At 34.2% G+C, this 144,179-nt stretch overlaps 8 protein-coding genes, 1 long non-coding RNA gene and 1 pseudogene across 19 annotated transcripts; 7 read left to right on the forward strand and 3 right to left on the reverse strand.

Moving 5' to 3' along the window:
- The first annotated feature begins 9,829 nt into the window (after positions 1-9,829).
- On the forward strand, positions 9,830-17,183 carry LOC107639733 (Leucine-rich repeat protein kinase family protein). 2 transcript variants are annotated; one of them, XM_021121618.2, is made up of 21 exons: positions 9,830-10,351; positions 10,756-10,861; positions 11,013-11,163; positions 11,290-11,361; positions 11,491-11,633; positions 11,853-11,996; positions 12,095-12,166; positions 12,270-12,341; positions 12,449-12,523; positions 12,828-12,896; positions 13,008-13,076; positions 13,191-13,262; positions 13,438-13,524; positions 13,670-13,738; positions 13,863-14,371; positions 14,453-14,617; positions 14,708-14,991; positions 15,131-15,182; positions 15,322-15,575; positions 16,207-16,341; positions 16,617-17,183. In XM_021121618.2, exons 6-21 carry the CDS (start codon positions 11,977-11,979, stop codon positions 16,974-16,976), a joined length of 2,364 nt encoding a protein of 787 aa, XP_020977277.1. In that variant the 5' UTR covers positions 9,830-10,351; positions 10,756-10,861; positions 11,013-11,163; positions 11,290-11,361; positions 11,491-11,633; positions 11,853-11,976; the 3' UTR covers positions 16,977-17,183. The 2 variants fall into 2 exon arrangements, with proteins under 2 accessions (XP_020977277.1, XP_016198801.1); XM_016343315.3 differs by having other exon boundaries at positions 10,040-10,351; positions 11,491-11,562.
- A 21,455-nt stretch (positions 17,184-38,638) lies between these two features.
- LOC107639734 (pentatricopeptide repeat-containing protein At1g56690, mitochondrial-like) lies at positions 38,639-43,971 on the forward strand. Of its 4 annotated transcripts, none has more exons than XM_016343317.3 (4): positions 38,639-39,146; positions 39,580-42,010; positions 42,094-42,220; positions 43,497-43,971. In XM_016343317.3, exon 2 carries the CDS (start codon positions 39,683-39,685, stop codon positions 41,840-41,842), a length of 2,160 nt encoding a protein of 719 aa, XP_016198803.1. In that variant the 5' UTR covers positions 38,639-39,146; positions 39,580-39,682; the 3' UTR covers positions 41,843-42,010; positions 42,094-42,220; positions 43,497-43,971. The 4 variants fall into 4 exon arrangements, with proteins under 4 accessions (XP_016198803.1, XP_088341865.1, XP_088341863.1 ...); XM_088485739.1 differs by having other exon boundaries at positions 38,644-39,146; positions 39,580-40,656; positions 40,756-42,010; positions 42,094-43,971; XM_088485737.1 differs by having other exon boundaries at positions 38,644-39,146; positions 42,094-43,971.
- Positions 43,972-47,670: 3,699 nt separating this feature from the next.
- LOC107639735 (putative LRR receptor-like serine/threonine-protein kinase At1g06840) lies at positions 47,671-55,316 on the forward strand. 4 transcript variants are annotated; one of them, XM_021121621.2, is made up of 22 exons: positions 47,671-47,747; positions 47,842-47,901; positions 48,245-48,349; positions 49,112-49,262; positions 49,369-49,440; positions 49,999-50,070; positions 50,147-50,290; positions 50,366-50,437; positions 50,528-50,599; positions 50,997-51,071; positions 51,315-51,383; positions 51,497-51,565; positions 51,640-51,711; positions 51,812-51,898; positions 51,971-52,039; positions 52,193-52,707; positions 52,984-53,142; positions 53,245-53,528; positions 53,727-53,778; positions 54,167-54,411; positions 54,543-54,677; positions 54,820-55,316. In XM_021121621.2, exons 2-22 carry the CDS (start codon positions 47,856-47,858, stop codon positions 55,165-55,167), a joined length of 2,913 nt encoding a protein of 970 aa, XP_020977280.1. In that variant the 5' UTR covers positions 47,671-47,747; positions 47,842-47,855; the 3' UTR covers positions 55,168-55,316. The 4 variants fall into 4 exon arrangements, with proteins under 4 accessions (XP_020977280.1, XP_088340007.1, XP_088340009.1 ...); XM_088483881.1 differs by having other exon boundaries at positions 50,147-50,437; XM_088483883.1 differs by lacking the exon at positions 49,369-49,440.
- Positions 55,317-56,397: 1,081 nt separating this feature from the next.
- On the forward strand, positions 56,398-57,483 carry LOC107636968 (uncharacterized). Of its 2 annotated transcripts, none has more exons than XR_015880843.1 (3): positions 56,398-56,931; positions 57,016-57,079; positions 57,173-57,483. It is a non-coding gene; the product is annotated as an uncharacterized LOC107636968 (long non-coding RNA). The 2 variants fall into 2 exon arrangements; XR_015880842.1 differs by having other exon boundaries at positions 56,398-56,843.
- Positions 57,484-58,935: 1,452 nt separating this feature from the next.
- LOC107636969 (protein SHORT INTERNODES pseudogene) lies at positions 58,936-59,451 on the reverse strand (annotated as a pseudogene).
- A 4,317-nt stretch (positions 59,452-63,768) lies between these two features.
- Positions 63,769-68,252, forward strand: LOC107639736 (putative zinc transporter At3g08650). 2 transcript variants are annotated; one of them, XM_016343323.3, is made up of 6 exons: positions 63,769-64,108; positions 64,396-65,120; positions 65,593-65,877; positions 66,138-66,266; positions 66,710-66,807; positions 67,043-68,252. In XM_016343323.3, the coding sequence occupies exons 2-6, from the start codon at positions 64,638-64,640 to the stop codon at positions 67,851-67,853; spliced, it is 1,806 nt and encodes a 601-aa protein (XP_016198809.1). In that variant the 5' UTR covers positions 63,769-64,108; positions 64,396-64,637; the 3' UTR covers positions 67,854-68,252. The 2 variants fall into 2 exon arrangements, with proteins under 2 accessions (XP_016198809.1, XP_016198808.2); XM_016343322.3 differs by having other exon boundaries at positions 63,787-64,108; positions 64,457-65,120.
- A 1,881-nt stretch (positions 68,253-70,133) lies between these two features.
- LOC107639737 (protein RETICULATA-RELATED 2, chloroplastic) lies at positions 70,134-72,230 on the reverse strand. Of its 2 annotated transcripts, none has more exons than XM_016343324.3 (2): positions 71,637-72,230; positions 70,134-71,435 (listed from the first exon to the last, which is right to left on the reverse strand). In XM_016343324.3, the coding sequence occupies exon 2, from the start codon at positions 71,420-71,422 to the stop codon at positions 70,373-70,375; it is 1,050 nt and encodes a 349-aa protein (XP_016198810.1). In that variant the 5' UTR covers positions 71,423-71,435; positions 71,637-72,230; the 3' UTR covers positions 70,134-70,372. The 2 variants fall into 2 exon arrangements, with proteins under 2 accessions (XP_016198810.1, XP_016198811.1); XM_016343325.3 differs by having other exon boundaries at positions 70,134-71,427; positions 71,637-72,169.
- A 2,334-nt stretch (positions 72,231-74,564) lies between these two features.
- LOC110271204 (uncharacterized) lies at positions 74,565-78,566 on the forward strand. Its single transcript, XM_021121623.2, has 2 exons — positions 74,565-75,020; positions 78,387-78,566. Exons 1-2 carry the CDS (start codon positions 74,565-74,567, stop codon positions 78,564-78,566), a joined length of 636 nt encoding a protein of 211 aa, XP_020977282.1.
- Positions 78,567-103,305: 24,739 nt separating this feature from the next.
- LOC107639738 (KH domain-containing protein At2g38610) lies at positions 103,306-108,629 on the reverse strand. Its single transcript, XM_088483943.1, has 7 exons — positions 108,354-108,629; positions 108,048-108,136; positions 106,933-107,084; positions 105,279-105,395; positions 105,030-105,146; positions 104,777-104,920; positions 103,306-104,149 (listed from the first exon to the last, which is right to left on the reverse strand). The coding sequence occupies exons 1-7, from the start codon at positions 108,431-108,433 to the stop codon at positions 104,003-104,005; spliced, it is 846 nt and encodes a 281-aa protein (XP_088340069.1). The 5' UTR covers positions 108,434-108,629; the 3' UTR covers positions 103,306-104,002.
- Positions 108,630-115,553: 6,924 nt separating this feature from the next.
- LOC107636971 (uncharacterized) lies at positions 115,554-116,891 on the forward strand. Its single transcript, XM_016340437.1, has one exon. The coding sequence runs from the start codon at positions 115,554-115,556 to the stop codon at positions 116,889-116,891; it is 1,338 nt and encodes a 445-aa protein (XP_016195923.1).
- Positions 116,892-144,179: the final 27,288 nt, after the last annotated feature.

The raw sequence follows: 144,179 nt of genomic DNA on the forward strand, positions 1-144,179 counted from the left end.
TATACACATGGTAATATTTAGTTCTTTGTCCCCCTACAAACTTATCCATTCTCATAGTATCTCTATTAGATTTTAATTCACTAAGAACATCCTTCGATGTAACTCTAAGTTCAATCCACCAAATTCTAGCATTGTCCGTATACCTGTTCCTTCAACTTAGTAACAATTTCTTGTAATGACCACTTATCTAAGTCAATTACAATGCCACCACTACCATTTTACCAATGTATTCTTTTTCATTTCTTGTATTAGCCAACTGACCACCATGGTGAAGATTAATAGTAAACAACGAATCTTTCATCATTACAAAAAAAAAGACCTATCGAAAAAATCCTAAATACACTAGATAGTTTTACCCCATAGCAAAAAAAAAAAAAAGTAAAAGTATAAGTCCATAATGTTCACATCACAACTAGAAGCTAGATTGAGGGTTACGAATTCTTGTCTCTTCAAGTGACGTCCTTGCAAAATCTACTCTTTTGCTTTCAACAATATCAAGCCTTCACCATCTCCACCCGTTGCGAACCACACTCAACAACCGAATCCAACAATGAAAGCAAAGTAAGAGAAAGATTTTGAGAGAAAGAAAGCTCAAAGACAATGAAGACTATGAAAAGTGTGTGAGATTTTTTGCCATTTTCAAATTTGAGAATATAAAATGGAGAGATATTTACTCTTTTATTGTCTTACATGTACAACTTATATGTTCAAATTAGGAAATATGCTGAAGAATATTTAGTTAACTCAAACCTTGTTTGAACAGTAAGAACTAAATTACAAAAGTTTAGTTTGTTTAGGGATCTAACTATAATTTTTTGAAATGTAAGGACTAATTTATAATTTCAGTAAAAGTGTAAAGACTAATTATATAATTTAACTAAAATTATATATCCAAGAACCCTGTATTATTTGCCAGTGTTGAATATTGGAAAAAGAAAAGTAGGTAAAAAATTATCTGTAACTGTTTGTGAGTTCGGATGGTTGGTTGACGACGAGGTGCGTGAGATATTGAGGGAAACCTGAACGTGAGTTTCTGACAGGAGAGGCTACGTGTGAGATTCGTCGGTTGGACGGCGGGTGGGGCTACCTGCATGGACACTCCGATGTCAAAGTAAGCGTCCATACGATAAGACAGCTAGATTAGGGTTATGGTGACGTACCTGGGAAGAGAGGTAGGTCCTTATCCTTTATCCCTATTCGTTCAGATGGGCCATCCTTCTATTAGGGCCCAACCCCTCAGAAGCTTCTACCAGCTGTCCAGATCTTCTCTTGTGAATATTGGGTTATGTTGAGGGCGTCTTGTCGTACGGACGGGCTGCGGGTTCGCTTGATGGATCCCCAGTTCTTATTGGGTTGGGCCAGAACAGTAATGAATATGAATAATCCAAGGCATGCTGAGGTTAACCATGTTGCCCAAACAAAAAATAATAATAGCAATCATGCCTTAAAGCCACATATGTTGGAGGAAGAATTAGTTATAAATTAAGGACAGATGGCAAACATAAGGATAAATTAAGGCCCAAGAAGAAGTGCAAGTGCGAGAGCTATTAATAGGTGGTTAGAGAACTATGCTCGGTAGCGTGATGTGATATTTCTCACTCCCTTATGTTATTCTCATCTTGCCCCTTTCTTTTCTATTCTCTATCCTTCTCTTCCTTTCTTTTCTTCTATCATGGAATTCTTCATTGATTCCCCTTTTCTAAAATTCTGCATAGGTTATTGAATGAGGAGTCGAGAAATTATACTTTTGTGACGTCTTTTTATATTATCCTTTCTTTTCTTTACTATACTGATTTTTTTTTTACACTGTTACATTGAAGCTTTTGTGTTTTATAATGTATTATACTTACTTCTGTTATTCCATTCAATAAAATTCATATTTCACCCTTCCATTATCATTTCCCTTGAATCTTGACATATTATTAATCAATTCAATTAACTAGTTATTTTAGCTAGGTTTATTAGGTCATATCATTTTTTTTCAATCTAAAAGTCATATAACGTCCTATTTGTTATAAAACTACTTCTATAAAATATTTAAGTTGACAAAAAGAAATATATAAATAATTGTATTTTTAATGTGTACTATCATACAAAAAATTTTTTTAGGATTTTGTGAATTTTTTTATAATTTTTTTATTTGTCTTATGTTAAATTTTTTTTTTTGGGTCACCAATGACCAAATTATAAATGTTTAGGTCATAAAAGTCTTGATACCATATCTAAAATTATTTTTTTGAAAAATTTAAACTGATAGAACAATAGGCATATTAGCTATTTGAATATTAAAGATATTTATTCAAATATAAATATAAAATTGCTAATTTAATTGACTATATATATTATGGTAACTAGCTAGGTCATATCTTTGACAAGTGATGACAAAAGTGTCCCTTTAATTATTTGGTAAGGTGATAATGAAACATAGTATGAACACAAGAGATGCTAACCCCTCAATGATATCAAATCCGAACAAGCTAATAAGCAAGTCTTAATCTTCTACACGTAGCTGGTATTAAAGATGTTCTTTGAAATAAATCAATGGATAAGTTAATAAAAGTTTGTTGATCATTCATACATCAAGACATGCCGGATTTGATTATAGATATTATTCTATATTGTTTAAATACTTTATTTGTTCCTAATTTCGGTTTTCTCCCCATAATTTTTCTCCCACAAGAAATCCTTTACCTTTTATTTTATATTTTAATTTTAGGGACTTTGCAATATTAATAATATGAGGTTATTTTAATATATTAGTAATCATCAAAGTGAGATATTTAAAATCATCATCACACCATCGAAATAAGATTTAGATGGTTGTAACAAGTAACTGCCGGGCAACGTATGTATGATTGGATTAAAAAGTCAAATCTTGATAGTATTATATTTAACCTTTCACGCACATTATTATACATCATTATTAATTAATTAATTAATATTTTAGTCAATACCCATACATGCCTTGAGAAAGACATCCAAAAAATTTTTAAAAAAAATAATGAAAGATAGATGTCTTGAGAACCTTAATGCCCAAGTTGGTAACTAAACATTTTAATTAACTAACTAAAAGTGAGTCCAATAATAGTAAGTGACTAACACATTCTACATGTTTTTACGTGTGCTACCATTATATTATTATTAATACAATAAATATTGCGAATGTTTTAGCTAAACACTATCAAATTGTATTGTTAACTTTTAATATTTTTTTACAATTATGGGATAAAATAAAACTAGAAGGCCAAATGATTTTTAAACTAAGTTTAAGCATGTTTTGTTTATTGTACGTATTTATTTTTTTGTTTTTTTTTTTTGTCTTCTTTTGTTATCATCATCAATTCATCATTATTGTTTTCTTTTTTTTTTTATATATATGTTTAAAAAAAATTATTAAATACAAAAATTTTAGTACATATATAGCATAAAAATTTTAGTGTATAATATAAAAATTTTTGAAAAATTACATACCTAAAATATTAATACATAAACAATAAAATATGCATATAGCACAACAAATTTAATGTAAAATAAGAAATTTTTAAAAGACTACAATTTTAAATATATTAACTCATCTAATTAATAAAATATATTTATAACAAAAAATTATATATATATAAAAAAGGAAAAACATAATACACACACGTTAGTTTTTTATTGAACTTGTGCGAATTTGATTAGATTTTTTTACGACACAATAAATTATCTCCTCTGCCACAAAGCTGCAATAAGAAATGGTTATCCGTCCTGTTTTTTCTCCCCAGCTTAAACTTCTTGTCTTCTTCTCAAGTTAATTTTATTAGGGTTTTTCTATTTGAATTAAAAAATTATTAATTTCCAAAGTATGATTTATGTATTATTAATTTATTATTAGCTAAATTAGTAGGTACAACAATTCTATAGGCACATGCTGTGAAATTAGATAAGGAAAGCGTATTTTGTACGCACATTCGGCATATTGATAATTGAGTAATTGGATTAAGTGTGTATGTGATAAGTTTGAAATTATGCTTTTTTATTAACAAAATATGTTTGGTGATTATAAAAATAATTGAGTAATTGAATTGTAAACTAATCTTACAGTAGTAAATAAGTATGTACGTGATAAATTTAAAATTATGTTTTTTTATTAATAAAATATGTTTAGTAATTACGTAAATAATTAAGTAATTAAATTGTAAATTAATTTCATAGTGTGTATTTTATTTTTTTATTTTTAAATAAAAATGAAAAATAAGAAAAATAAGTAGTAATATATCTTAGAAAAGATAAAAAAAATTACACAAAATAGATAATTGTTACAAAATAAAATTTTGTTGGGAAATATTAAAATTTCACATATGTAAATTATGAAGATCAATTACAATGTAATGGTCATTTATCTTTTTTTTTATTATGATATAAGTTTTTCTTTTCCAGTCAAAAGTCTAATAACATCTAATTTAAAAAAAATTGAATTAAAAGTATCAAATTAAGGACAAATAAATGAATAATATAATAAATTACTTATAAATTAAAGAGATTTTATCAATTTATTTTATACTAAACGATAAACTAACAATATATTAATAAAAAGATATACCTTTAAAAAAGTCGAAATACAATTTCAAACATTTGCATAAATTAAATGTTAAAATTTATGTTATTGATAAAATGATGCTAATATATAATTTTTTGGCAAAAATTAAAATAAAAAAAATAATTTTGTGTAGGTTAATACAAATTAATTACGTACCAAATAAGTTAGATTGTTCATTTGTTTGTTTTAATATATCATCATGAGCAAGAAAATTGAAATGATTGTCAGAAATTTTACGGTTATCGACTGTATTTACTATACATGACTCCTTCTTAAAAGTTATTCTACACACGTGTGCAGTTGGAAGATAAATTTTCGCTTAATTCCTCAATCACAAAATTTGAGAAGACATAGACTCTTCCCTCGATTAGTTATTTCTCAAACATCTTTGCCAAGTAACTTTTGATTGAACAATAAATTTTATCACACTGTAAAACAAATTAAATATAAAAGCTATTAGCACTTATAAAGCTATTAAAAATATTTATAAACTGGACCTAGCATCACTTGAAAGGATCATGAAAAATAATCAACTAATTTTATCATCCATTAGAACAATTTTTATGTAATCCGTCTTACTCTTGTCGAATTTGGATGTGACTTTTCATAACCTTATAATTCTTGCCTTTATTTTCCAAATTTTGTCATTACATAATCTACCATATGTAATACTATTGATAGAATAGTAGCTAGTAGTGATTAGGTATGAAAAATAAAAAATAAAAGAAAAACTATGTCTGAATTATGAATCTTCTAAATGATAAATAATTGTAAAACATCACTATTATATATATATACACACAAAAAAATTGTACACGATAATAGTTAAGCCATATTTTTAATAGAGATATTTGCTATAATTAGGTGAAAATTATGTCATTATATTTTATTAACCTTTATGATTAATTCAATTGAGATACTTACTCAATATATATATATATATATATATATATATATATATATATATAGTTAAAGAAGAGAAAAAAGATATAATACTAAATAAATAAATAATTGTCAAATAATATAGAGTAAAAATTTTGTATTTTATAAAGAATAATATAATTTCTAATGTATTCATTATATAAAATAAGTAAGTTAAACTTATTATCAAAATTTAAACACAACTAAAAATATTATTGGACGTGTAAAACTTTTTAATAAATATTATTGTTGATTTATTCGTACCAAATTATTAATTATTTTATTATTTATTTACAATAATTTTACATAGTTAATTAAAATAATTGTCATATCAAAAATAATATTTATTATTTATTATAATTTTTTTAACTTAACTATTTTTTTCCTTAGTTATATTGAGAGCAAATAAAAATAAAATAACTTAAAAACCGAAAAAAAAAAGAAACTTCATATTCAAAAATTTAAAAATAATATATTAAAGAAGAATAGTTGTAATATATAAATTGAGGCAAAATTTTAAATTTAAATTAATTCCAAACTAATTTAATTAAATACCAATATTAGAACTAAATTACTTAAATAATATTTAATATATTTTAATTTTTAAACACGTATAGATTAGAGTCATTCTCATAATGACAACCAACTAAAATAACATTATAAGTTTAAACATTTAGAATTTGTGTAAATTCAGACCATCTCCTTGTTAAATGAGCTTCATCATTCGCTATTCATGCAATGCGGTAAGGTATAGAATTGTCACACCGAGAAACTAAACTGACCTTTATTCTCCTCAATAAAATGGCATTACATTGATGCAAAAAAAGGCCGATAATTTCTGAAAAAAATCACAATATATTATAAAATTATTTTAATTACAAAAGTTTAAAATAAGAAAATTTGAATATATTACCAATTATTGAAATTGTATCTCCGATTTGACACAAATTCACCAAAACTGAACTTAAATTGAGGAAATTCAATCTCATTATGTGTTCCACTTCAAAGATTTTCGGACAGACGTAGAAAGCATGGAGGGGATGGAACTTGAATTTGGCCTACAAAACTCCATGGAAACAATTTCTCAATAAAAAATCGAGCTCCTCCCAAGAAAACTAAATTTACCCACATTCCATTAGGTTGGTCATAATATATGAGTAGATCCAACCATCCTTCGGTAAAATAGAGTTTATTGCCCCTTCGTTGGGCGCTTACATCCATGTTATTAGAATCCGAATCAGTGAATACAACTTGAGATGGTATTTAATTGATGTGGTACATTGTAAACGATTGCGGCAAAAGACAATCACACTGGAACATTAGATGAAAAGAATAAGTTGGAGTAAGAACAATCATTAAATTATCAAAAGAATAATATAATAGAATGAGTATATAAAAAATACTATAAAAAATTATAAATTGTACCTTAAAATGATCAACTTCGATAAAAAACAAACAATACATTCTTATTCTACTCTCAGATCTAGGCTTACGAACCACAAAAAAATAAAAAATACTGGAGCTGCTTACGAACAAGACCCATCGGTGGATAAGATCTGATCTTATCCACCGATGGGTCTTGTTCTAAGCCCACTATCCTATCCTACTTATATATTCTATGAAGTTTTTTTGTTTGCTACAGCTGATAAAAATCGTAGTTTTGTGCCGGATCGATCCTTTCTCTTCCCTCTCCTTCTACTGCTGTGAGTGCTGACTATCTTCCGAATGTTGCTGCCCTTCTGCTGCCGCCTATGGTGCTGGTAGGCCATCATCTGTGTGTGGTTTTGACGGCATCCTTATAGGCTTCACCTTCTATTCCGTTTTTGTTCAAACTCGAAACCAACAATGAGCGACTATGCTTAAACGGGTATGCTGCTTGGGTCGTTTTCTAAGAAGGCAGGTCGATCACAAGAAGGTCATAGCTCAACGAAGAAGTAGCTCCTTGGGTCACGAACTCCTGATAGCCATGATTGGGGCTATAGTACTTACTATGCATAGGACGACTCAGGTAAAAAGACAGGATGTTTTTCATCTCTACCTCAGTGAGCGGTGGCTGGACAAGATCGTGGTGAAATCGCAGTTTTTCTAGCAACACTTTAGAGGGATTTAAGAGTGAGCTATGCCATGGAGGAAGTCTTTCAATCATGGTAGGCTCAGTCATCGATTGAGTCGAGCTAGGGTTCAAATCTTCCTGTGAGTGAGGGCGAATACTATACGCTTAGTGGATGTAGAGGAGTCTGGTCCGATGGATCACTGACTCAGATCAGATGCAGGTGGTCTAACTTGAATGGAATATCTCGATATAGAACAAGACGAAAGTGCCGATTGACTAAGAAGCTGGGCAGGCATTCGTTTTAGGCTTAAGTTATTTTAGGTCTGGCCTAGGGGACATCTCTAAGCTCTAGAGCTCCTGTCTCTTCACTAAAAGCGTAACTGGCACCAATCTCCCTTTCATCTTGGGGGCGACTCTATACCTTCCCGGCGCATCGTTACGTGCCCCTACGGATCTCTACATGCAATTCGTTCAACTAGTCATTAATGGTAGGCTATATAGGCGGCTCCTCTCCTTTTCTACGAATCTACAACTCTCTTTACTGAGTGAGACTCCATCCGTATCCCTACTAGTGGTTTTATTGAACATTTTCCCTTTATTAGAACAAAAATAATTATATAAATTAATTATTATTAAATTAATTTTTTATTATTTATGTTATACATCATATATTTACTGTAATTGAATAAGCCGTTATCATATTATATACATTTTTATTATGATTAGAATCATAAATTTTTGTTTTAATTTTTTAAGGTAGATATCAATATTAACTTGTCAGAAACAATGATTAATTTAAAATTATATTACAATGATTGAAAATTAAAATTATTGACAATTAATATAATTATATATTAAATACTGATTTGATGTATAATTATAAAAAAATTATTGACAATTAACATAATTATGTAAAAAATAAAATATAGCACCTAAAATTAAATTTGTTAACTAATTGAAGTTAGGTAGACAATGTTTGGTAATTATTTTAGCATTTAATTATTATTATTATTATTATTATTATAAATAGGTCACCATTAACGTAATAACTTGCCACTAATAAAATTATTACATAATGAATGAGAATTAGAATTGTATTAATATAATTAAAATGATTAAAAATATTCCTGATTAATAATTAGTTTAATAATGCATTAAATATTGATTTTATATAATTATAATAAAGATATTTTTTTAAATTAGTATAATCATGCATTATTTATTAAATACTAATTGTAATATAATTATGATAAAGATATTTTTCTAAAATAAATTTAGAAGAGAGAATAGTGCTTTCATTTTGGAGAAAAAATAAATTCATGAGAAATTGACACTTCACTTTCATTAGTTGATAATGCATTAAATATTGATTTTATATAATTATAATAAAAATATTTTCCTAAATTAGTATAATCATGCATTATTCATTAAATGTTAATTGTAATATAATTGTAATATAATTATAATAAATATATTTTTTTAAATAAATTTAGAAGAGAGAAAAATATTTTTATTTTGGAGAAAAAATAAATTCATGGGAATTGACACCTCACTTTTATTGGTTAGAGAAAAATCCAATTTTAGAAATGAGTTACTATTAATTATTATTATTATTATTATTATTATTATTATTATTATTATTATTATTATTATTAATAGGTCTGTCACTAATAAAATTATTGCATAATGAATGAGAATTAGAATTATATCAATTAATATAATTAGAATGATTAAAAATATTAATGATTGATAATTAGTTTAATAATGTATTGAATATTAATTTGATATCATTATAGTGAAGATATTTTCTTAAATTAGTATAATTATGTATTATTTATTAAATGCTAATTGTAATATAATTATAATAAATTTATTTGGGAGAAAAAAAGAATTGATGAAGAATTGACACTTTACTTTAATTAGTTAGAAAAAAATCCAATTTTAATAGATTAAGTAGATAAGTTATTTTAAGATTTTAAGACATTAAAAATTAACATTTTCTGTTTTCAAAACCTTTTTATTTTTACAAAATCAAAATAATATAATTTTATTTTTTATTTCATTATTTTGTACAAAATATTAAAAAAATACAAACCAAACATATGCGTAATTTTTGTAACAAATAATATATATATAGAAAAGTAACGTTATATTATACACAAAATTACCAAACACTACTAATAACTTTGCTTTTACGTGTGTGGGTGGCGGTGCATGCATTGAGTGAAAAAGAATGGTGGCTGGTGTCTTATATTGAAATGAGAAAGTTGGTGCACACATTTTGCTCTTTATTATATTATATTCTATTAATATATAATAAAAATTAAAATTAAAATTAAAATAATATTATAATATTAGCGTGTTCAGATTTGGTGAGCTTTTGACTATTGAGAAAGTGGATGAGCCAACCATGATGACAGTTCCATTTCAGAGAAAGATTTTTCTCAATTTAACAAATATAATTAATTTATATTACTAGTTAAACTAAAATAATAATAATGTCTAAGCAATTTTAGAATATTCATTCATTAACATCATTATTATTATTATTATCATATGATATCAGTGGTGATGATGAAGAATAAGGACTTAAATGATTTATATTAAGATGATAACAAGTTCCCCACGGAGAATTCTTTTTTTTCTTTCTGAGTTTTGACTTTGGATCTTTGATTGATTGATTTCCAGGGATTTCTTTCACTACTGTTCATTTCAATCTCAGTCATTATTATTTCAATCATACCAACTTCAACTTCTCAACTAAGAATTTCTTTCTATCTAGCTCTCTCTCTTTTGGGGTATGTATGGAATTTAATTTACTAAACCATTTGATAATTGATATGATTTTTTTTTATTTTTCATATTTGAGTTGATTACTGTTTTGAGTTATCTGAGAAAGTTAGGTGAATATAAGCTTTGCCACCTTAGAACGTCTGTTCTAAGTTTTCCAACCATAGGAAGAATCAACACAAGCTATTATTGTATGAGTCTTGTTTTCATCTTGGTTGTTCTTACTTTTGTGATTTGGTTGATTTTACACTGGAAAATGACAAGATCATAAGGGACATTATAGTTATTTTCATGTTTTTGTTGGTTTTAACTTTATTTGCAAGAAGTTTCATTTTATGCCTATAATGTGTTTGCTGAATTGTCTGAATGTATGGTGATATGTTATCCTTTTTTCCATTTGATTTCTTTGTAGGATACTGTGATGCCGGCTCTGAGAAGAACACATGGATGTGCCTTGGCTGTTTTGTGCTGTTTATTCATCTCCATAGCAGCATCACAGCCAACAGATCCTTCAGAAGGTGAGTTTGTAGAAGGAGAAAAAAATGCCTTAAAAGTCTAATTGATATATGATTTTGGAAAGTGTGCTACATGCATATAATTAATATCCATTTGACTTGTCATGTGAAGTTTTTAAAACCTTTAAATATTATGTCTATGTTCTATTTGTAGTAAATGCACTGAAAGGGATAAAGAAAAGTTTGATTGATCCCATGAACAAACTAAAGAGCTGGAATAAGGGTGACCCCTGTAGATCAAACTGGACTGGAGTTTGGTGTTTCGATAAGGTTGGGGATGACGGTTACTTCCATGTCCAGGAGTTGTATGGCCTCTCTATCCTCCTACTTTTTCTTTCTCCAAAGTTGTCTTGTTTTATGTGGCACAGAATTAATATTCCACGGATTTATAAATTGTAATTAGTATTCTGTTATGACAATTGTACTGAAAGGTACTTGATGACTGCGAATCTTTCGGGAACTCTAGCACCTGAACTTGGTCAGCTGTCTCAGCTGGAGATCCTGTGAGTTGTGAAATTTTATGAATTATTCTCTGGAAAACAAAAGAAAGGAAAAGCTTTAGAGGGGTTTTCTAGTAATATGTTATGTTATGTCATGCTAATATCTTTTATTGTTTTGTGCTTGAATTGAAGGGATTTCATGTGGAATAAGCTGACAGGCACAATACCAAAGGAGATTGGGAATATTGCAACACTGAAACTCTTGTAAGAACCTATACCAAAGAAGATGAAATTATTATAATTGATCCTCATCAAGTTCTCTTTTTTCAAAGAAGGTGTTGTTCTATCTGTCATCCTTGTTGATATTGTCTGAGATTTGTTTCAAAAGATCAATCATGATTGCCTATGTGTATAACCAGAATTAAATTTGGACTTCTGCTGGTCCTGATGTTGTTATAAATAGACATGTATGGAGTAATCTAGTTGGCTGAGTTTAGAAGCAAGGTTTATGGAGTTGGGGGAAATTATATATATATGATGCTTTGTACTTTCAGGCTTCTGAATGGAAATAATTTATCCGGTAGCTTACCGGATGAGCTCGGCAACCTTACAAAATTAAACAGATTCCAAGTCGACGAAAACCAATTGTCGGGTCCAATCCCAGTGTCATTTGCCAACATGACCAATGTTAAACACCTGTGAGTGAATCCTGATGGCCCATATGCACAACCAACTGAACTTGAAGCTGGATTTCTTATTTATCACCTTATCTGATTTGTTTGCATATTCCCTGCAGCCACATGAACAACAACTCATTTAGTGGTCAACTTCCACCGGAACTTTCGAAGCTGCCTAATCTTATCCACCTGTGAGTATTTAAGCTCTTTATTTTGCATCCGGAGATGCCTTCTGGACTGATTAATTGTTTTCAAGTTTTAACTGTGCCTGTTTTGTTGAAATGACTTTTAAAGGCTTGTGGACAACAACAACTTATCTGGTTATCTTCCACCAGAATACTCCATGCTCCAAGGGTTGCGAATACTGTATGTCCTACTTCCATATATTTTCTTTTTTATTTGAAGCAGTTATCAACTTTTTCATCTTTGTGTATTATAGAAGTTAATATGCATCTATTTGATTTCCCTTGCAGCCAACTTGATAACAATAATTTCAGTGGGAATGGAATTCCTTCTACCTATGCAAACTTATCCAGGCTTGTAAAACTGTAAGTATTATTTTAACCATGCAATCTGAATGTCTGATATCCTACCTTTGATAGTATCATTCTTAAATATAATTTGTGGTAAAATATGGGGAGTCTTTGAATTTTTATGCTTAATTGCCAAAGAGCTTTCATGTGAAGTTATGAATTGGAACTTGGAAGTATGTAAAAAATCACATGCTTTGGGCTCCTAGCTCAAGCTCAAGCAGGATATTAAGTCACAAGCTTACCATTCAAGAACATAAGAACAATTTTTATTTTTATTTATTTATTTTTCGGGGCTAATGTTTACTCTTTGGCTTGGCAGGAGTCTGAGAAACTGCAATCTACAAGGAACTGTTCCTGATTTCAGCCCAATAGCAAATCTTAGCTATTTGTATGTTTAGCTATCTCTGGTGATTTTGCATTGTGACTAGTGACATTGAAATAATTTTCTTCTCCTTTTTATGGCTACCCTCTAATTTGTGGTTGTTGGTTCATGTTGTAGAGATCTTAGCTGGAATCATCTTACAGGACACTTGCCAACAAATAAACTTTCAGACAATATGACAACCATGTATGTAACTAGCCAATTTTATTTATATATTTTGTATATATAACAATGTTCGTTTATTTTCATGCTAGCGATGATCAACATGAGTCTGATGTAGTAATGCTCTTGCTGTTGCAGCAATCTGGCCAATAACAATCTCAATGGATCTATTCCTCGAAACTTCTCAAACCTGCCTCTTCTTCAGGAACTGTAAGAAGATACTCATCAACCTATTATATGTGATTATTACATAACACCATCTTGGATTTCTTGAATAAAAACTGTTTAGGAGAAGCGAGTTCCGATATAGACTCTAGTGAGACACTTATACAAATGCAATTCTTTGCAGATTAGTTTGATGTTTGGCTTCTGTGGTTTATCACAGGTCACTTCAGAACAATATGTTGTCTGGATCCATCCCTGCTGGAATATGGCAGAACATCTCCTTAACTGCAAGTGCTAAACTTAAAATGTATCTGCTCCACTTCAATCTATAACAACATTGATTCTCTATTTCAAACTGATCTGTTTTGACAAAGAATTTATTAAGATGATGGAATGAATTTCTTTTGTGTAGTTTCCTAAGTAGTGCCATTATATTTGCCTTATCTATGCAGTGATCTCAGTAACAACTCCCTTTCAGACATTCTTGGAAATTCAACTACCCCGGCAAACGTTACCTTGAGGTATTATCATAGAATATGTTCCAATAATCAATAACTGAATTCTCCTTCTGTTGTTTAATTCATGTTAGCACCATTATGTTTTGATCATAAATTTCTTATAACGTCTTTCTTTTTTCCCTTGAAGGCTTTCTGGCAATCCTATCTGCAAGAATTCTAACATTCATAATATTGTTCAATATTGTGGAAGTGAAGGAAAAGTAGCAGCCATAGCCTTGCAATCAAAACTCAAATGTCCACCTCAAGCCTGTCCATCAGATAGTTTCTTCCAATACGTCCCATCTTCCCCACTTCCTTGCTTTTGTGCAGCACCTTTGAAAATTGGATACAGATTGAAAAGTCCAAGCTTTTCTTACTTTCCTCCCTATATTACTTCTTTTGAGTCATATATAACTGATTCCTTAGACTTAGACCTCTATCAGTTATCAATTGATTCTTATGCTTGGGAAGAGGGACCTCGTCTTAGAATGTACTTGAAAATCTTTCCTTCATACAAACAAAATGGTTCCCATGTGTTCAATGAGAGTGAGGTCCGTCGCATTACAGGCATATTCACATCATGGAAATTTCCTCGAACTGATTTTTTCGGACCATATGAACTCATGAACTTAATTCTTGATGGACCTTATGCGAATCGTGAGTCTCTTGATGGACCTTAGCTATTAAGAATTGCATAACTTTGTTGAGTTTCTCTTAACTTCCATTTTTCTTCTATAGTTACGGGTGGCTCTGAATCAGGGAGGAGTAAAACTAAAACCGGCGTATTAGTTGCTGCTATTGTAGCAGGGGTTGCTTGTGTTTTGGCAATATCTGCTTTGATCTATATCCTGATCACTAGAAAACATATCCAATACCAGGGCAAGCTTTCAAGGAAGCGAGTGTGTAAGTATTCTAAGTGTTTCTGCTGATATAGTGTTATATTTATCTCTGAAAAAAGATATTCAAATACTTCTTTCTCTTTCGGTTTTGCAGCCACAAATGTATCCATCAAAATAGATGGTGTCAAAGCATTTACTTTCAAAGAGTTGTCTCATGCTACCGACAAATTCGACATCTCAACTAAAGTTGGCGAAGGAGGTTATGGGAATGTATACAAGGGCATTTTATCTGATGAAACATTTGTAGCCATTAAGCGAGCCGAAGAAGGTTCCTTACAAGGTCAGAAGGAGTTTTTGACTGAGATTGAACTATTATCAAGGATACATCATCGAAATCTTGTCCAACTGATCGGATACTGTAATGAAGAAGGGGAGCAGGTATATTATGGCTGCACTTTAGGCATCTTTATGGTTTCCTTAAACTAGTTTAATGAAGAGTTTGATCTGCATAAATCTACACAGTGAACATTACCAAAGTATAATATTATTCTAATGTTTATTTTTTCTGTTGGTTCAGATGCTGGTTTATGAATTCATGCCCAATGGCACCCTAAGGGACTGGATCTCTGGTAAGAAATTGTCGAAAACTGGGATTTTGGATATTATAATTAGCACCAATATCTGTGCCAAATAAATTGAAATTTAACCTTTCTTCTTCATATATGTAAGATGTGATCTATGTTAATGAACAATGCAATGATGTAACAGGCAAAAAGAGGAGGGGATGCCTGAGTTTTGTTATGAGGCTGAGAATTGCGATGGGTGCAGCTAAAGGGATACTTTATCTACATACAGAGGCCAACCCTCCCATATTCCACAGAGATATCAAAGCAAGCAACATACTTTTGGACTCTAAGTTCACTGCTAAAGTGGCCGATTTTGGACTGTCGCGGCTTGCGCCATTCCTTGAGGAAGAAGGAACCGTCCCTAGATATGTGTCAACCGTTGTGAAGGGTACACCGGTACGTTTGACAATTTCAAATTTCCAATTTTTTGTAGTTGCAAAAACCATAAGGCTTTATTTGCAATGCTTACAAATCATCTTAAGACCAAGTAAATAAGTGTAGGGAAACATAGGAAGTATGAAGAGAAAGAGGGTTTTGACACATTGATAGTGATAGATATGCTTGCCTTAGTGATTAGTTTAGATAGTATTGTAATTAGCTAGAATACATGTGATCAAGTAATAGTTGGTTAATCTAAGATTTCGTATTAAAGCTACACACTAGTTGACTTGATGTTTTCATCTTTACAGTACTATAGCTTATAAAATAGTAGAATAATTAACTAATACCTAATCACATCTATTCTAATTAGTTACCAAGGATCTCAACTAATCAATAACTAGTAACTAATACAATATCTCTATCATGGAGCTTAAACATACTTGTGATAATAATCTCATGCTCCAACCAATCTGACAGCTCTCCTCTTCAATTGGATAGATTTCATATCACATCTGATAGCGAAACAGTGTGTGTTAACTCTATATGAGAACAAAAGATTATACATTAGTGAATTATTGTTCAATGACTTGAAATTTCTAGCACTCTTGAAAGCAATAGAATCTCTGACCTTTATAATTGGCTGCAGGGTTATCTGGACCCAGAATACTTGTTGACACATAAGTTGACTGACAAATGTGATGTCTATAGCCTTGGGATAGTGTTCCTCGAACTTATAACCGGCATGAAACCAATATCACACGGGAAAAACATTGCCCGCGAGGTAATTCTTCAATTAACAATTTTTGCAACCCTTAAAAAGCATTGCTAAAATTAAGTCACACTTTTTTACATTATGAATCCAGAAGCATAATACTACTTTGATATATTTGAAGATTAATATTGTTTGAACATAACGATCTTAATGGATAAGTAGTATGTTTGCTCTGTTCAAGAAATATTTCTCAAAAATTCGAGATTCTCAATTATCAACTTATATGAAGACAACTGCATCAGGTCTCCACCTTCTCAAAAATAATAGAAACATTATGTTGACAGGTTAACGTGGCTCGCCAATCTGACACAATAGATTCCATCATAGACAGCAACATGGGAGGGTTCTATCCATCAGATTGTATAGACAAGTTCCTAAGTCTTGCCCTGAGTTGCTGCCAAGACAATCCAGAGCAAAGGCCATCAATGTTGGACGTTGTTAGGGAACTTGAAGACATCATTGGAATGCTGCCAGAGACTGAGACAAGTTTCTCAATCTCTGATATAACCTCTGATAGTTCTGGCAAAATGGCACAATCTTCATCATCAGCATCAAATGTAACTAGGGAGGAACAACACACGTCTTCTTATGTTTCAGGAAGTGACCTTGTCAGTGGTGTGGTTCCCACCATTGTTCCCCGGTGATGCAAGGGTATCGTGTGTACATTGTCAACTCACATCTCATTCCCATCTGTTTTTCTTTCAATAGATGGTAGATGAGATATGAGTCGACTCGATCTTCTGTGTACAAATAACATTTTTTGAGTGGTGTCATATTATTGTAGATAGCCATACACACACTTTACAAAAAAAATTGTAACTATGGTAATTGAGCATCATTTTTAATGCTAACATTGTTATATATGTGATGATGGTAGGAGGTAGGAAGTTTAGTAGGGATGTATAATGTAGCTATTTTCTGAACTCCTCATGGGGGAGTTTGTACATTCTACACTATATACAGTATACACATGTAACCAAATACCATTGGTGGAAAATGGAATTCAAAAAAATAATACTATTCTTACATTTTTTTTTTTCATTTGTTGGAAGTTAATATATTTACACCTAATTAATGATTAGGTTTAGTTAACCAGTATTATAATTAAACTTGTTAAGAATTCAAAATAGATAAACTTCATAGGAAAACGGGAAAAAAAGTAAATTTATGCGCATCTTAACTATTGAAATTTTAATTTTTTATCAATTTAGTAAAGCCCTTTCACTTTTTTAATTTTTAAAAAGTGTCTTTAGCAAAATTCTTTTATGTAATCACAAGTTTAACATCTATTATAATAAAAAAAGATAGATCAAATAGTAATATAATGAACTAATGACATTTTAGTTTTCAAATCTTTCTATAAAATTGTGATGTCAATACTAAATTTACTTTTCTCTGAACAATAAGAAATAGCAACTATCTACTATATAGTCACATTTATACTATTACCAAGAACAATATTATATAGTTAATTTAGTATAATTTCATAATTTCTCATGGTGAATTCTCTAATTATATAAAAAGATATTGAGTGAATACTCATTTCGATCCTGATAATTTTTTTTGAAGGACTACAAGGCCTTCGATATAAAAAAAAAAAAAAAAAACCTTTTTCGGCTCTTAATATTTAACTTTGTGAGACTGGTTAGCCTTTCTGTCAACGATCTCTCTTCAGAACAAACATATGTAACACGTTAATCACTAATATATCCTCCATTTAAATTTTATATGTAAAAATAATTCAAAAATTACTAATATTTCTTAGTTTTACACAATAAATTTAGCTAATATATTTGAAAAAGATAATAAAAAAAATAAACGGTCTTGAAAATTATCCTTAAAAGATAACGATACTCTCAATAAAAAAGAATTTATCAATTCTAATTGGTTCTTAATGGATAAATCAACAGTTTAACATGCTATATAAGCTTATTCCATTAATGCAGAGAGAAAATATTGACAGGAGGGTTAATCAGTCTCATAAAAGTAAAGATCAGGGCCAAAAAGGATTTTTTTTTGTTGAGAATCCCGTTGTCTTTCAAAATAATTGTTAGGGGCCGTTTAAAGTTTTTTCTCAAAGATATATGATGGAGCATGTTAGTTGATGCGTGAGCATCTTTCCCTTATTTTCTGTTTATCTTAAGTTAGAATTTAATGAGTTTTAATCTTATTTTAGTGTTTGAACCACTTTGGATGCTACTTTGAGTTGCTTTGGTGTTTTAATTATTTCAGGTGAAGTTTGGATCAGTTTGGTAGAATTTTTGTGCAAGAAAAGAGAAGAATTCAATCTACCAAGCTGGCACTAAATGCGAACCTGGACATTTAGCGCCAGCAACTGAGCAGCGCTAGGGAGCTTCCTGCCTACTAGGGCGCTAAACTTGGCATTTAGCACCAATAAGCCAGAGATGAATAGAAGCTTTCTACCCACAAGGGCACTAAACTGGCGTTTAGTGCCAGCAATCCGGACCACATTCTCACTAATGAAGCATCTCTAATTGGATTTAGCTTTTAATATTATTTTATTTTAGTTATTTTTAATTACAAACAAAATCTTTTAGGTTTAGAATTTATTATTTTATTTTAGTTTCAAATCAAATTAGGTTAGATATTAAAGGGAAAAGATTCTACCGTGAGGGAGATCTTCTCTCTTCCGTACTTTCACATTTTCTAAACCTTAGTTTTCTCTCTGAAGCACGAGCCACTAAACCTCCTCGGTTAAGGTTATGAGCTCTTTTTATTTATATGGATTAAGACTATTACTGTTCTATTTTAATTAATGTATTGATTCAGTTTCAAGGATTACTTTCATCTTATGAATCTGGGTAGATCGGAAGAATAACCTTTATTCTATATGCGTTCTTGTGATTCTTGGAAGAGTTATCTCACTTGAACACCAGCTTGAAAGTAAGTTCCTCCTAAATTACTAATTACTTAAACTTAACGGGATACATGACATATAATCTTTTTATATCTGGATAATTAGAATTTTTGTAGCCAATAAACTAGAATTGAACCTAACCCTCTAATCGAAATTAAGTGACCAAGACATTGGCGATAAACTAGGTTAGAGGAGACTAAATCACTAAGACATTAGGGTTTAGTCATTGACAGTTTGCCATGAAATGAATCTTGCATGATTAAATTAGTTGGTAAGAAAACTAAATCCGGAAGAATAAACATTATCGATACCTTAATTGTTTTCTCATATATATTTCACATCAATTCCACTATTTGTCTTCGATTCTCTGAATTTATTGTTTAATGTAATTAAACTCTCAAAACATCACTTTCTGCCTGCCTGACTAAGAAATCATTTGACTATCTCAGTCCATCAATCCTCGTGGGATCGACGCTCACTCATCTGAGGTATTACTTGGTACGACTCGGTGTACTTCCCGGTTAGTTTGTGGACTTTTTGAATCCCGCAACCAAGTTTTTGGCGACGTTACTGGGGATTGACTGTGATTGACAACTAACCATTGTCTGATTGCTTAGATTAGGCGTTTCTAGCTTTTAGTTTTTATTTGTTTTTACTCTTTAAATTTTCAAAATTTTAAGTTTTGTTTTAGTTAAAATTTTTTCTAAATTTCTGAATTTAAGTTTGGTGTCCCCATAGTGATTTTATTTTATTTCTTCTGATTAATTTTCTTTTTAGTTATTTTCGAATTCAGTGTTGATTTCTTTCTTTGATTTTTGAAATTTCTGGTGTTACTTGTTTAATCTATTTTATTTTATCTCTCTTTTACACATGATACCTCATTAAAAATTCTCTGCACTCTGATATAGAGATTCCTACTTTGCTTTGTCTTATGTCTGTTTATGAGCAGGAACATGAATAAAGAACCCTTTCTAGACTTTGATCCTGAGATTGAAAGGACTGCAAGAAGACAGTTGTAGCAAGCCAGAGCTTACAGAGCTGCTGAAAATCTTAGAGAAAACTCTCAGAAAGAAGTTGAAGAGTCCAATATGGAGTACAACAACAACAATAACAATGTGGTTAATGCAAATGTTGTTAATCTGAATGCACATGGGCAACCTAGGAGGACCATTGGTTCTTATACTGCTCCTAGCCCGGATTTCTATGGGAATAACATTGTTGTACCACCAGTTGCTGCAAATAACTTTGAACTGAAGTCTCAGTTAATTTCTCTAGTGCAACAAAATTTCCAGTTTCACGGACTCCCGCAAGAAGATTTCAACTTGTTTATTTCTGATTTCCTGCAGATCTATGATACTGTAAAGACTAATGGAGTGAATCCCGATGTTAATAAGCTACTTCTCTTTCCATTTGCTGTAAGGGACCGAACTAAATAGTGGCTTGACACTTAGTCCAAAGAGAGCTTGGCCACTTGAGATAAGATGGTCAACAAGTTTCTGACCAAGTTCTTTCCTCCTCAGAAACTGATTAAGCTGAGGACGGATATTCAGACCTTCAGAGAGAGAGAGAGAGAGAGAGAGAGAGAGAGAGAGAGAGTATCTCTATGAACCCTGGGAAAGGTACAAGCAGATGCTCAGAAAGCGTCCTCTTAATATGTTCTTAGACTGGATTCAAGTGCAGATATTCTATGATGGAGTCTCTGAAGCTGCTAGGATGTCTTTAGATAATTCTGCAGGAGGATCACTCCACATGAAGAAGACCCCTGATGAGGCCATGGAGCTGATTGAAATGGTTGCTAACAACTAGTATTTATACTCTTCTGAGAGGATCTCTGTGAAGAAGGGAGTCATGGAGTTGGATACATTGGATGCTATTCTTGTCCAGAATAAGCCTATGTCTCAACAAATTAATGCTATTACACAACACTTGAGTGGAATGCAAGTCTCAACCGTCAGTACTCAAGACACCTCTTATGATCTGAGTGGTAGCTTCCCTCAAGGTGAGACTTATGACTATGGCCAGTTTACTCCTGAGCAGGTTAATTTCATGGGCAATTTCTCCAGAAATTCCAATAATGATCCCTATTCTAAGACATTTAATCAGGGATGGAGGAATCATCCTAATTTTGGGTAGAGAGACCAATCTCAGAGGCAACCAAACTTCAATGATTCTCAGGGTAGTTTTAATCAGAATAATTTCAACAACCGTCAATTTCAAGCCTCTCAACCATAGCAAGCATCTACTTAGTCTCAGAGTACTCCTGACTTAGCCTTTATAGTTGCAGAACTCTCCAAGAACACTCACAGTTTCATACAGGAGACCAGAGCTTCACTTCGGAACTTAGGGATACAAGTGGGTCAGTTGAGTAAGCAAATACCTGAGAGACCTCCTAACACTCTTTCTAGTGACACAGTGCCTAATCCAAGAGAAAAGTGCAAGGCCACCACAGTGGCAAGCAAGGTTCTGAGAACCGAACCGGTCATCAAACCGTTCTAGTCACTAGTTCACTAGTCCAACCGGTGGTTCAACCGAAAAAATCGTTTTAGAATAGAATAATAAATAAATTATAAATAAACAGCCTAAAATATAATTATAGTCTAATATAAATCTTAAAATATCTTCAAAATTTAAAACACTACATAAAATATCATCAACCAAATCCATATGATCTTATCAAAATACAAACTCAAAAGTTAAATAATAAAAAAATCTAAATATTAAATACCAACATGAAGATTTATCAATCATCAAAATCTGCAAGAATTTGTTGCAAATTTGCTTCGGTAGGATCATCTTCACCTTCATTTCCACCTCCATTGAAAACTTGTAGACAAAATAAACATTGATATTGTGGGTTTTCATTCACTATTTGTAGAGCAACATATTTCCAAGCTAAATCTGTTTTTTTCCCATAAATTAGAAGAACTTTGTGACTGACTATCGTTAGAACTAGGAGAATTAGGATTAGTAGCATCATTTGAAATAGGAGGATTGATAGGCAAGTTATTATTCACAGATGTATTATTATCAGCAATTGCTTCTTGATTAATACTATTATCCATAACTAAAATTAATAAAATAGACACGAAATTAAAAATAGTCACAGCACAATGAGAAATAAAAAAACCATCAACAAGACCATATCTGAATTCAACAAACAGCATTCAGCAACAAACAAACCAAAACAATAACCAATAATCATACTTGCAACCAGCAACCAGCCATTATAAATTATAAAACAAAAACAAACATTAGCACATTATAAAACATTCCAAAACACTAAACCTTCACCCAGCAAAACCAGCAATTACAAAACATGAAAACAAAGCCATCAGTAAATATGAACAAAGCATTCCAACATACTAAACCTTCACCCAACAAAACCAACAATTACAAAACATGAAAACAAAGCCATCAGTAAATATGAACAAAAAATTCAGAGCCATCACTATCCAGCAATTATAAAACACTAGAAGTCTAAAACAGAGCCATCAAGCCATCAGTAAATTTGAACAAAAATTTTACAGCCATCAGCAACTAGCAAACACAAAACAGAGACATCAGAACTAGCAATTACAAAACATTATAAGAAAAATGGAACAAAAATTGAACAACAATTTCAGAACTTCAAACGAAGAAGAAGACCGAACATTCAGAAATTAAAAGGAAGAAGCAGAGGCGAAGAATTGAAAGCAGGGCCACTAACCTTCGACAGAGACACGGACGGCAACCGGCGAGACGAGGCGATAGGCGAGACGACTGGCAAGCGGGGATCCGATGGCGAGCTGCTCCAAGCCACGAACATAGAAGCCAGCGAAGATGGGGACGACGTGCCGAGCTACCTGGGTTCCAGACAGGAGAAAGAGGAAGAAGCGGAGGCACTGAGGACCTGGGCACGGCGGCGCAATGAACGGCTAGGGTTTTCCTTTGCTTCAGAGAAGCCAGGGCTTGCATGAATGATTGGGGGAAGAAAGGGGGGGTGTTCGCGAATGGTTCTGGGTTTTCTGTTTTTTTTTTTACAAATAAACAAAACGGCTTCGTTTTCTATGAATCGGCCGGTTACCGGTCCGGTCCAACCGATTATTTTTTGGCCGATTTAGCGGTTCTTTCTCCAACGATTATAGGTAGCGGACTGGACCGTTATTACTGTTGGTTCCCAGTTGAACCGGCCGATCCTGTCCGATTTTTAGAACCATGGTGGCAGGTGAACCAGTGACAGAGGAGGGAGTACAGGTTGCTAAAGGATCAGAGAAAATAGAAGCCCCAGAAAAGACTGAGGGTACCAAAGTACACGCCCAGAAGCTCCAAAAGGAGACCAAGGACGAGCAATTATCACAGTTCTTGGAAGTTTTCAGAAAGTTGCAAATCAATATTCCTTTTGCTAAGGTTTTGGAGCAAATGCCTCCCTATGTTAAGTTCATGAAAAGCTTACTTTCTAAGAAGAAGACCTTCAAGGGAGATGAAAGTGGTCCTAACCAAGGAATGTAGTGCAATAATTCAGAAAAAATTGCCAAGGAAGATGCCAGATCCCGGGAGCTTTCAGATTCCATGAACTATTGGGAGTATCACCTTTGACAAAGCCTTATGTGATCTTGGTGAAAGCATTAATCCAATGCTCTTGTCTGTAATGAAGAAGCTGTAAATTCAAGAGGCACAACCAACAAGGATAGCCTTGCAAATGGTAGACAAGTCTCTGAAACAGGCACATGGAATAGTGGAGAATGTCTTGGTCAAGGTTGGAAGTTTCTTCCTCCCTGTAGATTTTGTGATCCTTGACATGGGAGAGGATCAAAACGACTCTATAATCCTAGGAAGACCATTCTTGGCCACTAGAAGAGCTCTGATTGATATGGAGAAAGAGAAATTGGTTCTGAGGATGCATGAGGATTACTTGGTATTCAAGGTATTTCAACCCTTACATCACTCTGATGAGGGAGGTACTTTCATGAAGAGTGAGCTCACTAATCCAAGTCTCCAAGAATCTTTGACTGAAGCAAAGCAAAGTTCATAGCTGAAACCTCCTTTGGTGGGAGTCAATACAATTTTCTCTGACATCAAACCTAAGTTTGGTATTGGGTGTGCATAAAGCCCAAAGAAGAAGTACCTAAGGGGTAGAAGAACAGGAAGATCCCCACTGATGATCTCTCACTAGGAATAAAGGTGGTATTTACTAAAAGTCTAATCCTGCCTCATATAGTGAACAGGATCCTCTCTCTTGAGCATATAGAGTTAATCCATGAGAACACAGGAAATAGATTCACAGTGAGAAGCGAGGAACTAAGGGCTTATGACCACCTCTCTCTTTAGCGGAGCTGACTGTCAAGTTAGTGATGGTAAAGAAGCGCTTGTTGGGAGGCAACCCAACCCTGAGTATCCTTTGTTTTTTTTATTCAGATTGATTTTCATTTACTTATTTGTGATTTTTACTCATAGTTTTTCTTGGTTTAATAGTGTTTGTAGTCATGCAAAGTGTTTAGGAGAGGAATAGAGGACTTCCGAGGAGAAACAGAACACCCTAGAGCACATTCTACTCGAGTGCTTTGGCGTTAAACGCCAGGCTGGGAGTTCAGTGCCATCAAGCACACAATTTCATGGGTTTTACGTCATTTGGGGTGCTAAACGCCAGACTGGGCATTTAGCGTCTGGGTTGGCAAGCAGAAGTTGGCGTTAAACACCAGGGAGGGCGTTTAACACCCCAGTTGGCACAAATTTCAAAGCTAAACACCACCTGGGCATTTAGCGCCAAGTATCGTCCTGAAAAAAATAATATTCTTGTACAGGTGTTAAATGCCAAGGAGGGCGTTTAACGCCACAGATGGCATCAATAGTGAAACGTTGTGTCGCTAAACGCCGAAGCTGGCGTTTAGCACCAGCAACGTAGGTTTCAAATTTCGAGAAGGGAGATTTACCGTTACCAACGGTTAATTCTCTATCCCCCTCCCCTTTGACCATTCAACCCTACTCCCTGTCACTTCCTACCCACCCCATTCATCCCCCATTCACCCACCACCCCTCACATCACCCAATCACCCCCCATCAATCCCATCAAATCTCTCTTCTCCACTCTCCCATTTAATTTTATTTCACCAACCCTTCCCCTTACTCCCATTTTAACCGTAAACCCCCCATTCCCATCTATATAAACCCACCTTATCCATCCTTTTACCTCACCACACACAAAATATTTCCACTTATTTCCTTCTTCCTTCCACTTTAACCACAACATATTCAACTTCTTCCATTTCTTCTAGTCCCTCATCACAACCGAGCCCTCCCCTCAAGTTTTACATCCCTTCTTTCTTTTTCACTTTTCACTACATCACCATTTCTCACCTTCAATCTCTTTTCCCCTTTTCACATTCTTACCTCCGTTTCACTATCTTTATTTGTTCCTTTATTTTTTTTTCTTTCTTAACCATAAGCATCTTCTACATTGCCTTCTATTTCTAATAAATTTTTTTGCCCGTTTCACCACACACCCCATCCACCACATCCTCCCCTGTACCCTTCTCTTTCTTTTCCTTTTTCCTTATATTTTTCTTTGCTTGGGGACGAGCAAAAGCTTTAAGTTTGGTGTTGGGGCACTTCGTTTTTACATTTCCATCATCTTATACTTGGTACCCAGATCTGGAGAAACCTCTTTTAGGAAGAGAAAGGAAAAGGCTCCCACAACCGGTCCATCTGACAACAACCGATTCAGTTCCAAAATCCATGAGGATCACTTTCACGTAGTTGTGAGCAAAAAGAAAGTGATCCCGGAAGTCCGATTTGATTTGCAACCATATGAGTATCCAGAGATCAGAGAATAGATTATGAGGAGGGGTTGGCAAGTGCTATGCAACTCCGTGACTGACGTGGGTGTACTGATGGTCAGAGAGCTCTATGCCAATGCTTGGGTGACTTACAAGCATGTCAAAGGCGTGAACCCGGACTCGAAGAACTGGCGCACTATGGTCCGAGGGAAGATCCTAGAGTTCAATCTAGAGAGGGTGAGGGATGTACTATAGTTGCCACCATCCAGAGATGACCTTCACTCTTACACTCAGAGGGTCAACACTGATCAAAGACTGGATCAGGTTCTTACTGACATATGCCTCTTTGGAGCACAGTGGAGGAGAGATGCTAAAGGTCAGCCATACTAGCAGGAAAGGCATGATCTGAAGCCAATTGCTCAAGGATGGTTGGAGTTCATTCATTGATCCATCATCCCTACGAGTAACTGGTCTGAGGTTACTATTGATCAAATCGTGATGATTTACTGCATCATACTTGGTAATAAGGTGGAGGTGCATCGGGTGATCCCTCAAGAGTTATACAACATAGCGGTGAAGGCCTCCACATTTGCTAGATTGGCCTTCCCCCACCTCATCTTTCGCCTATGTGAGGTCGCCCGCATCCACATTGATAGAGAGACTCCTATTGACATTGAGCGGCCGATCATTAAGAGGGGTATGGAGTACGCTAAGGAGCTGGGGCGAGACCACCTCAGGAGCCAGTCCCCCCCTCAGCAGGAGAAGCCGGAGATGCCTCAGGGATATTATTTCCCTCTTCGTGACTATTGGGGTCAGTTGACCATATCTATTGGGGAGCTAACATCTTCTGTTGATCAGCTGAGGCTAGCGCATCAGGACCACTCTGCCCTCCTCCATCAGCTAGTGGAAAAACAACAGAGCCAGAGGCGGAAGCTAGAGGAGCTGAGGCACTATAGAGGATTCCCAAGAGGGAACAGCCACTAGGACTGAAGTGGTTGAGTTTCATTATCTACTGCTTTATTTATTTTCTATTCTTCAGTATTTTATCATGTTTCCTGTTATCTAGTTGAAAGCCTTCGCATAATCAGTAGTAGTATTTTATTGCTTTTCTAGCTTAGTTGTTTACTTTAGTATTTATGTTTATTTTAAAAAAAATGTCTCATGTATTGCTCACCGAGCTGGAAAAAAGAAAGAAAGGAAGTAGTAAAATGCATGAGACTTGAGTTATATATTATGAGTTGTAGTTACTGTGATGTGGTGGTATTATCTCCGATTCTAAATGTATGAACTGAATAGTGCATGATTGATATTGAAGTCAAGAATGTTGATTCTTGAGGTACAGGAACTTAGAGAAGTATAATGGATTCTCTAAACTCAGTAAGAAATTGATCCTTGAAGCAAAACAAACAACAAAAAAGGGAAAAAGAAAATAAAAAGCAAGGTCCAAGGCTCTAAGCATCAATGGTTAGGAAGGTCAAATATGATTAAAAGCTCAAAGTGTTATTTTTCTAACCATATGCTTGTGGTGTGAATGTGTCAAGTAACCCTTGAGACAAAGCACTAAGAGTCGAGACCAAGTGCAAATGCGGAGTATGCCAAAGGTTCTGAGCACCACTGACTGGGAAGAATTAAAAGAAAAGAATTAGAACTCAAAGAGTTTCCCAGTTAAGTACTCGTGGTGTTTGTGTGCCAAGTTAAGCTTGAGGACAAAACACTAAGAGTCACGGCTAGGCTCAAGGTGCAAAGCACCAAAGATAAGCTAAGAAAAAGCTGTGTTCAAGGATCAATCAGAGCTTAAAAAGAAAGAAAATCCATAATATCATCCGAGTTCTAGTTCTGAAGGATATCAATACTTCTAAATTTCAAAGGATAGTGACATGCCAAACCTATTCAGAATCACAGTGTCATTAACCCCACTCAGTAATTGGGCACGAGCTTAAATGAACACTCAAGTCTTGGACAATTTCTCTTCTCAGTCCTATAACTGTTTTTAGTTGCTTGAGGACAAGTAACAGTTCAAGTTTGGTGTTGTGATGCGTGAGCATCTTTCCCTTATTTTCTGTTTATCTTAAGTTAGAATTTAATGAGTTTTAATCTTATTTTAGTGTTCGAAACCTCTTTGGATACTACTTTGAGTTGCTTTGGTATTTTAATTATTTCAAGTGAAAATTGGATCAGTTTGACAGAATTTTTGTGCAAAAAAAGAGAATAATTCAATCTGCCAAGCTAGCGCTAAATGCGGACCTGGGCGTTTAGCGCCAGCAACTCAGCAGCGCTAGGGAGCTTCCTACCTACTAGGACGCTAAACGCCAAGCCTGGCATTTAGCGCTAGCAAGCCAGAGATGAATGGAAGCTTTCTGCCCACAAGGGCACTAAACACTGCAACTTGCGTTTAGCGCCAGCAATCCGGACCACATTCTCACTAATGAAGCATCTTTAGTTGGATTTAGCTTTTAATTTTATTTTATTTTAGTTATTTTTAATTACAAACAAAATCATTTAGGTTTAGAATTTATTATTTTATTTTAGTTTCAAATCAAATTAGGTTAGATATAAAAGGGATAAGATTCTACCGTGAGGGAGATCTTCTCTCTTCCGCACTTTCGCATTTTCTAAACCCTAGTTTTCTCTTTGAAACATGAGCCACTAAACCTCCTCGGTTAAGGTTATGAGTTTTGTTTATTTATATGGATTAAGACTATTATTTTCTATTTTAATTAATGTATTGATTCAGTTCAAGGATTATTTTCATTTTTCATCTTATGAACCTGGGTAGATCAGAAGAATAACCCTTATTCTATATGCGTTCTTGTGATTCTTGTAAGAGTTATCTCACTTGAACACCAGCTTGAAAGTAATTCCTTCTAAATTTCTAATTACTTAGACTTAATGAGATATGTGACATATAATCCTTTTATATCTGGGTATAATTATAATTTTTGTGGCCAATAAACTAGAATTGAACCTAACCCTCTAATCACAATTAAGTGACCAAGACATTGGTGGTTAACTAGGTTAGAGGAGACTAAATCACTAAGACATTAGAGTCTAGTCATTGACAGTTTGCCATGAAATGAATATTACATGATTAAATTAGTTGGTAAGAAAACTAAATCCAGAAGAATAAACATCTCCGATACCTTAACTGTTTTCTCATATATATTTCACACTAATTCCACTGTCTGACTTCGATTCTCTGAATTTACTGTTTAATGCAATTAAACTCTCAAAACATCACTTTCTGCTTGCCAGACTAAGGAATCACTATTGTTGCTCAGTCTATCAATTCTCGTGGGATCGACCCTCACTCACCTGAAGTATTACTTGGTACGACTCGGTGCACTTCCCAGTTAGTTTGTGGACTTTGAATTTCTGTAACCATTAGTTCATATCAAAAATCTAAATTCTAATATTCTATATTTATTTAATTTACCTTTTGGATTTAACATAAAATCTGATTTTTTTTCTATTTTAACTAGGTGAGTCAAGGTAGACAAAATGTTAAAAGTTTAGTTTAAAGTTACTGTAATTATCTTATGCATATCCAACTATTAAAACCCTAATTTTTTTTTCATTTTTTGGTGTACAAAATTTACATATATAATTTGCAAATAGTTATTGGGAAATTATATAATTCATTTCATGTACCTAATGACCAAAACAAATTTGAATAGAATAAGGTATGGTTCTAAAAACTGAATAAAATTGACAGGTTTAATCGGGTTAATTGGTTTTTTTTAGTCAATTAAATTGAAGTAAAAAATTATCTAATAAAAATCAATAAAAAAAACGATCGAATTGACAATTAATTGGTAAATCAATTGAATTGGCTGATTTTTTTAAAAGATTTTTGGTAGTTTAAATTCCTAAAAAAAAGATGTATACTGTCTGTGTAAAACAGTTTTATACGTGCATTCAATTATATAACGGCATAATGCCTTATTAGCAAAAAATAACTACCTTTTATATTGATCGCGTGAATAGTCATCTAAGAGAACAATTGTCATTGCACGATTGTGTAAAATGTTACACCGTCAGTACATCAAAATTAAATTCTATTTTTTATCCTTGAAGTTTAGCAAAAGTTTTAAAAATATTACTAAGTTTTATTTTGTTTCAATTTCGTCCAAAATTTTTTCGATTTACAGCAAATATATTCTCGACACCTAAATTTTCAAAAAGTTTAAGACCAATCCAACAAAAATGCATAAAAATTATGCTTGGTTTGCTTGCATTAAAGGTTGTTTTTAAAAAATTATTATTGAATTGGTTCTAAATTTTTTAAAAAATTATTTATTAGGAGTATATTTAATGCAAATAAAAAACTTTTGAAACAAAATTGAAATAAAATAAAACTTATGCGTATTTTTAAAATATTTACCAAATTTCAAAGGAAAAAAAAGGGGTTAAGTACGATTTTGGTCCCTAATGAATAGGTTGAAAATTTTTTTTGTCTCCTACATTTTTTTGCATACAAAATCGTCCCTAAGGTTCGAGTTGATTTTAAAATCATCCTTTGAGAAAAAAAAACTTTATAAAGATGATTTTGCCCTTGATGGTTTCTTTTCCTTCGTGTCATTCCCGCGAAATCATTTTGGCTTCCTCAAATAAATCACAATGTTTGGGAATACACTTGGTGTTTGAAACATTTGCGTCGTACCCTACAAAAGCGTTCTTGCGAGGACGATCTACGCTAGTGGTTGAAAACATTGTGTTGTTGGGAGTTCGATCGAGGTTGTGTTGTCGCATTTGTCACTCATCTTTATCGCTACAAATAGCCGTTGTTGAGGTGAGCTTGCTATCCATGCACTGTCGCTTCACCTCAACTATTTCTTGCATTTTTGTGGTTTAAGGTTTAGAACAATGTTGATACATCTAAGCTGTCTAGAGTTTAATGTAGGCTGCATTGACTGTGGATAAAGCTAGAGTTTGTGATGGTCTATTTTTTTCCTTGTTTTTTTTAGTAATGTATTGTATTGAATAATAGGGTTGTTTGAGTAGAAGATGGTGTACTTTAATATGAGGGTGCATCGTGGGGGTGTATTCGGATATGAGGACGGGGTATTTAAGTATTTAAAGGGGCAAACTATAATCATCGAAGAAATTGATGCTGGTCGGTAGTCTGTGTTTGAGGCATATGAAGAGTTAAGGCAGTTTGGATACTTAGAGTCCACCATTGCAGCATTATGGTATAAAGATCTAACTGTGGATGATTCTGAGAATAACTTGAAGATGTTGAAAGGTGACTCAGATGCAACTGCAATATGCAAAATAGTTGAGATGAGGGGCTTGGTGGATTTGTTTGTGGTGCATGATGTTGGGGATGCGGGTGAATTTCCGAAAGTTAGTTATATTGACGTAGGGGGAGATACTGGGGCATTGAAAGTGAGAAACTTAATGGTGGTGGTCTTCAGATAGTGGTATTTGAAGGAGAGCAAGAAAAGAGTGGGATAGTAAAGGATGATAACCCTGTGTGATGCAGTTGGGGATGCAGTTGAAACAGAATTTCAGAATAAGGGTGTTTTAGTAGGGTTAGGCGATGAAGGACAGATTGGAGGAGATCGCCATGAAAGTAGTAATGAAGACAGTGACGACCCTGAATATTTTCCATCTAATGAGGAGGGGGATAGTGCCAAAGACATCCACTTCATTGATAATGAGGAAGAGTATAAATATGATAGTGAATTTGGGAAAATCATTCTGTGCCAAAGCGAAATAGTGCCAAAGGTAAGAGGGTTGTTACAAGTGAGCTAAGTGATGAGGAAGGGGCAGATAGTGATGAATTGGAAGTATACCATATGATTAGTGGAGATGACTTGGGGGATGATGATGCAGAGGAGGATGCTGATGGTAGATCAGATTGTGGGGGCCAAAGATTTCCAGCCCATAAACCTCAAAAGGACATGACTAACTACAAATGGAAGGTGGGAATACTTTATGAATCTAAGCAAGAGTTTAAGGATACTATGGCAACTTATGCAGTTCAAACAACTAGGAATATCAAGTTCAAGAAGTGTGACTTAATAAGGGTGAGGGTTGTTTGTCACAAAGAGTGCCCTTTTTGGCTTTATACACACAGGGTTGTGGAGGAGTCAATATGGCAATTAAGAAGCATGAATTTATAACACACTTGCATGCAGACACACAGGGTTAGTATAATGCACTCCAAATGGCTAGGCAACCAGTTTAAGAAGAAGGTGGAATCCAATCCAAGAATCAAGATAAAGAAGTTGGTGGCAAAGGCACACAAAAAATGAGATCTGACTGTGACTAAATCAATGGTAGAAAAAACAAAGTAAGAGGCATTGAGCCAAATTCAGGGTGCATTTAGGGAGCAATATAAAAGGATTAACAATTATTGTGCTAAACTTTTAAGAGCAAATCCAAGATCATCTGTCTACCTGAAAGTGATTCGGTCTCCGGATTTTGCTCAGGAGATCCAGAACCTAAGCTTGATAAATTACTGTATATTCCAAAGACTGTATGTATGTTTTGATGCATGCAAGAAAAGCTTCCAACATTGTAGACCGTTTGTTAGTTTGGACGGATGCTTCTTAAAGACTTCTCAGGGTGGACAACTGTTGACTGCAATTGGAAGAGACCCGAACGACCAGATTCTTTCAATTGCTTATGCAGTTGTTGAAGCCTAGACAAAGGACTCCCGGGTTTGGTTTCTGCGCCATCTTGCTGAGGATTTAGGACCGGAGAAAATTACAAAATGTACCTTCATGTCTGATCAGCAGAAGGTAATGATACATTTTACACTATTGTTGTGCTTTAACAAATAATAGTTATTTGAAATTAGATGCAATAATTTATGGACTAACCAAATGCATGCTCACCTTCATTTCTTAAGGATTGTTACTGGCGTTTGAAGAGGTCATACTAGGGATGGACAACAGATTCAGCATGAGGCATCTGTATAGCAATTTCAGAAAGAAATTTTCTGGTTTGGAGCTGAAGAACATAATTGGCAATGTGCAAAGGCAACTCATTGGAGGAATTGGGAGGAGAAAATGAAATCTTTGAGACTTGTGAATGAGGGGGAATTTTGACATCTAAACGACATTCTCCCAGGTTTCGGTTATGTTTTAGATTTACTTTTCATTCAAAATGTGACACCCTTATTAATAACATGAGTGAAAGTTTTAATGTTGTCATAGTAGAGGCAAGAGAAAAACCTATTGTAACCATGTTAGAGGACATTAGAGTGTATCTGATAACTAAATGGACTGCTAATAGAGATAGGATTCAACTTTACCAGGAAAATATTATGCCAATAATTAGGAAGAAATTAGAGAAAAGGGCAAGATTAGCTAGGGATTGGAGGTCATACTGGTCACCTGCTAATAAGTATGAGTTCATGTGTGGATTAGATAAATTTGTTGTGGATCTGACTGCTGCTCAGTGTTCTTGCAGGAAGTGGCAGATGAGTGGTATTTCATGTCTTCATGCCATCAGTTGCATTAACTTCAAAGGACTTGATTTGGAATCCTATATGGATGACTGCTATAAGAAGGATGCTTACCTGAAGTTCTACCAGAAAGTGATACACCCTGTGAATGGACCGGATCTATTGGAGAGAACTCAATATGATGATGTCATGCCACCTCCATATAGGAGGCCAAGTCACGGATCTATGAAGAAGAGGAAGCGATGGCCTGGAAATAAGGAGAACAGAAACCAAAATCACCTATCACGGAGGGGTCAAATTTAAAGATGCTCCGACTGTGGTATTGTAGGACACAAGAAGGGGGCTGTACAAAGCCTAAAATGAGTATATGTGCCATTATATTCTAGGATTTAGTTCATATTATGCTATGTATATATTTTACTATTTGCTTATGTATTTAATTCTGATTCTATCTATATAGTTGTCATTACCTTCATAGGCCTAAATCTCAACACAACAAGCTGCCAAAGCTCCTAAGAGAAGGAGAAAGTCTATATCCAAACAATTTCCTGGTCAAACAGTTCAAATAGGGAGAAAGAGAAAGAATTCATCCTCACAACCCAACCTTCTAGCAACTCAACCCAAGAAACCAGCTTTTAAGCCCAAAAATCTGTTCAACTCAAGAATGCATCACTCAGCCCAACAACCAACTCCAGCCCAACCCTAAAGCACCTTCAACCCAACCATTAGATAAGAACAAGAGTGCAGTAGTAGCAATCTCTTCCAACAAGAAACAGTCACTGAGTCAACCAATTGAGAGAAAGATGTATTTTTCTGTCATCCAAATTGGTGCACTACATATTCCTTTGCAGAAGCTCAAATTAATGGCAAAATTACCTCCTAGTGAATGAAAAAATCTTTAGGTATTATTGTTTGTTATATTTTTTTATCACTGTGTTACTTAGTTGGAAACAATGTTTAGTTGAAAATAATGCTTTACGTACACTATCTTGAATCCTCTTTTTTGGTATTAGGTGTTTTAGCACACTATCTTAAATCCTGTTTTTGTCAGTGGCATGACATCCACTATAAGCTATGGTATCAACTTAGAATTGTGTAATCCATAAGTTGAATTATGTTTGTTTTAACTTGTCTTTAATTGAAATTGGCCACTAGGTCATTACTGGAGTTACAAATCTCATTTCTACATATTGGTTTACTAGTTTACTGCATTAAGATTGCAAATTAAAACAACACAAATGATACATTATTAAGGTTCAAAAAATGATACACTCCTAAACATCACTTTCCTTCATTCCTTTAAACATGTTCACAAATAATACACCATTAAACCATTATAACATCACAATTATCCTCAAAATTTACCCATAGAACACAACAATCTCCTAAAATTGCCTAACTAATCATCTATAATTTAGGTGCATTCCATATGGTTTGCCTTAACTTATATGAATTCTGCAGCAACAAAAATAAAAATCCAATCCAACCAACAATCCCTAAAACAACAACAATCCTAAACTTCCATTCAATATCCTTCAATCGTGATTTTAAGCTTGTAATTTTTTTCCTGATTCTTGCAATTTCAGTGTCTTGCTGAGCTCCTCCAGGTTCTGGATCTGCTAAAAAAAAAATCACAGCCATCCTGAACCTGATACAAGTCAGAAACGTAGGTGAAAAAACCTCAAATCTCCAAACTCAGATCGCAAATGAGGAACAACAACATACCTCATAATATACGCAATCCCAAAATCTTCGTCCTGAATTATCCTTCGTTGATGAAGTTCACAAAATTGACCTCTCTCCATATCCTCATAGCAACTCCTTCGCGGGTGAACGAAATCGAGAAGATCTTAAAGTCTGGGAAGCCATGGACGACTGAGTGTTGAACCCTATCTTTGTTTTGTTGAACCCTAACGCTGCTATTCTCAGTTGAGCTTCTGAAAAAGACAATCGTGTTATCCTCCTCTCAAACTGCTCCCTTATTTATTTGTTTTATTATTTATCTATTTATTATTATTATTATTATTATTATTATTATTATTATTATTTGTTAAAAAAAATGAGTAATGGACACTAACAAACTTAGGTCAGACAATTTTAAAACTAACTCGAACCTTAGAGACAATTTTGTTTGTAAAAAATAATTAGAAACAGATTTCAGCCTATACATTAAGGACCAAAATCGTAGTTAACCTACTTTAACCAAAAAAAGCAAAACACGCTCCCCTGGTCGCCTGGTCGGCTGCTCCCCTTCCTCTAAGGCTCTAACTCTAAAGGTTTTGAAAATCGGTTCGGACTGGCCGATTGAACCAGTTGAACCGTGAACCTCTGGAAAAAATGATTCGGACAAATGCCAAAACCGTAGATTCCAAAAACCGCAATTGAACCGATAAACCGGTTGGTTGAACCGAATCGTAACCCGACCGATTTTTTGAAAAGGCAACCAAACGTCGTCGTTTCACTCACTGGGCAGAGGCAGAGCCCTAACTCCATCCTCCCTTGCCAGATCCAGCATTCTAGACTCCAGAGCGCCTCTCACACACACTCAGTCCAGGGAGGGCTCCTCTCAATCTCATCGAGCTCCTGATCGTCCTTTACCTCTGTCCAGCCACCGCCTCGTGCCACCGCCGTCGTTTCTTCGAACAGCCACTATCTGCTCGCTCACCTCCCCTCCATCGCGCAGCAGCCATCGCAACCTTCGAAGCCACCGTCTGCTCCACCATTCTTGCATGCTCTGTCTCCCTCAGTGTCTCTGTCTCCCTTGGTCACTCGGTGTCTCTGTCTCTGTCTCTCGGTGTCTCTGTCTCCCTCCGCAACCACTGTCTCTTGCATGCTCTCTAGGTAATTTTTTTTATTAACTATGATTGAATAATTGTTTGATTCTGTGAAGTTCTGTGAACTCTGATATAGAGATATGTGATTTAGTGATTTACTGATATAGTGAAGTTCTGTGAACTCTGATTCAAGTCATTCAACTGTGAACTGATATAGTGATATAGTGATATAGTGATTGAATAATTGTTTTTCTGTGAACTGTGAAGTGTGAACTGATTCAACTGAAGTTACTGATTCAGAACTTTGAACTTGTGAACTACTAAATTTTGTCGTTTGTTGAATAATTTTGAATAATTTTAGATGTTGTTTGTTGAGAACTTGAGATTATTGGGTTGGAGTGGATTGTTGTGATATTGTAATTGAATTGCTGGTAATATTTAAGTATGGATGAAAGTCAATCACATACTTATAATTGTTGATTTTAAACTTTGTTGTTGATTATTTGAAGCATGAATAATTGTTGTTGATTAATTTTTTGGTGTTGGTTGTTAATTAAAGCATTATTAACTATTAAGTGATTAATTGTTGAAACTAATTGTTTGAAATATAATTAAATAATTAATTTTTTACTATTGATAGCTTGAAGTATTATTAAATAATTAATTATTGAAGCTGATTGCTGGAAGCATAATTAATTGTTTATAGTTAATTGTCGGACCCTCTGGTATTTGTTGATAATTGTAGGCATTCGGATAGTGTAGCTTCAAGTATTAGTAGAGATTGGAATCATAGCTACCTCCCAATGGAAATTGATTGTATTCAAATGTTTGTATTTCTGTCGTTTAATTTCCTGCTATTTGATTTGTTTAAATCTCATGACGGTGTCTTCGTATTAATATTGTTCTGTTAGTCTCAAGTCATATGCCGTTATTGAATCTGTTTATAATTTTTTCAATCAAAATTGAAATATCAAGAATATTTTGCTTGTTTTAAAAATTAAAAGGAATAAGTTCGTTCTAAGCTCATGGACATAGTATTAACTTTCAGAATGTGTAAAACTCACAAAACTCATGTATTAAGGCTTAGTTTGGGTAAATAACTTAAATAAATTTTTTTGAAAAAAAGAGCTTAAAGCATAAAATTTTTTATTAATAACAGCTTATAAATAAGTTATTTTGTGTTTGGATTTTTAGTTATAAAAGTACGTATTTTAAAGTTGTAGCGTTTGGATAAATAACTCAAAAATAATTTTTTTTACAGAAGAGAATGAATATTAAAATAACTATGATAACAAATATTTTTCAATATTAAATATTGATTTTACATAACCTAATCACTGATATTGTGTATGATATGGTAGGTGAAAATAAAAAATAAATATAAAATGTGTGTCAATATATATTTTGTTGCTGTTTTTTATTTTTTTTACTCCTATTAGAACTCCCTTCTCCTTCATTGAGGTCAAAAATTTGCTATAATTAACTATGAAAATAATAGCAAGCTATATGAAAAAAATAAAATTAAAACTAAAATTTCATACCACAGTTAAATACAAATTTAATAATAAAAATAGAGTGATAAAATGATAAAAAAATATTTAGAAGGAATATATGTAGTAAGTTGTTCAGATGCAATATTGTGTGAAAATGGTAGTGGAGGATCAATACTTCCATCAGATGAATCATTACATGAAAAAGAGGAGGTTTGGAACATCGCGTGACAATGACAGTGCTTCTAGCAGACTTTGCGTGAAAATGGTGGTGATCACAGAGTCAAGAAGGAAAGTAGATTTTTTTTTTGTTTTGAAATTAATTTTTTTTAAAGAAGTGATAGAATGACTTATTGAGAAGTAGAGAAGTCATATATTTCTACTTTTTTGAAAAACTGTAAATTAACTTTTCGAGAAGCTAAAAATTTTTCTATAATGATACAAAACACGCATATTGTGACTTCTCATAATCCAAAAATAAAAAAAAATAGCTTCTGCTACTTCCCAAAAACAGATTCTAAGTAAATTATGCTTCAAAATAATATAAGTAATAGAGAGAGCACGGTGAAGTAGTAAGAGTGCAATAAACATATTAAGGAGCTTACATTGTCACAATCCAATTCGGCCGAAAAAAACAAATAGAATTTCTCGTAATAATGGTGATGATATTAACAAAGCAAATCTGCGGGGAATTAGATGTTGGTATTTTATATTTAGTTGGTTATTGTTGTTATTTGATTTTTGAGTTTGTATTTGAATGAGATCATAATATTTTGATTTATGTAGTACTTTTAATTTAGATGATATTTTAAAGTTTATATTAGACTATAATTATATTTAATGTGTTCATTTATATTTTATTTATTATTTTATTATAAAACGGTTTTTTCAATTCAACCACAGTTGAATCGGTTAAACTTATGAACCAATAAATCAGTAACTAAAGCGATTCGATTACCGGTTCGGTTTTCAAAACCTAACTAAACCCACTCATCATCATCAAAAGTTGAAAACTCATTACCCAGCTCCCACCATCGCCCGAAGGCAGCAGCCCCCACCATCGCCGAACTCCTCTCCTCGGCGGCATTGTGACAAATAGAGGGTGTTGTCTCACCGCCGAACGTCTCTGCCACTCACCCTCTTCTCCTCGCCGTGAAACCTTTGCTTGGAGATCTTCTCTTGCCGTCGCGAACTCTGCGCACAGCGTCACTGTCTTCAAGGTCTCTGTTACCCCACCCCGCCCCTTTCTCTCTCTCTCTCTCTCTCTCACTGCGACAAACCCAACCCTAACGTCCTAAACCCTTCTTGGAACCCAGCCACCATCCCATCGCTGAACTCTTCTCCTCCGGTAGAGGGTGCTGTTGCCGCCGGCGGAGACAGACTGTGGGTGCCGTCGTCGCCCGTGAAAGGTCTGCTCGCTTCTCCTCACCGTCCTTCTTCGAGCTCACTCTGTCTCTCTCTGCTCGGCTGTGCCGCGCCAGCACCTTCCTTCCTCCCTCGCCGCCGGTAAGCACTGCTGCCTCAATTTATTTTTGGTTATTTTGTTAATTTTATTTATTCTGATTTCTGAGTTGCGGGTTGCTGAATTTTTTTTTATTTCTGAATTGTTGACGGTGCTAAGGTGCAATGCTTCATTACATTGTTTATGCTGGAATTTCTTATTCTGAGTTGCTTATTCTATGATTCTGATTCTTAGTTGTTTATGCTGATTTTTCTTATTCTGAGTTGTTTATGCTGACTTTTCCGATTCTGATTTGTTGAATTTGTTGAGTTGCTGAACTTTTTGATGTTGATGGTGCTATGGTGTAATGCTTCACTGCATTGTGCATTTTGATATTTGTTAGTTATAAACGTTGATATTTGAAGTTGGTTGTGAATTTTTAATGATAAATTATGGACAATTTATTATGCAAAATTGTAAAATTTTGAATTTTATCAGTTTAGAAATTGACTGGTTCGAGTCTCGCAACCTGAAAATAAGAATAAGGTCTTCACAAGCATAGCGATCATAAATAAATTTGACAACAAATTTGGATGAAGTTATGTTGAGTCACACTCTTCGCCATGCAACCTCACGTTATCGACGACGCTTCTTCCCCACCATCATCATGCAACTCTTTAGAACACACTGCACCGCCACCACCAACCTCATCTCCCACTTCGCACGCACCGGTCAAATCTCCCACGCCCACAAGGTGTTCGACCAAATTCCCCAACCGCAACGAACTACTGCTTCCTGGAACGCCCTCATATCCGGTTACTTCCAAACCCGCCAACCCCACTTGGCCCTCCAACTGTTCGACCAAATGCCCCAACGGAACACTGTGTCCTTTAACACCTTAATTTCCGGGTTCATAAAGAACAGGATGATTGTTGAATCCAGGAGAGTTTTTGACACAATGCCAGACCGGAATGTGGTTTCGTGGACTTCGATGGTCCGTGGTTATGTTCAAATGGGTATGCTTGAAGAGGCTGAAGCATTGTTTTGGCAGATGCCAGATAAGAATGTGGTGTCTTGGACTGTGATGCTTGGTGGGTTGTTGCAGAGTGGGCGTTTTGAGGATGCACGTGACATGTTTGATATGATGCCCGTTAAGGATGTTGTGGCATATACGATTATGGTTGGTGGATACTGTGAAGAGGGGCGTCTGGATGAAGCGAGGGCATTGTTTGATGAGATGCCGAAGAGGAATGTGGTGACTTGGACTAGCATGGTTGCCGGGTATGCGAGAAATGGGCGTGTGGATGTTGCAAGGAAATTGTTTGAGGTGATGCCCGAGAGGAATGAGGTGTCATGGACGGCAATGCTTATGGGGTATACTAGGAGTGGGAGGATGAGGGAGGCTTGTGAGATTTTCAAGGCAATGCCGGGGAAGCCTGTTATTGCATGTAATGAGATGATCTTGGGATTTGGACTTGATGGGGATCTGGATAAGGCAAGATGTGTGTTTGAGCAAATGAAGGAGAGGGATGAGGGGACTTGGAGTGCCATGATCAAGGTTTATGAAAGGAAAGGGTATGAGTTAGAAGCATTAGATTTGTTTGCTAGGATGCAGAGAGAAGGTGTCGCATTGAATTTTCCCTCATTAATCAGTGTTCTTTCTGTGTGTACCAGCTTAGCAAGTCTTGATCATGGGAGACAGGTTCATGCCCAGTTGGTGAGATCTAAGTTTGATCAAGATTTGTATGTTGCCTCAGTGTTGATCACAATGTATGTTAAGTGTGGTGATCTTGTGAAAGGAAAACAGATTTTTGACAGATTTCCTTTGAAAGATGTAGTTATGTGGAATTCTATGATCACAGGTTATTCCCAGCATGGTTTGGCAGAGGAAACTTTAGATGTCTTCCGTGACATGTGCTTCTTGGGAGTTCCACCAGATGATGTTACCTTTGTTGGAGTTCTTACAGCTTGTAGCTACAGTGGCATGGTAGATCAAGGGATTGAATTTTTTGAGTCAATGAAATACAAATATCAAGTGGAACCAGGAATCGAACACTATGCTTGCATGGTTGATTTGCTGGGTCGAGCAGGCAAGGTAAATGAAGCAATGAAACTAATAGAAAAGATGCCAATGGAACCAGATGCTATTGTTTGGGGTTCACTGTTAGGTGCATGCAGAACCCACATGAAGCTGGATTTGGCTGAAGTCGCAGTGGAGAAGCTTGCTCAGCTAGAGCCCAAAAATGCTGGGCCGTATGTCCTGCTCTCGCATATGTATGCCACCAAAGGAAGATGGAGGGATGTTGAAGTCCTTAGGGGAAAAATAAAAGCCAGGAGTGTTATCAAATTGCCTGGCTGCAGTTGGATTGAGGTGGAGAAGAAGGTACATATGTTCACAGGAGGAGACAGCAAGGGCCACCCCGAACAGCCAGTTATTATGAAAATGTTGGAGAAGTTAGGTGGATTGTTAAGGGAAGCCGGGTACTGTCCGGATGGTAGCTTTGTGCTACATGATGTGGATGAGGAAGAGAAGACACATAGCTTGGGTTATCATAGTGAAAAACTAGCTGTAGCATATGGTCTCCTAAAAGTGCCTAATGGGATGCCAATTAGAGTCATAAAAAATTTGCGGGTTTGTGGCGATTGCCATTCTGCAATCAAATTGATTGCTAAAGTCACTGGAAGAGAAATTATTTTGAGGGATGCTAATAGATTTCACCATTTTAAGGATGGTTACTGTTCTTGCAAGGATTATTGGTGATTCCTGGAAACAAATCTTTACATATCGCCTTGAACTTGAGGAGTCTATTGGAATAGCAAGGCTGCTTTTTCTTTGGAGGGCTTTCTCGATGGTCTGTATTTCTGAGCCAAAGAGAAGCTTTGCTACTCAGTACATTTAAGCCTTTACCTCATCTTTAACATAATAGGGGTGAGTATTATATTGCTACTTTCTGGATATTCTGTTGATGATTTCTTGTTAAAAAGGGAATTAATGCTTATATTTTCTTGCAGCTCCAAGCCTTTGTGTTGCTATTAAAATGGATGGCATGACAGTGTTCACTTTCAAAAAATTGGTCATTGATACTGAGGACCAATAATTTTAGCTGCTCAAAGAGGTTATGCATGATGTTTGTTACTGGTATGTGTATGCTATTACCCATTTACTGCTATATTTTGGGTGATCTGGCTTGTGATTATGGAGTTCCTGATGGGGTTGGAACCCTATATCATACAGGAAACATTCATTGCAAGTTAACTGTTTAGTAGCCCCTATGATACTCATCTTGTACTAGCTACGTTTTGGAGGGAAAGTGATAGAAGGGAAGGCCTTAAAATATAAAGCTTAATCCATTTTCTAATTCAAAACTTTTTCTTCCCTCTTCCCTTTTAGAATAAAAAAAAAATCATGAAGTTAAAGGATAAGAAATTGATATTTGGGTAAACCAGCATTTTGTCACTTGAAAGGTTTTAGTTCGAACAAAATAGTCCTGGAAAGATAAAAAATGTTTGACAAATTTATTCGAATGATGGTGTAAAAAATCTTTCAAGTGTCAAAATGGTGGTTTACTCTTGATACCTTGGATAAAGAGATCATAAATAGTCTTAGTGAAAAGAGTAAGTAGTTTTCCCTAGTCTTTCTTATTTTCTCTTGTACTTCAGCCACATAAGATAAAGGTTTTTTACAGTGATATCAATTAGACTGAATTAATTTTCTTACTGAAAGAGGTTGTGTCCTGTTCTTATTTCCACTCTTAAAAACCAACATTTCAAGCTACCTACGACTTTTATGTCTATTTTTCTTCTTAGTTTTGCTTGAGAGATAACTAACAAATCGGATTGTTCATTTAAAAAAGAAAAGCACATTGGATTGTTAAGGTGATTCTTATGGCTAAGAACTCGTCCTGAAAGCTGCAATTAATCTCTTGCAAAATGATCATAAAGGAATAACTTAGATTAAAGCAAATATTTTAGTGTATATAAAAGCCTAAGACTTCATTGTAGAAAATTATGTAAGGTAAATATGGCTTGTTATTTTGACATGAAGTTAGTTTTCCATTTTAGCTTTTTATGTGCGAAATCATATGTTGGTATGATAGTGTCATTAACATGCTTGCTTTCCATCTGATTATATTAAGAGATTTGACTTTGGAAACAGAGTTATTTTCATGTCAATAAAGAGAATTTGGGAGAGTCTACCATGATAGAGTGATCAGAAATTAAAAAATCTTTATGCTTCTAGAAAATGAATTGGTTATGAGATTTTCTTTATAATTTTTCTTGGTGCCAGAAAATTAATTATAAGTTGACATTCCATTATTATATTAAGCAGTTGTTTTGCCATGAAAATTTCCAAATTGTTACAATTACATACGAAATGTTTTAACTCAGAGACTTTGTCTTCTGAAATAAAAAAGGGACAGAGGGAAAACCATAAAATTCAGCACTTCAGGCAGTGACATCTCTGAGGCATCATTCCCATTGCAGAAAGTAGAAGAAGCAAGATGCCTTTTGGTTTTTCGGAATATATTTTATGATTTTATGTTGGCTGTCTCCATTGTTTAAGGTGAAATCTGTTGTGTTGTTATCTAGAAAATAGGAATAGGTAGCTGAGTTTTGAGGTCTTGCATTGAATTTATTCAAACTTCAACACATGCTAATTGAATTTATGTGTGCTTCAGATGTGTATGGTGTGGGCCATTGCTGTAGCTTTGTCGTCTACTTGTTTTATTTTCTTCCTTTTTGATAAGGGTAAATTATTTTAAGGATAAAACTATTGGCAGAATGTTAGGATAGACTTGCCAAAAAATTGTAACTATGTGATATTCTCAATAGAATATCCATTTAATTATTCATTCTTATCAAATTTTAATGAGATTTGATTTTTGTATCCGTGTAATATAATATCAGTATAAATAATTATTTTTTATATCGTCAATGTAAATAGTTGTCTAAAAAAAAGATGTAATTGGATGATGGAGTAAAACGTTTTATATTGTTTATTTGGATTAAGAATAAATTCATGTTTATTGGGATTTTATATTTTGTTTATCTTTTTTATCAATAGTAAAATACTAAAATTAACAAAAACAATGTCATCTTCAAATGAAAGAGGAACTTATTTTTCTTTATTTCATTTTGATTTTATTTTCAAGGAAAATGGTCAACTTAACTAGTGGATGTTCATTCACGAAGTTATTAATAGATAAGGATAAGAAAGAATTTGATTAAATTAGTGCTAACTATTGTTACCATTTCACACACGTTTGCATGACTTTAGTCGACCGCTGTGATTCATAGCACACGAAGAAAGTCAAGGTCCAATATATGACGGCTTGCATTGATTCAATGAATGATTTGCTTACTGCACTTGTTTGCCCTCCAACAAGTTGGGATTAATTTTGTATTATGTTTACTTGATTGAGCCACAAATATCAACATAAATTATCCCATGAGCTTATAGCTATTGGGTTTTCTTTACCCGTTTGATACCCTTCCATTACATTTCTAATCATGATAAGATGTTCTGTTTTAAGGCTTCTTTTATATATATTGATGAAGGTGAAAATAGAGCGCTATTCATTGTTATTGGAATGCTTGGTGTTTTTTTTAATTGTTATTAAGTAAACCAAATGGTCAGATTTTTTTTTTTGGTCAAGTGAATTGGACAACCCACAATTATAAGTATTACAATACATTCACACTACACACTTATCTACACAACACTTAAGGGTTCATATTCAATACTTGATAAATTTACCAAAGTTTGAATCCGGATACAACATATTAAGTGCGATAGTCAGATTTAAACGGCAAAGAAAGGTATGAAATCAGACCTCTAATTTTAGTGCATTCAATATTTTTTTGGACACTACACAAGTTGATAGGTCCGATTTTAATACTTTAAATTTTTTTATTTTTTAAAAAGTAAAATTGGATGATCCGATTTCAATATTATAAACTTTATAATTTTTTCATAACAAAATCAAATGCACCGATTCGTGGAATAGTCATATCATTGAGATACACTTTAAACTGAATATATGTGGGCATTATACGTTTTTTTCCAATAAAAAATTACTTTGTGGATTTTTAAACTCGTTTGTTTAAATTTTTAGATTATTTTTTTAAAAATAAATATTTATTTTACTTTTTGAGTCATTTGTTTATACTTTTTGAAAATGTATAAACAAAAAATTAAGTTGATTTGGTCAAAAGCAAAAACAGTTGAAGATAACAAATATAAACATTTATAATCAATATTTTTTCAAATCTAAAATATTTTGAAAAGACAAGTCTAACTTTTTAATATTAAATAAATAAATTAAAAAATATATAATAAAAGATTATCTTAGGTTGAGTTAAATATTAAATATTACTTAAAACTATTAACATTATTAGTTTTTAACTAAAATATTTAGATTATAAAGTTGTTATTAACTTTTATTTATTAATAGTTATTTATATGATTACATTATTTATCATGTGATATTAAATTGTAAAAGTATTAAATAATTCATTATTTAAAAATAATTATATAATGTAATTTTTTTTCCTAGCATAAGTATGATACATGTTGTAATCTTATAAAAAAAAGTTGTTTGTATATTATATTATATCTAATTACTTCGGTAGGAAGTATTTTTATAACAATCATGCAATGGGTACACAAATAATCAATAAGTTAATTATAGTATAAAGTATATATTAAAATATGAAATATATAAGAATGGACTTGGTAAGTAATTTTTTTTGTTTACACATAATAAATTTGTTTTCTGTAATTTCTATTTTGAATGAAGTACTTCTTTTAACCACACAACTAACATTTATATTATATGCACACTGAATTAGTTATTTATTCGTATAAAATATATATTAAAATATAAAATATATTTAAAAAAAATAAAAATATATATTTACATATAAATTCATGGTAAGTTTGGTAACTGTTTTTATATATAAATATTTTTACACAACTAAATAAGCAAATATTAAAGTCCTTGCCACTTTAATAATGGAATTTAGAAAAGCTAAAATTTCCTTTTCAGCCTCCGTCATGGAGAAAAATTGCTAGGTAGTTGATGGATACCGGAATCCAAAAAAATAGGTGTATATATTAAGTGCAACTAAATTTTAGTTAAGAAAACAATCATGCTATTTATATATAAAAAATTAACTATAAATTCAGTTCTCTATATAGAATATATGTTAAAATATAAAATATATATAAAAAATAAGTTAAATATTATATCTATTTATACTATATATATTTATACATAAAAATAATAAAGACTAATCTAATGATTATCTTTTATGTATAAATAATATTTTTAAATTCAAAAATGTTTTTTTTTTTTTTGCTTTTTCGTTTTTTTATGGTTTTTTTTAGGAGTATTCATGAATTGGATTCAATTCGCATATTCGCGGTATTTATCCGAATTCGATATGAAAATTGCGAATATAGATTCGATCCACACACTAATAGAATTAGATTGCAAATTTTATGTATATACCTGCATATCCGATCTGCATATTTGCAGATATGTAAAAATAAATAAATAAATATTCTTTTATATTTTATTTTAATTAATTATAATATATGTTGTATTATTTTATTTTTATTATTTAACAAAAATATGTTTAATGTTATTTTAAGAATAAACATGTTTAAAAAAATAGAAAAAGAAATTTTATTAATTTTTTAATAAAAATAAACTTTTAAAAATATTTTTTATATTTTGCAAATCGGATCAGATTTAAGCTTAAAAACTGCATATATTAGATCTGATCTGATGATTTTAGTGTAAATCAAAAAAAAATTTCAAAGTTAAGAGTGAGACTCGAATTTGAGATTTTTAAGTGAGAATGTGGAGACTATGTCATTTGAGATATAGCTCGTTGGCCTAAAAATATTGAGAATTTAGTGTTATTAATTTTCCCATTTTCATTTACAGTTTTAGGAGAAATGAAAAAGAAACTTGGAAATATGCTACGTACCATTATTAACGTTTTAAATTAGAAATTAATGTTTTAATGCGTAAAAAAGAGTAGTTTAATTTTCATATACTACGTACCATTTTTCAATCATACATGATCATATATAATCATTTTCATTAAGATCAAAAGTTATATAAAAGGTTGATAGTGTAAAATATTAAAATATTATGCAATACTATATATTGTGTAAATTATTCTATAAAAAAAAGAGAGTTTTGCTAGGGAATTAATTTTTTTTTATTAATAATCATCTAACATAGTAACAAATAATGGATAAAAGAAGAGAAAAAGAAAATTTTAAAGAAAAAAAAATAAATGTTGACTGATTGTATGGTTCTGATATTTTTTCGTAAGAGACATATACTATGATTTGACACACAGAGAAAAATATCTAGATATATTTAAAAGATTTAGAATTTGATTTTTGGTAAACTCCAAAAATAAAAGAAATAACATAAAATAAATAAAAAAAGACTTATACAAAAATTAAACAAATTCAAAAAAAACTTTTATTTAAATAAACGTTAAAGATATAATTATTTATGTTATTTTTTTATCAATTTAAATTTTAAAAAAATATATATTACGACAGTTATATATACAAGTTTTAAAGACTAAGCAGTGCTGCAAACTCTCACTTGTGCTATGAAAACTTGTAACCGTCTCAAGTAAGAGCCTGAGCTTCTGCTTCCTCATTTGAATTTTCCTTTTTTGTTTTTATATACATTTTTTTTTTCGCTGAATAAGTTATCATTGATTCAGTTCTTTATGGCTTCATGCTTTGCACCCCTAAAAGAGAAGCGATGAGCACAACCAACATGGGTACGCTATTAAACTTCACAATCATCTTTAAAATGTATATAAATTTCAATAGTTTCTTTGTACATCATAATCATTAACTAACTACTTATAGTATGAGAAATTCCTATATATTAAAGAAAAATTTCAATAATTGAATAGCTTTGAAATTTCCTTTCCACAAGCTTTGGTTTAGCTCTTATTCTATTTTGGTTAATACTATATGTTCCTTCTGCAAATAATACTGCATAGCTTGAGCTTTGGCATTTTTATTTGGTTGATTATATTAATCTTATCATTATTCAAATGTTTTAATATACTATATATTTACATGTTATTCATTTCAACTACAATTCTATTATTCTAGGTACTATGATTCCAAATTGGAGAAGGATATATGGATATGTTTTGGCTCTTTCATTTTGTTATTTAATTTCCACAACAGTGGCACAGAGCACACACCCCTCAGAAGGTGAGTTTGCAGATTTAATTATATATAATTTCAATGCGTTGACTTTGAAAATTTTCTACGTTTGGCTTCTTGCCTCCTTAGATAAAACTATGCTTGCATAACATTGAAATTAGTTTCCTTTATTTTTGGTTAAATTATTCTTCCAGTCTTTATAATTTTATTAAGTTTGTAATTAAATCTCTATAGTTTAAAAATTTTCAATTAAGTCATTATATTGTTTTGAATTTTGTAATTAGGTCCTTATATTAAAAAAAATATTAGACTTATCATAATATTCTAAAAATAGGAAGACGTTCAAGTTTAGAAATTTAGCTAGTAAGTGTGGGTATTTTTAATTTGGGGAGGAATATTCTTTTAACTCTGATATTTTTGGCACGACAAAGACTTAATTATAAAATTTAAAACAGAATAGGAACCTAATTAAAAATTTTTAAACTATAGGAACTTAATTATAAATTTGGTGAAATTATATAAATTGACAAAGTAATTTAATAGCCTCTAATTCAAGTGTCAGCAAAGTGTTTATGGTGATTAGTTAATTTGAGTGTGTTTTCTGAACTGTATATTATGACTTCTCAAATCTCAATTGAGTGAGTTTTCAGTTTATACACAAGAGCGAGATAACTTGTAGGGGAAGCTACTCCAAGGGTAGTTTAGTATTTATACTATTTAGTTACAACAGTCATTCTAGCTGGCAGAAGATAGTTACAACTATTTCAAATATTAACCTTGATCATTGGTATATGTTTGTTCCATTTGCAGTGAATGCATTGTTACAAATCAAGAAAAGTTTGATTGATCCCTTAAACCATTTGTGGAACTGGAACAAAGGTGATCCATGTACATCAAATTGGAATGGTGTCTTGTGTCCTCTAAATGTTGGGGCTGATGGTCATTTCCATGTCAAAGAGCTGTAATGACTCTTTCTTTTTTTTTCTTTTTTTTCTCCATTTTCTAATTTTTATAGATAAACTATGTGTTCTTCTAACTGTACTTCTGTTATGTTAATTTTACTGAAGCTACTTAATGACTATGAATCTCTCTGGAAATTTGACACCCCAACTTGATCAGCTATCTCAACTAGAGATAATGTAAGCAATTTAAACGAGTCGTTTTATTTGTACATATTGTGTATGGGATTTTGTGCCACGAGTTAGCACGGCGTTCTATGTCATATATGTACAAATAACATTTTTTTTATGGTAAAATATATTTTGTCCCTGAAGTTTGTCAAAAGTTTTAAAAATATCCTACTAAGTTTTATTTTGTTTCAATTTTGTTCTAGAAACTTTCGATTTGCATCAAATGGATCCTAGCAGATAATTTTTCAAAAAACTTAGGACTAATTTAGAAACAACTTCACAAGGACAACCTTTAACACTAGTAAGTCAGACGCAAAGTTCTGTTACTGATTCCTAGTTGTCAAGCATGTTGGCTGAATTGGTTATAAATTTCTTGAAAATTTAGTTGTTAGAAGTACATTTGATGTAAATAAAAAATTTTTAGAACAAAATTGAAACAGAATAAAATTTAGAAATATTTTTAAAAGTTTTGACAAATTTCAAGACAAAAAGTATATTTTTATCTAAAAATGTTATCAAAGAGTTTTAGTTAATACTCTAACAGCTCCATGTTTCTTGTTCTCCAAGGAACTTCATGTGGAATAACATAACAGGAAGTATACCCAGGGAGATAGGAAATATCACATCATTGAGACTCTTGTAAGATTGCTAAGGCTACTAAGTCTTTGTTTGAATCATTATTTTTTGTGAGAAGCTGAGATATTTGTGTGCACAGGCTCCTGAATGGAAATGCACTATCAGGTAATTTACCATATGAGCTTGGCAATCTTCAAAATCTAAACAGATTTCAAGTTGATCAAAACCAACTCTCCGGTCCAATACCGCCTTCATTCGCCAACTTGAGCTCTGTCAAGCACATGTTAGTCCATTTCCATACCGCCTTCATTCGCCGACTTGTGCAATTGTTATGCTTTATTTGTTTGTGTTCTTGCAGCCACATGAACAACAACTCATTTAGTGGTCAAATTCCTCCCAAACTTTCAAACCTATCCAACCTTCTTCACTTGTGAGTTTTTAAGTAATTTCTAGTCTATTTTCTGATTTATTCTTGTTTAAAAGTTCTTCTCACTTTCTGTTTGTTGAAATGCCTTTACAGGCTTCTGGATACCAATAATTTATCTGGCTATCTTCCACCAGAATTCTCCATGTTACCCCAGCTGCGGATACTGTATATTCTCCTGTTCCAATATAATTTAGGTTAAGATGTGGAAATCTAGGATTCATTTAGCATTCTCTTCTTGTTTGGTTTATAACAATTGGTCAATTGCATTGTTGGTATTATGCTGAAACAAAAATATCAAACTAACTGCATTGTATGATATGATAATATTGTTATGTAGCCTTTCAAATTTTATTACCACTCTAAGTAGTTCTTTGACTTTCATATGTCCAAAAACTGCATGTATTCTTTTAAGCTAATAAAAACTCCTTTGTTTGTGGAAATTTGATTCTTTAATACCTATGCAGGGCATTGCATATTTATCCTGAAATTTTCGTTGCCCGGTGCGAAGTTACTGCATCCTAACATTATGGCATGCTTCTTGTTTGTTCGTTTCTTGTTGCAGCCAACTTGATAACAATCACTTCACAGGGAGCAGAGTTCCTTCTTCCTATGCAAACTTATCTAGACTAGCAAAATTGTAAGTGCTATTAAGTACAATATAGCTTCTAAATCTTGAAGGCTTGTTTTGTTTTGGAATTAAATGTAGAGACATCAACAAAACAGCAATGAGTTAAAAGTTATTCTATGAGGAAAACATACAGAAAAGAAGAAAGAACATACCGAACGAGTAGAATATGAACTCAATCTAAAACTAGTTTAAGATTTTTTTATAACTTGAATTTATTACCTGAACTGATGTTTTTACATTTTGACATAACAGAAGTCTCAGAAACTGCAGTTTGCTAGGAGAAGTACCTGATCTCAGTTCAATACCACAGCTTTACTATCTGTATGTTTAACTATACCATACGCCTAGTGTCTTTGTTTCGTGTTAGTGTGTGATGATAGTAGGAACTGTTTACTCTTGATGATGTATTTAGTCTGCCTGCTCTTCTATTTCAGAGATCTTAGCTGGAACAATCTTACTGGACCGATACCATCAAAAAAACTTGCTGAAAATATGACTACCATGTATGATCTAGTCTGTTAGTTTAATTTCATTTTGTTAGCAATGATTTCCATTTAGTCATTTCTTGCTGTTGCAGTGATCTTTCTAATAATAATCTGAATGGATCAATTCCTGGATACTTCTCAGAGCTACCTTCTCTTCAAAGACTGTGAGAAAGTTTTCATTATAACATGGCATCTTTGAAATGATTAAATTTAGTGAATTTATTCTTTCAAGTAATTTGATATCTAATTTATTGCCAAATACAGGTCTCTTGAGAACAACAACTTTTCAGGATCAATCTCTGCTAAGATATGGCAGAAGATGACTCTCACTACTAATGCTAAATTAACAATGTAAATACTGAATCAGAAACCTACTAATTTTTCAAACTTGTGTATGTTTATGTGTTCTTCTAATTTATGCAGCGACCTACGAAACAACTCACTTTCAAGAATTTTGGGAGATCCGAGTCCTCCGCCCAACGTCACCTTAAGGTACTCTTTTAGTCTAAATCAACAATACAAGGCTTTTTGTCACCTCTTATGCATTTCATGTTAACTATGAAAATTATATGCGAAAATTGGTTTTGCCTATGTTGTCAGAATAATTTACTTTTCTTGTGTTTTGTTATTTCTTTTTCTTACAAGGCTTGGAGGAAATCCTATATGTAAGAGTTCTCAAACTAGTGGAATATTGGCCAAACAATGTGGATTTGAAGGAGAAGAAGAAGACAATCACTTAACAAATTCAACAACTACATGTCCCCCTCAAGCTTGTTCAGTGAATGATTTCTTTGAATATGTCCCAGATTCACCTATTCCTTGCTTTTGTGCATCACCTCTTAGAATTGGATACCGGCTGAAAAGCCCGAGTTTTTCTTTCTTCCCACCATACAAAGCTTCATTTAGATCATATGTTACCCATGCTTTGAACTTGGACTTCTATCAGCTATCAATAGATTCATATTCTTGGGAAGAAGAAGAAACTCGTCTTAGGATGTATTTGAAACTCTTTCCTGAGGCTAGTTATTCACACAATGAGTTCAATTCATCCGAGGTCTATCGAATGCGAAGCATATTCTCGTCGTGGAATTTTGGTGGAAGTGATTTTTATGGGCCATATGAACTTTTGAATTTCACCCTTGAAGGACCTTATGCATATTGTAAGTTTTTCTTTTTCTGTCTAGCTTCCAATTTTGCAATGTTTAGTTTTTATGTTGAATTCACATCTTATACTTTTGTTCTAGTACCATGCCACCACTTGTAGGGTCATAAAAACTCTAATAGGATTCACATTTGCTTCTCTTTGAAGTAAGTGGAGATTTTTGCAAAACAAAAGCAGAGAATCTTGTCTACATAATATGACAGCAGAAAATTCTTGTCCAAATTTCCTGTTTTAATTTTATTGTTTGATCCTTATTTTGTGCTTGTTTCCATAGTAATTACAAAATCAGAAAAGAGCAAAAGTAGTAGATTGGAAATCATTTTTGCTGTAGTAGCAGCTGTGGCAGTTGTTATAGCAATCTCAGCAATAGTCACTCTCATTATTGTAAGAAGAGATATCAAAAACCAGGACAGATTTTCGAGAAGACGTCGCTGTGAGTTATTACTATACATAAGGCCTTTTGAGATGTCTTCTAAAAGTGTACTTTTCGGTTTATAGTTAACAGTTGTGATCGAAATGCTTATTCGTTTTGCAGCCTCTAGTATTCCTATCAAAATAGATGGTGTAAAAGAATTCACTTTCAAAGAAATGGTTCTTGCCACTGATAGTTTTAGCAGTTCGAATCAAGTCGGCCGAGGAGGTTATGGAACCGTTTATAAAGGCACTCTACCTGATGAAACAATTGTTGCCATAAAGAGAGCACAAGAAGATTCCCTACAAGGAACAAGGGAATTCTTGAATGAGATTGAACTACTATCGAGGTTACATCATCGAAATCTAGTCTCCTTGATTGGATATTGTGATCAAGAAGGGGAGCAGGTATTTTGTTATAGTATGTCTATGTGATCAAAATGAAGAATTTAATGGTCCTACTGCTTGGTGTAGTCAAGAAATCTTCTGAAGTTAGAAATCATACTCATAATCTTATATAAGATTCTGTCATAACTTTTACATTTAGAGTTCCATGATATCAATTTGAGCTTGTTTTATTCACAATAAATATTTCTTCTGACTCAGATGCTTGTTTATGAATTTATGCCTAATGGCACCTTACGCGATTGGCTTTCAGGTATGAGAATTTAGTTTCTTTGAAATTTATTAGAACTAGTCTAAAAGTCAAGTACAATACAGATATCTGCTATTACCTAATTTATTTGCATTGTGAGTTCATAAGGATTAAATTTGTATGAAACTTCTATAAATTTGTTTGAAGAATCTCTCTTTCACTCCTAAAATGAGATATTGTCTTGAGTGGAAGTTTTAAAAGTCAAATCAGAAAGGAAATGCATCTGATAATCAAATTAGTAAAAGGCAAGAAAAAGGATTAAGAACAACATAGGGAAAAGAGAGTTAAATGTGAGAAATATAAGATAAGGACTTGAATACTACATTTGAATGAAATATTTATTAACAAGCATGATTAAAGGGCTAACTTTATGGATATTATAATGTGGCAGGCACAAAGGGAAACTTAACATTTGGTATGAGATTGCGCATCGCGATTGGTTCGGCCAAAGGAATACTATATCTGCATACTGAGGCGAATCCTCCGATATTCCATCGAGATATCAAAGCATCAAACATACTCCTAGACTCCAAGATGATTGTTAAAGTAGCAGATTTTGGACTGTCGCGGCTTGCACCACAACTAGATGAAGGGAATGAACCTAAATATGTGTCAACAGTTGTGAAGGGAACACCAGTAAGACTATCATTAAACTATGCAACTCATATCATTTATGCAATCATTGGCAATGCAATTAAGAAATTCCTATGCAGGCTTTTTAAGACTAATTGTTTAGAACATTCCTTAAGTTGTTAGTTTTGTTGCAGGGTTATCTGGATCCAGAGTACTTGTTAACTCATAAATTGACAGATAAGAGCGATGTCTATAGTCTTGGAGTTGTGTTTATGGAGCTTTTGACTGGCATGCAGCCAATATCACATGGGAAAAACATTGTTCGCGAGGTACTTGTTTATACGAAGATGATAAGTGAGAACTGTTAGATGATTTGAGATGTTGGAAAGACATCTTCATTGAGTTATTGAACCAAGAAAATGCAAATCAATAAGCTCTTTCCATGACACAAAGATTGTTTCATTGCTTCAGGTGAATATGGCTTATAATTCAGGCATGATATTTTCCATCATAGACAGTAAGATGGGTTCCTACCCCTCAGATTGTGTTGAGAGATTCTCAACTCTGGCCATAAATTGTTGCCATGATGTTACTCAGAAGAGACCAGCAATGCTTGATGTGGTGAGGGAGCTCGAAAACATCGCCGCAATGCTGCCGGGAACAGAAACTTCTTTCTCAAATATCATTTCCCATAATGACAGTTCAGTGCAATCATCATCATCATCATCATTCATGCCAAGTAAGGACCATCAAGGATCTTCATCTGCTTCAGAAATTTGCCTTGTTAGTGGTCCCATTTCAACAATACTTCCACGTTGATGCCAAACAAGTGATAGAAATCATTTTCTCGCAACTAAATAGGACCATTTGTGAATTTATCATTTCCATTATGTAAATTTGACAATACCAGAATATTTTAATGTAAAAGTACACTTTTGTTAATATACAAAAAATCGGCTACTAAAAATGTATAAAACAATACATGTATATCTGATTTTTTTGCATAATATTTCTGTAATTCTTATCGGTCCCCACAGTAGATAAACATGGAACTGGTTACTCATTCTAATTAACTGCTAACTATAGCTTAATTTTACTTAGCATAGTGACTAGTTGAGATGTTAGAATGGTGTTTTGAGTTATTGTTGTAATGCTTTTTAGAAGTGTAAAATAATAAATAAATTCTTAAAAATTTACATTTTGGATCGAATAATTATTAAAAGAAAACAAGTATTAATAAAGTCTTTTAAGATAGTAAATCAAAATATATTATTTTTAAATTAATCTTTATGATTAGAATAAAAGGTCTTAATATAATTTAAACTAATTTATTTATGTTTGTTATTATGGAGGATTTTATTGATATTTTTTTTTGGATTAATTTATCTGAAACGTAAATCCTCATAAGTTTATTTGTCACTTTTCTTTTTTTAAAATAGATTTAATTATTTTATTAGTCTTTATAATTTTATTAAATTTTTAATTAAGTCTTTATATTTTTTATTTTTAATTGGTCCCTACACTGATTTTAATGTTATAATTAAGTCCTTTTTATATTAAAAACGTTAAAATTAATAAAATATTTTTTTTTAAAATATATGCGATGAAAAATTGATTTTTAATTATGAATATTTTTAATTTATAAAAAATATTCAGTTAATTCTAATATTTTTTATATTAAAAAATTTAATTATAAAATTAAAAATAATATAAAAATTCAACTAAAAAATATATAAAAATTTAATTAAAATTTTAATAACGATAAAAACTAATAAAATAATTAAACCTTTAAAATATTATGCGAATAGTATCTATTAGGATTAACACTATAACAAGTGAATACATATCCTTTTGCAACCTCAAACATCTATTAATATATAATGGTTAACTAGCCAAACAATAAATTCTCACACTATTTAGCACTGTTAAATGATATCAGAAAAAGTGACAAGTGTCCTAGATAATTTTGTTTTTTTCCTCCTCATAATAGGAGATATTGGTAGCATTTGATTGGCTGTTAATACCATCACACAGATTGTCTTTCGTTGATCAGCCAAATGCTTTGATTTCAAATACTAAGCAACACTCGTTAGCAGGAATTTTTCCCAAAAAAAATTTCGAATGAGTTTTAAACTTTTAGTCTTCTTCAAATGAAATTTCGAATTTATCATTTCTCTCTCTCCCTCTCTCTTTCCTCAATTTGTTTCTCTCTCAATTCAATCTCATACACATGATTGGTCGGTGAGAAATCGGTGCCAGAGATGGTGATGCGAAGCGCGACAGCGATGCGCACAAAATATGTTGCAGGGACAACCCAACCCCCACTGTTCTGAATCGGATAGCTTTGCTCAGGAAAGACCAAGTCGTGCAGCGGCTCACTCCACCCTCAAATGACTTAAAGTTTCTCTGCTTAATGTTTTCCACTAATCTTTTTATGTTTCTGGTGTGTAGGTATGGCGAGTTAAAAATTTTGGATGTGGGGTGTAATCTATAATGTAAGTTATCAAAAACACAGCTACTAATGCTACCAATTTAGATTCTTCATCGCACCCCCTTCAAGCAACTTCCTTTCTGTTGCTGCGCGTAACTACTCTCCCTCTAACTCTCCCAAAGCTTTCTCCTTTTATGTTATTTATATCTTCACCTTATACTTTTTTAACAATTCAGGCTTACATTTACTCCGCTTGAATATCCGGTGTGCACAACTGATGGGAGTATTTTCGATGTTAATGTCAGTTACTGTAAGCCATCACAAGTGTTCTTTTTTTTAATCGAAAGTTAATGGGTTGTTATATGATAAATTGGGTTTGCAAATTGGGTGCAGGAACATAATCCCGTATAATAAATATGGGTAACACCCCATCACTGGAGCTCCCCTCAAGTATCATTCCACTAACTTTCAACAAGAATTCTGAAGGTTTGTCTTTGGAAGGTTTTTGTCGTCGCACACTCTCTCTCACTTTCACTGCATTAAAGCACGTTGAGTTGCACCGGGAATAAAAAATGGTTTCACCCCAACTTTATAGTGTGTGTTTGGATTGTGGTTGGTCAAACTAGAGTTTGAATAAAAGTGATTTTATAGAATTGATTTTGGATAGAAGTAAGTTTGTGTCAACATGATTTATGTTTGGCAATTTTTTACCAAAATTGATTTTGATAAAATAAATATTGTTTGGATAATATTAGTTAAAATCACTTTTAGATAGATAATTACTTAAAAGGACATGACATTAAATTATAATATTTTTTTTTATACATGTTTAATTTTTTTTATACTTTTTTCTTATATGTTTTTTATATAGTATATTTTTAATACTCTTAGTACTCTTTTTTAGTACATTATAATTTTTAACTATTATTATTATTTATGATTAATTTTTTTATTTAATTTATTTTACTTAATAGGATCAATAAATTCTATTATAAAAAGATAATAATAAATATAATACACAAAAATTATAACTATAAAAATATATAATGTCAAATAAAAAATTAATAAAAAATATAAATAATAAATAATAAAAAAAGAGTTCAAAATGAGAGAAATAATAAGAATTCTATAAATAATGCAATAACATGTATAAAGGATAAAGTTGGTAAAATAAAAATAAATATTGAAGGTATTGGCTAAAAGCACGTTAGTGCAACGGAGAAGCTAGAAATTGTTGCTTCTTGTAAACGTGATTTTATGAACAAAATCACTTCTGCGTTTGTAGAGAAGAAATTTAGCCAAACAAAAAAGTGAAGCTTTCAAGAAGCTCTAACGTGCTTTTTACCATTCATGTTATGTACAAAAACTATACCTAATATATCTTAATTAAAAATAATTATTGAAATTATTGTAACAGTGGAATTTCAGGCATATGTAAACAATTTTTAGAAATTTATTTTGTCAAAATAATAATATATTAAATTATTCATAGCAAATTATATTGTATTAAACTGAATACTTAATAAGTTACTGTATTAAACTGAATATTGTTATAAATTATTAAAAATAAGTAAAAGATTAAGTTTTAATTTGTCATGTCAGAAGAAGAAAAAAAAAAAAGTAATTTTTAGAAAAGAGGAAGTAAAGATCTTTTTCTTATCTCCTAAACAAAAAGAGTCATCATTACTATTGTCTGCATGCTTAGTGATGGATGTGATTGTATTAATTTAGTAAGTATTAAAGAATCCTCATTGAGCACCGATTACATTTAGGGTTTAGGATTTAGGGTTTAGTAGAGCGATAGAGCCGGAGGGACATTCATTAAGGTTTAAGAACAAAAAGTATCAATTTTTTTATAGAAAATAAAATTTTAAAGTTCCTAATGACGTTAAGCGCATCAAGAGAATTTATTTTATTTTTTGGAAAAACTACCATTTGTACCAATGAATTTTGCGAATGCTGACAAAAGTACCTATCAAACAAGAAAACTAATGTTGTACTCATGAAAGATGGATTCCGTGTGACAATAGTACCCAAACCGTAATTTTTCGTTGATTTTTTAATAAAATTTCTAAATTACCCCTTCTATCTTCTTCTCGAAATTCCAAATTTCACAATCCTCATCCTCCGTCTTCCTCCTCTGCTGCTGCCAGCCACTAGACATGATCTCTTTGGCGCTTGAGAACATCAGCAGCAAGAAGCTGTTGTTGTTGGATAGAGGCGAGTTGCTGCTGCCTCTCGCGGCACTTGAAAGTGGGAACCGAAGTGCTCTTGACATGGGTTTGGCAATCGAAGCCACGACTCTTGCAGCATGTCCTGCACCGCATGTGAGGGCAATCCTTTTTCACCTGGTTCCCACAGTCCTGGCAGCTAATCTTACCTGCTCCACTTTCTGCTCCACTTCCTGCTCCGCTCCCCACGGCCGACGCCGTCACCAGGAAGGCCGATCTCGAGGGTGACTGATCGTCGGACACGGTGGTTGGACCCACTCCTAGAGCAGTCGCGGAACTGTAAAAATTTTGGTGGAAGAGAGGCCTTGTTTGAGGTATGAGATTGTGTTCCGGTTGGTGATGATGATGATGATGGTTCCACAGCTCCAAGCCACCTCGGTACGAGGAAACGTCTTCATTCTTGTACCAGTAAAAGGTGTCGGAGGGAGAAAACGTCTTCATGCCTAGTGGCTGGCAGCAGCAAAGGAGGAAGACGAAAGATGAGAGTTGTGAAATTTGGAATTTGGGAAAGAAGATAGAAGGGGTAATTTGGGAATTTTATTAAAAAGTCAACGAAAAATCACGGTTTGGGTACTATTGTCACACGGAACCCATCTTTTATGGGTACAACGTTAATTTTCTTGTTTGATGGGTACTTTTGTCAGCGTTCTCAAAATTCATGGATACAAATAGTAGTTTTTTTTTTTTTTTAATTTTAGTATCCTTAACAAGTATCTATAGGACCACATTTATCAAAATTGAATTGGTAATTAAACTAGTTATTATTTAATCATTGGTTTAACCACTAGAGATTGAGCCAACTGAACTTATGAAAATTGTAATATGAATTCGATACTAAATAATAAAAATAATGAAATCTAAATTATAGCTTACAATTTAAAATATGGCATAAATACATCTATATTAATTTAATATCAATTTTTATATAATATAAATAGATTTTATACCATATTATTAGTAGATATATTTTACATTACCTTTAATACAATGAAATATATATACCAAATATTTTAGTTTTACTTATTTTTATTAGCTTATATATTTATTTATTTATTTAAATGATGAATGTTTATTTCTCATTTTTTTAATGATACTTATTTTTGTATAATCTTTTATAAATTATACATATTTATTTTATAATTGATATTTATCTTCAGTATAAATATAAGCATGCACTAAATATGTCATTTTCCCATAGAATTAGAAAAGCTATGTTTAGTGCAAAGTAATTCACTAATAATTATAGTTTAGGCGTTTACTATCACCAACCATGTTAAGATACAACTAGCTTTGAGGATTATTTATACATTTCTTATTGGCAAAGCATCAAATTTAGTTCAGGGAATATTCTAACAGGATTTTTTTTAAATAAATAAAATAAACAATTTATAACGTTTTTACTAAAATGCATTTGACTCTTATTTGGTTAGTATAAATGAGATAAGGCATTGGATGATGTGGCTATCACATTTATATACTAACGCTTTTATCTTGTTTACCCGAGATATTTGTAGTCTTATTTTTTTTTACACTGTAAATATAATATCGTAATTATTTATGTATCTCGTTTATCGTGTAAATAAAATAATATTATATGTATCTTATTTATACTGTAAATAAAATATATATGTCTTTTTATACTGTAAATAAGATAAAATATTTAATATATTATGATAAAAACGCTATAAATTATTTGTTTTAGTAAAATAAAATTTGTTTTTTTATTTTAAAAAAAATCCTATTCCAACATGGATAAGGAGAGTAGAAAAATAACATATTCACATTTAATAATTTTGGACTTTTTAATTACCAAACATAATGAGGAGAAAAGAGGTAGAGAAAAAGAATAAGAAATGTATTATGGCTGTATTAATAGCTAGATTTGACCTGTTGACTATTAGTTTGGTACATATTTAGTAGTACAATTATGAGAGTATTTTATTTGACAAATGGTAGTGCGAAATTGATTAGGATTATTGGCAGAATTAGAACTAGAAGTAACATCACATGTTGATGTTATTTATTAGTTATTATTTTAAGTGGAACATGGCTTATCATTTCTGGCTTAATATTTATTTTTTTCATTACACACAACATAATGGGTGCCACATTACACATTACGTACAAATTAACTATTCAACCGTCATTAGATATCTAAATTAGCCACTATCTATATAAATATTTATATATCAATCATGATAAGTGTATAAAAATTACTAGACATTTTAATTTACACATTATTCCATATATATATATATATATATATATATATATATATATATATATATATAAATTGGTACACTACACAAAGAAACTAATCTCCTAATTATCTTATCATACATACTAATTTGCACAACATATAATGTCATATTTATTTTATAATTTCTCATAGTTACATATATTTAAATTTTTTGTTTTTTAAATCATATAATAATATTCATTATTTAAATATATTTTGATTAACCTATTATATTTATATAATAATATTTACATTTTTAAAAAATTAAATTTAATAATATTTTATTTTTTGCATAAATAATATAAAGAATGATATAAATGATGTTCTTTTTAGTAATTTTATATTTTAACGTGATTTTAGTTAATATAATCTAAACATGATTCGTCAATGAGTTATAGTTCAAATGACATAATTTTTCTATACTCATTTAGAGGTTGCGGATTCAAATTTCTCTATCTTTAGTAAAAAAAAATCTAAACATGAATCATTTTCTCGAAATCACATTTGACAAAAAAATATTCAAACTCAAATTACATTGACACCAATCTAATTTTCATCAAAATTAATTTTGTAAAAATACGTTTATATTGATATCTGTTTGCAAACATTAATCTAAATACACACTTAGTTTTTTTTTTTTTTTTTACCAAAGATAAGAAACTCGAACTCGCAATCTCTTAGTATGGAGAGACTATGCCAGTTGAGCTATTACTCATTGGCCCAAATACACACTTAGTTGTTTTATGCTTTTGTTAAAATTTTATCATTAATTGAATCCACAACATGTTGCATAGGGAATTTTAGTTAAAAATTTATTATTAACTAATAAATTACTACATGTATCAAGCAAAAGTAGAAGAGAAAATATAGAGAATAACGTTTTTTTTAAGGTGAATGCTACCCAACCCTCCTCTAAAATAACATGTAAGTTACCTTTCATTATGTGTCACATTGTAATTGGTTCTTATCTTAACCATAGTTGGGGCGCCAACGTTATCGCCATCTACTGCCCTCCCACACAACCTCTCTTCCCAGTATAGCCAGCGCCTCTTTTTGCCATGGATCACTTCTTACCCACATAATTAATGGTTAATTTGGTTATTAAATTTTTTTATTAAAAAAATATATCTTTATTTAATTACGTGATGGAACATATATTTATATGTAAAATATAATTAAATAATAAAGTACGAATAAATTAAAAATTAAAAGAATAAAAATACTATAAAAAATACTTGTAAAAAAGTTAGATTTTATCATTTTAAACTTGTGTTATTAATTTTAACAATTTATTTTTTTTAAAAATAATTTATGTACGATAAAAAATATGTTTTTTCTGATTTTAATTATACTTTTAAGTACTCTAAATAGAGTTATTATATTATATTTTACATATAAATATATGTTCTATCGTGTAATTAAATAAAGATTTGTTTTAATAAAAAAATTTAATAACCAAACTAAACATTACTTAGGTATGTATTTCATATTTATCTCTTAAATATTTATATAATTTATTTTTTAAATTGTTATATTGGTCTCTTCTCTAATATAATACAAAAAATAAAATTTCATAAAAATAATTTGTTTAATTATTAATTAAATAATAAAGTACTAATAAATTAAAAAATAAAAAAATAAAAATACTATAAAAAATACGGTAAAAAAAGTTGAATTTTATCATTTTAAATTTCTGTTATTAATTTTAATAATATATTTATTTTTTAAATAATATATGTATGATAAAAAAATATGTTTATTTGTTTGGAGTATAAATTTTATTATTATATTTGTATGTTCATAATTTTAATTATACTTTTAAATACTTTGAATAGATTTATTTTATTATATTATATTTTACATATAAATATATGTTCCATCACGTAATTAAATAAAGATATATTTTTTTAATAAAAAAATTTAATAACCAAATTAACCATTAATTATGTGGGTAAGAAGTGATCCATGACAAAAAGAGATGCTGGCTATACTGGGAAGAGAGGTTGTGTGGGAGGGCAGTAGATGGCGATGACGTTGGCGCCCCAACTATGGTTAAGATAAGGACCAATTACAATGTAACACATAATGAAGGGTAACTTACATGTTATTTTGGAGGGGTTGGATAGCATTCACCTTTTTTTAATAACATAAATAATAGGTTAAAAAAAAGTTAATTTTAATTTTAAAATTCAAATTTTGAATTAATTAAGTTTATTCATATTTAGTTGATCTAAAATATAGTCCATTGTTCATATTATTTACAATTTTTATTGTCTATCTAACAAAATTAAAATTGGAATTCTCAAGCTAAAAAGTCAATCGAATTTATTATTTTTTATTAGTAATTAATCAATAATATTTAAAAATATAGCGTAAAATATATTAAATTAAAAAATTAAATTTATGACTAAAATATAGAAAAAAGCAATAAATTTTATTGGTTTTAATTTTGTTTTCATTCTCACTATTTATTTAAGCGGAGGAATAAATTAAGCAATTGACTAATCCAAGTTTGATATATAATAATGTTTTAGTTTATGGTTAGAGAAATAAGACAAGACAGCGTATAAGCTTGCAAATTGAAATGCATTGGTTTTCCGCGTGCGTTAAGTCGCTGGTTTTGAGAACCCCCTGAAACTGAAATTTAATTTCCCTTTCCCTTTATTCTTTCAATTGTTGACAAAACACCCTCTTCTCTCTTTCAATTCCTTCCTTTTTAACCCCAATTCTCACAATTCTCCCTACTTCTACTCAATCAGGGTTCCATTTTTTCCACTCTTCTTATTTTTACCCTCTCACTTCTTTTTAATCCTATTTCATCTCCTTTTATCTGCCTCTTTCCAGCAATGGCCCAATCATGTATGTGATTCTCACTTTTCTTCACCTTCTGCAAATAGAGCTTGAAATTTACATCCATTTTAGAAGGAATTTTTTTTTTTGAAATTGTCTTGGGGGGCTGGGGGGGATGTTTGAGATAATGATTATGTCAAATTTTGGGTTTTAATTGGGTTTTGGATATGAATTGTATATGATATGATATGATATTATTGGTTCTTCTATTTGGGAAATAAATTACACTGCTTGTCCATGCTATTATAGATTTGAATGTGTGTTAATAATTCATTTTTATTTTCTTGTATGTGTAGGTAGGATGGCCTTGAATTTCTAGTACCCTGTATCAATTTTGAGCTGCATTATGCATTTCAGGTGACTTTTTGAATTGCATTGACTTTGATGATGATATCAACAACTGCTTCCTCAATTAAGCTGGTTGAAGAAGCTTGTGTTGTGCTTCCTCCATTGGCTATGGAGTTGTAGCTTTTGGAGGATTTTGATTTGGGGCTAGTGGCATAAAGAGTGTGACAGTTTATTTGGGTAGAGGGGTTATATGTTGCGCATGGCTCCAAATCTAAAGCTTAGGTTATGTGTTACCTTGTTGTTTTTAGTCTTAAGTGTTCTTCTGTTTGGCATTTCAAACGCGGAATCTGAAGGAGTTTCACAAATAGTCAGATCTGCCCCGGATAAGGATGTAGGAGCCAATGTATTTGATGGAACTGGTGTAGAGGGTTCCTTTAAGTTTGAGGATGGTAATACTATGAAGACTAATAGGAAGGGTGGAAATAATAGAGTTTCTATTTCTACGGTCGCATTATTTACATTGGCGATGGCAGCTGCCACTGGTTTAGGTGCTGTGCCCTTCTTCTTTGTGGAGCTTGATCCGCAGTGGGCTGGATTGTGCAATGGAATGGCTGCAGGTGTCATGTTGGCTGCAAGCTTTGACCTCATACAGGAAGGGCAGGAATTTGGTGCGGGAAATTGGGTTGTCACTGGGATTCTATCTGGTGGAATCTTTATTTGGCTATGCAAGAAGGTGATAATCAAATTTTTTGTTAATCAGTTCATATCATATCATGGGAGCAGATTCTCTCGGTTGGAAAATCTTGACCATGTCAAGGGTGAGATTTCAACTTTTATTGACAATGTCGGCCCTGGTATGATCAATGGAGGAAATCTACACTTGACATATACCAATTGAGAGGATCCATTCCGATTGTTATCACTATCTTTCTACTTTTAGCATAAAAAAAATATATATGCCTGGTGTAGCTGTGTGCCTCTGTGTACTGATACCTATCTTGATACTCAATGCTGAATTGCTGAGGCTCAAATGATAGATTGATAAATTGATCATTAGTAAAAAGTATCATGGCCAGCTTCTTTCGATTTCCCGTTCTTCTCAGATGCTCTTTTCTTTTGTTACAGTTTTCTTGAATTTACCTTAGTGGTTTATCTTGGTTTTATAATGATCTTATTTGTGTCTTGTATAATCTCTTGGGTTTCAGTTTCTTGAGCAATATGGGGATGTAAGCATGCTGGATTTAAAAGGTGCAGATGCAGCTAAAGTTGTTCTTGTGATTGGAATAATGACTCTCCATTCTTTTGGGGAGGGATCTGGGGTTGGCGTCTCTTTTGCTGGCTCAAAGGGTTTTTCTCAAGGCCTGTTGGTAACTTTGGCTATTGCTGTCCACAACATCCCAGAGGGATTAGCGGTGAGCATGGTGCTGGCATCAAGGGGTGTCTCTCCACAAAATGCTATGTTGTGGAGTGTAATCACTTCTTTACCTCAGGTGCTTCTTAAAGATAACTTTTTATTTATATTACTTTTTGAAGTAAACAAAATATTGAGTTAAGTCAGCAGTTGAAGAGCTGCTTTTCTGAATTATATAATATAACTTTGCTTTTAATTGTGGTTCTTGGTACACTCTCTCTGTTGAAGTCAGAAAAGAATAGGCATATAGAAGTATGCAATTCTCGTGTCTAGCAGATGTTTAACCTTGTCTTTGACTTTAGTTTAGTTGGTTAACTTCTTATTCATATGTTGATGCAGCCAATTGTAGCTGTTCCTTCATTTATTTGTGCTGATGCATTCAGCAAGTTCCTTCCTTTTTGTACGGGATTTGCTGCTGGATGCATGATTTGGATGGTTGTTGCAGAAGTTCTTCCTGATGCATTCAAGGTTATTAGCAATTTATTATTTTACACAATAGATATTTTCATCTGCCTTATCCTTTTTTTCGGGATGCGGGTGTCATCAACGGAGTCTCCTAAAACCTAAGCAATTAGATGAAGGTTCGACTAGCTCATGAGATTTTTAGTAGTGTTCAAGCTTGCACTGACTAGAAATTTATGGGGGAAAGATGAAAAAGGGACAAGAGAAGCCCTGAATTATTGATGTGAGATGATTTGTTACTATAATATAATTCTTTTCTTTATACTAACAAATAATGTAGGTCAAGTTCAAATCAGCCTACTAGCATAACATCTCTATACAAATGAGGGCTCCAAATATTTCGATAGGAAGCATAAAATGTGCTGGGGATGGCAAATGGGATCTGTCCTTCAAGTCCAACATGCTTTTTAGATATGCAATATTAATTTCTCTTCTCTTTTCGGTTTCAGGAAGCCTCAGCTTCACAGGTTGCATCGGCGGCAACCCTTTCTGTAGCATTCATGGAAGCTCTCAGCACCTTATTTCAGAATTTCACTCATGACTACAAGTGAGTTTGCTGAATTTTTTATTTTTTCCCATCTTTTTCAGGGGACAGGTTTCTTTTGGGGTATCAACTGTATTATTTTGTTTGGATTCTGGCTTGGACAATTAGTATTGATCATCCATCCTTTGCTAAAATTTGAAAAAGAAAAATACTGCAGAATACTGGAATTTCTTTCGTATTCCTTCTGATATAGACTTTTTCGTTTTCCTTCCCTGAATTTTGATTTCTTTTATTACAGCTCTGAGGATGCTTCTGGCTTCTTTGTCTCACTACTTTTTGGCCTGGGGCCATTACTTGGTGGAGTTATCCTGGTTGCATTTGCTCTTGCATTTCATCTCCAGCATGCTCTCCTTATGGGCACGGGTTGTGGCATTGCCTTTGTTCTTGGAGCCTGGCGACCAATGCAGCTTATTTTGTCTTTGAAATTAGGACTTATTCCCATTATGTTACTCCTTGCAATGGGGGCTGCATTGGTCCATTTTATCTCCTCAAGTGTATTGAAGATGGCATCTAAAAAGACCTCGGGTGGTGACTTGCCTACACTTACAGGTTTTCCACTTAGTGTTCACACCCTTCAATCATTCATATCATGCGGCACAGTCGCTTTTCACGCATTAGCAGAAGGACTAGCATTGGGAGTGGCTGCACCAAAAGCATACGGACTTGGTCGTCACATGGTCCTTCCGGTCTCCCTACATGGGCTCCCTCGAGGCGCAGCTGTGGCTAGCTGCATCTTCGGTGCCACAGATAGCTGGCATGGTTCCCTTGCCTCTGCTGCCATAATCGGATTTATGGGTCCAATATCAGCAATAGGGGCTATCCTCACCGGTATTGACTATAGTGGCCTTGATCACATAATGGTTCTTGCTTGTGGTGGATTGTTCCCTAGCTTTGTAACTATAGTTAAAAGAGCACTTAGTTTGGATAAGAGGAAGAGCACATGTGGCCTCATTCTCGGTATGGGGTTTGCTACTCTCTGTCTAACTTTCACTAGGTTGGTTTGCTTGCATACACCTTACTGCAATTCTGCACCTGAAGCTGTAAGATAAGAGCACAACTATGCTTCATTTCGTGGAAGATTGATTTCTAATGTTCCTGCAACTGTAATATGCATTTCTTTAGTTCAATCTCTGAAGACATAGCTTCACAAATTTGGAGAGATTGTCAATGAAGGATGTGGAAAGAGAGAATCAGATTTACAATTCAACGAAGTTTTTGTTTAGAACATGTGCCTTATGTGTCGTACATGAGTTTTTACTTGTATATATAGTTTTACCAAAGGTGGAAATGGTAAGATTTTTTTTTTTCTTTTTTTAATCCTCTCTCAATAGGTGTTGTGACATATAGATCTGATATTTCATGGTGCTGTTGGCCCATTTTCTAATACATATAGCATCTTGTGACTTTTGATATATCATCATATATGAATTCTCTTGTTTTCTTGACCATGTTCAACAAGATCTATGAAGTAGTTTGTTACTGTGTAACAATACATAAAACAAATTAATAAATTGTATACCAACCAAATGCCAGACTTCACTTAATAGAATAAGGCTTTTGTTGTTCTTGTAGTATACCAACCAAAGGTGTTATATATGCACAATTATTTCCCCAAGTACCTATGTGAATGTGCACTTGCTGGAATTGCTGCTGCAAATTTGGAATTTTCCTTTTAAATTTGTTCTGAAGATAATACTCCTACCACAGTAATGAAAGAGTATATTTTTGTTGGTTGTGTTGATAAAATGATGATATAGAATTGGTGCCTTAAAGACAAATTAAGTTATAGGGGTTGTAAAATAAATAAATAAGAAAGAGAAAATAAATATAAAATAAAAAAATATAAATAAAAAATTCTAGTATTAATATTCACATATATTAACTAATTCTTATGTTGATAAGAGTACATATATGGAAAGAAGTGCTTTTATGCTTGTGTTGTGTATTTTGTTTCAAGTCTTGCTTTCCCTATTTATATACGTACTTAACTTTTCAAACTTCATTAATTAAATATCTTAAAAAGGTAATTCCTTTAATATCGAAAAGCTGAGCTGTCCATTTGATAAAGCAAGTTATACTTTATTAATAGACATTCATATCACAAAACTAGGTAGGTAGATTTTTCTTTAAGTCCAAAAAATTCATCTAAAGTTGATTTCAAGGGAACAATGTTAATTGAATATGCTAAAAAAAAAAATGATATACACACTAAAAATTAGTTATTAAATTAGTTATCATGTAATTGTGTATAAATAAATAAATATATATATATATATATATATATTATTTAACATATTTTAATATATATTTTATATTTTTATATATATTTTATACAAATAACTATTTTTCTTTTATACTGACTTAGTGAGTAATAATTAAAAAAACCATTGAAATATCTACAGTTTTTTGGTTTTGGCCTTTTTTTGTGACAATGCATTTTGAGTTTCTCTTTTTGTGACAATTCATTTTGAGTTTCTCTGCTCAGCTGTCATTTTCTCCATGTACAACTATGACATGCATTCCAAGCATAACTACCTACTTCGGTGAATGAGACAAAACTACTCACTCACATGTCCTCATAGGAATAATTGTGATTAGAATTAATTTGGGTATATAGTAATCTTCCTAGACATTTGATTTCTGCGTTGTAGTGATTAATTTCTATTCAAAAGAGAAGACATTATGCCAAAATATAGAAAATAAAATAAGGGTGTCATTAGAAAATAACCTAAAAATAATCTAAATTTTGTCGAAATTTTAAAATACAGTTGAAATAAGACAATCTTTTATTGCCAATTATCTTTGTTTTAAAAAAAATAATAATAACAAAAATAAAACCCTGATAATTTCCTTCTCTTACAACAGAGATGATAGACAATCAACTTGCCTTTATTTGTCCAATTCCAACAGGAGTTAAACTTGAAAATATGCCAAAATGAGTAAATGACTTGATAAATTATTATTATTATTATTATTATTAACTATAAGTTTAAACCATTTTGCCGGCTCTAATACTCATCAAGGCCTTTATACTTGTCCTACTTAAGAGAATTATTCTCCAACAAATTTGGTGGAAATTTCTGCAGAAACTAGATTTCTCAGATTATTTTAATACAATAATTGATCTAGCAACCGACAAGAAAAGCCTACAAAATGAACAGAAACAAAATCAGAACCAGCTGCTTGACCTGATGACCATAATGTTTTGGCATGTCATTATTGTTTCAGGTATCACAAGCCGCCGTGACCAAATCCTATGTTGTTCCTTTTCCATCAGTTTTTCACCAAAAATATACAATCAAAATGCCACAAAATTTGGATCACCATTACCAATATCTCAAATCTACCCTTTTTCATTTACTCACTTATTTTTGGTGCTGCCTCAATAGTTTTCTCAAAAGTTATGACATTAGAATGATAATAACAATAATAAGAAAAGAAGAAAATCAAAAGGACCTAAAGAAAACTTAGAAGAAAAGCCTCACCCAACAACCCTTCACAAAGGGTTTAAAAAAGATAGATAAACTATTAGGAAAACAAGCAATAACATAAGAGTGATTTTTCAAAATCACTTTGATGACGCTGATTGGTTACTGCTCTGAAATTCCTCTTCCCTTTCCACCAACTTCTCCTTCTCAGAAGCAAATCCAATCTCCACAGTAGCTTGTTCCTTCTGGTGTTCGCCACCACCAACACTTTGTGCTCCTGTTAGCCTTGCCAACACCACAAAGGACATTCCTCCAAGGACATTGTTGACCATCCTCAGAACCAACACTGAGGACTTGAACAAAAATGGGTTGAGCCCTCTCTCCAACAAGAACTCAATTCCATTCAATGTTTGGTACCTAAAGTTGCTGCTGAATCCCATGTGTGCTGCCCATGTTAGAGCATTCAACATCGTAGGGGGAGGCTTATTTGGGGTCTCAAATTCGGGGTCCATCTTCTTCCTCATCGCAATCAACCCATTTGAGAGAGCAGTTCCAGCTAGTCCAGCTGCGAATCCGACGGCAGCAAAGATGGTTCCTTTGTACACCAAGGTTCCAAGCCGTTCGAACAGACCGTATGCGCCAGGTTCAAACATGTGACTCTTGGGGCAAGACGCGAAAATTGATGGTAATTGTGATGAGGAAGTTGACATGGTTGGTGCCAATAGGTACATGAGTGTGAAATTGAGGATTGAACCAACAACAAGGGTTGAGAAAACAAAGTCAAGCTCATTCAACCCGAAATTAGGCCTTGAAGCCATGTCACCAAGAACACAAGCACTAACACCAACCAACTCCTCCATCAGAACCTTGAATGGAAATTGGGGATCAGCAGCTACCCTTGATCTCCATCCATTAAGAAAAAAACCAAGAGGCCCAAAAGATGATGAATCACTATGATCTCCTTCATGACCCCAACTTCCACCATCACTACCACTGCCGCCACCACTTCCACCATGTCCAATCCCGTTTCCCCCATCACCTCCAGCAGAGGAAAGTTTCAATCTTGGTGGTAGTAGTTTGATGGGATACAAAGATTGATTCTGGGGCTGAGATGATGATGATGTTGGGAAAACAGAGGCATGGTAGTGACCAGAGAGAGGCGAAAAACGAAGCTGCGCCATGGCTGCCATTTGATCTGAGACACTAATATTAACATAAAAAAATTAATATAAAATAAAAAACACTTTTTGGCAACAGAAAAGTGGAACAAATATCAAATAATCCCCTCATATATGATCATCATCACAGCAAGAAATCATTCATTCATTCACCCATGATCATGCACAAGATATTCCAGAAATCAAAATTTTGGTAAATGAAAAGGATGATTCGTGGAGATTTTACCTGGATCTGAACTCTAGAGTGAGTGCAGAAAAACCCTTGTTATTGTGACTAGTGAGTCCAAGAAGGAATACTGAAACCTTGAAATAGAAAAACCCTTCTCTTTTCCTCCTTCAACTTTATGATATTTTCTGGAGAAACCAAAGTGACAGGGAGTAGTGTAAGCCTAAGGTGAGTAATTAATGTGAGAACATGGAGAGAGTGACGGATTAACGAAGAAAGAGAATCAAATTATTAAATTTTGTATTGTATATTGTAAATGTGGCAATCCCTCAGTGAGAGAAAAGAAAAGAAAAAAAAAATGGGGAGTGAAAGGAAATGGAGATGGTGGAAAAATTAGGTTAGTTGGGAAGGTGGCAGTGACACATGGTGAATGAATGGGGCAAGAATTTGGACGGAAAATGGGACTGGGTTGGTGAGAAATTGAAAATTGGGCTCCATCAAAAACCCTAATTACGATTTTGTAAATTTGGAATTAACGCCAAAAAATTAAATAAAAATAAAGCAAAAGAATACATTCCTTAATAAAAAGTTGTATCCTTTTCTTTCAGCTTTGCTCTTTTATTTCATTTGACGAATTTTAAGCTTTAGTTTAGGAGCATACATTTGTACGGTTAAGCATTACATCCTAAAGAATATATAGCAATAAACTCGGAAAATTGTTACAAAAACAGTTTGAAAATTTTAATTATTAAAAAAAATTTTAATATTAAAATTATTAAGAATAATTAATCTTTATAATATTTAAAAAGAAGTTTTTTCAAAAGCATTTTGAAGGTGGGTGAGGATGTTGAGCAACCATTCCATCTTGTCAAAATACCAGTGATATGTAACATGAGTGAGAGAGAGAGAGTGAAAGACCCGGGAGTAAATCCTCTCCAGTGGAAAAAAAACTGGATGATATCCAGTGTTTAATCTTACTATTCATTGTTCTCTCTCTCCTATTTATTTTTTATCCCACTTATAGAATTAAAGGTGAGAGATCACACTTTATTTTCTCAAGTGTTAAAAAAATAGAGAGGATCCATTTCCGGGAGGAGGGGGTAGGATTAAGGAATACGGCAAAGATCTCAGGGTTTGGAATGGAGAAGAGTATCGACATTTGGAATATGAATTTTTTTCCGTTTTTGTGGATAATCTTTCTGAAGACATATCAAAGCGAGAGTTATTCCAGTTGTTCAATTGGGCTGGGCGCATCAACGATATATATCTATCCCGAAAACAAAAAAATGGTGGCATGTACTTTTTTACCTTCATACGATACACGATGAAGGAAGGGGCATTGAAAGCTATAGCGGAAATGAATCGGCTGAGAGTGAGAGGTAAAGCTGTTTTTGTGGGTGAAGCTAAGTACAGACAAATGTCGAGAACCATGAAAAATGACATAAATAAGGGAAGACAAGGAGGGATAACCATAACCCATCAACTTGGCAGTCGCATCGGGAAGTATGTGACGATGGATCCTTGTCAACGGGACAGAATTTACGTAGGAAGGAGATCGACCAAAACCTGCATGGGAATGGCAAGCCGAAGAAGGTGGAAGCTGCAGTGGCGGCAGAAAATCTAGAATGGTTGCAGCGAAGCCTGGTGGGGGTTACTACGCAGCCTTTTGAGTTCATCTCCTTGAAGGAAACAATAGTGAAGATTCTGCCTTCTGTCGCTCATATTTGGAAAATGGGAGCATACAAAGTCCTGTTGACCTTTGATAGTGACCAGCATGCTGACGAAGCTTACACCTTTAAGTTGAATTGTCTCTTATAAGTTTTTCACAGGGTCCAGGTGGGAGGAGTCGAAGCGTAGTGGAATTAGAAGGGTGTGGCTCGAATGTTTCGGAGTCCCGTTACTTGTATGGTCAGTTGACACTTTCAATACGATAGGAGGCTAGTGGGGGACAGTAGTTGGATGTGCGAGGAAGACAGAATTGTGTAGCTCGTTCACTGTAGGTTGTGTGCTAATTGATACGAGTGTAATAGAAGTTATTCAGGAAAGAATTCATCTCTCCTTTGGCTCCAGGGGTTATGATGTTTTGTTAAAGAGGTTGGTTCTGAAGAGTGTAACATGCAGTGTAAGGGGAATTTTTTTGATAATGGAAGCAAAAACTGTGAGATCTTGAATCATGGTATAGCAAGCACGAGTGCAAAAAGGGATAAAGGCAGAGTAGGCAACCGGAGCTGTCGAAGGGGGGTGACCAGGATGAAGGTTTGTTAATGGTGGTGGATCGGAGAAAGGAAGATGACAAGGGTAGAATAGTAATTTCTGATGATATTTTGAATAAATGGGTTGAAGGCAAAATTAATCACAATCTCGAAAATTTAGTAACGTATCAAGCCGTTGAGGGCGCCATTCAAGGAAATGCTATTTTGATGGGTGAAAATGGCATTAGCTATGATGCTGATTCTGATAGAACAATTACATGTGGGTTTAGTTCTATGTGTAATGGGCTGAAAAGGGTCTCAACTAAGAAAAAACAAAAAAAAAAAGGGAGGATGCACTAAGAAAAAACAAAAAAAGCAAGGCTGCATTAAGGAATGGGCTAGGCCCAAAATAAGGGAGGTGGAAGGGAGCTCTAGCTATTTAGGCCCATCCCTATCAACTATTGGGCAAGCTGCTCTTGGACCGAAGCTGGGTGGTCCGGGTCGGGTGGAGATAATGCAGTAAGATAGCAGATCCTTCTCTGCGGCGCGCAGGAGAGAGGCTCAGGCTATTGATGGCGTGACCATTCTTGAGGGTGACAGTGACACCTGCGCTGGGGATGGACACGGAGGGAGGTGGCGGACAGCAGCCTTGGGGAGCCGGCAGACTAGCGGTGGAGAAGACCTCGACCGAACCTGTGGAGTCACTGCCGATGGGTCTGGTTTCGCCGATAGTCTAGCGGTTCTTTCTGACAGGGTTGCCGTTGTGAAGGCACGCGCCAAAGCAGAGCAGACAGTGATGGGAGATGGTGATAGTAGTGATGCTCCTGCTGGTGTGGAGGACGGCAACTTGCACCTCGTTGGTGGTCATCCGTGTAAGCTTGATGCTGCGATCGGGTCTGTGGAGGCAGACGAGAACCGGTTTGGACTCAGGCCTGGTCGAGTTACATCGCTTGATCAGAATGAAGGAAGGGTGGATGCTGGACATGATGGGGAGAGCATTGAAGGAGTGGTGTCCGGGCAGGGTGCTATTGAGCAAGAGAAGGGGGACAGTGATACTCAATGCTTGGAGGAGCAGATGTTGGAAAATAAAAAGACTTGGGAGCTAGCAATAGAATCAGGTGCTATGTTATGCAATGAAGAAGATGACATAATGGCAATCCTTCAAGCACAGAATGAAGAAATAGCACAAAGGAGGAAGCTGGCAAAACAGAAGGCAAAGATAAGGCGGTGCAGACTCAAAAATATAAAACAGGTGTGTCAAAATAACTATAAATAAATTTTAGTTCTTGGAATGTTAGGGGGTTACGGGGTGATGGAAAAATAAGAATGGTGAAGGACCTAAAAATTAAGCATAGCTTAAATATGATAGGTTTGATTGAGACTAAAAGGCGGATAGTGATGAGGTTCGACGCTGCAAGGATTTGGGGGAATGATGGGGGCAGGGTGGGAATATGTGGGCTCGGATGGTGCATCTGGGGGACTATTGTTAATATGGGATGAAACGATTTTTAAAATAAATAGTTGCTATAAGGGGGAAAGGTGGTTGTGTGTTAAAGGAGTCTTGATTGAGAATAAGTTCAACTGTGAATTTTATTTGGTTTATGGTGCGCATAATAGAGAAGAGAAGATTCATGTGTGGGAGGAGTTGAGTTACATAGCTGGGTTATGTCAGATCCCTTGTTGTTTCATGGGAGACTTTAATGAGATAGTGCATGTGGAGGAACGAAAAGGTATGGCTAGTTTACCTCTATCGGCAGAAGAATTCAAGATTTGGATACAAGATATGCACTTAGTGGATTTGCCACTTTCTGATTACAAGTTTACGTGGTTTCGAGGCCGTTCATGCAGTCGTATTAATAGAGATCTGGTTAGTGTGGAATGGCTAGAAGAGTTTCCTGAGACTCGGTTAAGAGGCGGTCCGAGGGGCTTGTCAGATTACTGTCCTATAATAATAGAGGATAAGAAGATGAAGGGAGGTCCTAGGCCGTTTCGTAGCCTTGACTCGTGGTTCACACATGAAGGTTTTCTCAGAATGGTTAAGGAGCAATGGAGAGGTTTAGGGGAGATGCAGTTCACAGATAAGTTGAAGGCGTTGACGGTTTCCTTGGGGAGATGGCATAAAGACAACTTTGGAGAGATAGATAAAAAGATTAAGCAGTTCGAGGAAGAGATCAAGACGATTGATGAAATGGTAGGTAATGGAGTGTATGATGGAACTATGGAGGCTAGAAGAAAGGCGTTAGTTACTTGCTGTGAGAGGTGGTATGTGAGAAAAGAAATTCACTGGAAGCAGATGTCTCGGTCTCGACAAGCGAAAGATATGGACAAAAATACAAGATACTTCCACAATATAGCCTCGTCAAGAAGGAGGAATAATCGGATTGATACTCTGTTAGTCAATGGTAGACTGGTAAGGAACCAACCTCGAATAAAAATAGCTATCAGAGAGTTTTACAAAGATCTATATCAGCAGGAGGCCTCCCCTATGTTGGGATTCAAAGATGGTCTGGTCGGAAGGATTGATGAGGAAGACTCGGTGACCCTGGAGGCGATGCCATTGCCTGCGGAGATTAGAGAGGCAGTGTGAGATTGTGAGTCATCTAAGTCGCCAGGCTATGGTGGATATAACATGAATTTTATCAAGAGGTTCTGGGATGAGATTAGGTCTGAGTTCACGGCAGCTGTGATGGGATTCTTTCAGACAGCTAGATTACCAACAGATTACAACATAACCTGGGTGGCCTTGGTACCTAAGTTCGTTGGTGCGAAGGAGATTAAAGACCTGAGACCTATCAGTATGGTTGGATGTGTGTATAAGGTTATCTCGAAGGTTTTAGTTAGGAGGATGAGATCTATGATGCCGAGTTTAGTAGGGGAGACGTAGAGTGCTTTTGTGAAGGGTAGGAAAATTCATGATGGGGCTCTCATTGCGTGTGAAACTGTACACTGGCTAAAATAGAGGAAAAATGAGGCAACAATTATCAAGCTAGATTTCCAAATAGCATATAATAGAGTCAAGTGGAGCTTTATGGATATTGTGTTGCAAAAGATGGGATTTGGGTGCAGGAGGAGGGCGTGGATTATGGAGTGCGTGACTACAGCTTCTATGTTAGTCTTGATAAATGGTGCGCCAACTAGGCCGTTCAAAATGGAAAGGGGGCTGAGACAAGGCAATCCACTTTCTCCTTTCTTGTTTGTACTGGTTGTGGATGTTCTGCATAGAATGGTGGGTGAGGCGGTTAGGAATGGGCGTATATCACCTTTGGTAGTTGGGCGAGACAGAGTAGAGTTGTCACATCTTCAGTTTGCTGATGACACGATTTTATTTTGCCTACCAGAAGAGGAGACAATGAAGAATTACAAGCGACTTCTGTGGTGCTTTGAGTTGATGTCATGGATAAATATTAATTTCGATAAGTCCAGCTTGATTCCAATCAATTATGAAGAGCAGTGGGTACAATGTATGTGCAGCTTGTTAGGTTGTAAGGAAGGAGCCCTCCCAGTTAAATACTTTGGAATCACCTTAGGAGAAAATTCGAGGTTGGTAAAGACATGAAATCCTATAATTGACAAGGTAGAAGAAAAACTCAGCCTTTGGAAAGCTAAGGTCCTAAACAAAGCTGGGAAGTTGGTGCTTATCAAATCAGTTTTGAATAGCTTGCTAGTGTATTACTTGAGCTTATATAAGATGCCGAAAGCTGTTGCTGAAAAATTGATTTCTTTACAGAGAAGGTTCTTTTGGAGAAAAGAGGATGGGAGGAATGGTATGGCTTTGGTGAGATGGAAATTGGTGTAGGCTCCTAAGAAATTAGGTGGGCTAGGAGTTGGGGATGTTATGGTTTGTAACACGGCACTTTTGTTTAAGTAGTGGTGGCGGTTTGCAAAGGAAGAGTGCCCACTGTGGAATAAAGTAGTTTGCTCCTATAATAATCTGAATCCGAATGAATTACCGTCCACTCAAGTGCTACCTACTAGAAGAGGCCCATGGAAAGGTATATGCTAGATTCAAATTAAGGAGCAATATATATAGGAGAAGATGATGGCAGGCCTATCCATAGAGAATGGTGACAGGCGACGGACTCGATTTTGGGAGGATGTATGGTTACGTTGTGGATCCTTAAAAGATCGATTCCCTAGGTTATTCTCTGTTTCAAACCAATGTGGATTGGTGATAGGGGATTGCGGATTTTGGGATGGGTTAGAGTAGATTTGGAACTTCCAATGGAGGCGAGAGCCCTTTCAGTGGGAGTTGGATCTTCTGAATCAGTTACATGAGGCTTTGAGACCTCTGAGGCTAGTGAATAATAGAGAGGACAGGGTCGTGTGGAAGTATGATAAACTAGGTATTTTTTCAACTAACTCATTTGTGCAGGTGCTCCAGGAGGCACAACCTTTAGAGGATGTATCCAGTTACAGCTTCACTAAGACCATCTGGAAAGGTTTAGTTCCACTAAGAGTGGAGCTGTTTGCTTGGTTTGTCTTGATAGGGAGGGTGAATACTAAGGAAAGGCTAAGTCGGCTCAGAATTATTAGCCAGGATGATAAGAGTTGTGTTTTATGTAACAAGGATGTTGAGCAGGTCCATCACTTATTTCTTGGTTGTAATTTTGCCTGGCAGGTGTGGTGTGCGTGGATATCTATGATTGGCTGCCCTTGGTCAACTCCGGGTTCGATGAAGGCCCACTTTCTAAGCTGGACAGAAGGGCCGCGTAGAAAAGAAGATCGAAAGCAATCGTTGATATGTTTCTGTGCGATCATCTGGAACATTTGGTTGGAAAGGAATAGGAAGATATTTTAGAATAAAAGCAAAGGTGTAGAAGAAATCATCAACATGACTATGCTTAGCTGCAATGAGTGGAGAGGGGTAAATCCCTAATATTGTTGATGGCTTTGTTGGTTATGACATAGGAAAATTTCTTTTGTGATTGTTTTTCTTTCTTGAGTTGTCTGTTTGAGTTGAACGTCTGTCTCTGTATGCTCCACTTTAATGTGTCGAGCTCTTTTGTTTTCGAAAAAAAAATATTTAAAAAGAATGATCAATTTTTTTTTTGTAAAAAGACAAATATATCTTTAAGTTATTTTCTCATTTATTCTTTTTTTGTAAAGATATTTTTTTTAATTGTCTATCATACTCAATTTTTATTGATATAAATTCATCTTATTGATACACATTCATCTATAATTCATAAAAGAGATTTTTTGTTGTTGTGAATCACAAAGTCATCATTAATCGATGTGATCAGAACAGTCATAATCGTGCTAAATGTAAAAATTTCAATATCAGTTTTTTTCTTAACTCATGCACATGTGGTGATTCTGATTTTAGTTGTATTTGTGCAATCCAACACTTGATTTTGTAATTTTATTTTGATTTTAGTTGTATATGTATAAATGGATGGACACTTGATTTTAGTTGTATTTTTGAATATTAATTCAAATAGTTAGCTTTTAAAAAAATAATATACTAGTCAAATCATTATTTTTGAATTAAAAAATTAAAATTGATATTATTATATTAGAGAGATAATTTACAAAAAAATTTAATTTTTTAAAATTAGATTAATTAAAAAGTAATAATTAAACTGATATTATTTTAATCATAATTTTTTATATAATAATAAACAAAATAAATGAATGTGATGTAAATTAGTGTGTAGCATTCAAAAGACATACAAATATGCCATTTATTCTAGGCCTCTCCTGCTATCAAGTTCATCTTTAACTCTAATTAACAATACTACAATAGCACTAGCAAAGCCAGTAGCATTAGACCCATCTTTAACTCCAAAAGTTGCAACATTAAGGCCAACAACAATTCTAGCCTAAACTCCATTTATGGCTCCCAACCCAATTTCCAGTCAATTATATCATGTCTTCTCAAAGCCAACATCCCTCTCCAGCTCCACCCCCATACTTAGTCTCAAGTGCCTCCAATTAGAGCTGGTTATGGGTAAGGTAATGTAAGACTTAGATTCCACCCTAATTCTACTAGTAAGCGAGTTAAAAATCTCTCAACTCTAATCCTATTCGCATCCTAAAGTTTCGCATCCAACCTGACTTGCAACAAATAAATTTTTCAATCAAACATATTATTTAATTATTTCATAGTTTATAAACATACTGATAAAAAAATAAAATTAAGTCCATATTAAAATTAAAAGCAACAAAATCATAATAAAATTCATGTCAAAATTACAAAAGAAAGAGGATGTGAATTCAATCTTCATCAACTTCATTATATATGCATAATATTTAACTACATACTATAATATATTAAGGATGTGGATATGTCGAGTAAAATTAGGTCTAAATCCACATGCGACCCTACGGTCGGGTTGTCATCCCTATTCGAATGGATTGGATTGAATTGGATATCTGTAAATAAGATTAGTATTGTCGTCCTTACCTCTAATAGTATCAGCATAAATCACTACAAAGTCTAGTAAAAAAATAACTAAAGAGACTTTGTCAGAAGCAAACAGAAGTATAATAAAATTTTTAAATTTATCCCTACTCTAAGCTTCAACTATACAAAGAAGTGATGCATGACTGATTAATGATGAAGAGTATCATTCTCTTATTTTGGAAATAAATATATGGTTGTAACAATTATGGGCAGTTTCAGTGAGTCTTTTAAGTTAATTTTTTGGTAAATTTGTTTATATACATTCTAGTTTTTTATAACAACAAACTTGTGCTTAGTATCATATACCTAATATTTACAAACTTTGTTGTGTTAGGTGACTATGAATAGGATTATAAACTTATAATCCTTTTAACCCTTAATTTCTTTTGTTTGGTTGTTTAAGAAACCAAAACGAATATTTTTTTAAAAAGTTTGATTAGATATTTTTTAATCTTTTATTCCATGTTATACAAGGATTTTTAAAATTTAAAAGACATGAAATTATATAAATAGCTAAATGACATAATTCTTCGTAATAAAGTTTATTGAAAATTGTTAGAACATAATTAGGATCAATTAGGATGAGTTAGAATTATTTAGTATATCTGAATATTTATTATAGAATATTACGTCTTTATAATTACGATTCTCTTAGGCCCTATAAATACCCTTCTATATTGTATCATTCGAGACAACTTGAGTAGACAACTTCAATACACTTAATAATACACAAATCCTTTCTCCAATCTAGTCTCTTCTTTCTAACATGGTATCAGAGCCATGGTATCCTCCTTGAAGAGGATAGGTTGTTTTCCTTGCGGTGAAATCACCGTAGTTTTTGTACTTTTTTTCTATGCCATTGTTCTTTCCCTTTTGTCACTCCTTTAATACTTTTTTCACCTCACCGACTAGCCTATTTTCTCAGTCTTGTATTTTTTCGAGTAAAATGATCAAACACCATTGTCATCCGCTGCTTACCTATTCTCATGAAAAAATCATATATTTTTCGCTCTCTTTCGGCAATTCTGTCTACGTTCTCTCGTAGCAGTTCCGTCTGCGTTCTCTCGTGGCAGTTCCATCTGCGTTCTCTTGTGGCAGTTCTATTTGTATTCTCTCGTGGCGATTCCGTCTGCGTTCTCTCGTGACAGTTCTGTCTGTGTTTTCTCGTGACAGTTCCGTCTGTGTTTCATCTGTGTTTCCTTGTGGCAGTTCTGTCTACGTTTCTTTCCGGCAGTTTCGTCTGCGCTTCCTTCATATAGCGGCAATTCCATCTACGCTTCCTTCAGACAAGCGGTAGTTCCGTCTGCGCTTCCTTCAGACTAGCTGCAGTTCCGTCTGCGCTTCCTTCAGACAAGCGGCAGTTCCGTCTGTGCTTCCTTCAGACTAGCGGCAGTTCCGTCTGCGCTTCCTTCAGACAAGCGGCAGTTCCGTCTGCGCTTCCTTCAGACAAGTGGCAGTTTCATCTACGCTTCCTTCTGACAGTTCCGTCTGCACCCGTTTTATCAGTTTATGTAGTTTTTTTCTTTTATTTCGTTGTTTTAAATAAGTTTCAAACTCAAGTTGTCACTTGAGTTTGAGGGGGGATGTTAGAATATAATTAGAATCAATTAGGATGAGTTAGAATTATTTAGTATATCTGAATATTTATTATAGAATATTACGTCTTTATTATTACGATTCTCTTAGTCCCTATAAATACCCTTCTATATTGTATCATTCGAGACAACTTGAGTAGACAACTTCAATACACTTAATAATACACAAATCCTTTCTCCAATCTAGTCTCTTGTTTTCAACAAAAATGACTTACTCTAAGAAGCCATTGCGCTTTCTAAATTATTAGCTCATATTTGAATCATTACACACAAAAATCGCAACGCATGCAAGAATAAAATCTACATTACATAATACATTTAGATTTTTTTTATCTCTAAAGAAATCATTGTCTTCTTCAAAGCAATCACTCTATTTTTCAGTTCATGCTTCACAAAGTGCTATTTGTTGAGCTCAAAGGAAAACTAACTTGATGATGACTAATATTTCATAAAACAAATGTTATTCTTTCTTTTTATTTTAAGTGTTGTAGATCAATGATATCAATATTAAAAAGTATTTAAAGGCCAATTATTCAGCAGCAATATCTTAGGTATATCAACTACAATCAAAGAATATCCTCCAACATTATATCAAGCCTAACAAAATAAAAAATATTGCATATTATTATCAAGTAGGGGAGTTTATGAGTTGGGTGAAATCACGTTTATCCTGACTCAGACTTGGTCCTAAATAGATACCGAGTCTATTTTTTAGACCATAACCCGACACTAAACCCGATGAAACCTAAACATTTTTGGACCATAAATATACCGGGTCCAAATCGGGTGAAAATCGGGTCTTTAAAGCTTTAACAATAATTTATAAAGAAACTTATTTATGATGCACTTATTTATAAAGAAGAAACTTGTTACCAAAAAGTTGATATCCATATTTGAACTTGAATTTGTCCATAAATTCTAATTTGATGCTTCTTTGATCTATTTTCTAATTCAACAAGTGTGTTTAAAAATAAAATAATAAGCTTATAATTAATATAACATAATATTAAAATTAATTTAAAATGTATATATCTTTTTTAGTTTCTTTAAGGTGCATATGGGCCGGGTGAAGTCGGGTTCGTCTTGACTCAGATTTGATCTGAAATAATGACCGAGTCTATTTCTGATACCCTTACCCGGTCCTAGACCCGATGAAATCACACCAAATTAATCCTTAAAATGTTCGAGATCGAGCCAGATCTTCGAGTCGAGTCAGACCATGTACACCCCTATTATCAAGTAAAAAAAGAAAAGATTCTCATTCATTGCCAACGGTCATAACAATAATGCAACAACAATCTGCAGAATAAAATAGAAAAATTTTTTCATTCAATGCAAATAGTCACAACATTATTGTCTCCCTAACGGGATTCTTATTTTTAAAGATTGACCACCATTATATAATTGACAACCCTCCAAAAATAAAGAAAAAAGAAACAAACACAAAATATTCATATTTCATCTTTTCCTTTCCAAATCTTACTTGAATAATCTTATTTTTATATTTTTCTATTCTATTTTTTTGTAATTGAAAAAAAAAATTGATTTATTCTTGAGAGAGGAATAATAGAAAAAGCTAAGAATGATAAAAAAGCAAGAGAGATAATTTTGAAAAAAATATAATATTCATTATTTTTGTAATAAAATTTTTAATTGTTTGAATTAGGATTAATTAATTCTCCTTTTTTAAGTTGGGTTAACACTTAGAGGTTGCTAACTTTGGTTTGAGTTTAGTAGTGTTTCAGAGGTGTGAGTTCGGGTAGAGTTCATACAATTTTCCTTTCTCTAAGTTGGATGAGTGCTTAGAGGTGTTCTAAGCTAAATAGAGCTTAAGTGTGAAAGATTTAGTTTGAACTCTTGGATTGGTGATTGTAATTAAGTTGATTATAGTAGAAATTTTACCATAATTAGTTTGCAGTGGATGTAAAACTAGTAAATCTATTTTGGTAACATGCTAAATAAAAGGTGATAAACACCCATGATTTTTAACTATTGAATTTTAATGGTGAAGAGAGAGAGAGAAATTATCTACTTCTAATTGATGAATAGTTTATGTTAAAGAAGTGCATCTATAAATTGAGCCTTTTTAATTCATTTTATTCAATTCATCTAACAAGAATAATAGTAACATTGAGCTATATAGAGAATTTTTTTTTGAGAGGTTTTATCCTATATTTAGAAAAAGGTGTATTTTCCTTTTGTTAAGAAGAGTGTTATTATAATCTACTTGTGATAGAGAAAAGTTGTAATTCTCAAAGAAAGTTATTTTATTCAAATTTTTTTATTTTTCATCTCTATATTTTACTACGCTATTTGTCTAGTATCTAACAGTGGTATCAAAACCAAAGATTGTTGATTAATAATTTTTTCTTCCACTGCGAGTTACCAAGTATAAAAAATAGTAGCAAAATATGAGATCTAAAATTCAATAGAAGTAATTTTTTCGTATAGAAATTGAAGATAAAAACAATTATGAGGAAAGACAATTGTGTGGCAGCAATTAAAGGTAGACTTACTGAAATTATAGATGAAAAATAAAAGGATATGCACAACAATGTTGTTGCAAACTTACACTTGGCACTAGTTGACTCAGTCTTATCAAGTGTAGTAGAGAAAAAGATAGCAAAAAAATTTGAGATGCTCTCATCAAATTATATGAAGTCAAATCATTTTACAACAACATATTCTTGAAGAGAAACTTTATACTCTTTGAATGAGTGAATCCACATCGGCAACGGATCATATCAACAATCTAAATATGCTATTTTTTCAACTCTCATCGTTAGAATACTACATAGAAAAAAACAAACGTGCAGAACTTCTACTTCAAGCTCTACTAAATTCATAATATCAACTCATCATTAACTTAACTAATAATACTTTGACTGATTATCTTTCCTTTGATGTCATGGCTTCTACAATTTTTGAAGAAGAATCTAGATGCAAGAATAAAGAAGATAGATTAGAGAGCTCAAAGAAAGCACAGACTTTGTTGATGACAAGAGGAAGATCAATGGAGTGTGATTTTAGTGGGAGCCAAAATAGACCAAAGTCACAAGGAAAGAAGCAGTTTAAATGCTATAATTGTGGCAAGAGAGGACACTTCAAGAAAGATTATTGGAATAAGAGTATATAGAAGGTTCCAAAATGATCAAGTCCTCAACGATGTGTTGCGAGTACTTCTGATGATGGAGAAATCATGTATGGCGAAGCAACAATTGGTTCTAAAAGTAGCAAATAGCTAACTGATGTCTGGATTGTTGATTCAAGAGCAACTTGGCAGATGACTCCTTATCATGATTGGTTTTATACATATGAACTTGTCTTAGAAGGATCTGTATTTATGAAAAATGATCATGCCTTAAAAATTGTTGGGTACTGTCAAAATAAAAATGTTTGATAGTTCTATTTGTTCACTTCAAGGGTTAAGACACGTAAAAGACTTGAAGAAAAAATTGTTGTCGATTGGATAAATTAATGAACTTGTTTGCAAAAATCATATTGAATGTGGGATCTTGAAAGTTTTTAAAGGTGTTCTTGTGGTAATTAAAGCAGAAAAGATTGTAACAAATCTATACATACTTATGGGAGATACTTTGCAAGAGGCAAATACATCAGTTGTTTCAGTAAGCCAAGAAGAAATGACAATGACATTACATCACAAACTAGGCCACATGTCAGAACAAGACTTGAAGATTCTTGTAGAATGTAATCTCATTTCCAAGCTCAAATCAGTAAACTTACCGTTTTGTAAGGACTGGGTAACAAGCAAGAAATATAGATTGACCTTTGGTAGATCAACTTCTCGGAGTAAGCACATATTGAAACAATGCTAACTATATTACATTTTTTGCACAGTTTCTTAAAGAAATACACATGACAGAACTATGTTTATATTAAACCTATTCAGATTCATCATCTTCTTCCTTTGGTTCACTATCTTCTTCTTCCGAGGTAGTTTCCTAGTTATCATTGAACTCGTCTTCCTCATCTTCGCCGCCATTGACCCTGTTTTCTTCTTGATGATTGTTGTCCTCTGGTGGAAGTGCGTCAGCATCTATTCCAAGGTCAATGATGTCATCATCCATAACAGTGGACCTAAGGGTGATCGGCTCACCGATACCAACCACCGTTTTCGAAGGAGTTGGGTCGTCAATCTAGTAAGATTCTTAACCTTCTGTCCTATCATCAAACTCGATACTACCTCTTGGCTTAGTTTTAACCACAACCACCCAACTCGACTTGCATGAACCCAGATCAGGCAAATAGTATACTTGTTGTGCATTTTTAGGTATAATAAAAAGATCGTAGTGCCTATATTTTCTGGTTACATTAATTTTAGTGATATCGTAGTCCTTTCGTGTTTCTTGTCGCAAAATTGGATCATACCATTCACATTATTCACATTTAAATACGTACACCTTGTACATAGTACGACAAAAATACTCTAATTTAATTATGTTATGCAACACACCAAACCAATCAGAATGACCCCTTCCTGAATCCCCACGAACTGATACTCTGAAGTTATCTATTTTCTTTTCAATCATTCACTGTAAGGTATGGAACCAATATCCATTAACATTGTATATCGGATAGCTAGTGCCCTTATTCATTGGGCCCCAACTAAGTGCAACTAGTTTCGTATCTATTGTGCAATTAGTTGCACGCTGATGTGTTCTCTGAACTAACGTAAAAAATTGTTCAATGAGGTATCAGGATTTGTCTCTTGGAATAACATATATGATTAATCATAGGATAAAGAAGTTTTAATTAGATTAAGAACTTAGTTATTGATTGAAGTATTTACGAAGACTTAAAAAACTCACATGAAGTAGGGTAAAATTTGATCACAGTTAAGCAACACATACAGATGTACGATATCGATTTTCTTCTGCTCTAACCAGTAGTCACTGCCTGCACCTATTACAGCTCCTTCCGGCAAAAAGATTGGATATGTTATTCCATTTGACGAGGATTCTCTCCTCTCATCGTTCCTTGTAACCCTTATTCTACATGACTCAACATGACGCTAAGGGTATTCATAGACCAGATCCAATCAGCATATCCGCGGTGTTTATCCAAATCCGATCCAAAAATTGCTGATATAGATCCGATCCGCGCACTAATAGGATCGAATTGCGGATTTTATGTAAGTATCCGCATATTCGATCCGCATATCCACAAAAATAAATAAATAAATAAATATTCTTTTTATATTTTATTTTAACTAATAATTATTATATATGTTGTATTATTTTAATTTTATTATTTAAGAAAAGTATGTTTAATATTATTTTAAGAGTAAACATATTTAAAAGAGTAGAAAAAAGGGATTTTATTGATATTTTTTAATAAAAATAAGCTTTTAAAAATATTTTTGTATTTTGTGGATATATCTAATCCTCAAATTTGCAGATCGGATCAGATTGGATCCAAGGTTAAAAACTATAAATATTAGATCCGATCCGACCCGATGATTTCAGTGTGGATCGGATCGAGATTTTGGCCATATCCGATATGATCCGATCCACGTTCAGCCCTACATGAGGCTGAAAATAAAATGAGCAAAACGCGGATGTTTCTTAGTTAGGAGTGCTTCGCATATGCTGCCCTCAATCCAAGCTCTGTTCTTCACGGTGCACTTGAGTGAACAGATCATCCTCTTAAATAGGTATATCCACCGAAATTAGACCAGACCCAGCAAGCCTACCTTGTGGCACGTTTGCACACTTCCTCAAGTTAGAGGCATAACCATCAGGAAACCTCAATCCCCTAATCCACCTACAAATATTTTGCCTCTAGTCCTTTGTTAGAGCAAGCACCACCTTTGGTCTAGCCCGCCGCTTGTTATCAAGTCTCGTTAAGTTCAGATATGGCCGCTTGCAAATATCCACCAAGTCTAACTTAGTCTTGTCGTTATCTTTTGTTCGCTCATCATCCATTACTGTGTGCATGATATTATCAAACACGTTTTTTTTTATGTGCATCACATCAAGACAATGTCGAACCAAGTTGTCTTTCTAATAAGGCAACTCCCATAATATACTTTGTTTTATCCAATTATGCTCCCTGCCACATCTCAGAGGTCTCATACCTGCCCTATTATCGATGATCCTTGGGATTCTACTAACACGATGCCAAACTTGCCTACCACCCAACCTTACGGGTGCCTCTTGTTATTCAGTTACATTCTTTTTTAACGAGTCTTTGTTGCACCAAAAATGTTGATCCATATTGAGGAATCTTCGATGGCAATCAAATAACAAATTCTTACCACCATTCGGCAACCAAAATGCCTTTGTATCCTCCATACAAATAAAACATGCCATTCTGCCGTGAGTGGACCAACCTGACAGTATCCCAGCACACAGTTGGAAGTTTGTCTTCGTCGAAATATTATACATTTTTATACCATGGATCCACAGCTCCTTTAACTCATCCACCAAGGACTGCAAGAAGACATCTATTTTAGTCTTTGGATTGCTGGGACCAAGTATGATGCAAGTAAGGAACATGTATGGGTCCTTCATGCACATTTCGAGACTTAGGCTATAAGGTGTCATGACTACAGGCCAACAAGAGTACGCATTACAAAAACTGGAATTAGGTGCAAACCCGTCAAAGTACAAAGCTAGTCTAACGTTTCTCAGCTTGCTCACAAATGTAGGATGGACCCGATCAAAATGCTTCTATGCTTCTCCGTGTGACGGATGCGTTATCATTTCATCATCTCTCTTGTTGTTACTATGTCAGGTCATGCAAGGGGCCGAACTCATCGATGCATACAATCGTTTCATCCTAGGGATTAACGGCAAGTAATGCATCCGTTTCATTGGAACTTTCTTTAACCGGTGTTTACCACTCTGTTCTCTCTTGACTTGGAACCTTGGTGATCTACAGAATCTACATTCAGTTAGGTCTGTATTACTCTTGTAAAATAGTATACAACCATTCAAACAACAATCAATTTTCACTGAATTTAGACCCAATTTCGAAACTACCTTTTTTGCTTCGTATTGGTTTCGGGGGATGCTGGTGGTCCCGAAAGGTACCAATTTGTTTCAAAGGGCGGCCCACTTATCAAAAGACACTTATGTATGATTTGATTCCGACTTAATACTCATAATTCTAACATATGCAGACAACTCTGAATGAACACACGCCTCGAACAATAGTCTCGCTGCAGATTCTAACAGATGATAAAATCTCTTTACCTCTACGTTAAGCTCTTGTTCTGCCTCTTCCAATTCCGTAACACTTGTTGCATTAAACATCATCTTGTTGTATCTCTCTTGGTTACCCTCGCAAATCATTTCTTCCATGTATAGTTCTCTCACCACCCAATCCCTCGTTGATCGACAGTCAGACCTATTCAAATTCGAGACAGACTGGTTAATTCCCTGATTGTTCACTTCTTTATGTTCCGTCCACATCTAATACCCATCCTTGACCTATTATGGTAGAGGTGAATCATTATATCTATAAGTCCTAACCACTTAGTCAGCCGACACTTTTCATCTAGACACCTAGATACCTCTTCAAACCTAAACGGTTCCATGTTGAACACATGCGCAACAAACGCGTTAAACCCCTCAAAGAATCCAGGTTTTAAACACCCCGGCCACCGTTATCCCTCTCATACATCAATAGACGATGACTTGGAATCATATTAAAATACACACCCTAGAATTCAACGAACAAGACGGATTATTAATTTGTTTAGAAAATTTGGCAAAGTGTGCCCTATAATTAGAATATTCTGCTAAATACAATTATCATTTTCTACAAACCAAAGATGTTTTACAACAAATTAAACGGAATTTTGGTAAAACATTCCTTTAATTTAGAGACATTCAGCAAATAAATTAATAGTTTTGACAGAGAAAACAGTTGCATGCATAAATTAGAACAAACACGAATTTAATAACACATCAAATCTTAACCATTCTAATGCGCAACCCCTTATAACTCCACAATTTTTCAGCAAACAAGGATTTTGAGAAGACGCCTCTACACGACCTTCTCTGACTTCCGTCCTAAAATGCTATCCTAAGAAAAGTAAGTCCAACATACAATTTAAATAATTGATTATTATTAGAGATAGAAAACCTACCTGGAACACTGATGCACAGAATACGGAAGAAGCGAAATCCAATTGATCTCAGAGAAATTGCACCGTTCTAATAAAAAAGAAAACTTATTAAACTCACAACGTAAAACTAATTAATTCAACAAACAAGACAAAGTCTTCCAACAATGTTGAGCACTCTTAATCTCACCCTACTTAACCTATCTTAACTTAATGTAATTTCTATTTATATTAAATTAACATAAGAAATCCTAATCACAAACTTTATTACCGTAGTTTAATCAATGATTTAATCATAAAATACATAACGAAACCCTAAACTAAAAAAAATTGAAAAAACTAAAAATCCTAAAACAAAACCCTAACCACAAACTTTGCTACCTAATTTAATCAATAGTTTGATAATATACCTACAGAAATACTAAACTCACAACAAAATCTGAAAAACCCTAAAATAAACTATACAAAATCCTAATCACAAATTTTGTTACACTAATTTAATCAATAATTTCATAAACTACTTAACAAAAAATCCTAAACTCACATAAAAAAAGTATGCCAAAATTACTTTTGATGGTGGCTGCATGATGCTGGAGGCGTGGTGGTAATAGGAGGTAGCAGTGACGACAACAACATCACTATCACTGATGGTAGTCTCCACGAAGAACAGTGACGGCATTCCCGACGGCTCAAGCGGTGATCGACAGCTCCAGCAATGAGAAAGTCCAGTAGCGGCAACAGCGAAGGTTCCAGTGGGTGGCAGTGACACCAGCAACTTCTCCCCCGATGAAAGATCACGAGAGGAGAGAGAGAAGGGAGAGAGTGAACTTGCCGAAGTGAGGGGCAGGGGATTCGTGTTTGAATTTTAACCCAATATTACCATCGGATTTACTAGCGGAATGTTCTGCTGGTAATTTGCTTAAACGTAGCATTTCACTAAAGCGAGTTACTGTCGGTAAAATCTGACGGTAGATTCGCTGGTAAAGTTGGCACCACTAAAATAATATTTTGCACTACTTATCACCGTCAGAACATAAAATCCGAAGGTAATCAATTCGTGGAACCAAATCTACCTTGTATCCGACGCAAAAACCTACACTCAATTTGACGGGAATGGACACTATTAAATCCGATGGTAAATCTAACGGCATTCAGCGTATTTTTTGTAGTGATATTCACCTCAAGAAAATAGTGTAGTAGAGCGAATGAATTGGACTCTCCTAGAAAGAGCATGAGCTTTGTTGCAAACTGCAGGTTTAGCCAAGTCTTTTTGGACAAAAGCTGTTAAAACTGCTTGCTATGTGATAAATCAGTCACAATCAACTACAATTAAATTAAAGACACCAATAGAGATCTGGCAAGGTAAGCCACCTAATTATTCTTCTTTACATATATTTGATTGTCCTATATACGTGGTGTACAATTCTCAAGAAAGAACAAAGTTGGACCCAAAGTCTAAGAAATGTGTATTCTATGGTTATGCTGACAGAGTTAAGGGGTATCGCATGTAGGATCCCACTGCTCGCAAGGTAGTTGTCAGTAGAGATAGAATATTTGTAGAAGATAAATTTCAAAGAGAACAAGAAAATGACAGCACTATTAAAGAGATAACCACTGTTCAAATAGATGAGAAATATAAAGAAGGTGATTTTTCTGAAGCAGAACCAGAGCACGAAGAACAAAAAGTAGATGCCAATCACATAGAAGTTCATCGATCCACTAAATAAAGAAAAACACCATCATGACACTCAAATTATGTTTTGACAAGCCATGAAGCATATTGTCTTCTGACAAAAGATGGAAAGCCAACGACTTTTATGGAGGCTATGCGCAATCCAGATGCTTCTATGTGGATGATAGCAATACAAGAAGAAATTGAGGCATTATATAGGAACTATACCTGAAAACTTGTTGCACTTCTAGCAGGTCAGAAAGTCATTGGTAACAAATGGGTTTACAAGATCAAATGATTGATCAGGTAGAATGATATCGTACAAGATTAGTTGTCAAAGGATATGATTAGAAAGAAGGCGTTAACTTCAATGAAATAGTTTTTCCAATGATGAGACTAACTACTATGAGAGTAGTTTTAGTTATGTGTACTGTATTTGATTTACATCTAGAGCAACTAGATGTAAATACTATTTTTTTTATGGAGAACTTAAAGAAGAGATATATAGCTCCAACCAAAAGGTTTTAAAGAACATACAGGTTGACTAAATCTCTGTACGGTCTAAAGCAAGTGCCAAGGTGTTGGTATAAGAGATTTGATTCTTTTATTATTAGCCTTGGATACAATAGACTTAGTTCAGATTATTGTACCTATTACAAGAGGTCTGGTGTTGAAGAAGAGATATATAGCTCCAACCAAAAGGTCTTAAACAACAAGGAAAAGAAAAATTGATTTGCAAATTGACTAAATCTCTGTATGGTCTAAAGCAGGTGCCAAGGTATTGGTACAAGAGTTTGATTCTTTCATTATTAGCTTTGGATACAAAAGACTTAGTTCAGATTATTGCACTTATTACAAGAGGTCTGGTAATAATAATTTCATTATTTTACTGTTGTATGTGGATGACATGTTGGTGGTAGGCCCCAACAAAGATTAAATCTAAGAATCGAAGACACAGTTGGCTATGGAGTTTGATATGAAGGACTTGGGACCAGCAGACAAGATTTTAGGGATGCAAATCCACTAAGACAAAAAGGATAGGAAGATTTAGCTATTGTAAAAGAATTATTTGAGGAAGATCTTATGACGCTTCATCATGAAAGAATGTAAGCCAATTTCAACTTCACTTCCTATGAATTTTAAATTATCTTCAAGTATGTGTCCTAGTAAGAATAATTGATAATACATTCAATTGGTGATTGTGTGTTGTGTATAAGAGTGATGTAAACAAGTATATGGTGGGAGGATATCTAGATGTAGGTGGAGAAAAAGTGAGGTGTTATATGGGTGAGATGGTACAAGAAAGTTCAATAGGTGTGGCTAGTATAAGTGGCATACAAATAATGCTACAATTCTTATTGAAAGAAGTGGGAATTAAAGAAGAGGACATCAAGTTGGTGACTAATAATAAGAATATAGTGGAGTGGATAAAGGATAAAAAAAAGTGGGATGGGAGCAAAGGTATTTAAAAAACAAAACAGTGAACATGAAACCATGCATTCAAAACCTGAGTGTGGAGTTTTGATGTGACAAAGACTTTTAAAGTCAAAGCATAATGGACAAATATGGCATTCATGGGAGCAGAGTCATGGAAAAAATGGGCGCGTTAATTAACAAGGACTGAATTGAGCAAAGCAAGAACAACATAAATAGAAAGATATATGGAAGGAACTGATTGTTGTTAATATTTTGTTTTGCTACAATTTTATTTATGTTTGTTTCTTTATTGTTGTTTGAGTTTCTTTGTTGGTTGTAACTGAGTGGTCGGTCGTTGACTCTTAATGGCAATGCCAAAGGAGGTCTAATGGTGGGTCCCGTAACTTATACTTCTCCCTTTTGGGTCAAGTATTTTCAACGATCTAAAAAAAAGTATGTGTCCTACTAGTGAAGTAGAGAGGATGAAAATATCTTGAGTACCGTATGTATCAGCGTTGTAAAGCCTTATGTATGTCATGGTCCGTACAAGGTCAGATATTGCTCAAGCAGTTGTGACGATAAGTTGATTTATGGCAGATTCGGGTAAAGAGCATTAAAATGCTATTAAAAGGATCCTAAGATACATCAAAGGGACCTCGAATGTTGCATAATATTTTGGAGGATCAGAGCTCATTGTCAATGGATATGTTGATTCAAACTTTATAGGTGATTTTGATAAATGAAAATCTACTACAGGATGCATGTGTGTTTGTTGTTGCAGAAGGCACTATGAGATGGCTATCTAAGTTACAAATTGTTGTAGCTCTATCTAATACAGAAGCTGAATATATAGTAGCTACATAAGCATGCAAGGAAGCTATTTAGATCCAAAGGTTAACGAAGAAACTTGAACATAAACAATAGAAGATTCTTGTTTATTGTGATAGTAGAGTGCCTTGCACGTTGCAAGAAAACCTGTCTTTTATTCGAGAACAAAATACATCGGAGTATAATATCATTTTGTTTGAAAAGTAGTAGAACAAAAGAGTGTGGATATGCAAAAGATTCATACTAAAAATAACTTAGCAAATACTATGACAAAACTAATTAACACTAATAAGTTTGAATGGTGTATATCCTATTTTGGCTTATTGGATATATGAGCAATATGGATTTATAAAATTTACTAAAATTAGTTTTAAGTGAGAGATTGTAAAATTAGTAAAGCTAATTTATTAGAAAAGGAAAAAAAAAGCAAAAGAAACCTAAATAATGAAAGGGAAAAAATACTCCTACGTAATAGCCATCAAATTTTGATGGTAGAAAGAGAGGAGGAATAGTAATCTCATGTTACGAGTGATTTACGTAATAGATGGTCGCTTCTAAATTTAAAACTTTTTTATTTTCAATCAATTCAATCCAACAAGAGTAATAGAATCATTTTAGGTTCTGAGATTTTTTTTTCTCTTTTTCTTTGAGAGGTATTCTCCTATCTATTTAGAAAAAAGTGTATTCTCTTTTTATCAAATGAGAGTATTATTGTAATTTCTTTGTGATAGAGAGAAGTTGTAATTTTTAAAGATAGATATTCAGTTATTTTTATATTTTATATAAATTTCTAATTTTTTATCTCTATATATTTTAACTACGTCAATTGTCTGGTACCTAACAATGAAGACTGAATATAGATCTCATCTCACTTGAAAACTGAACCAAGATACATCACTTTGTCATCTTTTTCTTTTATCTTTAGTAATGCATTTTTTAAAGAAGACAAAAAAACCAAAATAATCTCTTGATTTATCAGTTCTGTTGTACTAACTATTTTAAGTTACAATTTTTTTTCTTTAACTCAGCTCTCTTCTTAAATCTATAAAAAAACCTTCACTCTACAACATCTTTACCATCATTATTACCTAAATACTTTGCCTCCATGCCTCTATGCCTCCAATATTTTCGATATAGACATCAAGCTACACAAAGAATTACAATATGATAGTTTATACTGTCTCAAAAGCCACATAACCAAAAATTATACTCAATTTCAATTTCATCAAAATAAATAACATTATGAACCAATCTTATAGAATGGACACCTAAAAAATAGTACGTACATATTGGTAGTTATGCTTAACATGTACAATAAGGCATATACTCTACATAAATACATAGGAAAAATGTCACTTTTCTCAACTCTTTGCATAATACTTGGGTCATAATTCCAACAGATCTTTCTTGTCTTCTTTCACTTCTACCTGGACTTGTGCTTAATGAAGTTTCTGTCACTAGTAGCTACATCAATCCACGGCGTTATGGTTCAGGAAGAAAAATGGAAAGAGAGAGGTGTTTCGTATTTTAAGTAGTCAATAATAGTTTTATATTTTTCATTTATCACGAGATTAATTTGATTTTATGATGAAATATCAGAGATCTATTTATTATTTTCTCTTGCTTTTATATGTTTTCTTTAATTAGTAAGTATTGATTTGGATTGGTTTATTTGAGTGAAAAATATTTTTTATAAAAAATAAAATAATTTTATTAAATTTTAAACACGTTTAGATGCATCTTTTTTAAAAATTATTAAATTTTCTTAAAAACTAATAATATTTTGTTTTTAAAAAATACAAAGACAAAAATCGTTTTTAATATTAAAAAAAATTAAAAAGTTTATCCAAATATAAAATAGCTTTTATCTATTAAAAAAAGGGTTAAGTATGATTTTGGTCCCCAATGTAGAGGCTGAAAATCGATTTCGTCTCCGGTCTTTTTTCGCTACAAAATGGTCCCCAAGGTTTCAATTTATTTTATTACCAAATTACCCCTCATTAAAAAAATTATAAAATAAAATAAATATAAAACAAATAAAAAAAAGAAAGAAAGGGATACAGAGAATCGGGAGAGAGAAAGAAAGGGGGGTGGGGCGCGAGAAACGGGGGGAGGGAGGAGAGAAGGGAAGAAGGGGGAAGCACCACCGTATCGCCGCACCGCCATACCGCCGCACCACCGCACCGTCGCACCGCCATCCTGCCGCCTGTGATCTGCCAATGCTCCCTACACTAATGGCAAGAGAGGAGAGAGCAGAGGGAGAGAGAAAGAGAAGAGAGGAACGAAGCCCTCCACAGCGCCACCCCTCCTCCTCCTCCACATCGTCGTTCACCACCGCAGCCCCTCCTCCACCACCACCGCCGCAACACTTTTCCTCTATTTCAATTTTTTATTCTTTTTTCTTTAATTTTTCAGATTTAAAGGATTCTATTGTTGTTGTTGTTGATGATGCTTCTCGTAACTTCTATTTATTCCTTTTATTCCATTGTTGTTGTTGATGCTTTGGTTGCTTCTGTTTTTGTTTCTACTTCTGGTTTTGTTTTTGTTGTCGCTCTAATTCCATTATCCATTGTTACTGTTGTTGTTGTTCTGCTGATTGTTATCCATTGTTGTCTTTTTTTATTTTTGTGTTTGTGCATCTCTTCTGCTTCTGGTTAATGTTGAGGAAGAAGAGGGGTGTTGAGGAAGAAGAGGGGAGGGAGGGGTATTTTCGTCCGAATAACGATTTTAAAACTAAGTTAAACCTTGGGACCATTTTGTAACGAAAAAAAGGTTGGGGACGAAATTGATTTTCGACGTCTACGTTGGGGACCAAAATCATACTTAACCCTTAAAAAAATATCTATTTAAAAAAATAAAATAAATAAATATTTTTTTTTTCAAAATCCAATCAAAATTTATCCTAAATATAGAATTTTAGAGAATTATTAGCACAATATTAAAGAATTGGTAGATTTCATGGGTTTATGTTAATGTTTAATTATGAAACCTATATTTTAACATCTAGACAAGAAGAGGTTTGAGAGGAGAATAATTAGCTGAAAAGAAAGGAGGGTCATTTTTTTGTAAAAATAAATACATAATAAATAAAAAAATAAAACATTTTTTTATTTGATCAATTTTTTCATAAATAATAAAAAAGAATAAACAGAAAACCCTTTTATGTAACAATCCAATATTTTCTTAATTAACTCTGAAAGACATTAGCAGCAGAGATAATAAATATAATACACTGAATATGTTAAAAGATTCAAAATTTATACTCTCTTGACCACCTTGATAAATTTTGACAAAACTTTTGGACAAAAAGAAACATGGGATACTCATTACCAAAAACCTTTTTGTTTATCCTCCAAAAGAACGTCTTGTCTTATGTTATTATCGTAGTGTCCTATGTACATGGAATTCTTCTATTGGGAAGCTAGAATGCAAGTAATCCTGAAATGGTCAAATATGTCATCTTCATAGAAGAACCGTGTTATACATTTATACAATTAAATAATAAATAAGTCACTATTAAATTTTGTATTCAATCAATTCTACCCAATAATTAGTAGATTATCATATATTTAAAAATACTACATATAAACAAAAATTAACTATCAAATTAAATATTATGTATTTACATATATATTTATATATCATTTATAAATCTTAATGTATATTTTATAAGAATCACTAATTTAGTAGGCGATTTTTAACGTACATATAACATAATTGTCGCATATAAGAGCCGTAATTAACTAATTTGAATTAATTGAATGGTTAATTTACTCGTCTATTTGAATAAATGTTAAAGATTTACGACGAATTAATCTTTAACCAGACTGGATTATATTGTGGGACTATACAAAATATGTATATAAAAACCGTAACCACATCAAATGTCTTCAATACTTGGTTGACGTTTTAAAGAAATTATTATTCATATTCCCTCCATTGTCCGACTATCAAAATAGTAATAGTAATTGACTACTCTAATCTTGTAGGTTTTTTTTCTTTTCATTTTTTCTCATCAACTTAATAAAAATGAGGCCTTAAAATTTAGAAGAAACTATCTCGTCCAATTTGTCAATGTATGAGGTTCTAACTTCTAAACTTTATAATTTTTAGAGCAAAAGGTAGCAATACACAAAATAATTTAAACACAAAGTTAAAAATATTAGCATATCATTATCGATACATATGAGTCATTCAGGGTAAAGTAAATATCTTATCTTGAAAAATTTTACCTTGAACTATTAAGTCTTCAAGAAGCCAATGAATCAAGACAACCTCAGCAGTAGTATTAGCGAGAGCATGATATTTAGCTTTGGTGTTCAATTGAGCAGTGAACGTTTGCTTCTTGACTCGCTAGAAAATGAGAGTCACCAAAAAACAAATAATAACCAGTAGTAAAATGACGATCAGTGGGATCACCAGCCCAATCAACATCAGAGTACGCTTGAAGGGTTAAAGATGAATGGGCAGAAAAGTGAAAGTCATGAAACAAAGTGCCTTTGATGTAGCAAAGAATGCGAAGAACTGTCGCATAGTGAGTAGTACGAGGAGCTGACAAGAACTGGCTAAGAACATGAACTGGATAGACGATGTTTGGTCGTGTGACAGTCAAGTAGATGAGACCTCCAACAAGCTGTCGACAAAGAGTAGGATTATCCAAGACATTGCCATCCATAGGAGTAAAGCAAACATTAGGCTCAAGAGGAGTAGACTCGGTACGACTATCTGTGATTCCGGCTCAAGCAAGAATATCAGAAACATACTTAACTTGAGAGAGATAGATACCGTCATATGAGGATATGACTTCAAGGCTAAGAAAATAACTGAGAGAACCAAGATTCTTCATCTCAAAAGTGTAGTGAAGAGATGCTTTAAGATCAGAGATACCATCAACATCATCTCCAGTAATGATCATGTCATCGACATACAAAAGTAGAAGAACAACTCCACATTCACTTTTACGAATAAAGAGAGCATTCTCATGAGGGTTGCAAGTGAAACCGAAATTGCATATAATGGTGCTAAACTTTTCAAACCATTCACGAGGAGCTTGCTTAAGACCATAAAGTGCCTTATGAAGGAGACAAACTTTGCTAGAAGGACATGGATATCCTAGGGGTGGTTTCATATAGACCTTCTTCTTCAAATTCTAATTAAGAAATGCATTCTTCACATCCATCTTACTAAGAGTCCATTTTTTTTTATGCAACAATGGCAAGGAGAGCGCAAACAGATGTGAGACGAGCAATAGGAGCAAAAGTCTCTTCATAATCAATACCATATTCTTGCGTACATCCTTGAGCAACCAATCGTGCCTTATAACGGTCAATAGAACCATCAAATCGGGTCTTGATCTTATATTCTCATCTACTACCCACAACTTCTTGATCAGAAAGAGGATCAACTAAGTCTCAAGTGTGTACTTTTTCAAGTGCCTGAATTTCTTCCTGCATTGCTTGCTGCTAATTTGGATTTGTGGAGGCTTTTCGGAATGAATTAGGTTCATGATGATGAAGAATAGTAGAAAAACAATGATAGTCGAGAAAAAGAAGAGGTAAATTTCTTACCCTAGAAGAACGAGTGGAGGAAGGAGGCATGAAAGCAGGAGCAGGATCATCATCCGGTCTAGAGTCATCGGGAGATGGAGAAGGTAGAAGAGTAGGAGACTCGAAAAGTTGACTGGAGACAGAACCTGTAGTATCATCACTAGAAAAAAGATCAATATGAGGGTTAGTAAAAAATGGGAACTGAGTAGAGGGAATAGACTCAAAAAAAGGAGAAACTAGAGAATATGTGATGCTCCCAGAATACAATATGATGAGAGATACGAATACGTCGAGAGATAGGATCCCAACAACGATAACCCTTATGTTCAGTTCCATAACCAAGAAAATAACACATGTGAGTCCGAGGTTCAAATTTATTATGCTCATGAGGCTGAAGAAGGACAATACATACGCAACCAAAAACACAAAGAGAGCTATAATCTGGATAGGTATCATAAAGACGCTCAAAGAAAATAGTGTTACCAAGGACAAAAGAAGGAAGTATGTTGACAGTATGGACAATAGTGAGAACAGCTTCACTCCAAGTACGCTCAGGTCATGAAAAAGAAACAAGCATAACACGAACAGAGTCAAGAATGTGACCATGTTTACGTTCAGCTCTTCCATTTTGTTGAGAGGTACTAGGACAAGAAAACTCAGACAAAGTGCTCTGTTCAGCCAAAAAATTTAAAATTTTGGAGTCAGATATTCCATAACATTATTGCATCGAAAGACTTTAATGACCTTAGAAAAGTTAGTTTTAATCATAATAGTAAATTTAATATAAAGCTGAGGCATCTCATGATGATTAGTCATCAAATAAACCCAAGTAAAACGTGAATAATCATCAATAAATACTACAAAGTATCGAGCCCCTCCCATAGAAGCGGTGAGAGCAAGGTTCCAAACATCAGAGTGAATATGATCAAAAGGAGAGCAAGCAAGAGACGGATTATTATGAAAAGATAGTGCTGTTTGTTTTGCAGTTTGACAAGAAATGCAATCAAAAGACTCTTGATTAACTTGACTTAAAATACCTTTAGACAGAAGATGACGTAATTTTTCTAAGGAGCTGTGGGCAAGACAGCGATGCCATAGGTGAAGTGTAGATGGAGAAGAAACAGCACAAAGATTTGACGTAGGAGGAATGTGAAGATTCTCGAGCTCAAACAAACTTTCGACCTTATGTCCAATCCCGAAGATTTGTCACGTTCGACGATCCTGCATACGACAAACAAAAATAGAAAAATTGACATCGAAATCGAGATCAACAAGTTGACCAACAGAAATAAGATTAAAGTTTAATTTTGGAATAAAATAAGTGACAGAGAGAGTAAGATTTGACTGTGAAATAAAACCCTTATGTGTTGCATACAAGAGGGAATCATCAGCAGTGTTGACAGAAGGTACATTTATAGTGGTAGACAAAGACGAGAAAAGATGACGCAAAAGAGACATGTGATGAAAGCATCCAGAATAAAAATACCATTTATAATTACTTGGAGGAGTGAAAATAGTAGTAGAGGTATTACAAGAAAAGGGAAAAAGTTGCTTAAGAAGAGACTCAATGTTAGATGGAAAGACAGAAGGTGGGTTAAGAGAAGCAGAATTGGTGGATTCATTAAAAACATCAGCAGCAATAGAAGCAGGCATATTCTTAAAGTAGTTGGGACAACAATGATACTTGTTTAGATCTGAACGTGGTGGGTGAGTAGGACAGGTAGTAATCAAGTGTACCAAGAGCTTGCAATAATGGTAGAACATGTTTGGACAATTGTAGCTAATGTGACCTTTCTGTTTGTATTTGCGATATTCAATAGAAGAACAGTCTAAGAAGAGGTGCCCAAAACGGTTACAGTTTCGACAGAATTTACCCTTTTTGTTTGTGGTAGCAAAGACATCTAATTTTCCCATAATAGTAAATATAAAAATGAAAAAGAGGAAAAAAATTGCAAGATTGGAGCAAAAATTGAGGAAACGAAAGTTAAAATCGAAAAGATGTCACCAAAAACCTTTAGGATGGGTCCCACTATGTGTCACGTCAGTGCACGTCAGCAGAGGATGACACGTGGCGATGTGTGAGAGGAATAGAAGACACGTCAATGTTGATGCAGAGAGGAGTTGGCGCTTGGGTAAGGAAGCGGACCCGGCCGGGTTGACACGCGGGTCGGTTGAAGGCGTCGTATCTGAACACATGTGATGCTTCTAGGCTATTGATCTTGGGTGTGAATCCAACGGCACTGGATGCGTCTAGAAGGAGGAAGATAAGCAAAACGGACAGCAACCTTGAGGCAGCGCATGGCGGCGCGTTTGCTGGTTTCCGATGACAAGGCTGGACTCGTTGAACTCACAACGACGAGATGAAGACGGTGGTAAGGGTAGTGACAAACCAAAGTGTCGGGAAAGGATCGAAAAACAAGCGCAAAGAACACTACCGGAAAAAGAAAAACAAGAGGATATGAACTAATTTCCATAGAAAAAAAACCTATACTCTTGATACCGTGTTAGAAACAAGAGAGTAATCTGAAAAAAGTGATCATGTATTATTGAGTGGTGTGACAATGATTAAATATATAAGGGTATATATAAGTCCTAGAGGAATTAAAACAAAAAAAAACATAATATCCTATAATAAATATACAGATATGTTAAATAAATATAATTGATGATAACTGATCTTAATTGATCCTAATTATACTCTAACCACTTCAATCAATCACAGCTAAGTAAATTGATATAAACTCAGTTAGTTTTATTGTTTTCTAGCTTCTAAATAATGAAAATTGACACTTCTCTTCATTGTATTGAAATCCAAATAATGGAATTCTTACTCGGTAACATTCCATCACATATTATATTTCAATTCATTCACCAGATTTATGGCCTCAAAACCACCAAGAGCATGAATCAGCTGACACAGTTGTTTTAATTTACTAAACTTTTTTTTTGGGTCAACAATTTACTAAAGATTTAAATTCCAACCTTGAATATATATTTATATTGAAGCTCTCAAGCTCAACAAGATTACTTGACCACCATAGTGATTTGACCAAGAAGATTACCTTTAAGTTAGAAGAGACTTTGTGCTTCGACCACAAAAAATTGAAAATGAGACATAAATAAAGCCCCATAAGTTTTCCCATTTCTTCCCAAAAAATAAAATAAAATCAATTAAGAAGACTAATAGGAGATTAATACTTTTAATAAAATAAAAATAAACATTGACTAACATTGACTCAAATGCAAGCCAAATGTAAGATATAAAGAAAAATATTAATCACGTATCAATTCTCATCAATTAATAGTAAAGACAAAAAATAAAAGAAACAAAAGAAAAATTCAAGAGTTGCTACAAGTAGTTCCTAAAAATCCACATGAAAGAGGTTCATATATTGTTTTTCTTTAAAAAAATTATAAAAAAAAACAAAACAAAAAGAAGAGGATAAAATGCACATGAATCTATTATTTAAGAAGTCATAAAATGTTCATGTCATTTATAGATAGCATATCATACGTGATATTATGATATAGGAAAATTTTCAAGTATACCAATATACCAGTGTTTCAGTGATTTTTAATCATTGATCTTAATTATAACAAATATATATAATTAAGATCAACGGTTAAAAATTACTAAAATACCAATATACTTAAAAACTTTCCTATGATATAGTATAGAACTTTAAGCTTGCACATTTTATGGTAGCTTAAGTAGTTAATGTTTATGTGATGCTAAACTTTTTCTTTTAATTGAGAATTAATGTGTTGCAAAAAAAAAAAAAAAAAAAACAAACAAACCACTTACCTCCCATTAGGCCCTGGGGCCAATCAAAATGCGGCGAAAGGAATCCAATCCTTTTGGACGTAGAACAATGCTACATGACCAACAATTTTGTAATTTCAAAAACCCTAGAATTGTAATGTGATCTAAGATCTAAAAAAATAGAAAGAAAAAATGTTCCTTGTCCATATCCATTAAACATGATGACCAAAATTTAGAACAATTATATAAACAAATACCACATTTTTTTTTCTTCCTATAATGGTACATGGTAAGATGTTCATCTGACAATGCATCATTCCAACTACCATTGCATATATCTCTTGGAAGAGAATACAAATGCTTGTGACAAAAACAACTAAAAAGAATCCATCCTATGCTAAAACTCATAAATATTTAAAATACCATAGACTTCGACACATGTCACATGGCGACAACACTTGATCCTCTTGGACCTAAAATTTCACCCGTCGTCACCACCACTGCCGCTGCCGCCGCCGCCATCACCATTACATCACATGTATATATTCCACACTTCTCAAAAGTAACTAATGCAAGAATAAATCCAATGAATGTATCAAGTTTATAAGGGGAAAAAGTGGGGTTGGTTTGAACAAAACCTATTTTCAATACCCAACTATATATTTTTTGTTTTTTTTTTTTTTTCGGTTTTAAAAAAATCTTCATTCCAGCTTTGTCTCCTGTTGTTCAAGAAAGGTAAAAAGGTAGGGACAAAAGGGGGAGGAAAAACCACGCTAACCAGCAAGAATTGTTAGCCTATTTCTTCTTCTTATAGCTTCATTGATTGGACCTGCGACTCGACGACATTCTCAGCAACGAATAGCTGGAGGACCACAATAACCATCTACACCATCGACGATGACGACGGACACCCTTTTCAGCGACCTGTTTTCGCTCGTTTCATTCCGCTGGAATTGAAGGGAGACACGCTACCGCTTGGGCCAGGACTCTCTTCTCTGAAATTCGAATTCAGCATAGCTAATTCGCGCAACTGCTGTCTCTTAATGTAGTCCTGTGACTCATCCTGCACATTGGAAGTTAACATCCAAGATAAAGTGAAAAAAAAAAATATCCAAATTTGTGTCCTAAGACACACTATCTTATACCTATATCCAACTCCAACCACATTTTTATGTATGTCTATATTTGCATTGGTGTCATGTCTCAACCACCAAATGTAGCGTTAGTGACTATAAATAAAGAGAAGGGGTTAGTTAAGGGTCTTTGATTATTTGTTGAGATTAGTACATTGGGAGAGTTTGAGACCGACGCTTATTCGACTTAGATTGTTACTCGTGATTTGACAATAGTATCTATTACTAATTCTAACAATGTGACAGATATAAGAAATTAAGAATTCAAGAACTATGTCGGCGAGAGATCTCACAAGTGTCACTATGCTATTGTATTCTGGTTAACAAATAACGCACTTTCTTGGGCATTCATACATTTTCAAATCCAACCCCACATATCCATGAAAATTAACAACCAAAATCACGAAATTGAGAATAGTGATAAAGTGAATTATTATATTCACCAGAGAATTCTTTTTAAAGCTTATAAATACGAGTGCATAGAAAAACAAAACGAAGCACATTAGCAGCTAGTTTGATACACATGACAGAGAAAGATGAAGTGGGAAGGAACTTACCACAGGCTTAAGCAGTTCTTCAATGATTTCCTGAGCCTGCCTGAGTCTGATGTCAACAACATTAGCAGGCAAATCAGCCTCGATCAAAATGTGCAGCGGTTCATTGAGATGCTCATAGCCCGGTCTTCCTCGTAACTTCTCTTCCTTAAGATTGAAAGATTAATAAACTAAGTTACATTATGAAACACAAAAGTACACAAGTCTCTAAGAACTTTGGAACAAGTCCTTAAAGTTTAACATATGGCTTCATTACCTTGTCCGGATCCTTTATTGATCCTTTTCCTCTGATATACACGCGGCAACCTGTGGTCGCTTCAACCCGTTTCAAAGAATTTCCTCTAGGCCCCAGAAGTCTTCCAACAAAATTGAACTAATGCAATAAGAAGCAATGTATTTTTATTACTTCTAGTTCATATGACTTTCAATTCCAGAAGAAATGAAATATGTCTTATTAAGTAACCGAATTTGACTTTATACAGCTGAATTTTTTATCGAAACTTACATTGGGATATGTATCTACCGGAATTTCCAAGCGTAGGATTCTCTTGACAGTGTATGAACTAGGGCTTGCCGGTGCACCTTGCCAGTCCATCGTCATTCCAGGGGGTCCACATAATCTCTGCTTTGGTCAAAGTAATGTTATTACATAAAAATCAACAGTAAATTAACAAGGTAAGCAAGAACAAGTGATAAACTTTCCATTGTAATGCCAAAATTAACAAGCAGTAGATTGAAACCTTAAAGATAGGATGATATCCGACCCATTTCAAGCCTGTAAAGATTACATCACTTACCCCCCTTCCACCATTAACATTTAGTTCATTCACAAACTTCAAACTGAATAACTTATGTGCTGAAATACTCAAACCTAAGACCTTGCTAGTTTCTACATTCATTTGTCTATATTCCTTTCGGTGTTCACATTATGCATGAATTTCAATTGCAGATTTTGTGCAGGCATTTATCAGGAATCCTTAATTACACAAATAGAAACACCCCTAGCACATGTTCCTGACATAACACAAAATACTTACACATGAGAAAACCTATAAACCGTTGATATGCTAGACAATGAAAAGTAAAGGCATGTTTGTAAGATGAGAAAGTGATCATTAATCTCTTGGTTATATATTTTTACTCTCAATCTGAAAATAAAAGACTTTTACTTGGTTCAGCTGAAAATATTTTCAACATAAGCTTTTCCAGCAGCATTTTTGGTGAGCATTGACTTTATCCATAACCATGGAACAGTTGCTATCATGTCATTTTATTGGTTTGGGAGCTCTTTAGCAAAGATGCTATGCTTACTCTTCTATTTGGTATATACAGCCTGAGATGAATGCCAAATTCTCAAGGCCATTTCATCAACTTCTTTGTGGTGCTCAGATTATGGCTAACTGAAAGAACATCAACTTCTTTTGATATGGCCAAGTGCGAACTATACTTAGGTGCTCTTTTTTAGCATTATCTCTTTTAGGAGGATATCTTATCATCGAAAACTCTTCTTGAAAAAAAAAGGGAAAAAATACCACTTTTATAACAAGTAAATGTTGAATTTTGTTATAATATTAAATTTTCATCTGTAATATATGGGTATGGACCTCAGTAACTCGCTTTATCCGAAAGCTTAACACTCCTCAACTTCCAAGATCTTCCACCAACTTAGACTACTTAGTCTAGTTAGGCAATAGAAAAATTAAAACATATATATATATATATATATATATATATATATATATATATATATATATAGTTGAAAGTTGTGTCTTAACCTCACCCTATGGCTAACATTGCATTGCTATTGTGTGTGTGTGTGTATATATATATATATATATATATAAAATTCAAGAATGAGCACAATTAGCATCACAAAATCATGCAGCCAGTTAAATACCTAACAAGGGTTGGGAGTGTCGATGTAACATAAAAGATGCTCAATATGACAATTTGCATTCTTCCCAAATCACAATCCAGAATTCAAAACCATTAGAATATAGATAATGAAATCTTTGAAAAGTGCAATTTTCGAATTATATTAGCATTATGAAACTGATGATAAAAGCTCCAATATTGTAGCAAAACCGACATGAGCATCTACTTGTACAAATGACATGCTCAAATAATATAAATATAATTTAAGGATATAAAGCATTCACCTCCTGCTGAAGACTATTCCATCCCCCTAACCCTGCCCCACTGACATTTGACATGAGGTTTGAAGAAGCCATAGGACTAGGACTTCTATGCCGCAATCTGTCAAAGTCGCCAAAACCTTGGTTGGACAACATTCCAGAAACTCTCAATATTTCTGCACATAGAGAAACACTGTAATGAGAAACCAATTCAAAAACTGTCGAAGAACACAAGTAACAAACGGAGAAGGAACTAAGAATGGCGGAATTAAGAGATATTTTGCGATGAACAATATCGGATGAAGTCATATAGCTTCGCACACCGCAACGTTTATAAGGTGATTAAGGTCTAGCTCTCCTTTCCCTTTTATTTGCCACTATCGCTTTGTGGTATATCCTTGGATAATTTATATAGATGTGAAAATTGTATAACAAGATAAATTAATCCAACGATGTAATGATAAATGACAGTGATTGATAAAAGGTAACAAAGGAAGTAGGAGACTCTCAATTTGACAAGTCCTAAAATTCCTGCATAGAAGAATCTCTAATGAAGTCAACCACCCCAATGCCAATGGCACCAGCAATAAAACATAAAATAATAAAGAAAATCCCGAGTCAGCACTCAGTCTCAGCAAGTAAGTAATGTTAGTTCCAAACATATAAAAGTCATGACAACACAGTTAGACTTAAAAAACACTTCAATCTCATGCTTTCAAAAGAGAATGCACTATATATATTCAAAACCAACCCAAATTATAAATACCATTGGAGACTTTGAGCATCACAAAAACTCATATCTTGCCCTCAAAATTACCATTATGCTGATATATTTCATCGAAAAAATCAGAGAAAACCCAATGGGGATCCTTTAGTGTAATTTTAAATTGCTTAATTATGCATTCCCCAATGGGGGAAATCAGTGTTGAAGCTGCCACCACAAAGAAAGAGTGAAAAAAAACAGAGCAATACAATGTAATCAATTTTGAAGTTGGTGTCCAAAGAGATAAAACCCTTTTAAACAGAGAAAAACCTTATGTGACTCGATCTGCAACATAGAACATACCACAAGCTCAAAACAGCAAAAGAAATATAGCAATAAACAGAGAAGACAGATCCAGAAAAAGGAAGGTAAGAACCTTGATTCAACAATCTACTGCATATTGGAAGAACTTGCATGAAGGGTCCTAACTTCTGATGTTCTGCCAACAACTCTGACAAATACTGACTGCAAAAATTAAAAATAAACAGCAACCCTTTATTTTTATCAATCAAAGAGTCCATAACTTTATGCAAAATCAAATTAAAAAATACAAGAAAAAAATAAGGAGATGGCATCAGAAAAATAGTTCAAGTTTGCATCTTTTTCACTACCCTAATTCAATTTTGATCTAAAGAACATATAACAAAATTTGATTCATCATGGAAAACACAAAAATACACACCTATCAACATCTGGGGTGCTTCTAATCTGAGGAGAAGCAGCTCTGACAGGTGAGAAGTTTGGATTGTACAAGCCTGACATGGCTCTCACCTTTTTCGTTTTTCCTTTTCTTTTAAGATTGGAAGAGAACCAAACCTCAAAAAAAAGTTGAAAAAAAAAGAAGGTTTAGTAGGTGTAGTTCTTGCAGAAGAAAAAGGAAAAACACAGCACCATCAATAAAGGAGGGTTTCTGTAACAAATAAAAAAAAGAAAAAAAAAAGGTGGACAAGTCTCTCTGAAATTTTAGAAAAAAAAAACTAAAAAGGAAAAACAACAAAATATATGGCGTATTTATTTATTTAATATTATTTAATTTTATTTGTTTTAACTCTTTTATTTAATTACTTATATATATATATATTTTTTCTTTTTCTTGTCCACAGGGCTGTGTTACGAAAATATGGAATAAGAACAAAAGGAAATAATGATAAAAAATAATTTGAAGACAGAGCACTAAGAAGGGAAGTGGGTCTCCGTTTTAGGAAACTGCGGCATGTGCATCTCAATTTTAAGGTTAAAAATGACTGATATTGTGGTCGTGAAAAAAGAGATTTTTCACAGTAGCCATGGTTTTGGTTGTTGAATGCAGTAAAACCCTGAAAGTCAAGTCACAAAGAAGTTGAGGTCAGAGGTGGTCCTTTCTCTTTACTATTGAATTAATGAGTTACACTATTTTTTTTTTATATTTGTGTGAAACTATTTTAATTTGTTTTTTTTTTTTAATTGAACTTTTTATTACTCTTATTAGGATATAAAAAAAAGGTGAAACTACTTTTAGATTTACTAAAAAACTATTACTTAAAAGTTACTTAGGATAAATAAATATTATATGTCTATTAAACAAAAAATATTATATACATATAAAAAATAATCATTTTATATTTATGTGCAAATATATGTATGATTTAATTTATTTTTAATATATTTATATTTTAATATATATTATTTATGAAGAATTAATTTGATTGCTAATTTTTATTTTTATATTTAACAATTCTTACTAAACAAGCACAAAAAATCTTTAAATAGATATGTTTGTTAATTAAATTTTTGTTTACAAAAGAATAAATAAATATCCTAATATTTGACTGCACAAATGATTTAATTTAAAAAATATAAATATAAAACTTTGTATTTAGAAACCATTGAGAAATACAAATATAAGGATACAGACATATACAATATGATAATAAAATAATTTTCATAATACTTTAATAAAAGATTAATATATATATATATATAGGTCAAAATCAATCATTATATATTTATATATAAATATGTATTATTTAATTTAATTTATGTTAATAATTAATTTTAGTGACTATTTTTAATATATATTTTAAATTTAATAAAAAAATAAGAACAAATAAATATAATTATTATTTACTATTAAAAAATTTAGATTATTCTAGTGGAATTGAAGCACTTGACACAATGTAATACGTGGATTTAATTTTACTAAGAGTTTTAAATATACTGAGAATATCGGTGTTTTAATTGTTTTAAATGTATCGATCAGTGTTTCAGTTGTTTTAATTATTGATATAAATTATAAAAAATATATATAATATATATTAATTAAAATTAACGATTAAAACAACTAAAATACCGGTATTTTTTGTGCACTTGTAATTTTTCCCTAATTTTATTATGATTGTTTTGCAGAGTAGAATTATTAAATTTAGTATAGTATTCAAGATTTCAAGTAACAATGTGATTTGATTTTTAGTGCTAGAATTAATGCAATGCAAAGGCATAAAGAACAACAATGTTTATATTAAGAAAAAGGGTTCACAAACAACAAAACCACCACCAACAACAGCCAACAACAGGTGTCAGGTGGATACGCGTGTTTGGCATGCAACGAATCAAATTAATCTCAATGCTTCCCTAATTAATAATATTGTTTCTTTTTGTTGTTCTTCTACTTCTACGTAACCAAAAATATAACATGGCCCTAGCTAGAATAATAGAATTCGTCTTTCATATAAAAATAAAAGAAATTTTAATAAAATCATAACTACACAATGTTAATTAATTAGATTTGAAAAGAAAATAGAAATGAGAATGTGAATGAAATGAATGTTGAAGGATAATGATGTTTGCCAACGGGGTCTTAGCTGGACCATATATACACTCTCACAAAGCTACCTCCACCCTGTTCACAACTACGTCGTTTTGACATTCAACCAATCACCTACCTCTAATTTCACAAATACTTACATATTTTTTAAACAAAATTATTATGTCTATACAAAAAAAAAATCATTATATATTTATTTATAATTTATATATTAGTTCATGTATTTTTTTAATTAAATATTGAACTACCAGAATAATTAATTTAATATAATAAAATAATCAAATATGTAATAAATCAATAATCAAATTTTTTATAATAGTATAGTAAAAAATTTATGAGATATTACATATATATACAATGATTGATTGGTGGTTGTTTTTTTTTTTTTTTTTGGTATATACATAATAAGATTTTTTTTAATACATTATTTAATGCATATCCTAAAATAATTATGGCTAGCTAGATACTCATCATTTCTATATATACTATTAAAATATTTTTAAAATACGTATTAAATATGTTCTAAAATATCATGTATATTGACCTCTCTTATATGTACCAATGAAAAGTTAAATAATATCGCAAATTCGCAATGAGAAACCAAAGTATGTTATATGATATTTTTATCATAGACCATGAGAATAATGTTTTTTTTTTTCAATATTGTTGTACTATCCTTGGTCTTCGGTTGAATAATATGATGATTGAATTCCGGTCGGTTTATGTTGGTTTTTTGAATGAGCCATCTTATATTGTGATTTTAATATATATTTTTTGTGCGGCTTTTTTGTGGAGCAATTTCATTATATTCATCCATCAAGGTTGCTAATTTTTCAATAGGTAATTATAATAACAAATATCAAGTATTTATTAATTAAATTATTGACTTTAATTTGTATATTGCAATATGCATTATTATTCGAATGAACCTACCAAACAATTGGAACCACTCTTGCTTTGATGCATGCTCCTCCTTTAATTTGCCCTTGGGACCTGGCCATGCTGGAGACAGTACATTTTTTTTTCTTTGAAGAAATATTTCTATATAAAATTAGTCTATTTAAATTGCATATAAAACTAACATAAGAACATATGAATTATGTATATTTTTTAAACAAATTTTGCCTCTCTATAATAAAGTTTGAATTATTATTTTATTAGCATTATTCTTCGTTCTTTTAAAAGGTCAAATTTGCTTATATTAGGCACCGTTTTTTTAATAGATAGAAATAGTGATTATTTATGTTGACTTGCAAAGTTAAATAGTTCTATTTTTATTAAGAAAAATATACTAGGTGAACTCATTTCATTTTATAGTGATTAACAGTTTTTCAATTAATTCATTTCTCATTTTGACATCTTTTACTTTATAATATCAAATTTTAAGGAAATGTTTATCTCACGAATAGAAAACAAAACTAATATTTACAAGAAAAGAGAATAATGAGAATAATTTAAACTTTTTTTCTTATACTTATTAGTTGTTAATAATTAATAATTAACTCCTTTTCTAATCACCATTGTTCTTTTTTAATTTATTCTTTGGTTGATATATGCTTCTCAGTAGATTGTGCAAATATTTTATTTGTCTCATGTTTTGGACAGATTTCAAATATATTTTATAGTTTTTCGAGAACAGTCTGTATCCTGTACTGTGTTTTATTCTTTCATTTTAGGTTTAGCAAAGTGAAGTAGCTTTTCTTTTTTCATTTTTTTTAACTCCTTCTTCGAAGATCTCATAGTATAAATAACTTTTGCATATCTTCATAACATTTTTTTAATAGATTATTTATTAGAAAGGAAGTTGTGAATATGAAATTATGAATTATCTCTATAGCTATAGGTATATCCCCTCATTTGATACAATCATCTTTTTTTTAATAGAAATATTTTTTAATAATATAAATAATAGGTTAAAAAAAGTAATTTTAATTTTAAAAATTAAATTTTAAATTAATTAGATATAATTCTTATTTTAGATAATTAGTAAAAACTTAAAATGCGATTCGTTATTTATGTTAATTCTTCGATCTCTTATTATTCACCTAACAAAATTGTTTTTTTTTTATTCCAATCTTTAGTTTAATTTCCTTTTTTGGATGTTGTATATGATGATAAGGATAAACTTGTCTAAGACACCTAACATTAAAATAAAATTAAATTAATCAAAGAACATAATAAAGCCATCTTGGACCTATGTTAATAATCTATCAAAATCAGCAGAATTATTATTTCCCACAAAGTAAAACGCATTAAAAGTTTTATTTGTTAAAATGCTAGTAAATGAAATAAATTAATATATCGGTTTACTTTTATTTAAAAGATTAACATTTGTGCCCATTATATATATAAATAAATCTGGATAAATTAATCCTTATTCGAACTCAAAACCTTAAAATAATTCAATAAAGTTACAAGTCTTATCTCTCTGAATTAAATCAACAATTTTTTTCATAGAATTAGTTTCCATATATAGTAGCAACTCATCATGCAAGAAATTAAATATGTAAGAGAATATCCGATTAAAATAAATTATATATCCACTATAAATATTAACAACTGTGATTATTGTTTTTATGATATTATTAAATATTACGTAATAAATTTTTTCCTATATAGTCAATAGTCAAATATTAATTAATTAAAAATTTAATTTATATACATTATTGTTCCAGACCCGATCTCTGGGCCCTTTCTCGGAACAGTCATCAAACCCGGCATGTGATGAGACGCACAAAAAACGCGGTCCTCGCCTAACCATGAAACGGCTAGAAACTTCCCAAAATTCTCGACCTTTATCGGAAAAAACTAAACAACGATTTCATTGCCAAACCACAACGGCGAGGAAAAGGTTCCTCCAGCGATGAGACCGAGCACCCTCACTCTCTCGCTCCGGAGGCAACTGTTACGGATCCGGCCCACAGATCCTACACCCGGAACGGTCCCCGAACCCGGTTACCAGGGTCTGACCCACTTCGCCCTTCCAGAAGGCCCGGAACCAGCCCACTAGAGCTCCTAACCAACTTTCAAATTCAAATGTCTCCCTTATCTTAGCAAAATAAGATAACATAAGATAATTCAAACGTCTCCCTTATCTTAGCCAAATAAGATAAGATAAGATATTCACCATCACCTATAAATAGAGGACCCAGGTCCCTCCAGGTATTTATTCATTCCTCACACCTTATACATCTTAGATCCATTCTGACTTGAGCGTCGAAGTGTCTTTGCAGGTACCTCCCCCCATTGCTCCAGTCAAGTGATCCGGCATCTGCCTCAACCCGCAAGTTCTCGATCCATCTCTCAACCCGTACCAGAGACATCTTGTACATCCGGCATCAAACTCAGATTTCTTGCGTGTAACTGAGAGCAAAAAGGAATAATGTTTCCTTAACTTGCATCACCTTTGCAGTGATAACACACCTTCAGCCTACTCCAACGACGAAATCCCAAAGGAATAATGTTTCCTTAACTTGCATCACATTTGCAGTGATAACACACCTTCGCCCTACTCCAACGGCGAAATCCCAAAGGAATAATGTTTTCTTAACTTGCATCACCTTTGCAGTGATAACACACTTTCGCCCTACTCCAATGGAGAAATCCCAAAGGAACAATGTTTCTTCGACTTGCAATCATCTTCTTAGTGATAACACTCTTTATGCACCTTCGCCCTACTCCAATGGTGAAATTCCAAGTCCTCCGAGCCCAAAGTCTCGCCTCCCTTTAGTGGGACACCTCTACCTCTTGGACCCTCTCATTCACCATTCCCTCATCCGTCTCTCCAAGTGCCATGGCCCCATCTTCTCCCTCTATTTCGGCTCCATGCCCACCGTGGTTGCTTCTTCTTTTGAACTTTTCAAGCGCTTCCTCCAAACCCACGAGGTCACCTCCTTCAACACCAGGTTCCAAATCTCTACCATCCGCCGCCTCACCTATGACAACTCTATCGCCATGATCCCTTCGAACCTTACTAAAAATTCATAAGGAAGCTCATCATGAATGACCTCCTTAAACGCTACCACCGTGGCCAAGCTCAGACCTCTCAGGAGCCAAGAGATCAAGAAAGTTCTCAAGGTTCTTGCACAGATGCGGGAGACAGCCAAATCGTGGCGGCATGATGGAGAACCTCGAGGAGCAATCCTCCACCCAACACCCCAACTCCCGAACTCCAAGATAACACTCCTCCCACCTACGAGAGGATAATAAGCGCGCACATCGCCAACCAACCCCAACCCAGCAACAACCAAGAGAGGACAACCGTCCTCCCACTGAAGCCCGGCCACCCGACGGCCTAGGAGAGAAGGCGGTCCAGATAATCCAAGAGCTGTACCTTAGGGTGCAAGACCTCAAAGGCCGAGTTATACCCAAAGAAAAGCACAACGCCGAAAACGGAAGTCACGCAACCTCCAGATCAAGATCTCACCATGAAACCAGGCACGGCGGATCGCCAGAATGGCGACATGCCAAGAGATACAATCGCAGCATCTCCCGTGACCACGGACACGACATGATGCCTGAACAACGACACGGAAAAAGGTATGATTGTAGCGTCTCACGCAACCCGGCTCATCAACATGACACGGACGACGACCGACGACATCGAGAGGCCAAACGCACAAGAAGTGACCACGTGATAATGGGAGCCACTCTCTTCACTGAAAGAATTCTGAAAGAAAAACTCCCTAAAGGCCTCAAAAAACATACGGATATCAAGTACGACAGAACCAAGGACCCCCCAGGAGCACCTAACGGCCTTCAAGGCCAGGATGAACCTGGAAGAGACCGCTGACGCGGTCCGAGGTAGGACCTTCCCGGTAACCCTAGTCGGGCCAGCGATTAAATGGTTCAACGCCCTCCTCAACGGATCCATAACTGGCTTCCACGATAGCTCACGGAAGTTCATGGCCCAATTCACCACCAGAATCACCAAAGCTAAATACCCCATCAGCTTATTGGGAGTCACCTAGAGACAAGACGAGTCCACGAGAAAATACCTCGATCGGCTTCAACGATGAATGTTTACCGGTCGACGGACTCACGGACTCAGTCGCAAGCCTTTGCCTAACTAACGGGCTCATGAATGAAGACTTTCGGAAACACCTAACTACCAGACCAGTGTGGACCATGCAGGAGATCCATAGCGTCGCAAAGGAGTACATAAACGACAAGGAAGTAAGCCAAGTCGTAGCCGCCAATAAACGGCAGCACGGCAGCACACGACACGGCAGCACGGCACCTCGACATAACCCCCTACCAAGAGAAAACCATAAAGAACATCCCAAACTAGCAAACGTAAACCAACCCCCCAGAATCAGAAAATTCTCTAACTACACACCTCTGACGGCCCCGATCACCGAGATATACCACCAAATAGCCGATCGAGGTATTCTCCCGAGGGCCCGACAACTCAAGGAAAGAACGGGCGGCAACAAGACCCTGTACTGCGACTACCACCGAGGATGTGGACATAGGACACAAGATTGTTTCGACCTAAAAGACGCCCTCGAGCAAGCCATACGAGACGGCAAACTCGGAGACGTCATCAGGGAACCAAGACGTGCGGAAAAAGACAGATCACCAGAAAAAGAAGAACGTAACCCGAGGACACAGAGACAAGCCTCTAGGGAAAGCCCTGAAACAGATCCGACCATTATCATGAATGTCATCACAGGGAAAGACACCCCAGGAAAATCAAAATCAGCACTGAAGAAGGATCTCAAGATCCTGGAAGTCAGAGACCAAACTCCAACCGCCACCGCCAATAGAGCGATAACATTCTCCCCCGAGGATTGCCAGCACGGTACCTCGACAGAAGACGCCCCCTTCGTCATCTCGGCAAAGATTGGAACCGGGCTAGTAAGAAGAATACTGGTGGATACAGGAGCAGACTCTAACATCCACTTCAGAGGAGCCTTCGACAAACTCGGACTCTGCAACGACAATTTACAGACACACCGCAATGGAGTCACGAGACTCGGAGACAACTTTCTCAAACCAGACGGTTCCATCGTCGTTCCCCTCACGATAGGAACGGGAAACCAAAGGAAGACAATCCTATCTGAGTTCGTGGTCCTCAAAGACTCCACCGCCTACAACGTCATCCTCGGAAGAAAAACAATTAACGACTTCTCCGCCGTCATCTTCACCAAATACCTTCTCATGAAGTTCACAGCAGAGGATGGCTCCATCGGAACTATTCACGGAGACCGGGAGATCGCAGTAGAATGCGACAATGCTAGCTTAGCCCTGCGAAAGAAATCTCGCAACGCGGCCGGCATATTCTTAGCCGACCTGGATGCCCGACAAGACGGGCAACCTAGGCCGGAACCAGAAGGGGACATGGAGAAAATTGCAAATAGGGCAAACCAAAGAAGAATATACTTTCATCAACAAGAACTTCCAATACGACCTTAAAGAGGATCTCTCACGCCTCCTAAGACAAAGCAGAGACTTGTTTGCATTCACACCTGCCGATATGCCGGGAATAGATCCCGATCTAATGTCTCACCGACTAGCCGTAGACCCCAAGGCTAAACCTGTGGCACAGAGGAGACGAAAAATGTCTCCCGACCGAGCAGGCGAAGTAAAAAAAACAGGTTAAAGCTCTCCTCGAAGCAAGCTTTATCAGGGAACTGCCCTACACAACCTGGCTGGCTAACGTTGTGCTAGTCAAAAAAGGCTAATGGGAAGTGGTGGATGTGCGTCGACCACACGGACCTGAATAAAGCCAGTCCAAAAGATGCCTTCCCTCTACCGAATATTGACGGGCTGGTAGACGCCGCATCCGGCCACTAGTACCTCAGTTTCATGGACGCGTATTCCGGATACAATCAGATACCCATGCACCGACCCGACGACGAGAAGATGGCCTTCATCACTCTCGACGGCACGTACTGCTACACAGTCATGCCCTTCGGCCTAAAAAACACCGGAGCCACTTACCAAAGGCTCGTCAACAAGATTTTCCAAAACCTGTCTGGGACCAAGCTGGAAGTCTACATAGATGACATGCTCGCCAGGACCGAATCCGGCGGGCAACTCATCAGCGACCCTGAGCTTATAATGAACACCCTAAGAAGACATCAAATGCGCCTCAACCCGACAAAATGCACATTCGAGATGGAAGCAGGAAAGTTTCTCGGTTTCATGATCACGCAACGCGGGGTAGAAGCTAACCCCGAAAAATGTAGAGCCATCCTCAAAATGGCAAGCACTAAAAATCTCAAAGACATCCAGAAACTTACCGGCCAACTAACCGCACTATCTCATTTTCTCGACGCGTTGGCCCAAAAGGCGAACCCTTTCTTCAAACTTATGAAGAAAGGAACCCCCTTCAAATGGGAAGCGGAATGTGAAGAGGCATTCCAACATTTCAAGAAGTCCTAGCAAAACCCCCGGTTCTCGCTAAACCCCAAACAGGAGAGGTCCTCTACCTTTACCTATCTATAACAGAGGAAGCACTCGCAGCAGCGCTTATCCGAGAAGACGATAATAAGGCCCAGCGACCCATCTACTTCATAAGCAAAGTCTTACAAGACACAGAATCGCGCTACTCACGCCTCGAGAAACTCACATTTTCACTCCTCACGGCATCCCGTCGTCTCGGACAATATTTCCAGGCCTACCCCATTACGGTCTGAACCAACCAAGCGGTCAGGCAAGTCCTGAAAAAGCCCGACCTAGTCAAAGGAATAATCGAGAAAGGAGCCTACAAGCTCAAAAAACTCGACGGAACCGAGATCCCGAGAACTTGAAATGCCACCAACTTACGGCGATATTACACGTAGGAACACTCCCTCCCTTAAAACTATGTCTTTCACTTATATTATTTTATTTTATTCTCCTTGTATTATTTTAGGGTACTCTTTCCCTCCCCCCCCCCCAAACGGAGGGTTTTAACGAGACCCAAACTTAATAAAATTTCATTTAAAAATGCACTTGTCCTGCTTCGTCCCATATTGTCGTAATGGCAAAAAGAGTAAAACGGCCAAATACTCATCCAAATAAGTAAACGGCTACTCGGGAATCGATCACCCCGAGGCCAATAAAACGGATATCCAAACAACAAAACGGATATCCAAATAAGTAAACGGTTACTCGGGAATCGATCACCCCGAGGCCAATAAAACGGATATCCAAACAACAAAACGGATATCCAAATAAGTAAACGGCTACTCGGAAATCGATCACCCCAAGGCCAATAAAACGGATATCCAAACAACAAAACGGATATCCAAATAAGTAAACGGCTACTCGGGAATCGATCACCCCGAGGCCAATAAAACGGATATCCAAACAACAAAACGGATATCCAAATAAGTAAACGTCTACTCGAGAATCGATCACCCCGAGGCCAATAAAACGGATATCCAACACAACAAAACGGATATCCAAATAAGTAAACGGCTACTCGGAAATCGATCACCCCGAGGCCAATAAAACAGATATCTAATTAACCAAACGGATATCCAAATAAGTAAACAGCTACCCGGGAATCGATCACCCCGAGGCCAACAAAACGGATATCCAAAAAATAAAACGGGTATCCAAACAACAAAAAATGACGGCCCGAGATCGATCACCGTGAGGCCAACATAACGGAAATCCAAATAAGCTAAATAAACAAAGTCTTGAAATCGGCCCACCAAGAGACCTAAAATAAGTTCACAATAACGGCCTAGAAAAGGCCACACAAAACAAGCATGAGCTGACGGTCTTCCAACTCGTGAAAACCGGACTGACCAACATCCCGCCAATCAGTGCAGGATGACGTCACGCCCTTTCTAGGCTCCTCACAGTCTCCCGAACTACAGAGAATTGGACTCTCCAAACAACTTAGCATTAAGACCAAGTAAGCATGCTCTCATGCTCCAGGGGCAACTGTTCCAGACCCGATCTCCGGGCCCTTCCTCGGAACGGTCATCAAACCCGGCATGTGATGAGACGCACAAAAAACGCGGTCCTCGCCTAACCATGAAACAGCTAGAAACTTCCCAAAATTCTCGACCTTGATTGGAAAAAACTAAACAACGATCTCCTTGCCAAACCACAACGGCGAGGAAAAGGTTCCTCCAGCGATGAGACCGAGCACCCTCACTCTCTCGCTCCGGGGGCAACTGTTACGGATCCGGCCCACAGATCCTACACCCGGAACGGTCCCCGAACCTGGTTACCAGGGTCTGACCCGCTTCGCCCTTCCAGAAGGCCCGGAACCAGCCCACTAGAGCTCCTAACCAACTTTCAAATTCAAATGTCTCCCTTATCTTAGCAAAATAAGATAAGATAAGATAAGATAAGATAATTCAAACGCCTCCCTTATCTTAGCCAAATAAGATAAGATAAGATATTCACCATCACCTATAAATAGAGGACCCAGGTCCCTCCAGGTATTTATTCATTCCTCACATCTTATATCTCTTAGATCCATTCTGACAGAGTGTCTTTGCAGGTACCTCCCCCCATTGCTCCAATCAAGTGATCTGGCATCTGCCTCAACCCGCAAATTCTCGATCCATCTCTCAACCCGTACCAGAGATATCTTGTACAATTATGATTATATATAGAAGATATACCAAATAAATTCAATTCGGTATATTATTACGTATACATCATCAACAAAAATATTTTACTAATAGCTACTCATTAACTTGAAAATTTTACTAATACAAATATCTTATTAAATTTTTAATTTAATTATTATAAGTGGACACCAACTAAAAATATATCGTTATATGGATTTAATTTTCATATACTATCAACATAAAAAATTTTAGAAGATGATCAATTGTATATTGTCAAATTAATTTAAAAAAATATTGTACACGTCAAATTAGTAAAATTAACTAAAATTTTAATATAAAATTTTTTACCTTATCAGTACATTAAAATTAAATTCTTATCTTATATATATTATATAAATTAAATTCGCAGCAAAAAATTACTTATAAACAGTAAGATTAAGTTGAAATGTAAAAAAAAAAGTTTAATAATTAACAGAATTTATTATTTTTTATTAATATTTTTAACTATTAGTTCAATTTTTTTAATCTAACAATTTAATAATATATTTTTATCTCATATTTTTAACTATTACTAATTAATTATTGATAAAAATAATAAATTATACTGGTCAACTAGCATTTTTTATTTTTTTATGTAGGGAAAAAGGGCGAGACAAGTGGATTAAGTATAGTATTAAAGAAAGAAGAAAGTCATAAAAAAAAATGAAAAATGAAAAGGTGGTAGGGTTATTAGGGATGGTGGAGAGGGTGGCATGAATATATAGAAAGAGTCCATGGGCATTAGGAGACAATGGAGAGTGGCCCCTTTTGTTTGAAGTGAATGCCTCTTCTCTCTTCTCTCTTCACACATACATACACTCACTCGCTTGGTCTCTTCAGAACAAGAATCCTAAGATGTTTTTATGCATTAAAAATAGCATACTAAATTAATAATACATACACCCTTTTTCTCTTTGTCCTATTTCCACCTTCATTCCATTTCTCTTCTCCCATCTTCCATGTTAGTTGTCTCTTTCACTCTTCATTTATTCTTTCTACAATGACATAATGATACTCACAAATTAATGAATAAAATCACTGTTCAATGTTAGCTTATGCAATAAATGTAATAAATCACTTGTATTTGTAAAATAAAAATTGTTATTTGCACATTAAAAATTAATTATTTAGTTAGTATAATGTATGAAAAATTTTTGGGTCAGTAATTTTAGTATTTTTTTTTGTTATTATTTAATCAATATAAACATTAAATAATTATGTACGTAAATTTTAAAAAATATGAATAAAAATTATATTAATTTATGTGTATAAAATCTGATAAATATATATATAAATTATATGTTTTTTTGTGTGCAAAATTTCTGTAAATATAAGTACAAATTATTATTAATTACGTAACATTATTTATTATGTATTTATATATAAATATGTGTCATTTAACTTATTTTTAATGTATATTTTATATTTTAATATATATCTTATATAATGATTAATTTACTGACTAGTTTTTTGTATAAACGTAATATAGTTATTTTAAAGTAAACCACTAATTTTTCTTTATGTTTAATTAGAAAAGACCCATCATCCATATATCCGAACAAATAAATATTTTGCTAATCTAAAATAATTTACAATCAAGTGTGCTCGTAAAGTATTAAAAAGAGTAAAAGAAAAAGAAAAGAGTGAAGATACAACTACATTTTTGGTTGGTCCTCTATAAAAATTATTGAAGTATTGATTCAGATCTCTCTTTTTTTTCACACTATTAATATGATCATTTTAAAACGAAAAATATTAGGTGACTTTTTTTTTTTGTATTACCTTAAATTCGGGTCAATACTATTAATATAATTCCCATTTTTTCACTAAAAATGTTTCCTTGCTTATTTTTTTGAAAAAAAAAAATCATAAACTATATTTTTAAGTCCTTGTTAAGAAAATATTCAATTTTCTTTTACTTGAAAAATATGTTTTTAATATAGTAATTATTTTATTCCAGTCATCATATATTAAATGAAAAACTTGGATAGGAACAACATATATGTAATTTTAATTATCAATATAAGGATAATTAAAAATGAATTGACCAACATATAATAAGGTGCATACATAAAAATGTTTGAGAGAGGTTATATTGGTAATTAAGAGGGAAAAGAAAAAAAAAAGCATTGGGCTAGGTTAGAAAAGGGAAGAAGAAGTTTGAGTGGGAAAACGATTATTCCAACTAACAATAGACCTTCCACAATTATTGGGAGACTAAAAAGAAAAAAGAAAAGTGTGTAAACAAAGCTTGTGCATCCACTCAAGTATGGTTAGTTTTAATTTGGACAGGTCAAATCTTAGGAGCACAAAGTAGTTGCGTTGACTAGTTCCATTCCACCACTATGGGAAAAACGTTGTCCAAAAAGTAGACAGATACCACCAAGCAGTAAAATTTGACATTTCATTAACCTTGTTTCATCATTAATTAACGAAGGAAATCAACAAGAAAAATTTAGGACTAAGGAAACATGGAATGAATGTGGGATGCAACTTGGGGCAGATAATCAAGTCGCACCTTTATTTAAATAAAGACTTTTTTTTGGGTCAAATTTTATATTTTTTTTTAAAATATAGCTAAACCCATATTATAAATACACTTATAGATACGCGTTAGGATATTTATATTTATACAATACATGACTTATCTTCTCCTTAGCATGGATGAATTTTTTATAAACATATCTCGTCATTAGTATAAACGAGATCTATTAAAAATGATAGTAACGTATCTAGTCTACAGACGAAATAAGACACTGACGTTGCTATTCTTCTTAATGTATTTTATTTATGTTAGAGACGAGATATGTTTATAAATAATTTGTCTATGACAAGAACGATATATTTGTGTAACTATATATATATATGAACGAGATATTTGTCCATGATGCGTTCATTTTTCATATTTTCAAAACTTTCTCAACTTTTTTTTTTGGGAGAAATTCCGTGTCGTTTATTTTTCTCGTTGGATTTTAGTCCATTGACGATAACGCAAGTTTGTGCACGTGATGTGGATATCAATCAGTCGAGTGCAATCACATATATTGCCGGAGCGCTCGACCGTAAAATTGATAACCGGATTAGTTGATTATTTCAATATTATTGTTATTAGATAGGTTTTGTTAATTTAGGTTAGATAATATTGATTGTAATTTAGTTTATATATTTAATTTATATTATGTTATTAGACTGGTTTTGAATTAATTAGATATTTTGTGACATGATAAAATATTATTTGAAAAAATATATTTTATTTATTTTGAAAACATCAAAATGGTTAGATAGGATACATTTTTTTGTATTTTTAGTATTTTTTGTGTATTTTATTTTTTTAAAAGAAATGAAATCGTTAGTTAGAATATTTTTATAATATTTTATTTCATATTTTATGTTATTTGTTCCAAAAACTCGTAGTGTAGTTCATTGGTAGCATTAGTATTGGTTTTCATTAATTATTTCTTATGTTTGCAGCTGAGGGTGCTTCATCATAGATGGATTTTTCACACTATGACACTTTCGAATATTCTGTTGTCGTACCTTAGGGAGGTTGGATTTGAGTGTGCAGTAAGGATAGGAACTTCTGTTTCGATAACACCTTGGTATTCGTATTTGTAGAGAGATAGCATTCGAAGACACACACGCACATTCCACCTACTATGAGGTGAGTGTATCATCACACTCCAAGATGTGGTATATCATCTTGGGTTGCGTACGGATGGAGACCTAGTCGATGGTTGCCTGCAGGATTTCTAGACGCACCATCAGCGGCCAACATGGGATTGGGTGGCAGAGCTATTGGGAGTCATGCCACCGTAGCAGCCGAAGGGAAGCAAGGAGAGTTTTTCATTAGGATGACATGACTCAGACAGAGTGTAATAATGGCTAAGCACACTGGATAGATCAGACACAACAATCTGTGCAGGTAAGAGAAATATCCGTCCCAACAAATTTTCCGTTACAAACTCATCCTCCTCAAAGATCGCCTAGATATTAGCAATATATTTCTCATTTGACTCAGAGTCCTCATCCATGTGATCAACTGGTGTAGCATAATGCAATGGAGATGCAGCAATTGGTGTCCCCAAGATGCAAATATAGATAGGCTAGCTCTACCAACGCCAATATCAACTACCTTGACATATAGCTCCATGATTTGGTGTGCTAAGATTCTCTCATGTGCCTCAAATTTTGTACGGACTGTTCATCGCCTACAATCCAAAAAAGCTTGAACTTGAAGCCTCGGCTTGCCAAAGGGGCGAAGAACCTGTATCCAATTCTAGTAACCTCCTTCCAATGTTAAACCCCCATCTTTATCAATATCAGATTCTTCAAATCCTACAGAGTATCGAGCCGAATAGTTCGTGTAAAATTTGATTAAACTGTAATTAATTAAATAATAAATTAAATATGAGCAAATATTGGTAGAAAATTTAGCAATAGGAATATGATAATTTAAATATGATATTTGGACTCGGTGAATTTTTCTAAGTCGGAAAACATAGTTTTTTGTGTAAAAACGCGCAGTGAAAATTTGACTGTCAGTACCGGCTGAGATCTGTCCAGTACTGCAGTTGAAAAAATTAATTATGAGTGAGAAATGTTAGAAAGTTAAATATTTGTTGTTGAGGTGGTAAAGAATAATTAAATCGCACATTAAAACGCTAATCTTAGAGGTTTTGGTCTAAAATTGTGTCAATGGACTAAACCGAGTGAACCGAACCCAAGTGGACCCAAGCCCACATATATATAACATCATTAAATACATTTTCAGTCACCATACTCTCCCATTTGTGTGAGAGATCCAAAAATAGAGAGGAGAGGGAAGAAGAGAAAACCCTAGCCTCCTTGAAACTTCAAACTACCATAACTTTCTCTCTGGTGCTCCAACTGACGAGCCATTTATGGCCACGCATCACTCTCTTCACCCTCTTCAATTCTATTTAGGTATTATGGTGAGTATTTTTCTATCTTCTTCCCATTTTTCATTTTCCCTTTAAATTCAAATTTGGTTGTGGGTTTTGAGAAAATCTTGTGATTTAGGTTGTTTAGAAGTGCTCTAGTATGAGTCATTGGTGAGTTTTATAAAAAAATTTTGTGGGTTAAGGTAAGAAACCCTCTGACCCTTGTAATTTATGAGATTTTGTGAGCCCTAAGTTGATGTATGTATGTAATGTGTGTATTAGAGTATTGGGTACACTTTTGGAACTTGAATCTTGCTTGTGAAAGTGTTTGGTGGAGCTTGGAGCTGAGTTTTGGTGGAGACTCCCAAGTGAGAGCTTAAATTTCACTTCCAAGAGGTACGGTTTAAGTTTCATTTAAGTACCGTGTGGTGTGATGAGAATTTCTAGGTTAAATGCCCCTAGGATTAAGTTTGAATTGTGTGTTTAGTTGGAATTGATGTGTATAGATGACATGTTGTAGAGAATAATGATTTGAATATGTATTGTGTGATTTTGCATATTTGGTGTGTTGTGAAATTGAGGAATTGGATGATGATAGTATGTTTATATATATATATATATATATATATATATATATATATATATATATATATATATATATATATATATATATATATATATATATATATTGGATTGATGAATTAGGCCGGTGGCCGTGAATCTTGGGTCGAAGGCTGGAAAGAGGTAAGGAAGGTAAGTGGTGTTTGTATGGTATGATGATATATGAGATTGAATGGATTTTAGATATTGAATGTGTGAATAATTAGTATGATTGTTGAGTAATGAGAATTGAGGAATTGAGGTGTGAAATTTGATGGTTTTGGGTGAAAATTGTATAGATATGGTAGGTTTGAATTTGGTTGAGTGTAAATTGGTGAATTTTGTTGGTTTGGGGTCAATTTAATAGATAAAAATGAATTTGGCTTGTGAACCTTGGAAAAATTAGTGATTTTTGTTTTTAGGTAAAAACTGATTTTTGACTAACTTTGGCAGTCCATAATTCGGTCATCGAAGTTGGAAATTCTTCAAAATTAGATTTTTATAAAAGTTTAGTTAACGATCTTTCCAACGGTTTAAGAATGGTTGAAAAAGGGATTTTGTGGAAAAAGTTATGAGGTTTTGAAAATTAGACTAAAAAATTAATTTCTACAGCATATCAGATTTTCTATTTTCTGATATGCATGCGTACGCGACTTTTGACATGCGTACGCGGACATTCACCTCTGCCAAGTGTCTTTGCGTATGCGGACACTGCTTGCGTACGTGACATGGTCTAAAATCGGTGTATGCATATGCGGACCTTTTGCATGCGTATGCGGACACCCAGATTTTCAGCTTGTGCGTATGTACCCTACATGCATGCATACGCACACTTTCCAGAATTTGGAATAAAAGTGTTTTTATGATTTTTAACCATTCTTTTGGCCTCCTAAACCTTTATAAACTTTGATATGAGTCTAGGGTTGGTGGAATTGAGGATGGAAGAGTTAGGGATAAAGCCCAAAGAGTTGAGTTAGTAATAATTGAGAGAAATGAACAAGATGTAAAGTGAGAATGATGATGATTATGATATTGATAATGAGAATGATGATAATTATGATATTGATAATGAGAATGATGACGATTATGAGATTGACGATGAGAATGATAATGATTATGAGATTGATCTTGAATGATTGATAAACCATTATTTTATGATTTATATTGTGTTTAATTGAGTGGTTTTATCAAGTCTTTACCCACTTATTCATATAGATTGTATGAATTTTATAATTATTTCCTAGTATTGTTTATGGTTGAAAACTTGCTTCTTAGGAACCTTTAATTAGTACATTTTAACTCTCCTTTATCCCATTCGATGTCGTGATCCGTGTGTTAAGTGTTTCAGGCTTCATAGGGCAGAAATGGCTTAGAGAATGGAGAGGAAGCTTGCAAAAATGGAAGGAACACAAGAAACTAAGGAGATGGCCAGCGAACACTGACGCGAGCGCATGGCTCACGCGAGCGCGCAAAATGAAGAAATCGCAGCGACGCGAATGCGTGCCTGACGCTAACGCGTGGAGTGGAATCTGCACGAATGATGCGAATGCGTGGATGACGCGAACGCGTGACAAGAAAAATTGCTGAATGACGCGAACGTGTAGACGACGCGTACGCGTGACCTGCGCGATCTGCAAAAATAACAGAATACGCTGGGGCAATTTCAGGCCGCATTTTGACCCATTTTTTGGCCTAGAAACACATACTAAAGCTAGGGAACGTGCAGAGACTCAACATGCATCCACATACATTCAGATACATTGTTATTAGGATTACTCTTAGTTTTAGATCTGAAGCTAGATTAGTTTTACATTGATAGTTTTTGCTTTTGCTTTGGATTTTGAATGCTGAAGAGTCATTACCTCCGTGAAGACATTACTTTAGTTTGTTTCCTTATTCATTTACTCCTTTCAGTTGATCATTGACCCTATTCAATTAAGTATGTTGCATTTTGAATTTATTAATATATAGAGTTACTTTTACTCTTAATTAATTTTAATTTTATATTTTAATTTAATTTATTATGTCTTCTTATATTTTTATGAGTATTAATTCCATGTCAATGGAGTAGATTTTCTACTTGACATGGGGGTTGATTAAAAGGAGACACTTGAGTTGGAATGCTCAAGTGCTTAGTTAAATTGAACGTTGTTGGCTAATTCTGTATCTACTAACGCTAGACCTTCCCAAATGAGAGGACTAGGATTTGCAGATAAGAGTTAGCTCAATCACTTAACTTTTCTTTATTTAGTAAGGGTTAACTAAGTGAAAACAACAGCCTTTTTACACTACGCTTGAGAAGATTCCAACAAGGATAGAACTTCCAATTAATTATTCTCCCAGTCAAGGCCTTTTAATATTAATAATAATTCTTAGTTCCTTGCTTTAATTTACAAGTTATTTTAAATTGCATATTATCCAACTCAAACTTTCTTGAAAATTCCTGATTAATAAATTAACACTCTTTCCTGCAACTCGTTGGGAGACGACCTGGGACTCATATTCTCAGTATTTTTAATTCTAAAATTTGTGACAACCCCCTTTTTTAAATTGGTGAGGCAGACTTTAGCTGGTTAAGGGCTATACTTGCAACGCATTTCTCTTATTAAGATTCTCTTAATTGGTCTAACTTTTGCCACGCACCAATTTTTGGCGCCGTTGCCGGGGAGTTGCAATAGTGTGCTAGATTATTAATTAGTGTACATATTTTATTTTATTTGCATATTTTATTTTTATTTTGTTACCATGAGCTATATGTCTTTCTCATTGAATGATGCGTTCATTACCTGATCCGAGCTTAGCCGCTTTTGATCCTGAAATTGAGAGAACTCTTTCACGTATTAGGCGAGCTCGACGTCGGTTAGCCTCTGAAGGTGGTGAAGTGATTGTTATCGATTCACCAGTCTCATCTGAGGGCGAATCTGAACCGCTGTCTGAGAGTGAGACAAGCTTCTTTACTACTGATTCAGTTGATTCACGTGCAGGTAACATGGCAGCACCTAGGAGGATTACTCTCTAGGAGGCAGGAGCCCCAGATTTTACCCTGCAACCGTATCAAGTGCGTCATCCAAATCTGGCTGCAGATTTTGAACTGAAAACTGCACTAATCAACTTGATACCCAAATTTCATGGCTTTCCTATTCAAGAGCCTATCAAGCACCTTAGGGATTTCCAGACAGCCTGTTCTACTGTTAGGCGTCATGGTGCAGATGAAACCTCTATTCTGTTAACCACTTTTCCATTTTCTTTTGAGAAAAAGGCAAGGGAATGGTACTACACCCAACCTGAAGCGACTGTTACTAACTGGGATACGCTTAGAAGAGAATTTTTGGAAAAATACTTTCCAGCTGAAGTTACTGATAGATTGAGGAAAGAGATTTCAATGATTATTCAGGGCGAATCTGAGACTCTTTATGAATATTGGGAGCGCTTCAACAATCTCCTGGACGCATGCCCCCATCACATGATTGATAGACTAGTATTGATCAACTACTTCACTCAAGACATGAACCCCTAGGATAAGACTACATTGGATAGTGCTAGTACTGGTTTCCTGAAAAAGTACAGGACCGCAGATGAAGCATGGCAACTGATCAGCGACTTAGCTGAGTTCACTAGGAATCACAGGCAGAGGCGTAGCCACTCAAAAGCTGTTGCAGAGGTTTTCTCTAGCATTGAAACTACTGCTCTTACCCAGAGTATATGTGAAATGACCAACCTACTGAAGCAGATGCAGTTAAATCAACAACAAGCACAACAAGCTCAACCTCCCTCACCACAACAAGGCCAACAGTTGGTTCCACAAAGAGTATGCGAAATCTGTGTTGATTATAGTCATTATACTGATGAATGTCTGCAGCTCCAACAGGAAGACAACACTGTGGCAGCCACTCATAACTTCTATGACCGCCCGAATCAAGGATACAATCAACAAGGTAGCAACTACAACCATGGATGGCAGGACAACTCCAGTCAAGGCTGGAGAGATAATTCTAACCATGGCTGGAGGGACAACTATAACAGAGGAGGCAGAGACAACAATAGAAACCAGAGGTGGAATAACAATAACAATAACAGACAACAGAATTAGAACCAGCCTTACAGAGCACCTCACCTAAGACAGTCCCAAGGACCCCAGCACAACCAACAACAGGTTCCTCAGATCACTTACTCCAATTCCTCATCAAACGACGAGATGCTCCGTTCTCTTGCACAAGGACAACAAGACATGCAGACACAGTTGAACTCTACTTTAAATGGTTTGACTGCTACTTTACAAGTTCTCGTCTCCCAGTTAGATTCATCACCCAATTCCACCAATCAACCTTCAAGCTCCAGTGAAATTCCTTCTCAATCCCTACCTAATCCCAAAGGTGGCATCAATGCCATCACTTTGAGGTCCGGAACCACATTGCAAGAGAGGAACCAGAACACGTCCCAGCTGAAGATGTAGTGGAAGTGGAAGATGCTGAAGAGGAAGAGGACGTACAAAACATAGTTGAAGAAGAAGCGGCTCAACCACAGAATGAAATACCAAAGGATGCAGAAGCTGCAAGTAACACCCCTCCTATTCCATTCCCACAACTTGCAAGGAAGCCCAGAAAGCAGATGGAACTTGATCCCAAAATGGTAGAAATATTCAAAAAAGTTGAGGTAACTGTTCCCCTTTTGATGTTATTCAGTAGGTACCTAAATATGCAAAGTTTCTAAAAGATTTATGTATACATAAAGATAAAATTAATGAATTAGAAACTATTCCTTTAGGTAGTTCTATATCTGCTTTAATGGGAGGTATACCTGAAAAATATAGTGATCCAGGTCCATGTATGGTTAACTGTACCATAGGAGGTGTAATATTTTCTGACTGCATGTGTGATTTAGGAGCGTGTGTTAGCATAATGCCATTGTCTATATATGATACTTTGAGTCTCCCTCCCTTAAAAAGGTCGGCAGCTCATTTTGTGATAGCAGATAAAAGCATTATTATAGTAGTTGGAATTGTTGAAGATATATTAGTGAGCATTAAGGGGCTCACATTTTCTATTGACTTCTATATCCTGGAAATGCCCCCTAATGACTCAGGAAGACCATCATCAATCCTGCTTGGAAGACCATTCCTGAAGACTTCAAAGTTCAAGCTGGATGCATTCTCAGGAACTTACTCCTTTGAGATAGATGGCAGAGCAGTGAAATTCAATTTAAATGAAGCTATGAAGCACCCTCCGGAAGATCGTTCTATCTTCCAGTGTGACATTATTGACAAAACTGTAGCTGAAGTTCACCAAGAAGAAATGGAAGAGAAGCACATGGAGCAAGATCCAAGTATGGGGACACTTTCTGAAAACAATGAAGACCGTTTACCATTATCACCAGCCCCAAATGATCAAGAACCTAGCTATGAGCAGAAATCAGAATTAAAGCCCCTCCCTCCACACCTCAAGTATGCTTACCTTGAGGATAAGCAGAAGTTTCCAGTTATCATTGCAAGGGAACTCACTTCCCAACAAGAAGAACAACTGCTTAATGTGCTGAGAAAACATAAGAATACAATTGGATGGACCTTGGCGGATATAGTAGGCATCAGTCCTCAAGTTTGTGAACACAGAATATTCTTAGAAGAGGGAACAAAGCCTGTCTGTCAGCCTCAAAGAAGATTGAATCCCACCATCTTAGAAGTTGTCAAGAAAGAAGTAACCAGACTACTTGAAGCAGATATTAGGGGTGTCCATGGATCGGATCCGATCCGCATATCCGCAGTGTTTATCCGAATCCGATCCGAAAATTGCGGATATGGATCCGATTCGCAAGGCTTTCGGATCGGGTCGGATCGGATCCACACACTAACCGGATCGGATTGCGGATTTTGTGTTGGTATCCGCAAAAATAAAGAAATAAATAAGTAAAATATTCTTTTTATGTTTTATTTTAACTAATAATTATCATATATGTTAAATTATTTTAATTTATTATTCAAGAAAAGTATGTTTAATATTATTTTAAGAGTAAACATATTTAAAAGAATAGAAAAAATAAATTTTATTGATATTTTTTAATAAAAATAAGCTTTTAAAAATATTTTTGTGTTTTGCGGATATATCCGATATCCGATCCGATCCGATCCGCAAATGTGCGGATCGGATTCAACCTTAAAAACTGCGGATATTGGATCCGATCCGATCCGATGATTGTAGTGCGGATCGGATCGAAATTTGGCCATATCCGATCCGATCCGATCCACGGACACCCCTAGCAGATATCATTTACCCCATCTCAGACAGTGAATGGGTCAGTCCAGTACAAGTGGTGCCCAAGAAGTCTGGAGTCACAACAGTAAGAAATGAACATGGAGAGCTCCTGACAACTAGAGTGCAGAATTCATGGAGAGTTTGCATTGACTATAGGCGTCTCAACCAAGCCACTCGCAAGGATCATTACCCCTTACAATTCATTTATCAGATGCTTGATCGCCTGTCAGGTAAATCCCATTACTGCTTTTTAGATGGTTATATAGGCTACTTTCAAATTCATATAGCTCCTGAAGATCAAGAAAAGACCACTTTCACATGTCCCTTTGAAACTTATGCTTATAAAAGAACGCCTTTTGGCTTGTGTAATGCACCAGCTACTTTCCAAAGGTGCATGATGAGTCTTTTCTCTGATCTCATTGAGAACTGTATGGAGGTTTTTATGGATGATTTTAGCATATATGGAGATTCATTTAGCCTTTGCTTGGATAGTTTATCTAGAGTGTTAGACAGATGTGTTAGTTCAAACCTTGTATTAAATTTTGAAAAATACCACTTTATGGTAAAACAAGGAATTGTACTAGGACATGTTGTGTCTAATACTGGTATTTCTGTGGACCCAGCAAAGGTAGATGTTATTTCTAGTTTACCTTACCCCTCCTCCATGAGGGAAGTCCGCTCGTTCCTTGGCCACGCAGGTTTTTACAGGAGATTCATTAAAGACTTCAGTAAGGTAGCATTGCCTTTATCCAGATTGCTGCAGAAAGATATTGAGTTCGAGTTCAGTGAGGATTGTATGAAGGCATTTGATAAGCTGAAGATCACTCTGACTTAAGCTCCAATTGTGAGAGGACCAGATTGGAGCCAGCCATTTGAAATTATGTGTGCTGCTTCCAACCATGCAGTAGGAGCAGCGCTGGCTCAGCGCGAAGGTAAGAATCCTTTTGTAATTGCTTACGCATCTAAGACCTTAGATGCTGCTCAATCTAATTATACTACTACTGAAAAAGAGCTTCTAGCTATTATTTTTGCTCTGGATAAATTCTGAGCCTATTTACTTGGTACTAAGATAGTAGTGTACTCAGACCATGCAGCTCTAAAATATTTATTAGCTAAAAAGGAGTCCAAACTAAGGCTAATACGTTGGATACTGCTGCTGCAAGAATTTGATTTAGAAATCAAGGATAGGAGTGGTAACCAGAATTTAGTGGTAGACCACTTGAGTCGCCTTGAGCACATTAAGGATGACTCCACTCCTATAAATGATAATTTCCCATTTGATAGCTTACTTGCAGTATCTGAAGTAGTTCCTTGGTATGCACCTGTAGGTAATTATCTAGTCAGCCACACTTTTCCTCCAAATTTTACTAAGCATTAAAGAGACAAGCTGAAAAGCGAGTCCAAATATTATATATGGGATGATCCATATTTATGGAGGTGTGGTGCTGACCAGGTAATTAGACGGTGTGTGCTTCAATCAGAATTCCAGTCCATTTTAGAGGCTTGCCACTCATATGAGAGTGGAGGACATTTTGGCCCTCAAAGAACAGTTAGAAAAATTCTAGACTGTAGATTCTGGTGGCCTACTCTTTTTAAAGACGCTGCTGAATTTTGTAAATCTTGTTCCCCTTGCCAAAGGTTTGGTAATATATCCAAGAGGGATGAGATGCCTCAACAGATTATGCTTTTCTGTGAAATTTTTTATGTTTGGGGCATTGACTTCATGGGTCCATTTCCAAATTCTAATGGTTACTTTTATATACTGTTAGCCGTAGATTATGTTTCTAAATGGGTGGAAGCAATTCCTACCCGTACTGATGATGCTAACACTGTCGTTTCTTTTGTTAGAAACCATATTATTTGTCACTTTGGATCACCACGAGCAATCATGAGCGATCAAGGCACCCACTTTTGTAACAGGAGATTGACAGGATTACTCAAGAAGCATGTGATAGTTCACAAAGTAGCAACAACTTACCATCCCCAGACCAATGGGCAAGCCGAAATCTCTAACAGAGAGACTAAACGTATTTTGGAAAAGATAGTAAAACCCCATAGGAAGGACTGGAGTGCCAGGCTACAAGATACACTCTGGGCATATAGAACAGTATTCAAGACACCCATTGGGATGAGCCCCTTCCGCTTAGTATACAGAAAGGCTTGCCACCTTCCAGTGGAGGTGGAACACAAGGCTTTCTGGGTTGTGAGGGAGTGCAACATGAATTTTGAGGAAGCTGGTGTTAAAAGGAAGCTACAACTAGCAGAACTGGAGAACCTTCGCCTAGAAGCATATGACAACTCCAGGATATACAAAGAAAAGATGAAGGCTGTTAATGACAAGCACATAAAAAGGAGAGAATTCAAACCAGGGGAGTTAGTTCTTCTTTATAACTCCAGACTGAGGCTTATGCCAGGTAAACTGAGATCAAGATGGGAAGGTCCATACAGAGTAGAAAAGGCAGAGCCATATGGAGTTTTCCACCTGCATCATCCTTCTAGCTCCAAATTTCTAAAACTCAATGGACATCGCCTAAAGCTTTATCATGGTGAGAAGCTGAAAGCACAAAGAACTAGAGGTCTTCCTCTTGAAAGATCCACCAACAGAAGCAGAATGAGTCTGAAGAGCGTCCAACTTAAGGATGTAAAAGCAAAGTGCTAGGTAGGAGACAACCCACCATGGTATGATCGTTCCGTTTCAGTCTTAGTTTTATGTTACTTTATTCTATTTTTATTGTTGTTAATGACTCTTCTCATAATCTCTGCATATAGTTGCATATAGCCTGCATTTGCATTTGCATACTACATCAAAAAAAAAAAAAAACCGCAGGTGACGCGTTAGCGTTGCTCACGCGTCCGCATCATAGGTGCGTTCTGAAGAAAAGAAAATTGAACAGAAAGTCACGCGAAAGCGTGGCTGGAGGCGTGCCTTAGGCACAATCATACCCACGCGACCACGTCAATGACGCGTCCGCGTCATTTTGGAAAATAGCCTCCCACACGTCCGCGTCACCCATGCGAACGCGTGGCCCTGCAAATTCGGCGTAAATGGGTGTGTGGCAGCAAGTTATGATGGAGCTGGGCTGGAATGATGCTAGAAGCACCAGCCCTATCACGCGACCGCGTGCCCCACGCGGCCGCGTCATTTTCAAAATATGGCCATCCACGCGTTCGCGTCGCCCACGCGAACGCGTCACCCTAAATTTTGGCAAAATGTGCTTGAAACAAAGAGTCGCGCGAACGCGAGGCTGCTCTCGCACCACTCGCACAAATCAAGTCACACGACCGCGTGACCCACGCGTCCGCGTCACCTGAATTTATCACCAACCACGCGACCGCGTGACTCACGCGTCCGCGTCACATGCGGCGCACAACTTATCCAGATCAGCCAAATATCATATCTTTTCTTCCTCAAATCCTAATTTCTCATTTTCCCCTTCTTATTCCTTTCTTCTTCTTTCTTCCTTCTCTATTCTTTCTTACTTTTTACTTTCTATTTTCCACATCCATTCTCAAGGTTCTTTTCTTTTCTTTCTTTCTTTTTAATTTTCCTTTATTACTTTTATTTATGTTTATATTTTCTTCTTCTTTTTCTTTTCACTTTCATTATCTATATTTTCTTTTCTTTTCTTTTTATTCCTTTAATTGGTATTAGATATTTAACTAGGTGATTATTTACTTCTATATTTTGCTTGTGAGATATTGTGGAATTGTTTGACAATTATATATTACTTTTCATAAGGGTTGCTTGCATATTCAATTTAATAGTTTCAACATCATATTTACCATGCATGCTAAGTGTTTGTGAAAAAGTCCGTATGGCATTACGCATTATTTTAAACCTTTCTATTCTACTATTCTAATGCATGTTTTTCACAAAACCCCTTTTATATTTTATTAATTAAATATAATTGTCAATACAAACAGATTATTAGTTTGAAAGGCTTGGTAATCTAACTTGGACATTGAATGCTTGATCTATGCTACTCGTGCCTTTGCCAGCATGCCAATAAACATCTTGCATTTAATTGCCATCACATGCACTTGCTTTATCACCTTTGATGAACTTTTCACATGTAGTCTAGACCATGTGTTAACGACATCCTTCTTTACCGTGCATTGATTATCACCCTTAATGTTCGCTCCCTTGCTCGAACCATTAGCTTTATATATTACTTTCTTTTTTCTTTTTCAGGATGGCCACCAAGAAAGGTAAAGAGAAAGCTACTCCCAAACCACCAGTAAGGAGAGGAACAAAAAGAGCATTAAGGGCAGAACCATCTTCAACAGCGGTGAAACCCTCAACAAAATGAATCAAGAGGATCATCAAGGTCGATGAAAAAGAGAAAGCCTTTCCAGCAAAGGACACTGCGCGGTTCACTAACTGCTACTGTGAGCAGATGTTCCCCATCCTAGCTGAAAGGAATTATAACAATGAGTACCTTCTTATCCTCCCGACCAACATTGTTGAATTTGTTGAGCCCCGCATTAAGCGAAGACACTGGAGATTCCTACAGAGACAGCCACGGAAGGTTAATCTTTCATGGGTAGTTGAATTCTACTCAAATTTTCACATGCCAACCATGCAGCCCGTCTATGTCCGTCAGAAGCAAGTCCTCATCACTGAAGAGGCCATTCAACAAGCTTTAAATCTTCCCCCTACTCCAGAAGGATTGGACGTATTTCAAGAAGCCTCATTCAAGCGCCAGACATATCAATTTGACTGGGACGCCGTTCTCAGAGTTATCGCACAACCTGGCAGCATATGGATCTACGGATACCATCGTTCCCGACCTAAGGGCATATTGGTTTCAGCACTCACCTTGGAGGCTCGAGTATGGGCACAGATCATGTCCCATTACGTCTTTCCGAGCACTCACGAGTCCTCCTTCACTGCAAACATGGCTATTCTACTGTGGTGTATCCTTACAGACCAGCACCTCAATTTACCAAGACACATTCGGCATGCTATGGGACATGTACAGATTACGGGCAACTTACCTTTTCCCGCCTTGGTTTCAGATCTAGTCTCAGCAGCCGGAGTCTCCTATAGAGCTAGGGACACCAAGGCCATGATTCCACGAGATGATCAATACGTCCCTAACGGGAAGTATATCAGACCTCCAGCAGCAACTATCAATCGGAGCACAGAACCAGCAGAAGATATCCCTTCTTCTTCCACACCACAAGCACCTTCAACAAACCAACTGCTCCATCAGATACTTGAGAGGCTAGACCGGCTTGACCGAAAAGGAAAGCAGAAAGAGCGTCGTAACAAGCGCAGATTTACATACCTCAAGGAGCTACTTGTTGGTAACCAACCACCTACAGAAGACCCAGACACCCCAGACTCCACTTCATTTACTAGTACAGGGAGCCACGACGGTCCCGATGGTGGAGATGCTGCTACCAGCCCCCTTTATTCCTGATAAATGGCACCGAGGACGGTGCAAAGCTTTAAGTGTGGGGAGGTCGGTCAGTACCTGACTTTCGGAGGTAATTTCTTTTCCTTAAAACACCAATAAAATAGAATATTTAGTTAATTTTTCTTTTGTAGAATAGGATAGATTGCATAGTAATAATTAGTTGCATGCATGTTCTATTTGGTTGAAAAATAATAAGTTTCTTTTTAAGACCCTATTTTTGAAAATTTTCACTAATTTAAATCAAAACTTTTGTGATAAATTTGTTTGAAGTTGTATTTGGAACATAGTTTAAAAAGCTAAGAACACACAACCCGTAAGATTTTGAGCCTAATACATGGTTACATTATTTAACCATAAATATTTTATTCTTGTGTGTTTACTTCTCTATGATTGTAACCTTTATTTTGTTTCATCCTATATGTCCAATATTTAATTTATTTATATGCATGCATATGATTGAGTCCATTACTTGTTTAGCTCACTTATCACAAATAAGCCTACCCTTTAAATCACCCTTGTCAGTCACTTTGAGTCTTTTAAATCCCATTTGTTCTATATTTTACCACATCACTAGCCTTAAGCAGAAAAATAATTAAATACCCCAAATTGAATCTTTGGTTAGCTTAAGATAGAGATTGTGTGTTAATTAAGCATGGAAAAATTGTGGAAACATGGGTTAATAAAGGAATATGTTATGTTCTTACCTTAATAAAATAATGAAAATTTGGGTACCTACTCATGTAAAATAGAAAAATTAAAAATCCATGTGCATTGATATGTTACTCTTATTTAAAAAAAAATTCAAAAATATTTAATAAATATTTAAATAAATAAGGGGACAAAATTACCCCAATATTAAGTTAAGTTCAAGGATCAATGCATATGTGATAAAAAAAATTAAAAGAAAGTTGATGCATGAGTATGTAATACAAAAGTGGAAAATTATGGGTAGCTAGGCATGAATTAGAGTTATATAGAGTATATGTAGGTTAGGTGAAACTTTAGGTTAAATCAAAAATTCATATTTATAGCTCACTTAGCCATATATATATACCCTTACTCTTACCTTAGCCCCATTACAACCTTGAAAAGACCTCATGATGTTTGCATTGGTACATTAATTATTATTGATTGGTTAGGTGAAGAACCAAGTTTAGAAAGCATGATTAGAGAAAGAAAGAGTGATTACCCTATACACTTGAGAGACTAGAGTGCACATACACCATCAGAGAGGGTTCAATGCTTAATTCTATGTTTCCTACTTTCATGAGCTGTCTTCTTACAATGTTATCTGTTCTTGCTGTATAATTTGAATTAGTGGAATTTGATTTATGTTTGTCTTGAAGAGCTTATTTATTTTAACCAAGTAGACAAGAATCATATAGTTGCATTCATATATATAGGTTACATTGCATTGCATGAGTCTTACATTTTCCTACTCATTTATTTTATCTCCTTAAGCTAAGCATGAGGACATGCTAATGTTTAAGTGTGGGGAGGTTGATAAACCATTATTTTATGATTTATATTGTGTTTAATTGAGTGGTTTTATCATGTCTTTACCTACTTATTCATATAGATTGCATGAATTTTATAATTCCTTCCTAGTATTGTTTATGGTTGAAAACTTGCTTCCTAGGAACCTTTAATTAGTACATTTTAACTCTCCTTTATCCCATTCGATGCCGTGATCCGTGTGTTAAGTGTTTCAGGCTTCATAGGGCAGGAATGGCTTAGAGAATGGAGAGGAAGCTTGCAAAAATGGAAGGAACACAAGAAACTAAGGAAATAGCCAGCAAACACTGACGCGAGCGCATGGCTCACGCGAGCACGCAAAATGAAGAAATTGTAGCGACACGAACGCGTGCCTGATGCTAACGCGTGGAGTGGAATCTGCACGAATGACGCGAACGCGTGGATGACGCGAACGTGTGACAAGAAAAATTGCTGAATGACGCAAATGCGTGGACGACGCGTACGCGTGACCTGCGCGTTTTGCAAAAATAACAGAATACGCTGGGGGCAATTTCGGGCCGCATTTTGACCCAGTTTTCGGCCCAGAAGCACAGACTAAAGTTAGGAAACGTGCAGAGACTCAACACGCATCCACATACATTCAGATACATTGATATTAGGATTACTCTTAGTTTTAGATCTGAATCTAGATTAGTTTTACATTGATAGTTTTTGCTTTTACTTTGGATTTTGGATGCTGAAGAGTGATTACCTCCGTGAAGACATTACTTTAGTTTGTTTCCTTATTCCTTTACTCCTTTCAGTTGATCATTGACCTTATTCAATTAAGTATGTTGCATTTTGAATTTATTAATATATAGAGTTACTTTTACTCTTAATTAATTTTAATTTTATATTTTAATTTAATTTATTATGTCTTCTTATATTTTTATGAGTATTAATTTCATGTCAATAGAGTAGATTTTCTACTTGACATGGGGGTTAATTAAAAGGAGACACTTGAGTTGGAATGCTCAAGTGCTTAGTTAAATTGAACGTTGTTGGCTAATTCTGTATCTACTAACACTAGACCTTCCCAAGGGAGAGGACTAGGATTTGCGGATAAGAGTTAGCTCAATCACTTTACTTTCCTTTATTTAGTAAGGGTTAACTAAGTGAAAACAACAGCCTTTTTATACTACACTTGAGAAGATTCCAACAAGGATAGAACTTCCAATTAATTATTCCCCCAGTCAAGGCCTTTTAATATTAGTAATAATTCTTAGTTCCTTGCTTTAATTTACAAGTTATTTTAAATTGCGTATTATCCAACTCAAACTTTCTTGAAAATTCCTGACTAATAAATTAGCACTCTTTCCTGCAACTCGTTGGGAGACGACCTGGGACTCATACTCCCAGTATTTTTAATTCTAAAATTTGTGACAACTCCTTTTTTAAATTGGTGAGGCAGACTTTAGCTGGTTAAGGGCTATACTTGCAACGCATTTCTCTTATTAAGATTCTCTTAATTGGTCTAACTTTTGCCACGCACCAATGATCCAAATTGAGATATACCTGTCTGGGTAGATACGGTGGCATTGATCCACTTGTTCCAGGATGTGGTAAGATATACCTTCTTGGGTAGATGCAGTGGAGTGATTCCGCTTGCCCCGGGTTTGGTTTGAAACTCCTGGTGTAGATGGAGTGGTTAGCCCCCACTTGCTCTCAGTTGATGATGATTTGAGATTTGTGAAAATTATCTGAGTTTTGAATTTTATTGGATAGATGCAGTGGGTCGGCTCCACTTGCTCTAGGTTGAGATCTGAGATTCTGTTGACCCTGCGTCGTAAGTGTGGTCGAACACTTAGATCTTTCCGGATGAGCTCTCCCCCATAGATATTTTTTATTTTAAATGATTGTGATTTTGAGCTTGGGGATGCGCACTCGCAGGGACTGTCCAATGGTTAGCTACCAGTACATGTCGAGTTGGCTATATAACCGACAGATGATATCATCGGCCATAGAGTAGACATTCATCATTTGCATATGTTTGACTTGTTTAGGTTTGCCTATTTGTTTTGGATTGCTACATCATATATGCTATGTTACCTGATTATATGCTACTTGTTCTACTTGTACCTTAATTGTGTATTACTTGTCTGTATTGCTTGTGTTTGTACAACTGGGAGGCCCTTCATTCTGGTGTCGGTTGACGCTGAACGCTATTCTTGTTGAAATAAAATAATGAGATGATTAATTTAAAATTATGATTATTGAATGAGGTAACTTGAACTCCCTGGGTAGCTGCAGTGAAGAGATTTCAGTTGCTCTAGGTAGAGAATGAGATCATTGATATTTAAATGCTGAGTTCAAATGTACTGGCTATGATTTAGTTCGGAATTGAGTGTTAAGAGGTTTGGAAAGAAGGAAAAGATGAGGAGTTGACTAGACTTAGTATTCCCTAGAACAGTTACCTAATTCATGGATTAGTGAGAACCTAAGATGAATAAAGGAAGTTTAGGATGCTTAGTGAGTTTTTATTATAGTGCATTGTATTTATTTGACACTTTTTATCGTACTGGAAACTCATGGATCGGGAGTTCTCATTCCGTATATATCTCTTGTTTTTCAGATGCAGGTCCAAGTGCTAAGCAGTGAACTGTGGTTCATTTGAGAGATGGTGAAGACCTTTGTATTCTCTGCTTTATATTTTGCTTAGGATCTCTCCATCTTTATTTTGAAAAACTTGTATTTTGTATTGATCTCTTTTGGGACTTGCCTATAGAGACCTTTATGTATTACTTGGGATAGATTAGGAGATATTGTTGTCAACTACTTTTATACTGTATCCTAGACAGCCTAAATTTCGCGGGTCGTGTCTAGTGGCTATTTACTTATGTTATGTATCTATACTTTGTCTTATTCTTATTCTTATTCTTATTCTTCATATTGTTTTTCATTCACGCTTTGTCTTTTAATTGTCGATACGTGAGTGTTACAACTTCGCGATTTTATTTTCACTCTTTTCAAACTTCTCGATTTATTCTTTCTTTCAATTATATATATATATATATATATATATATATATATATATATATATATATATATATATTATAATCCACCTGAAAGTCGTACCACCGTAATATTATTGATTTATGACTCGAGTATAAGGATTTGAATATTATAGTGTTACAGTTCGAAACAACACCGGATCCAGATAATTAAATACAACTCATTCGTCGTTATCTCTAATACAACCATTTACATAAATATTCACAACAACATGCTCACTACTAGATATTTTTAGAGAATATGTGAAGAGAATTGATGAAATAAGAATGGTGTTACAATGACATGAATGAGCTCTTTATATAGCTGAAATTTTTTTTCATGTGTATCTTGTCTACATATCTAAAGATTTTTTACACAAGTATCTCGTTCTCACCGTGGACAAGTTACTTATATACATATCTTGTCCTTGGTATAGACGAAATATGTTTAAAGATATCGTAGTGTCTTATCTCCTCTATAGACTAGATATACTGCGATCCTTCTAAAAAACATATCTTGTCTATTCTACGGACGAGATATATTTATAAAAGACTCATCTATGCTGAAAACGAGATCAGTCATGAGGCATATAAACGTAAATACCCTGATGCGTGTCTATAAGTATATTTATAATATTTATTTAAAAACACTCAAATTTTAGTAATATTCTATTCCTTTAAAGTGCTAGCTAGTATGAATATTATCCACAATTCCATATTCTCGTGGGTACTTATTTAAATTTTAATAAAATAAGGTAATTCAATTAGGAAAATTTGATTCAATTCAATATTTTTTGGGAATGAATTTAAATTTAAATATTTAATTTTTTAACAAAAAAATATTTATAGAAATAATCAAATAACATTTATAAGTTATTATTAATAAAGAGACATTATATCTAAATTTAAAGAGAAAATAAATATTATTATTTTTGTTGAATTGTTGTCTCAAAGCAAGTACAATATTCTATTACAAGAAATATTAAAAAATAAAAATAGAGATAAATATGAATTTTGTTAGTTTTTAAATTCACACAAAATATACTACTAACATTATGAGATATTATTTTCTCATTTTTGAATAAATTCGAATCTTTTTAATTTAAAAGTTTTTTATGAAAAAAAACCTTTAATGCATTCATTCAAGTAGCGTTTGTTTCAAAAGGCTAGGATTGGGAGTAGAAAATTGAGAGTTAATATTGTATTTGGTGGCTAAAAGTTAGAATTAAAATTTAGTCTCTACAATACTTTCAGAAAATAGGGACATGGAAAATTGAAATTTTGGAGATAGAAACTAAAATTTTAATAATATTTTTTCTCAAAAATATCCTTATTTAACTTTTCAAATTCTCATTCTACCTATTTCACCATTTTTACCTCTCCAACCTTCCTTCACCTCATCTTTAGTGACATTTACAGTAGCAGCAAGCAGTTGAGCTTGATGGCAATGGCAGAGATAGAAGACGCGAGGGTGGTGGCTCTTTTTTGCTCCAGCTGCATTTTTCCTATCCTTTCACTTTTTCAACGAAGTTGGTGGACTTCAACAACAGCAACAACAGTCTGGTGGCAGCACAGGTGCAAAGGCGACAACCTCTTTCAACGATGATGGCGTCAATGAGCTCTAGCGCGATTTTGACGACGACAACCTTCTCCCTCATTATCTCTTATTCTCACCAGAACTCTCTCCCTCTAAGATTTGGCCTCCTCTTTTTCTCCCTCTCTCTTCGGTTTGTATGCAGCAACAGCGTCTCCTCCCTCAGTCACCATTGACATCATCTCTCATCACTCGCTTTCCTTCTTCTCTCTTTCCTTTTTCTTCTTTTCTAGTTCTTCTCCCTCTATACTTTCTTTCTTTATTTTCCAATTTCTCTCTTTTTCTTTCTCTTTATTTTGCTTTTGTTTTTTTTAATTAACAAGGGTATTTAGGTAACTTACTTGTTTTAGTTTTCATATTTATCTTAAATCAAACAAGATATTGAGACATAATTCAATTTTGTACACTTTACACTAAATACAATATAAAAACTTAATTTAGTTTTTATTTCTTAGTTTCAATCTCTGTCTCAGTCTTAAATCTCTCTTCCAAATTCAGCCTCACATCATTATACCCAAATTACACATAACAAAAAATAATAAAGACGTAACAAAAAACAGAAACAACAAATACTAAAAACATAAGAGAGAAGAAGAAAAAGAAAAAAAAAGAGAGGGCGAAAAAGAAATGACAACAGCTTCCTTGCAAAGTTATGACTCCATTAAACTCTAGGTATCTTTTTTTTTTTTCATGGAGGAGAGAAAAAGTGTTTTAAACTCTTTTTAAATTTAGTGTGATATTTTTATACGTTAAATTTAAATCATATTCCAAATTTTAACTACCTTGATTCAAACTAAATCCATATTTAAATGAGTACTTTTATAGTAAATGATGCTATTTTTATTAAAATAGTTTATTTGTATAATAAAAAAAT

Source organism: Arachis ipaensis, chromosome B4 (genome assembly GCF_059453495.1).
Source record: "Arachis ipaensis isolate K30076 ecotype BB chromosome B4, ASM5945349v1, whole genome shotgun sequence".
Lineage (NCBI taxonomy): Eukaryota > Viridiplantae > Streptophyta > Magnoliopsida > Fabales > Fabaceae > Arachis > Arachis ipaensis.

Coding starts and splice junctions, on each gene's coding strand:
- LOC107639736 (XM_016343323.3), top strand. CDS start 64,638: ATGTTGCGCATGGCTCCAAATCTAAAGCTTAGGTTATGTGTTACCTTG. Junction 65,121..65,592: donor TTATTTGGCTATGCAAGAAG/GTGATAATCAAA, acceptor CTTGGGTTTCAG/TTTCTTGAGCAATATGGGGA. Junction 65,878..66,137: donor TAATCACTTCTTTACCTCAG/GTGCTTCTTAAA, acceptor ATGTTGATGCAG/CCAATTGTAGCTGTTCCTTC.
- LOC110271204 (XM_021121623.2), top strand. CDS start 74,565: ATGGGAGATGGTGATAGTAGTGATGCTCCTGCTGGTGTGGAGGACGGC. Junction 75,021..78,386: donor GACTCAAAAATATAAAACAG/GTGTGTCAAAAT, acceptor TTTGCCTGGCAG/GTGTGGTGTGCGTGGATATC.
- LOC107639733 (XM_016343315.3), top strand. CDS start 10,765: ATGCCGGCTCTGAGAAGAACACATGGATGTGCCTTGGCTGTTTTGTGC. Junction 12,897..13,007: donor ATAGCAAATCTTAGCTATTT/GTATGTTTAGCT, acceptor TTCATGTTGTAG/AGATCTTAGCTGGAATCATC. Junction 14,372..14,452: donor TGATGGACCTTATGCGAATC/GTGAGTCTCTTG, acceptor TTTCTTCTATAG/TTACGGGTGGCTCTGAATCA.
- LOC107639738 (XM_088483943.1), bottom strand. CDS start 108,433: ATGTCAGGCTTGTACAATCCAAACTTCTCACCTGTCAGAGCTGCTTCT. Junction 108,137..108,353: donor AGCACCCCAGATGTTGATAG/GTGTGTATTTTT, acceptor TAATTTTTGCAG/TCAGTATTTGTCAGAGTTGT. Junction 105,396..106,932: donor GGAATAGTCTTCAGCAGGAG/GTGAATGCTTTA, acceptor TGACCAAAGCAG/AGATTATGTGGACCCCCTGG.
- LOC107639737 (XM_016343324.3), bottom strand. CDS start 71,422: ATGGCAGCCATGGCGCAGCTTCGTTTTTCGCCTCTCTCTGGTCACTAC.
- LOC107639734 (XM_016343317.3), top strand. CDS start 39,683: ATGTTGAGTCACACTCTTCGCCATGCAACCTCACGTTATCGACGACGC.
- LOC107639735 (XM_088483881.1), top strand. CDS start 47,856: ATGCTTTGCACCCCTAAAAGAGAAGCGATGAGCACAACCAACATGG. Junction 49,263..49,368: donor CATTTCCATGTCAAAGAGCT/GTAATGACTCTT, acceptor ATTTTACTGAAG/CTACTTAATGACTATGAATC. Junction 54,678..54,819: donor GGAAAAACATTGTTCGCGAG/GTACTTGTTTAT, acceptor TCATTGCTTCAG/GTGAATATGGCTTATAATTC.
- LOC107636971 (XM_016340437.1), top strand. CDS start 115,554: ATGAATGAAGACTTTCGGAAACACCTAACTACCAGACCAGTGTGGACC.